General features: G+C 41.6%; 1 protein-coding gene across 7 annotated transcripts; it reads left to right on the top strand.

The window, feature by feature from the left end:
* The first annotated feature begins 1,276 nt into the window (after positions 1-1,276).
* kank4 (KN motif and ankyrin repeat domains 4) lies at positions 1,277-93,826 on the top strand. Of its 7 annotated transcripts, none has more exons than XM_076876110.1 (14): positions 3,366-3,660; positions 67,192-67,265; positions 67,848-71,351; positions 76,103-76,196; positions 78,822-79,097; positions 81,334-81,418; positions 81,512-81,731; positions 81,851-81,993; positions 82,346-82,546; positions 90,018-91,921; positions 92,381-92,524; positions 92,776-92,814; positions 93,006-93,127; positions 93,270-93,826. In XM_076876110.1, the coding sequence occupies exons 2-10, from the start codon at positions 67,247-67,249 to the stop codon at positions 90,156-90,158; spliced, it is 4,683 nt and encodes a 1,560-aa protein (XP_076732225.1). In that variant the 5' UTR covers positions 3,366-3,660; positions 67,192-67,246; the 3' UTR covers positions 90,159-91,921; positions 92,381-92,524; positions 92,776-92,814; positions 93,006-93,127; positions 93,270-93,826. The 7 variants fall into 7 exon arrangements, with proteins under 7 accessions (XP_076732221.1, XP_076732225.1, XP_076732222.1 ...); XM_076876107.1 differs by having other exon boundaries at positions 92,776-92,900; XM_076876106.1 differs by lacking the exon at positions 3,366-3,660 and adding an exon at positions 1,277-1,376 and having other exon boundaries at positions 92,776-93,127.
* The last annotated feature ends 12,572 nt before the right edge of the window (positions 93,827-106,398 follow it).

Here is a 106,398-nt window from a genome sequence, read left to right as displayed (position 1 = left end):
TACAGCCTGCTCTGCCCTTTCCTGTAGAGGGCGTCTGAGTTATGAGTCCAGTCCAGTCTATTGTTCAGATGAACACCAAGGTACCTGTAGCTGTCCACAGCCTCAATGTCCATACCTTGGATGGTGAAGATGGTGAATGATGTATTCTTAGGCTAATACAGGGCAGGGAAGCTGAAGGATTCCTGGTTATCCCAGACCATTATGGACATGGAGGCAAGGAGGTCATTTACATGAAAAGGGAATGACCATCTCTGAAGCAAGGACAGGGCCTTACTTCACCATTTTACAGCGCTGTTTGTGGCTATTCTCCAATTCTCTGTGAATGGTACTCATGCCACTGATGAATGGTCATGGCAGTTTGCATATTAACGCTCATAAAACTGAACTCTGGGCCTATCGGCTGTTGTGCTGTGCTCTCGTTAATGATATCAAGTCATTGTGAGACAGAACCAAAATCCTGTCACAAGGTAGAAGCTGCAATAAAAAGTGACTTTCATATATATGAGTCACTTTCAAGCAGGTAAAAAGTGTCTGACATTAAAAATGCCCTTTTCCAAGAGAGATCTGGAAAGCAGAAATTGCAGCAAGTTTAACATCCCAGTTCTATAAAGATATTCTAAGTGGCTAAAAAGGAATGGATTGATTATAATGTAATTACAATAATCGAGTCAAAGATACTTGCAGACAGGCATTTTTTTTAATGTTATACAGCGACTACAGTCTATTAACAATATAAGCAAAGCTATTACGCATAAAAAACATATAGAATTGAACCAGATCTGACCTTTTTTGACGGTTGATCACTTTTTGGCACAACAGAGGAAATCTGTAGTCCTCCGAGTAAGGAAATCACTGCCACCAGACAACCGGGGTTGATTTTCTGGGATTAAGTGAGTTAGTTTAGCTTGAGTGGGGATGAGATTTTTGCACGTACCATTTAAAGTCGTAGATAACAAACCAAGAAAGTGTCCTACTAAAATCCTAAGCAAGAACATGGCAACCACCGACTTTCATTAGCCAGTTCTTCTTTTATTTTGAAAAAAGTAAACGGAAGTTCATAGTTTGCAGCTGTTAAAATGAAACTATTTTTTTTGTGGAAGCAAAGTATATTTGTGGACTTTTGTTTAATAACGAAGCTTGTCCCACACCAGCTGTTCATAATTATATTTAAGGAATCCATTTACATGTATACATAATACATAAACAGGGAGAGAAACCAAAACGCTTATTGTACAGGCACTTCCCACTTTGCACCAACAGGGGGCGACATTATCCAGCCGAACGGAGGTCGATCTGTCCAGCAGTATCATTCCCTCCTTCACCGGAGCATCTCATCGTTTGACAGTCTCCGAGGCTATCCCTCCGCGACTGTGACGGTAAGACACTGTTTACGTTTCCCCTGCTTGCAGCGTTAATTGATAAACCTAAATCTGCCCGAATAGCCGGGCCGCGAGTGCGTCTAGTTTAATCTTCTTTACAGCTTATTTGTATCAGTTGCACTGTTTTGCTTTTACAGTATTATGGAGTGCTTTGGCTGGCGTGTTTTTTTTGGGTTGTTTTTTTTACGATATAGAGAGGATCGCATCACCTTAAAACCGCACAGACATGGTGTTTCGTTTCATCCATGCACGTAGTCAGTGCAGGCATTTGTCAGTACGACGCTATGAAGGCTGGACGATCCGCTGCTGCTGCTGTTGTTACAGCTGCTGCTGCTGCTGAAGAGTGGTTGCTTGGTCAGCAGCAACGTACCGATGGACACTGAGCTGCTGTGCCTCAGCTTCCAGAAAACCTCAGTGGCTTTCACGCTGATGGTGGAGGGATGTTGCTGTGAGGATGCTGATGCAGTAGTGGATGGGAGTACTTTAGGGGTGCTAAGACTTCCTGTGGGACTGTAGATGATGATGCCATCGCCATCCTTCAGTCTGATGGCTCAAAATACTCTTCAGTCTCCAGCTCTGAGGTAGCTTTAATAGCAAACCTCTTAATTAACTTACTGTAGCCTACCAGAGTCTCACACTTCACTTAAAGTGGGTTCAGTTTATCCTAAATCACTCTTGTGGTGTGACTTCATTACAGATCAAACAAGCAGCTAGTGATCTCTTTAGATTACAGAAGGAGGGCCGGGGAGGGGAGGTGTTGGATATGCTTTCTCTCTCACTCACCATTTAAATCCTAACCAGGAGACTCACATTCAGGAGGATTAGTGTGTTTCCCTTCTCTCATCACCTCCTTATAACAGAATTTTATAAAGAGGGCATTGCCAGGTCACCCACGTGTCAAGCTGCTGTATGCTGAAGGGTCAAATGTACGCAGGGCTTTATTTCCGGTATTTCAGACGCTGAATGCGATAACTGGAGAGATCTGTGCAGTGAAACGTTGGTGGCAATACTCTCTCTCACCGGAGAGACTTTCCATTTTTAGAAGGCATAAAAAAATGACTCGAGGAACAATGCTAAGGACAAAAAGCTTCTCTTTTACCTGGATGTGACACATTCAGGTACTGTTTATGAACCAAGTTTACAAGAACTTGAGCAATGAGGTGCTTGAATTATGCAAGTGGCCTTTATCAAGGTTGGCCTTGTCCCACGAGGCCCAAAGCTCTAGTGGCTGGAGCGGTACAGGTGGGTGGTGTGGCGGGCTTAAAGCCCATGAGACAAAACAGCCCCCCTCCTCCAGCCTCCAGCCTGGTTCTCTCTCAAGAACTGAGCACTGGTAGGAAAATGAAAGCATGCTGAACGACAGGCAGTGGTGAACTCCAAGAATGAGAAGCATGTCCAAGTCTGCTACACTTGTGTGCACACATGTACTCAGAAATGCAATGAAAAACAGAGACTTTTCTTTCAGCTTAGAGCAGTTGGAACAAAGAAAAACTGGAGCGCGATCTGAAAAAAGCAAAAACACAAGCATAAGTGAACAGCTACGCTTCTCACTTTTCACGTGTTTTGCATCCTGTCTGAGAGGGTTTTATAAGGATAAGCAGAAGAGAATGGATGGATATGTAAATCTGCTACACTATGACTATAACTGTTAACATCAACACTTTATTTCTCACACAGAAAGTAGTTTAATGTGTAAGCGTGTCAGTGAAAGTAAGTTAAAGCTACCCTTTATAAGTATGCATGTGTGCATAACTCTGCATGGATGGATATTTGCATATATCAGATCTGATCAGATCTCAGGCTGCACATAGGATCCCTCTCTCTCTCTCTCTCTCTCTTGCTCTCTCTCTCTCTCTGTGTATACTTGTGAGCATCTGAGCGAATCCCGTTTGATGTATGCCGAGGAGGTGGGTGTATCCAGCCCAGCCGCTCTGATGTTGGGAGGCAATAACTTCCATCCTACTCAGTCTGCTCTCTACTCTCACTGCTCTCCTGTTTCAGCCAGTCTGTCTGCCTCCTAGCGTAGTACTCTGCTTTCACTCACCATTATTCATCGCCATCTAAGGATATATATATATATTTACACAAACCCACAGAGGCAGACGGAGCACCTTCCTAACGGACCCGAGACTTTGCATTTGGCTGATAGAGATATAAAATATACACCACCCTGCAAAGACATAAAAGTGGGGCTCGATAGCAGTTCTTCTTAAACTGACATTTGTTGTTCCCCGCTACTACATTTTTTCCATCACAAAGGATTTCACAAGCAGCTGCTGAGGTAAGGGAAAGATAGATTTCTCTCCGTTTGACTGTTTTTCACGTGCATTTGTCCCCTGGTGCATCCTGGTCTTCCAGGTTCGGTGCTTGGCAACTTGAGAACACGTTTTTTTAGCATGTTGTGTTTGATCAACTGATTATATTTATTCTGGGCTTCTCTCTGAGCTTATGGATCTCTTAGTGTCTGTGTTGTAATCAGATGAAGCAGTCCGGGCATGCACATACATCTGTGCTAACAAATGATATCTCTTTGTTTATCATTACTCCTCCTACCTGCTGATTCTTCCTCTGAAGTGTTTTGTTAGCAAGGACAAGCATCAGTAAAACTCACTGCTGCTCCAGCTAACCTCTTTCAGCTGGAGCCTGACATGTGCACATATGTGTGGGGTTACAATATAAGCACGCTGTGGTGAAGTGCTGTAACTAGTCAGTGGCCGGTCAGAAGGAGTAAAAGCGAAGGATGGTTGTTGTTCGGAGTGATCATATATGCAACTTCTGCTTGGTTGCCTCTGCATTCAGTGTGCCTCTCTTTGCTTTTCCCTTCCCTGCCCTCTCCCTCCCTCTCTCTGCTCTCTTATGGTCTGCTTGTATTCACAGTCTTGGTCACTGCTCTGCTTGCCTGCCACAGACCATTGGCCATGGTTGGATGGCTAACCGCAGCTACACAACATTAAAAAGGCAAAAAGTTCCTATTTCGCGGGGCATGTTTGCAGGGTACCACTTTGTGTGTGTATGTGTGTGCTATATGCTGCATTTACTGACTTTTGGATTTCTACTCCGTCGCTCAGGTGAAAGGGCACGCCGTTGTTAGCACATAACACACATTGTCCTCAGAGATACAGCTGACCTGCATTTAGTCCTTGCGTGTGTATGTGTGCGTGTTCTGTGTTTGTGTTTGTGTGTGTCAGTGTGATTTCCTTGGAGGTTCAGAGAGGTGAGTCATACCAGCTCAGAGGCTGGTGGCTGTAAGAGTCATTCGGTGTAACGATGCCTTGATGTGCGATTTGCAAATTGACACTGTCTGATGGAACCGTGTATCTGTGAAATGCCAACTTTTCAGGAAATGAAAGCAAGCAGAACTGCCTTTTTAAGCTCAGTCGTCATTCATTTTTAAGGCTTTCTAGTACAGCTGGAAGCAGTTTTGTCATCTCAAGTCTAACAGAACTTTCTCCACACAGAGGGGTTTGTAGTGTTTTCAAGCTAGCCGAGAGACTGCTAAATAACATTAAAAAAAATCCAAATGTTGAATATCTAAGACGTAAAATAAAAGCATGCATATTTAACATAAACAAAACAAATACTAACAGCACACAGAACATGTTTTGTTGATATCTATAACCCGCAGTCGGATCATAGCAGCGTGGTTCTTTGATTGGGAGTGTCTGCTGAAATTCTTCAACAGCTATTTGTTGGATTCCCATGAAAACTCAGACAGACATCTATGGTACCCTGAGGAAGAATCCTGCTGGCTTTGATGATTGCCAGAGTTTCCCTATGAGGCTGTTGTGAAGCTGTGTAAAATGTAAATATAAACAAAATGCAATAATCTGCAAAACTCATAAACTCTGAGCCATTTTTGCCTCTGTAGCATCTATTTTTTTAACAGCAGTTTGTAAATGTCTGTGCTGCTGTTTAATATAAATATACAAAACCTTCCCTGAAACTGACAACATCAGGATGGGAGCATGTGTTGATCTTAAACCTCACATTTTCATGTAACCTTCAGCACTGATGGTGCCCATGTTTTCCAAAAAGAATTTCACATTTTGATTCATCTGGCCACAGAGCAGTTTTCTACTTTTTCACAGTCCATGTTAAATGACCTTTGGTCCAGAGGAGACTGTGACCTTTCCGGCCACTTGTGACTTCTACTTCTTTGCATGACAGAGGTTTAGCCTGCATGTGTGAATGGCACCATAAACTGTGTTTGCATGATCACAGAATCATGCCCGTGTTTAATGCTGTGTCACCCGAAGGCCCGAAGATCACAGGCATCCAGTATTGATTTTCAGCCTTGGCCTTTATGAAGATATTCATATTATGTACCCTAGATGATGAGAATCATGCTTACATTGATAAACATGATTCTGAAATTGTTTCGTAATGTGAAGATTGATGAGTCTCTGTCCATCTTTGCTTCTGATACACGCTGCCTCATTTTATATCCAATCATATTACTGACCTGTTGCCAGTTTAGAATCAGAATCAGAAAGGGTTTTATTGCCAAATGTTGAGCAGGTTTACAACATTAGGAAATTGCTGCGGTACTTAGTGCAAAACATACTATCAGATAACGCTTAAATAAACATAAAAATACAGATTGTGTCCAGGGGGAGAAGGGTCAGCTGTGATCTGAGCTGCACGCCCCAGTGTCCTGGAGGTGTACAGGTCCTGCAGAGATGGGAGTCTGCAGCCAATCACCTTCTCAGCAGTGCGCACAACACGCTGCAGTCTCTGTTTGTCCCTGTTTGTCCCTGATAGCGGCTGGAGCCACTATCAGGGACATCCCCACGGTGATGGAGGAGGTGAGGATGGACTCGATGATTGCAGTGTAGAACTGCATCATCGTCCGTGTTGGCAGGTTGAATTTCTTCAGCTGCCTCAGGAAGTACATCCTCTGCTGGGCTTTCTTGATGACGGAGGTGATGGTGGGCTCCCACTTCAGGTCCTGGGTGATGGTGGTACCCAGGAAGCGGAATGAGTCCACAGAGGTGATGAGGGTGTCAGTCAGGATGATGGGGGGGAGTGGGGCTGTGTGCTTCCTGAAGTCCACAACAATCTCCACTGTCTTCTGGGCATTCAGCACCAGGTTGTTGTGGCTGCACCAGGACACCAGACATTCAACCTCCCTCCTGTAGGCAGACTCGTCCCCGTCCGAGATGAGTCCAATAACGGTGGTGTCATCTGCAAACTTGATTAGCTTGACAGACTGGTGGGTGGAGGTGCAGCAGTTGGTGTACAGGGAGAAGAGCAGAGGAGAAAGAACACAGCCCTGAGGGGAGCCGGTGCTGATGGTCCGGGAGTCCGAGACATTCTTTCCCAGCCTCACATGCTGCTTCCTGTCCGTCAGGAAGTCAGTGATCCACCGGCAGATGGGATCAGGCACATTCATCTGGGAAAGCTTGCCTTGGAGATGGTCTAGAAGGATGGTGTTGAAGGCAGAGCTGAAGTCCACAAACAGGATCTTGGCGTAGGTTCCTGGGGAGTCCAGATGCTGCAGGTTGAAGTGTAGAGCCATGTTGATAGCATCGTCTACAGACCTGTTGGCTCTGTATGCAAACTGCAGGGGGTCCAGGAGGGGGGCCGTGAGAGTCTTGAGGTAGGAGAGAACCAGGCGCTCAAATGACTTCATGACCACAGATGTCAGAGCCACGGGTCTGTAGTCATTTAATCCAGTGATCCTTGGTTTCTTGGGGACAGGGATTATGGTAGAGGACTTGAAGCAGGCAATTCCTGCCGTGAGGAATTGAAAATGCCAGAAAACACTGGGGCCAGCTCGTTTGCACAGTGTCTGAGGGTGGCAGGAGACACACCGTCTGGGCCAGGAGCTTTTCGAGCATTCAGACTCTTAACTGCTTCCTCACATCTGCTTCATGAATATGAAGGGTATTAACTCAGTTAGCTGCAAAATGTTCCTCTAGCTTAGGTCTACTTCATTTGCCGGTCTTTTCTCACCACCTTTTCAACTTTTTTGAGACGTGTCACTGCCATCAAATACCAAACAAGATAATATTTTTCATATAAAAGCAAAATGTATCCGTTTAAACATTTGATATGTTTTCTGTGTTCTACTGTGGATAAAATATGGTTCCAGGAGATCTCAAAATCTGTACACTCTGTTTTTATTTACACGTTGCACAGCATCTCAAACTTTTTGGAATTGGGGTCGTACATTTACATTTTCTGGGGTGAACTAAAAACAGCTTGAAGGGTAAACTGGCCAAGTTTGGTCTTACAGTGGAAACCAGACGCATTAGAGACCAAGCCGTAGGTAGAACTGTAAAGGAAGGCCTCAGCAGCTTAATCTGATGGAAAGTCTATTGAAGCACTAAAGCACACACACACACACACACACACACACACACACACACACACACACACACACACACACACACACACACACACACACACACACACACACACACACACAGAGAGACCCTGAGCCCACCCAGAATGTGTAGCCACTTCAGTGAGCATTTAGCATTGCTGCTCTTATGCAGAGCAAACACATGGAACCGTGAACAAAATCATGCTATGCTTTTCTTTCCTCAGCAACCCTGTCGTGTTGTCTGGGTCTGTGTACGTGATGGTCGTGATGATAATTATTTCAGTTTATTATTCTGAAGATAGCTTCCAAACAAAGAAGCAGCTCAAAATACTTCACACAGCACACGACACGAATCCCTCACAGCGTCATCGCAGTGATGTGTGTGCGGGTCTGGTGTGTGTAGAGCAGCGCCTGTGGAGCTGAATGGGCAGTAATGTGCATGGTGGGAGTGGAGTGTGCGTGAAGTTAGCGGGTGCCAGTAGATACCAGTCTGTGCCCTGGCTGTGTGCCCGGTGCTCCCATGTGGTTTATGTTCTCCAGAATTTCACATCCAAGTTCAAGTTCAAATTTTATTTGCCACATGCAGTGGCAGGTTGCCCTGCAGTGGAATGAACCCGCCCCCCGACCATACACACACAACACAGACATCACATGAGGATACAAGTCAGAGAACGGTAGCATTACAGAAAAAACACTGAAATGTACACTACAATGGGAAAGTACAAGAGGAAAAAAAGAGGCCTCTACTCATGCTGGGCTATAGGAGGACAGCATGAGAACAGGAAACAAAAAACTGACCAGTGACCAGCAACAGGGTTGGGTAGGGGATAAGGAGTAATCCCAGGCAACACAGCAGCCATTCTGCCACTGGGCCGACTCTCCAGCGTGGGCCCAGACCCGCCTTGTGTTCCATTGACTTTTCCGAAGACTTCACCAAACCCATAAATGTCTTTGTTGGCCCACACAGCGTGTGCGTGTTTGTGTACAAATGTGTGCATCAAGTTGATTGCTTAAAAGGATAAGGGTGTCTAATTTCATACTGTAGCAAACAATGCAATGCAAAGACAAAACAGAGCCAGGAACAAAAACAAAAAGAATCAGTTGAGTTTGTGTGAGCTGTCAAAAACACTTCCTTTTATGCGTGTTTGAGGTTAAGCCAATGCAGGGGGGCACAAAGTTGATTTTTTTATGTCCACAGTATTCAAAGTGTTTAAAAAAGATGTGCTTTCATCAAACAAGTGGCAGAGTTGTGGGTAAGGAGCTTTAGGGCTTCTTAGCACTGCTGTGGGAGGGAGAGGGACTCCTAAGCAGTCAAAGAAGCCAAAAACCCCTTGCTGAGAATACACACTGATACAGTACACAAGCACTAAGAGTTAGAACGCACACACACATGCACCAGCTGAATGAACACCCAGGGACAGCACTACTAATCTCATTCTCTGTTGACATACTGTTCCTCAGCTGTGCCACGCTTTCTGAGCGCTCTCTCGCAGCGTGTTGATATCCTGACGCTGGAGGTGTATTCCCTGCTATCAGAGTCAGCAGAAGGTAAAGTTCACAAAGGGCCAGAGGTGTGTGTATACTCTGTGCCCTCAGCATTTCTGATCTGCAAACCACAGCTGTGCACAGACTGCACTATTTTACAAAACAATAACTCTTTGCAAAAGTTTAGATGAGTTAGCACTTCAGCTGCCTTTAGTAGCAGAGTTCATCTGGAGTGCTGCTGTGAACAGATTAAGAACAAATGCATTAAAAATTCAGACGTGCCCATAAAAAAAAAAAGAAAAGAGAAAAAAAAGGATTTGAAAGTACAAATAAAATGAAAAATGTGCAACTTTATCAACTTTGAAAATGGAGACTTTTGTAGAAGTCAGCACTTTGGCCGCAGACGTTCACGAATTGGCTGAGGTGGATCCAGACCATTTTTGGACACAAGCCAGCCATGAAGTCAGCGCCAAGGTAGGCAGATTTCTTTCTTTGCCCTGAAAGCACGTTTTGTGCTTAAAGGCATGTTTGCTGGTGTAGATCTGTGAGCAGTCTAACTACAGACTGAAACAATTTGCTCTATCAGTGTGGGTCTTTTGGTAAACTAATTGAAGCCGTTCAGATCAGTGTTATTCGTATCAACGTCTGTTTACAGGCGCGACTCATTGGTCACCATCACTCCATCACAGAGTATCACATCCCTGGATAAATCCACCATTAGCTGTTTTATGCTTTGCTGGGATATTGTGCAGATGCAGATTATTAGCGATTAAAGTCTGGTATTTGTATTTCCAGTGCAACTCCCTCCACACATTGAAGAGCCTCTTTTTGGTGATCAAGGCAATCTGCAACAGATTCAGTGCTTTGCAGAAAGCTGGTGATTCATCAGACATCTAACGTTTATGCTTTGCTTTCTTTTGTGCTGACAGTCATACCTGACCACCCCTTCCTATGCATGTTGTGACAGTAGCTGTGTTAAAGAGCCTGCTTTTAACTTTCCTTGTTTGATTCCTTTCTCTGTTTCTTCTTTTATATCTGTGTCATGGTGATGTCAGTTTCAAACTGAGATCTGAAAGTGTTTCAAGCTGTTGTTAAAATTTAAATAACATTATTCCTAAGATGATCTTTTTTTTGTAATATAATCTTTTCATAGATATATGGCAACAGGAATTAGTCCAGTCCTGGAAAAACAATGGGTTATGCGAGTATTGTTACTGAGCTTCACAATGGTGTGTGTGTTTTTGTAGAGTTTCCATGGTGGATGCCTGAGTGGGTGAGTTTAGCTGGACAGGGGTCACTGAGGTGGGCTGCAGTTCTTTGCTGAGTGGGACTGTGGAGATCAGAGGAACAATACAGCAAGGCTTGTTCTTGTTCTTTGGTTTTCGGGGTGAGTGGGGGACACTGGCCCTGGTTTTCATTTTTCAGCAAGACGACACATTCAAAGCGTTTCACGGCACCGCTGTCCTCCACCCACCTCACCAAATACTTACCCATATTTTTAATTGTGCTGTATTTGCTAGTACGGACTGCGAACAAGTCCGGGGATAAGGTTTCTAATGTTATCAGAAAGGAAACAGAAGTTTTCAAGTCATTACAACACAGCTGGCAGCAATAAGAGCTTTCTAAACAAAATACCTTATAATGTGATCATATTATAAGTAAATGCTTAAAGCGATTATCAAACTTAGGCACTTGCATTTTAGATTCACCCCCTCAGACGTTGATGATGTACTTACCTTGTGATAAAAAGTGAAAAAACATACAGATGGATTTTCAGGTAAAGATTCAAGGTTCAAACCAGCAGGACATTTCTCAAGGACCAACAATGGCTTTGTCCATCCTTACATTGTTCCCTCCCTTAAGTATCCCCACCACTGATTCTTAATGGATTCCTGGCATTGACAGGCAGGAAAAAACAGAGTCTGTCGTGAGTGGAGTCAAGACTGCTGAAGGGAACGTGGGACTTCCTTAATGGAAATTTCATTGCCAAATACTGTGTTTTAATTGGCTGGATGCAGGAGGCAGGAACTTCCTGTTGGAGTGTTGTTAGAAGTAACCACTCCCTGTGAAAGGCCAAGGTTTTGTGTATGCTTGACTTTATGCTCATGTGTGTTCTAATCAAGGAATAATGTTTTGTTGTTCAGAATATTTACTTATAAGATGTGTGGATGCACTGTGAAGTTCTTGGGAGGATTGTGTTTTTGGTGTGCACAGTAGACACTGAGATAGAGCAAAGCTTTCCATCCACTGAAGTTCAGCTGCTATTATCACGTGACACACTCTACTCTCTGAAACATGAATTGGCCTTTGATTGCATTGCATAATTTGCAGTACAGTGCTCTAGTGAAGCTGTCTGTGCAGCGCATGCACTGCTTTACCACTCAGTTTGCAATTACTGATGCCACCACATTAACCTGTAATTGGCCAGATGTGTAAAAGGGGCATGAAAGTGTGTGGCATTACTGGCATTTGCATGTTTTATATAAATGCCTTTTATACAAACCTTTTCCTTTGATTTGTATAAAAGCAGTTGCATTTACCTGTGTATGGGCAATGCTTACAAGCAAGTACCGTATATTTAAAGCTTGCTCTGAACCTTTCGAGCATGTCATGGATCTCAGTCCCACCCAATCAGCCACCTGAAGGCTGTGATTATATGTTTTCCTCAAATAGAAGTTCATTGCCGTCACTTCACAGCCTTCACTGTGCTGCACTTAATGTATGCTTACATTGAGTGATGCGACCGGTGTTTAGACTTCAATTATCAGCTGTCTGTATACTCTGCATCCACAAGTTTGTTCCATGTGAGCTTGCTAACTGAATTACATTGACTCCTACTGCTCTTGCTGACAGCATGAATGATGATGAGGGATTATGGGCAAACCACAGCTATGCAGTAGAAGAGTATATGGAAGGATACGGTTGTGGTCAAAAGTTTACATGCACTCATCATGGGCATAAATTTGATGGTAATTCTTGGCTTTTAATGATATCTTTGAACCATTCTTTTTACAAGGTGGAATAACTGTACAGCATACATCCCCACGGGATCAAAAGTATATATATATATATACAGCCTGACTAATATCTGGTTACCTTAGCAAGTTATAATTCTGTCTGGATATTTGGCAAATATTTGAATTGGTAGGTTGCATTTAAATTCGTTGGTTTTCTGACATCTTCCTAGCTTTTATGCGTAGTCCACAAATTTTCAAGAAAGGTTGAGAATGGGGCCTCGGTAAGGCCATTCCAAAAACTTTGTCCAAAACCAATTTTGAGTTGTGTTTGGGATCATTGTCACACACCAGAAACGCCTAATTTCAACCATCTAGCTGTTGTGTTCAGGTGAAGTTGAAGATTTTGTAGGTAGTCCCCATCCTTCATTATTCCATCCACTTTGTACAATGTACCAGCACACCTAACAGCAAAACTGCTTGACCGTTGGTACAGTTGGTACCAACTGGTTCTTAGGTTTGAATGGCTAACCTTCCATCTCTGAACATGCCATTGTGGCTAAGTAGCTCAATGTTTCTGTTTCTAAACAGCCTAACCAGTTTCCTCTCATCTGACAGTGACAATTTGGATCTTCTTCCAGACCTTGGCACACATACAGTTGTTTAAACCGATGATCCTGGACTCTGTATTTTTTTTTTATAAATAGCCGATTAAACCCTGATGAGTGTACGGAAACTTCTAACCACAACTGCACATGATTTGAATATGTGGAAGAGTATCAGAGTTTAATTTTTCCTTAGAAGATTGCAAAGTTAACTGTTGGCTGGTTCTTACATATTGCACATTCTACCCAATCGCTCAAAGTGCTTTATACAACATGCCTCATTCACCCATTCATACAAGCTATTTTTTCTATGCTTAAGTGCTTTCTGTGTAACATTCACACCCAGCCACACTCCAATGGATTCATCGGAGAGCAACTTGAGGTTAGCATCTTGCCCAGGGATATTTGGCATTCAGACTGGAGCAGCCAGGGATTCAACCACCAGCTTCCCAATTAGTAGATGACCTGTTCTACCTCCTGAGCTACAGTCACTGTGTTCATGGTTAGCTACTTTTCAAGCTCAGTATCTTTGGATTATGGACAGTTATTTGGGGAGAAAAAAAAAAGAGATCCTGGAGAAAAAACAAATTTTCAAACACACACCACTGTTGCAGGCACTTTAAACCAGGCACAACTGGTATCTTCCATTTGCATAACTGCAGTGGCAGCAGACCCATGCTTCCTGTTGGCAAGAAACAGCAGCAGCAGCAGCAGCAGCGTGGCACTGCAGATGTCAGAGACATGTCAGTCTTCTTGTTATTTCTCAGAGTATGCGTTTGATGAATAGATCCACATCTAAGATATCTCCCTCTTTGTTACACATTATATATAGATTCCATTCATTTAAAGGTTATCTGCATTTGTGTTCTCCTGCTGCTTGTGTCTTCCACCATGCCTGCAGGTGTGTGGGCTTTTAAGTCAGTTTTTCTTTGTTTTGTCACAGAAGTTTCTGAATGTGAACGTGCAACGCCTCCAAGTGTTTGAGAGTACGCTTCTGTGAACCTTTGAGAACCGAGCGATGGTTTTTATGTCTGTCTTGTGCTCGAAATCCCCAACACTACTCTCAGGACAACCACAACACATGCTTTCTCTATCTAACGACTCATTTTTCTAATGAAAATTTTATGCCTCTTGTCTGCAAGCCAAAGAGAAAATTGTCCTTATGCCTTTTCCACCCTCTCTGTTCTCCATCTTCTTGTTCTAGCTATGCCCCACACACTGGCACACACGTACAGATTACAGATGCAGGCTCACCTCATGTTGTGTCTAATGTACATATCGCTTTCCCCTGGCGTTAAAAACTGACACGTTTGAGGTTATAGGAGTAAAGATGAAAGGCATAGATGAAACAAAGATGGGATAAAGAAGAAGTGAGATGATGGGTAGCAGGTGAGATTGAAGAGTTTTTCTGTGTAAAAGAATCCAACGTGTGTGTGTGTGTGTGTGTGTGTGTGTGTGTGTGTGTGTGTGTGTGTGTGTGTGTGTGTGTGTGTGTGTGTGTTCAGAACAGTTGTTTGATGTTCTTCCCACCTTCACATCCCATAATAAGTTACATGAAACTTTGGAATGCAGATCAACAGATGAATGCTTTGGTGCTGCATGCACTGTATGTGAGTTTATGGTTGTGTATGAACGTGTGAAATCACACTGCTGATGTATGTAGTGTTAATTTACACACACGCATGCATAAGCCATGAGATGTTAGAGGTGTGTTTGTGTGCGTTCATTGCGGTCAGAAAATTTCTCGTGTGAGTTTGTCGGTTTTGCAGGGTGTTTGTCCTCATTGGAGCTGCTGCATGAGTGGGATTTAATGAGCCTCAACCTTGGCCATCTCCCCCACCTTTGAGTGTGCGTTTGTGCGTTTCAGCTCCTATCAGCATTTTGCCAGAACTGCTAAAACACTTATTTCCCCCAGTCACAAAACAAGCGGATACTTTTGTTCAAAAAGTGTTTACTCAGCGTTCTCTTCTCACATAGCATTGAATGTTTGGGCCAAATGTGTCCCCACGTCTGAAGTTTTTCTAGTGGCCACATTTGACCTTGATTGACTGTGTTGACTCAAAGTAATCCAGCTTCTGGGGCTTGACCACAGGTTCACCTGTTATAGACCAGCTGTCAGGTGTTTTGTCACATTTAGGCACACCTTCCATGACCCAGGTCAAGTCTGGCTCGTGGTTTTTGGGACACATCTGGCTCACGCGTACATGCCAAAACGTCATATTAGGGCAAAATGTGTCTGCTAGTCATGGATAGCATCATTTTAGCCACAATACAAGAGCTCCCCCTGTATTCCCACTGAATTTTGAGAAAATCAAGATTGCATACAACTTATAAAATTTAATTTAACTCTCAGGGGCGACAAAAAATACTTAGTAAATAAAAAATGGCAAAAAAAGACCATTTAAAATTTCCATATACGCGATCAATCAATGGAAAAAAATGTGTGTTAGAGGCAAACATGGCTTCATGTATACACAGGTCGAATAGCCTGTCACATTAGCTCAGAAATAGTGGCAGTTCATAGTGAGTAACACTTTGATTCGGTGACAGGCGGCAGGATCAGGCTAACAAACACAGCAGACTTGGCAGGCAGAACATCAACAGCTGGCAGGCAACAGGTAAGAGGCAGGGAAATCGAAGCTTTAGATCAAAGGAAACCTGCTGCTGTAGTAACATTAGGCTTATCAGATATGTGTAGAAAACTGTGCTGGGAATTCTTAAGCTGCCGCTCGATGTTTGCCTTTCACAAATGTATAGATCTGCTTCTGATGAAGCACTCCCTTTCCAAGCACTGTGGAAAAAGAGGGGAAATTTAAAGGACGCGGCTGGAGTATCATTTACTGCCCTCAGTATCCCCAAATTCAACTAATGCCCCTGATATGTGGAACCTCAGCACAGACTTCAAAAAGCAAGTCAGCAGTGTGTGGCGAGGGGGAGCGGGGAAGGCACAGGTGTCACTGTGACACAATCAGGCAAGATTGCAGCACTTGAACAGGCACACCCGCCATGAATAACTCTAATCAGCAGGACTGCATCCGCAAGGGCCTTTTCTGACTGTCACTCAGGGCCAAGTGTTTGAAGCCACTTTTCATTTTTAAAGCCAGCTCCTCCAAATATACTTAGCAGTAGAGATTGAATCCAAATGACATCCTTTAAAAAATGTTTTGGCAGCAAACAAAATCAAAGGATAAAGGGATTAAGGACAGGCTAAAATTAGGGGTTAGTTAAACAGCTCTTCATGAAAGCAAATAGGTTGCCAGCAACAAATAATTACAGCTTTAATTCACTATTCGAAAGGGAAATTATTTTATTAAGCTGCAAGACAAAAATAGTGATCTGCAAGAGCGCGTTGGCGCACTCGTAGCCGTGGATGCTCAGGCACAAACCGGGCCAACTGCAGTTAGAAAGATATGAAGATCTAAAGTTCACAGACAGCTCTCTGATGAGCTGTGTGTGAACATTAGCTGTGATTATGAACAAATGATGGCCGTCACTGTGGTTTAACTGTACAGGAACAACAAAGATTCAGCCACAAAGTCACACCAAAAAGTTTGTACGGATCACATAATCTCCATAGATCTGTACAGTATAAATTCAAATTTTCCTGACATCTCACAATGTGATGCTCACTGAAACTGTAAGCATTCATTTTCCAGTGTCTTGGTAAAAAACAAAGAAATAGAAACTGAAATTCCAATTTCACTTCACCAAATCCCCCAAAACTCTCTATAAACATTCAAAAGTTTGACTAGCTGTCGTTTTCCATTTTCTTACGGCCTGCGGAATGCCAGAAGTTGCTGACACGGTGCCATTATCTCCCTGTTCTCCCCGGTAACTAAAATCCACACAGACAGCATAGCCAATCAGATAACAGATAGCCCCTGATTTCAAATCAGCGCCGCACGCCTTTCATCCTGCTGCTAGAAAGCATTTTGCTTGACAGATAGGTTCCTGCCGAGTGTTTACTGTAAGCAGCATGTGAAAAACGGACATAATGAGAAAGGAGACGGGGGGGGCAGACGTATGATGTATGATATGGTGCTCCTGTTGAAGATGCAGAAACAATGAGGGGAGGAAAGAGCAAGAAAGTAGAGGAATGGTGGAGAAAAATAGAAAGCATAGAGTGAATAGGATGAGGAAGAGGTGATGAGACGTGGGAGACAAAATCCGTCTTTCAGCTCTCCTCCCATGTCAGCTGGAAGAAGCTGGGTGGAGAGATGTTAAAGGAATGAATGGGTAAAAAAAAAAGAGTGAGAGAGATTGTCATTACTGCATTCCAGAGGCCATGTTTCCCCGTATCTCTGACTGCCTGTATGTATGCCTCCAAATCAGATATTTCCATCAGTCAGCCATGTTTCCTGAAACACTGAGGTAGCTCATTTTTTTCCCATTTTTATCCAGCAAATCAGATCAGAGAGATAAAGGAAGGGAAGCAGGCCAAAAGACAGACTGGGGATAGACAGAGGAAGCAGATGAGAAGGCGCCAGTGACGGTTGAAAAGAGGAGGGAGAGGGAGAGGAGAATCTGCATCTTTGATATATTTGACTTCTTTAATGAGGGTTCAGGTCTCACCAGCATACTACTCGATGATGTGCCTTTCGTCACTCCACTGTCGTATTTCCTCTGTGACATTAATGAAACTCTCATCCGAGCCCGGGACCAAACCTCAGAGTAAATTGGTTTCCTCGCCACTATGATCACTGGTTGCACCGCATATTTGGAATGGATGGAGAAGACCTTCCTGTTCAAATTAAGCAGCTTGGCCAGCTGTCAGTGTGAATTAGTGTAACCATAAAATGGAATAAATGTTTCAGACTTTCATGAGCAGGGTGCAGACTGACAACCTGTAGTGTACTTGTCCAGAGAGAGGCATGGAGAATTTGCAGTTGTCCTGCACATCGTTATGCGCTTCACAAATATATGCAGTGAGCATCTGATATTTAATTTTTTTTTTATATTAGCATTTCAAGTTGCTACAATTATGTTGCATTACTACTGTTAGACTTTGTGTCTACTATTTGCCACAGTTAGCCAAATGTATGTTTCTCTAAGCACCATTTACTCAACACCAGTATTGGGGTTGTTAGAATAGTAATGTATTACATGTTACTTGTTACTTTTCTCAAAATTAATGCAGTACCTTACTTAATTTCTCTCTCTCTACTTGTTACATTACTTTCTCTTTTCTCAGTACAATGAGTAAAGCCCAAATGCTATAAACGTGAATGCCATAGTGATTCTATATAAAAACCGTGAACAGGTAGAGATGGAGGCTGTGAGCCTGACTGCTCATCACTGAAGTTCTGGTTCTGGCTGCTGGGCTGGGGTCTGCTTACACTCAGCTTTTATGTAATTTGGGGTTCTTGGCTCGCTTTGTGTTAGCATGTTGTCTGTGCAGATTCTTGCTGAAGTTTTGTTAGTAGTTTAAGTAGTATGCAGCTGTTTCTGTCCTGGATGCAGTTTGCTTTTATTTTTATTGCACAATGATAAAGCGCAATGTCCATATTCCTGTTCCCCGCGTTATTAATATATTCTTCCTACTAACTTTTAATTTTGTAATAAAGAGTGTTAGAAAAAAATATTAGAAGGATTTGAGTTTTATTAATGTTCGTTTGAGAGTAAAATCTTGTGAAAAAAGTCAAACTTCTACTTTGCCTTTAATCTCTTTTTTTTATGTGGTCCTAATATTCTGTCATGGTCCTTTACAAGCAAGTCAAAGTATCACTGTGACTTACATTTATGATTAAATACAACAACATTTCTAAGTACATCTTCAGAGAGCTAAGCATGGTTTTACTCATTAGGCTGGTTTTGCAGTGCCATATGGAGATTTTTGGATGTGACGGACACAGCGTTGCGTTGGCACCTACTCCAGCACTTTGGGACTAAAAGAAAAATCACTGTGAGGTTAAAAAGGCAAAATGCTTTTAGAGTTTGAAAAATTAATTTAACAATAACCTTCCCTCATACATAATTAAGGCTGGAAATCAACAATTATTTTACAAAACAGCACAGATTTTAAACCAAAGATATAATTAGACATATCTCTAGATAGACTTGCATTATACATTTGACATATTAGCATCAAAACTGGAAAAAACATTACAGTTATAGAACAGATGCTACTACTATCATCGCAGTTTGTGTGGCCATGCAGTTTCCCAGTAGACTGCTATAGTTGACACATGCTTTTCCAGCCTGCATCATGGCACAAAAGGAAACCAAGAGTGACCCACTGACGCTTTGTTTTTCTGTGTCATGATGCGAGCACTGTGCATTGTCTGCAGCTGACTAAGCCTCTTCAAATCTCTCATTGCAGTGCAGCACTTTGGCCACAACCCAGAGCCCCAGATTTAGCCCTAACCATTTCAACTGGGACACGCGTGCCAACTGTGGTTTAGTATGGAGAGAAGTAACTAGCCTGAATAATGAACCCAATTTGCCACCAGGAACGAGCAGATGGGTAATATTTAGCCTGTCTCTTCAGTCCGGTCCTGATGCGTCTTTATCTGAGCGTCTTGCCGTTTGTTTGTTTACTGTGTAAAGATAGAGGCTGTCTAGATAACCTGCACATCTCTATTTTTTATCTGCCCGTAGATTTATGGTTAACCTGTATCTTCTGTATATGCGTCGGTGTACACTATGCATGGGCTTGCACTCATCTGCCTTCTTTATCAACATTGAAAACATGATCCTCCTTCCCTCCCTCATCCTCCCTCTGAGCTTTAATACCATGCAGACACACACAGATAAACACACATGCATACACAAATGGATGGAGAAAGGTCTGATGAAAAGAGCACAATATTTTTCTCTCTCTTCCTGGCTCTTGGGTTATTTTTATCTTGAATGCTCGTAAGCTCGTAAGTCTTTCTTTTTACGCACCCCTCAGTGGCTTCTATCTTCCTTTCACATCGCGTGCTCTCTTTCTCCCTCTGCTTCTTTGCTCTTTCTCTCCATCCATTCATTAGGGCTGTGTGAGAGTGAAGCTGCCAGTGAGGAGATGAAAGACTCCAGAGTGGGGTTTTTATCACAGATACACATAAACACATAGGCTGTCCTACTAGTGCAGCGTGCATGCGCACTGAAATGAATGCATGCGTTTAGGTTTGTTTCTCCGGCTTCTGCCAGTGTTTTTTTTTTTTTTTAAATTCAAACACATCGCCCTGGTGCTGCTGGGTCATTCGTCAGATTCCAAACCAATTCTGTCTGTTGGTGTGCACCTCAAAAATAACCAGGATAAGTCAGTTACCAGAAAACCGTGACAGTGAATTTTAGATTAATTTTTTAAAAAGAGTATGTGTGCCTCCCTCTGATCTCCCTGTGGGTGAGTATGCAGTTACATGCATTTAGCTTGTTGGAAATAAAGGCTCTGCATTTCGTTCTGTCACACACAAATACACAATGCCGATATTATTAGAGCTTCAACTTACAAATATTTTCAGTTGTGGTAATGTGGTTAAGTCCAAATTCCAAAAACAATTAACTTACACTGATACGAAACAAAGAAAAACAAGCAGGAAACTCTATTATCGGAATATTTCAAGTCAGGAAATGTTTGACCTTTTTATGAATGACTTTTTATTCACAATCAATTATTTTTAATAGGTGATTAATTGATCAAGTGCGTTACATTGCTACATCACCTTGTCTATAATTAAATTGCCTCTCATGACTTTAATGAAACATTTTGAACACAATGAAGGCAAATGTTGTTTTTACGTTTTGTTTTGTTTTTTACATTAAACTACATTGCAGCATTTAATTTGCCCCACAATGTGGAAATCTTGTCTTTTGTCATCTTGTATGAATTGTTGGTGGATTGGATCCAGTGTTGCTCAGCTGGGTCCTGATGTTTCCATGCGGAAGCCCAGCTGATGCTTGACATACAGCTTTATGGGGTGTTTAACATGGTGGTGAATGGGAAGGGGATAAGCTGACAGGCAGAAAGAGCCCCCCTTTGATGGGATTAGTACAGTGGCAGACAGGGACTAGTACTTTAGATTGATTAAAGTGTAATCCCGATGGATAATCATGCCTCCTAATGTGGCATGTGTGGCCAGCATCCTTCTGCAGCCCCCCATCTATATTCACAACAATATCTAAATCTCATTTGCACTCTCTGAGCTGTCACTCTGTCTGTCTTATTCATTTTTTACATTCCTTATTATGGTGTTTCTTGAATTTTGGTTCTTGATAAAGGTCAGGAGGAAGGGAGATGAGATGGCAAAGATAGGAAGTGAACACTGGCTGTGACGTCCTCCATCACTCAGCTTAGAGGATTTAAAGTACGGTATCTATCTTTACTCTACTTCAGTCTTCTGCTTTTGCGTGTGTTTTGGTCGACACAGAAGAGTTAGTGACTCCCTCACTGGGATAAATGCGCTTCTACTAGGAAAATAAAGCTTCACATATCGGAACCATGTCAATTGTAATGAGCTGTGCAAGGGACAAGTGAAAGAAAATGAAATAAAGAGGAAAAAATGTCACATACCACTCCACACACATGTCGATCACTGTAAATAACATGGACAAAAATATATATAATAAATAAATGAAATGCTAAAAACTTTAAGGTAAATGTATATGTATAATTTTTTCTGAACCTATTCGAGCTGAAAAATGAAAATCTGCTACATATTATTGAACTGGTTTGCAAAGTGGAGCCCAGCATGGTTCCACGCTTTAAACTTGGTTCTTGAATCAGAACTTTTGTGTCTGTCTTTATTCTTTGTGTGTTTGGCTGTCTCAGATTTCTACAAATTCAGACTCGGACATCTACAAATTTTAGCTTTAGCTCAGAGTTCACGTTTGACCCATCTAACCGATTCGCATAGAAATGCTAGATGAATTTCATGTGTTTGCTGTTAATCTAGAGATTTAGTTGTCTTGCCACAGACCTCTAAACTGCTTGCACACGTCTCATATCGCCAGATTATCAGATTAGACTGATTTTTGAAATTTATTAAAGAGTTAAGCAGGTTCTAAGATTGTAGCTGTTAAATCCAGCTTAACAGCATAGATGTTGGAACCTTCATTCAGTTAAAAAAAAGCAGATTGGGTATTTTATTAACTTTCCAGCTGTGTCTGGTTTCTCAAATGTGAGGAAATGTGCCCGAGAACTCAGGAACAGAAGTCCTGCTGTTGTTGTTCTATAACATTACAATGAGCACACTGGTTTCTTTACAGTTGTAATAAGAATGACCGTTGAATGCTGAATTATGAAAGCCCTAATTATGAATGACATTCTGGAAAAAAGTATAGCCACATGTGAATTAATAATAGACTTAAAAAAGCCCCAAGACACAATAAATGACCATTTTACTATACAGCTCAAAATGTGCCTTTCATGTGCCTTCTGTTAGCACTGCCAGAGCGAGCTGGGAATTTCTATTATCTACAGTCACAGAAAATTCTGTCCATTTTTTTCCAGGCATCATTCCCAGTATGTGATTAATGGGAACACTGTGCATAGAGGGCACTGACAGTATGTAAGAGAGTGGTTACGCAGGCATTATCGTGATGGGGAAGAAAAGCTGTAAGCTCTGCAGAGTCTCTGTGTGATAGCAGGGAATTGGAAGTTGTCTGCAGCCCAGAAAAGGAGGAATGCTATATATATTTAACAAATCCCCAGTCTGGATGAATTTGTCTTATTTGTATGTGATATTTGTTAATTTGTTATGAGATTAAAATGTTATTACATTTTGTTTATTGGGTTTTTTCGAGCTGGTGGGGGGGTGTATTTGGCATGTTTGTCGTCTATAAAAACTACCTTGTTTATTCATACTCTCAACTATTTATTGTGCCATTTTGGGGTATTGTGAGAAAAAAGAGGCAACACAGGCATTTGTAACAAATTGGATAGTGGGGGAATAAGAAGAACAAAGAACGGTTGCACATTAGCAATTAGGAGGGGAAAAGAAAGCCTGAAAAATAATGACTCTTAGGCAACCGCGTTACAACAGTCAGGCTATTTGTTTCAGCTTCACACAGCAATCACACAAACATACTGGGCAATTTTGCAGACTTGGTCATGTTAATTCCTCCCCCTGGTTCATTTTTCTCACTTGCGCAAGCTGTACATTTTTTCTCCTTTCTTTTTTGCTCAGTGATTTCATTATATCAATGCAACTCAAGTAGTGACATCCTATCCTGGCAGACAAAGAAGGGAACAGGGAAGGAAATCAATTTTGAGAGAATAGAGAGATAAGATCCCCACTGTTATGTGGTGAGATGAGAGAACAGAGATGTGGTTGACACGAATCCTGCAGCTAGTCATAATAAAACCTTGCAGGGTTTTTTTTTATGTTGTATGTAACTGACAGAATTATTGACCCATATGTTTCAATCTAAGAAAAGCATGTGAAGCCAAAAGAGCTAAAGCTAATCATTTGCTTTTTAACATGTTAGTTGTAATCAGGGTTACTCTTGGTAAGCTAACTGCATATCTAATCTCTAACTGAGCACCAAAAACCCTTTTTGCTATAGGGCGTATTCACACACATTCATAGTACATTCTCCTTATGCCTTTGATTTCTTTCAGTTAAGGGTTTTGCCAAATGACACTTCAACATGCGGTCATCGGAAGAACCAGGGATCAAACCACTAACCTCATGATTGGTAGACCGCCAGCTGAAGCTGTTCTCACAATCAGAAATTACACAGTATTATTACTAGGAAGCTGATAGATTAAATACAGTCTAACGGCTGATTCAACTGCACTGGACTTCTCATATCCACTGACGTTGAGTAATATCTGGGGCTACAGTGCATGTGTGAAAATGGCTTAAGCCATCTGTACTGTATGTTTCTGACCATCTGCTCTCTCTACAGTGGTCGAAATGTCAATGCTTTTGATGGCAAGGTGACCAGATTAAACATTTTGACTTCTCCCACATTGCTTAGTGCGTGACGTGTACAAATTAGTCACCAAGTAACAGATGGTTACTAAGTAACTGACACTAAGTAACAGCAGTAGATATGTTATTGGTTTGCCAATCCATTACATCCTGTTCTATATTTGAAATATAGGAAACTGCTGACTTGACTTTGATTGATTCTGGGAAATAGTGACAGCGTGATAGACTGGTGACTTGTCCACACTGCCACCGCCTCCCATTGGGAAAAAGCCCAAGCCCAGTGACCTTAAACAGCATGAAAGGGTGTGGATGATGGATGAGTGGATGGATCGATGTGTTATATTGCCGTACATCCTATTACCCGTGTGCCAAATAGAACAGCTGTATAGCAGATTAATGTTGCTCCCATTTCTCCATCAGTTATGCTTAATCATCTTTTTATGGTTCTGCATTTTTTAAGAGGGGAAGCATGTTGTATGTTGACCTTAGCAACTCATTTTGGCCTTTGCTCCCAACCAAAAAGCTAGCAAAAACAAAACACAACAATGGATGAACTGCTTAAAACTGGTCATCTGAAGCAAGTCAGTCCCTTTAGAAGTGTTAAAATTTCCAAATAATCAGCATGGTCAATGGACAGGTTCTTGTGTATATAAGTCAAAACACTTCATCACGACCCATTCACCCAAGCACTTTTTTTCTATTTCTAAGTGCTTTCTATCTAATGTTCACCCAAGCACTCACGCAGTGAAGGCATTAGGAACAGCTCTGAGTTTAGTATCTTGCCGAAGGATACTTTGGCACACAGACTGGAGCAGCCAGGGACTGAACAATCAACCTTCCAATAAGCAGATGACCTGCTCCACCTCCTGAGCCCATGACCCCAATGGAAAACAAGCATTCTTCCAGCCTAGTTCAAAGTAAAACCATATAAGAGGTGAGTTTGTTTGTAACTCACCCTTTTGGATTGTGTAAAGAGTAAAAATTAGGAACGTGGATGCATCTTAATGCTGTCTGCTTGCCCTCACCTGTGTAACTTTAACTGTAGCTTTAGCTTTAAAATCACCATCCAGCAGTGTTTATATGTACGCGACATGGGACTTATTCACCTCTTCTGATGTTTTATAAACATCAGCTGCAACTTTACAGTAACCATCAAAATAGGTTCTTAGATGGTAGCATTATCGCTCATTTAACAGCTACTTAGCTATCAGTTTACCATTTATTAATGATGTTTGCTATAGTAAAAACACCCTGTCATTTGCAGTCTGCAGGCTCTCAAACATATTAATAGATTAGCTTGGGTCTAATATTTCATGTCATTGTAAATTAAATAATGGTTCAGAAAAATAATTGGAAGATATTGCTCGGGGCGTTTAGGAGGCAGTGGGCATTTATCTTTGTTTGGCATTTTATAAGCTGACTGATCTATCAATTAGCTTCTTGCTGTTCAGCCCGATTAAAATGTGGTTAATGTGACTCTGCAGCTATTTTTGGCGATAACTCATTCAAGTGTGTTTGATTTCTGCCCCTTGCGATTTGAAATTCAGCTTTTTTTGATTCTTATGTTCCCCTCGCTTCTTCGCTTCTTACCAAGTGTGAAGATCCGGTAAAGCTGCCGAACACTGTGCCCATCCCCCAAAGTCTAATAAGTTTTTATTAGTTTGCAGTGCTGTTATTTTGTAGTTACTTTTTCAACCTTAACAGACAGGTTGACATCCAGCGCATGTATTTCCCAGGTCAGTTGTCCAAAGCTGGGGGGGTTGGGGGTCACGCTTTTGTTGCCACACATGTGATAGGAGGAAAAAAAGCAGCTGAGGCAGAAAGCAGAAACAAGTCATAGGAATCAAAGCCATGCTTGCACTCATCACTCTGAAGCTAAGAGAGGAGAGGCAGGAACAAACATGGCTTTATTCCATTTACTGAAGAAAGAGATAAAGGTGGTGTGTGTGTGTGTGTGTGTGTGTGTGTGTGTGTGTGTGTGTGTGTGTGTGTGTGTGTGTGTGTGTGTGTGTGTGTGTGTGTGTGTACAGCTATGGCCCTTTGAAGTGCTAGGGAATCCCACTGAGGTGACCAGCTCCCAGAATCCTTTGTCCGGCCTGTTTCCTGTAAGTGGTTTCATATGATCAGAAGCTTTCTGCTGCCCTCTGACAAACAGAAACCATGGAGAACATAATTCAATTCAATTCGTTTCAATTCAATTCAATTCAATTCAATTTTATTTATATAGCGCCAAATCACAACAAAAGTTGCCTCAAGGCGACATAGTTGTCAAACGTAAATGAACTGTGGGTCACTGCTGGCACTGTCATCTCATTGGATGGTTCAAGCAGTACAAAAAACAAACAGGAAATGTTTTCGAAAATTCTGTGTGTTTTTTTTTTCATGTTAATATACGGGCCGCAAATAGGGGTGACGTGGGCCGCAAGTGGCCCCCGGGCCTTGAGTCTGATCTACAATATACACCTATGGTTATAATACAGCAGGTACTGTATTATAAAGCAATGACCTTAATTGACAACTGCTTTTCAACTAAGAACTGAAGCCCCGGCAGCACCAGCACATTTGTCCCTGTATCACAGCGTAATGAGCTGTGGTTTTACAGACATATTTATGGTAACTATGGAGATAAAAAAAATATATCATATGTTCAATAAGACCCTCCCCTGGATTATGGATTTAAAATTGATTTCATATCCTGCTTTATTTTTTTCACCTATTTAGACTTTTCTTCTGCACTCGTGGATCCCGGGAATGACTTTAAATATATTCCAAATAAAATGAAATCATTAGTGGGAGATCAAGAGATTTTGCCAATTTGAATTATCTTGATCTTTGGCAGTACAATGTAATGTGGGGCAAAACTGTGCTCCTAGCCAGCACAGAGGGTTGCCTAAACACAGCCAGGATTTCACAGAACATGCATGGCCAGTTCTTTTCCCATTTGAGTGCCTTCTGCCTTCTGCTACTCCCCATATTGGAAAACAGGATTCAAGTAAGACTTCTTTTTTTTCTATTCACCCCCTATGCTGATTTTTATTTTCTCTTTATTTTACCTCGGTGTACAATTTTTATATTTGTGTGCTTCCTCACATCCATTTCCATCTTCTTTAATGTGCATCTTTTATAAACATCAGAACTGCCTCTGAGCACTGTGTGTGTGTGTGTGTGTGCTGTGAGTCAGTCAGCTAGCCAGCTAGCCTCTTGTTTTCGGGTCCTCTGCGCTGCCCAAACAAAGTCTGTGTTTCTAAATGAGCTCCCTTCAGGCCAAACTATTTTGTGTTTTCTCTATTTGGGTGTTCTGGCCGCGGCTGTGTGTGAGTGCGCAATTGAATGACCCAGTGCCCATCTGTCCTTATCTGACTGTGGCACTACTTTTATAGCCTGTTACTGTCTTAAACTGTGGTTCGATTAGCAGCTACTAGATTATGGTTCCAGTGAAAACCTGACTGCACTTTAAGTGACTCATAAAAGTCAGTTTCACCTTTTCGATATCAACAGTTCTTGTCCCTTCCTACAGATCCCCGTGCAGGTATCTGTTTTATAGACATAAAAAGTGGTTGAATCCCAGCCCACAATTTTGTAAAGAGTTTCAAGTTCCATCCAGAGAGAAATTGAGTTCATCGTCTGGTGTAAATGTGCTGTTATTTTGCCATCTGTAACAGCGTTTGTCTGTATGTGTATCACTTTGAAATCTCCTCCCTTCGTCCTGCAGTGAACCTACGAACACACACATTTCATCTCACCAGAGTGCAGTTTGAGTCTATTTCAAGAAGATGGTAATTTGGGAAGCTCTGGAAACAAAACAATGCTGGAAGAGTAGTCTTTTTACTCTGTCTGCTCTCTCTCTCTTTTGGCTGACTAATGTGAGAGCAGAGACTGGAGGAGGCTGCTGTCTTTTACTTCAAATGGAGAAAAATACGGTATGTGGAGCACTGTGGGATTTATTAAACTTCAAAAGATGGAGCACAAAGTGTTTTCCGCAGCCTTCAAAATATGTATCTTTGCATTCACATTCTGGGTCCATCATGTGCAACTTTTGTTTCCACTAACCTTTAACCTCTGCACTTTGAGCTTGAACTTCCTGTGCTTTGTGACTGCACTTTCTGCTGTGTGTATTCTCGGGTGATTAATATGCGTGCCGGGTGTGCATGCTGTATGTACTCATGTGTTTATTTTCCAGCAGAACAGATCTATATTTATCCTGACAGTAATCAGACACTGCAAACAGTCAACTTTTCTTTTTTCTTTTCTTTTCTTTTTTTTTTTGCTTTTACTGTCTGTTTCCTACTTCTGTCTATCTGGTTATGTGTGTGCAACTTTACCAGATTTGTCCTTTTCATGAAGTAAAACTAAGTGTTTGGTCTCATCTGGTACTGGGCCAGTAAATTTTGACCTGATGCTGCTGCTTAGGGTCTAATTTAGACTTCAAAACATTTTACTAAAAGCCAAAAATCTTAACGTCACAGTGGCCCTAGAGTAGGTTGCCAGATCACCAGGAGTAGGACTGGGCGATATGACCCAAAATTCATATCTCGATATTCTTTAGCTGGATGGCGATATACAATATATATCTCGATATTTTTAAAAGCCATAAAGTAAGAACAAACAGAGAGCTCTTAGTCAAATCTGTGTCCCAAATCTCACATAGGCACTTTTATTATCATACAGCGTAGATGTACAAGAAAAAATTACTCAGAAATAAATTATCAGCATTTATTAAGTAATAATGCTCCATAAATAAAATAAATGATGTTGTTTTTGTGCATAACAAAAAGCTCACAATTGTGCAGTCAAAAAAACTAAAAAGACACTGAGCATAAAAACAAAGACAGACAGATTTCGCTGCTCTGTTCTACTGCGTGACTGACAGCCTGGAGTTTGAAATCCTCTTTGTAACCGTGTCTCTTAACAGGTGCAATTTGTGGTGCTTATATGCACACAGTATGGTAATATTACATTGAAGCAGAATATACGTATCACTCCGCGAGGCTCCTCGGTAGCCGTTATGCTCCAACAATCCATCAAGCAGTCCAGCTTCGTAGCTTACCAAAGTCGTACCAAAACATTTTTTGAAAGGTTTCTGAGCGCTGTGTACCACATAAAATCAGTCAGTAAGCACAACCAGAATTCATACATAAGGCGCACTGTTAGCCCGGTTAGCTCCTTAATGCGTTGACGCTGTCCAGCCCCACGCACGGGGCGATGCGCGGTAACTCGTTAACAGAGATTTGCCCCGTTAATGCAGTTATGGCATTAACGTCACGCTGCAACACTAAAATAGTAAACTCCAAATGTTTTCTTTTTACCGACCAGCTCCTCTTTGATAGCTGCCGTGTCCATCTTGTCGTTGCCTGCAGGTGAAGCGATGGCAGAGGGGGAGTTCAGTGAAGGAGAGAGGCGAGGCCGAGTAATGCAGCGTAGAGACAAAAGTGGACGAAAGAGAGGCAAACTTGCGGCTCCACAAGTATAGTTATAACGTAACATAGACTATATCGATATAAACGATATTGTCACATCTCATATCTCGTATAAAAATATATCGATATATTTAAAAACTCGATATATCGCCCAGTCCTAACCAGGAGCATGAATTTGTTTTTAAAATGTAAAAACAAATCTGTTGGATACCTACAGATTTAGAAGAATACCCAACAATTAACAAAAGGCTCAATGAGCCTGCAGCCAAGGGGTCGGTAAACTGACAGCAGTGCTTGTTTCACCCTGCTCATCACAGTGTATATTGATTTAGAAATATATCCTAATGCCCTTTTAATAATATATTATAATGATTTCATCCATGCCACCCAACATGACTGATGCATGAAATGCATCCTTACGGGCATCTTTAAATGCTCGTATGTGAATGTTGCAGTCACATGACCGCGGCAGTGAATAATTAAGCAGGAATCCCAGAGCGGAAATGGTATCAATCCGTGTGTGTGTGTGTGTGTGTGTGTGTGTGTGTGTGTGTGTGTGTGTGTGTGTGTGTGTGTGTGTGAGAGAGAGAGCGAGAGTAAAAGAGAATGAAAGTGACCTTGGGAATCCTCTTCTTGTAGGAAAAAGTGGAGGGGTGGGTGGATGGGGGTTTAAGGAGAGGAGTGGGAGGCAGATTTCATTTGATATCATTGCTTTGCTCAGGGAATACTCCCTCCTTCTTCTCTCATGCCGGCTATCTGTGTTTCATTCTTTGGTTTTATAGCAGAATAAAAGCTGCCCTTGGAATCAATGCCTTGGCTCTTCATATCCATTACATGCTTAGGGACCATGGAATAATTTTATGTTATTGACTATCAGAGTGTCTGACCTCTGCGAAACCTCAAGCAAGGATTAAGCTGAGACTAGGGCACCTTGTCTAGCCTGTTACGAGCTCCTCCCCACATGTGTATTATTGCTGTTTACACCAATTAGTTAAATATTTCAAGGAGACTTTAGAATTTTCCAAAATTTTTAATAGGTCAGAGTTATGTGTGGACTTCTGCCAGTCGTCCCACACACTGGTGTTAAGAAGGCACTGATCCATGTTCCCATTCTCATCATGTACCTGTGACAGGAAGATCAATTGGCTAGAAGCTAAGCCAGCCTGAACACAATTCATTTGGACTTCTCTGTGCTACAGGTGCACCGTGTGCTTATTGCTACACATTGACATACCTAAACAATAGCGCTGATTGTATGCCCAATTTTTTTTAATTCCAACCGAAATCATTATAAACAATCCAACAGCTTAAGAAAAGTTTAACTTGAAACCTGCTATTTTTAGAAAGAGGAGAAGTATACATGGCTGCACGGTGGTGCAGCAGTTTGCACTGTCACCTCACATCAGGAGGGCCCTGGCTTTGAATCTGTCAGCCACCACATGGGGCCTTTGCCTGCTTTGTATGTTCCCCATGTGTTTGTATAGGTTCTGGGTATTCCAGCTTTTTCCTCACCGAACAAACATGTTAGGCTTTCAGTAGTTCTAAAGTCATCATAGTATGAATGAAACGGTGGATTTATTTTAATAACATGGTCTGGTGTCTGCCTTGTAGTAGACAGGTGACCTGTGTGGAGTCTACCCTTCCTTTCGCACAAAAAGAACAGCGGGAATGGGCTCCAATCCAATAGATGAGTGATTAAGAAGCAAACATGTCCATGTATTTACATCAATACAGAAGACATGCACAGGAATAACACAGGCAGCAAGCTATTCAGTAACTTACATGGTGCAATTGTTCATCTGACCATTTCATGAAAAAACATCTTCCTGAAACCAACTAAAATTTCAATAATTTCAACTTTTAACAAAATACTCGGCTCCAAACACTACTTATAGAATTAAATAGATGTGAATGATTTAACTGCTTGTATGTGGTAGAAGAGGAAACAAGCTGGGCTTTAAAGTACAAAAGACTATATGAGAAGGGAAAAAATGAAAAAAAAGATCAGAGAGAGGGGAAAGCAGCAGGCACAGAAGGAGACAGACCGAAGACAATAAGATTGGACTGACGGTGTGAGCTGACAGAGCCTGCAAGCTGTGGGTCAGAATGTTTCTTGTTTTCAATTTTTGTGTCTGCTGGAGGTTTTATTTAATATGATATCTTGGACCCTTTTTTTTTGCTTCTTATCTTTAAAAGCAAGGAACAATTTCATGTACAACCACCAACAGATCCACTTTTATGATCCATAAACACAGGTATTTTCATATCATTCAGGCTGATTAGACATTCATATAGGTTGAGATTGGAAAGACCAATGCTAATACAGTATGTAGTGGTCACTAGGTCTGTATTATTGAATACATCTCAGTAGACGGATTAAATTTTACCAAAAAATGTGATTGAAAAATCTGTGATTGAAATGAAATTTGAACTCTAACTTTGACCATTTCCCAACCCCGTGGAGCGTATTGGGCAAAAATCTATACAAACTGTGAGAAAAAATAAAAGTAAACACCCGATGACAGCAAAACTTTTGAAAAAACAAACTTCTGTGTTTGGCAGCACAGAAAGAATAAATCATTTGGCAACAGTTAAAGTGAAATGTGCGAAAGTCGTTCCAAAACACATTTCACTAGATCCAAAGCTATTTCTTCTTGTTTTCTATCCAGAAACAAACTCAGTTATAACAAAAAGGACAAACGCTAATTAACCCGGTGTTTTAAATGGCAAAAAAGTTTTGGAAAATAAAAAAGAAGCTTTGTGAGCTTTGTAAAAGAGTTTGAACTGATTATATTCAATTCAATTTTATTTATATAGCGCCAAATCACAACAAAAGTCGCCTCAAGGCGGGGTGAGAGAAGGAATATATATATTATTATATAATTCCACTTACATCTAAACACTTACTACTCAGTTATTATCCAACATGCATAAACAAAAACTCATTTTCAGGTGCTTCAGCATTAATCCAATTTCATAGTTTTTTCTTTGTTTCATGAGATGTGGAATAAGGACACAAAACCAGACAGGAATTGGTAAAACGATTTAGGTTGAACAAAAGTGCAAGAGGGCAGTCATCTCTAAATTCAAAACTTAAAGAGAATGCAGGGAGAAACAAAGGCAAACAAACATACACCGGGACCATGATGAGGGGAAGGATGGGACTATTTATACACACGTGGTAATCAAAGAAGTGGAAACACCTGGAGGAACAAGACACAGGCGAGGTTAATCCCACAGGTGAAGACATTCAATGACAATGAGAAAAAAAAGAGGAAGTAAAACTAAATGTAAGATATGACAGGAAACTGACTACAAAAATGAAACAGGAAGTGAGTAACAATAACTGAAAACTGGGAAGAAGACACAGGGAAAAGGTAAGAGGATTAATTAAATAACAAATACAAAGTAGAAATAAAGTATAGACAGGACTTAAGGCTCGCGATGCTCAAGAGTAAGTAAAAATTGAAACTTAAACCCTAACAAAACTAAAAACCAAATGCAAACTCAAAACCTTGGGACCAGAGATATTGGACTTTCTGACAAATAGACCCCAGCAGGTCAGACTGGGCAACAACATTTCCTCGGTCATCATTCTGCCCCAAGGCTGTCTGTTGAACACCTTCCTCTATTCCTGCTCTCTCAAGTTTGCAGATGATACCATAGTGTGCTGGTATCATCTGCAATGAAGAAACAGCCTATAGGGGGATGTGGGGCACCTGGTTGTGTTGTACACTGACATGGACCTGCTCCTTAACACTTTTAAGACCAAAGAGCTTGTAGTGGACTACAGGAAAAAGGAAGGTGGTACAGACATGCCCGTTCACATCAATGGGTTGGCAGTTGCTTACCATCATCCACATCTCTGAGGACCTCACATGTTTCCCACATCTGGTGTTAGCAAAAGATTAAAGCTGTTGAAATAGACATTTAAAAAAAATCTTCCATTAACTGTTCAAACTACATGTTTTTGCAACTGCACATACTCCTCAATAGTACATTATATAGTTCATTGTTTTTGACGGGTTTATAAATGACTGCAGCATTACTGAAGTCAGACCTGATAAAGACTGATGGCTAATGAGGCACTAAAAGCTCATTTCTGTATTTTTTCTTTTATGGAATTGATGGTGTTTTTCTCACTTTTATACTTAAATGCAAAATGTATAGCTGGTGTATGGCTTCTTATTCCAGCTTTATCATTTCACTCTCTGTGCTTTTTGATAACCTCATCAATCATCCTGATCTTAATGTTGTTTCTTTCTTGTATTATGTAAATCTTTCTGCCACTGGGCTGATATTTGTTTGTGTTTTTCCAGGCTGTAACTAATATTCTTAAGGAATGAAGGAGTAAAGTTACACATCTGCTGTCCATCCATCATCACTTTTTGTCCCAAACTAAGATGACAGATGGCAGGCTGTTGCCTTCACCTTTTCTTTTTTAAAATCTTTTAATCTTCTAACATGCCTAAATATTAACACTTTAAACCAGAAATTTATACCATATCAACAAATACAAGATACGAGAAAGCTCTGATGCAGTTAGAACCCAGTGACCAGCACTTTATCTCAGTTTGGCAAGATGCAAAAATGATGGATCATGCCAAAGTCGGAACTCCGTGGAAAATCCATTTTCCCTTGAGAAAACATTTTCTTATTTGTATTATCATATTTCACGCTTTATGACACAATGTGACTGAAATGTTGTATTTTGAGATTTTTGATTTTGCTCGTGGCAAAGCAAAAACGGTCTGATGATTAAAATAGCTGGAGTTAACGAGGTGAGAAAAAATAGTACTGCAAAGCCAGAGTTAGGTGGTACAGAGCTCCAAAGTAGGTTTTTTTTTCTGCTCATTAGGATAAAGTAAGAAGAAGAGAGGAGTAAAACTTGAGTTGGTTTGCCTTAATGTTCTTCTTCTTTAGCCACTCCTTTGTTGCCTTGGTGGTATGTTTCAGGTCGTTGTCATCCTGAAAGACCAATCCATGACCCATTTTCAGTGTTGTGGCTGAGGAAAGGAAGTTTTCCATCCAAGATTTTACAGTGCACAGACCCAACCATTCACCTGTAGCAGAAAAACAGCCCCAAAGCATAATTTTTCCATCTCTGTTCTTGATTGTGGAGTTTGTGTACTTTGGGTCATACTCAACAATTCTGTTTGGCCTGTTTTTGATTGATTGCACCAGCAGCTGTCAGCTTCTCACCAAGTTTCTTGATGATAGCCTTGTAGCCCATTACGGCCTTGTGCAGGTCTGCAATCTTGTCCCTGACGTCCTTTGACAGTTCTTTGGTTTTACCCATGTTGGTGAAGAGGTTGGATTGGAAGAAAATGATTCTATGGACAGGTGTGCTTTATACACATAACAGATGAGATCAGGAATATCTGTAATTGCTTGCTTGATTGATTGAGTGACTATAATCTGTCTGCCACATGAGCACAAAAACTGTCTGTGGGAGCCAGAAATCTGGTTGTACGGAATCAAATACTTATTTCACCCAGTGACATGCAAACTAAATCATAACTTTAATCAACTTGTTTCAATGTATGTGTTCATTTCTTTGTAAGTGATCAAACCTATAAATTCAGCAGGAGATCAAATCATTATTTCCCCCATTGTATATCTCCTACACAACATTAAACCCACCTCCATAATATCAGGGCATAGACAAGGGACCTTACACTTGTTTAGTCAATACACTTGCTAAAAAGGGACTCTTTCAAACAGATTTCTTAACCCTTTAAAGCCGGTCGGAGCGGACACGCTTCATTTTGCGTAACTATTTTTAAATCTTGGTGGCACTGCAACCACGTAAGCTAGCGCAATCATTTTTTTGCATATTTTTTTTTGCATATGAAACCGGAGGAGTTGTACTTACATCTTATGCCATCAGCTTGTCCTCGGTCACAGTTTCCTTCCACATATAGCTTTGCAAAAACTGCATAAAAAGCACTTGCAGCAACAAAAACATAATATTCCAGAAACACGCTTTGCCGATCTGATCAGCTGTTCGTAACACTTCCTACGTCCATCAGCGTGAACTATCGCATGTCCGGCATGACCTGCCCGAAACCGGAAGTGACGTCATTTTGCGGAAATGTAGTTTTTTACCATGGTGGCCTCATGAGCCTATACTTGTGTTTTTAAAAGTTATGTTTGACTTTATGACTTTCTGTGTCGTTTCTGGGATGCTGAGGACTCATATTGCACTGCTGGAAATATTTTATTTTGATGCATATGCTGTTATTTTGCAAATTTGCACTATAATATATTTTTTCGTTTTTCCTGCAGTATATGAAAATTGGTGTATCTCAAAAATAAGACTATGAAGACACTTAAAATAAATTTCCTTTGGTGGGAAACTAGTTTGTGCAACTTTTTTGTATTTACAGTTTTGAGGGATAAGCCTCTTAAATTTCTCTAACTAGAAATATATGTTAAAAAAACAAAAACGATTTTAAATTTTTTTGTAGTTTATTGCACTTTTTTGCAATTTATGTAATTAATGGTAAATGGCCTGTATTTGTATAGCGCTTTTCTAGTCCCTAAGGACCCCAAAGCACTTTACACAACCATTCATCCACCCATTCACACACACATTCATACACTGGTGATGGCAGCTACATTATAGCCACAGCCGCCCTGGGGCGCACTGACAGAGGCGAGGCTGCCGGACACTGGCGCCACCGGGCCCTCTGACCATTAATTACTATGCACTTAATGCAGACATATTATTAAAATTTGGGCTATAGTGGTTGTATTTATGTATAGCAACTTGAAATGCTCCAAAAATGGCTCCACAGCATGTAAAAATATACTATAAGCTCTGGCGGACTTGGTTCTATGGTAGGTCTTAAAGGGTTAAGGGGTGGCCACAGCAGATCGTCTGCCTCCATTTCACCCTCTCCCTTCCTACTTCCTCTGTCACCCCAACCCTCCTCATGTCCTCCTTCAGTACATCCATGAACCTTTTGTGTGGTTTTCCTCTTTTCCTTGTTCCTGGCAGCTCCATACGCAACATCTTTTGTACAGTACTTATCCCTCCTCTGCACACGTCAAAACCATCTCGGCCTTCCCTCTCTAATGTTGTTTCCAAACCTGCTCAGCCTGAGCTGTCCCTCTGATATACTCATTACTAATCTTGTTTCTCCTGGTAACTCCTAATGAAACGTTTTATCTACAACTATGCTACCACCAGCTCTGCCTCCTTTTGTTAGTATCAACATCTCCAAACCATACATCGTAGCAGGTCTCACTATCATAAAGTAAACCTTCTCTTTTATTCTTGCTGCTATCCTTCTGTCACAAGTCAGCCTTGACACAAGCCCTTTTGCTTGAAATCAGGTCCTTTTATTCTCATAATTTACAAAAGTGGAGGGATAGTAAAAAAAAAATTAAATTGTAAAAAAGTTGTAACCTTGAAAGAAACCATTGTGATCCAGCACAAAATGCTAAAGCCTGACATCAGCATCAGATAAACTGTGGGATGCATTTTTGCTAAAGGCAAAGAAGTGACATTTAGTTTTTTACACTGAAAAGGATTTTAGAATTGCTCTTCTGAACCAGAATGGTTACAGCAAGTAAAGCATGTTTGTTTTCAGCCCAGTTTAATTGGTGTTATTATTTCCCAATAAATTTTACAGCTGCCATGTTGGGTGCGGTCTCAGTCACTGTAGTGCTCTGAATGTGTTATAGCTCTGATATTGCATTTCTTATTTTTCAGCGGGACACTCAGAACAGAACTGGAAGGAATTTAAAAAATTTTCACCCAGGATTTTCATCTGGATCTGTTGGAGTCTGTCATGTTCCTAACAGTTCACAAATCTGCTTTTATCCGATCACATTTCATGTAGTGAACTTTATCTAACAGGATAGGCTGGCCCGTTCGTGACCGGAGAGATGGCGAGCCATTGTCTCAGACCCTCGTATCTGCTGTGAAATATTTGCTTTGGCATCGGAACACTGGGAGTGTTGGCAGTTTTCCAAATAAACATAAGATGTCTTTACTACAGCATTGTGTCTCACTTCCACTCCACCCTTCTGCATGTATTTAAGAAGGGATAAAGCCTCTTTTTTTTGTCACTAAGCGGAATCCCAGTTCGCCCCCATGGTACTGCAGAGATAGACGGCTTCTATCAGACAGGGAGAGACAGAATGAGGCGAGTTGAGCGGGGGTTTAGCTACTGAGAAGCAGGTACCCCTGTAGGACACATTGTTTTGATAGATTTGGGGTTGATGATATTTTGGGATTCAGCTGCAGGGGACTGTGAGGTGAAATTATGTCCCCATTGTTCGACTGTGTCTCAGATCCTCCACATCTGTGAGTGTATTCCTCTTATTTGTGTACTTGCTGTGTGTTCTCAAGCTGCTGTTTGTTTTGGCTTATGGTGGTGTGCAATTTCTTCTTTTTTTTTGAAAACCAGTATCCAGCCAGTCTTACGCAGCTAACACAGAGACAGACAGATGGATGGTGCAGCATTTTAAAATTGAGTAGCTACATTTTGCTGCAGGGCTGAATGAGGGTTGGTCAGAACCCACTGAAAGCGCTTACAGCACAAGATCAAAAGCACTTAGAAAAACTTTAGTTAATTAAAGCGATTGCATGGACGTGATTAGAAAGACAAAAGTTAAGAAAGAAGCAGCACATCGCTCACAGAAATTAATAATGTAATAAAAAAAAGTGTGTTCAAAAGTCCCTTTGAGATGCTCTGGAAAATACCAAATATACCATGCTGTCACCCTGCCATTATCTCAGTTGGCAGTGAGAGGGGGAAGAAAATTAAAAGCTCTGCTGTCAAAATGAGTCCAATCTGTGCATTACAGGCACGGCCAATAATCAGCATCCCCTCATCTCCATCCTGTCAGTCTGTCATTTTATTTCTTCTTTTCCCTGTTTAGTATGTGGTTTCATTTCCCCTCTGCGCTGTGATGAATGTCTGTTCTCTTTGAACTGTGTTTGCACTCTCTGTTTCAGTTTGATCTCGAGAATAAGTTCAGTGAACAAGCACTTGCACCATTAACTCATGTCCCATAAATGTGTACTTCTGGTGTAGAGTAGTTGATACACCATTGGAGGGTGAGTAACTGTGGAAGCTGATTCCTCTGCCACTTCAGCACCATAGAAAACAGGTAGAGAAAATCTACTCTCTGCTAGGGTTGGACGACTGGACAAATATATCGATGATAGGCCGAGCCCATCGGCAATCGTTTTTACGACTTATTTATTTATTTGCCCATGAGTAAGTTTGCTAATAATGATAGAACTAATAAAATAAGTCAACAGAAAAAATAATAATAGCACTGTTTTAACAGCACCCTCTTTCATCTGCGAGCAAATGCCCCCTCCTCAGAGTGCGCCCAAATGGTTGTTGATGGAGCTGCAGAAGCTGGTGATAGCCTAGCATACTCAGCCAGATGGTGGACATGTACATGCTCATGCAAGTTAGTTGTGTTTGAGTACTTTGCTCGCACTATACGTCTGCACAAGCGGCACACCGCTTTGGTTACATCCTTAGGTTTACCTCTTTCATCCCAAATGGGCAACTTTATATTTTTTTTTAGTGCTGTCAGCGTTAACGCACCGTCATCATGACTAACGCGATTAACAGCTAACCCGTCTGGAGCGTAGACTGAGTCGAAATCCCTGAAATGTCTCTGTCAACACATTTCGGGCAGTTTGTCCAAAGTTTGTTCATTCTGCGCTCCAGATGGGTTGAGCAAAAAAAGGGTTAAAAATTGTAATTGTGATGACCGCGTTAACGCTGACAGCCCAAATTTTTGGGGGAAATTAGTTCATCCATGTTTGGACTTCTGTGTTGTAAACGCCCAAATCAGTCCGTGCATGATTACATTGCTCCACCCATCAAAAAGTCTGTGCATGCGCGTACTGCATGCGCGTTGGACTGACAATTGTCGGTTGGAAAATTTTTACATATCGCCCAACCCTACTCTCTACTACTATACTCTACTGTAAATGCTACTAAAGCCTTCCAAAAAGTGTTAATGTATCTGAAACTACAATCTAGCAGAGACAGATTGACCCCAAATGTCTGTAAATGTCTGGGAGGAAAGGTACTTCTGGTTAGCTAAAGTTAGCTCTGCTGCTAACTTAAGGATTCATCAACTGATTCATCATCAAGGATTCATCAACTACCGGAACTACCAGACCCCCGTCATCAACGAGTGCCCAGTGGAGAGAGTGGACAGCTTCAAATACCTCGGAGTTCACATCACGCAGGACCTGTCATGGTCCTGTCACATCAACACCGTGGTGAAAAAGGCCCGACAGCGTCTCTACCACCTCAGACGCTTGAGAGACTTCCAACTGCCCTCCAAGGTGCTCAGGAACTTTTACTCGTGCACCATAGAGAGCATCCTGGCGGGAAACATCTTAACGTGGTTCGGGAACAGCACCATGCAGGACAGACGAGCTCTACAGAGGGTTGTGCGGTCAGCTGAGCGCACCATCCGCTCCGAGCTCCCTGACCTGCACTCAATCTACAGCAGGCGGTGCCGGACCAAGGCCAGGAAGATCGTGAAGGACCTCAGCCATCCCAACAACAGACTGTTCTCTCTGTTGAGGTCAGGAAAGTGATTCCGCTCCCTGAAGACCAACACAGAGAGACTGAGGAGGAGCTTCTTCCCGCAGGCGATACAGTCTCTCAATCACACCACCACACAGTACTGACCCACACATATGGTTCTTACACACACACTGGACTTCCTGGAGATTGTTTTTGCACACATTGTTTTTTTGCACAACACTGGTCACTATATTCTTCATTTCCGGTTAATACTTGTACAGCTGCTGTTATTGTGTATATATTTATTTATATTTAGATTTCTTCATACATTCTTATATAGTTCTATATTGTGTATTTTGTTGTACAGTTATTTTATTTTCAACTTTAATTTATATATTTTATCTTATTCCTTCCCAGTTAAATTTACCCTTCATTCTAATTTGTGTTGTACAGTTATTTCATTTTTAACCTTAATTTATATTTTATTCCTTCTTAGTTAAATTTACCCTTTTTAATTTTTCATATTTATTTCCTATCTTATTCATAGCCTTTTCCTTTTTTGTTTTCTTTAGGTCACGAGCAGTTGTCCAAGCATTTCACTACATATCGTACTGTGTATGACTGTGTACGTGACAAATAAAATTTGAATTTGAATTTGAACTGCTGTTTGTGTGCATCTACGCAGCCCTTTGTCTACAGAGAAGGATTATGGCATATGAAAACTTTGAAGGCTATAAAGACACTTACATAAACTCCTCCAAAAAAGTGAGTGTATTGCTGATTGGTGGTAACGCTTTGGGCAAAATGCTGCTTGGAAGTTGTCTTGAACAAGAAAGGGAACCATAATGGGGCATACCGTAGAGTAAGAAGCCTGACAATGGCTGCAGTGGATGGCTTTAATCATTTTCACTCCACCCCTAAGAAGTTCTTTGCCTGTGTTGATTTCGACTGTGTAATTATTGTTGGGGATTTTAACATCCATGTGGACAACCCTCAGGACAAAGGGACTAAAGACCTGAGTAACACTCTGGGCAACTTTGGGCTGACTCAGCATGTAACAGAGGCCACACATAATAGAGGACACACTCTCGACCTACTGATCTCCAAGAGCCTGAGCATTTCAAACATTACTGTGTCTGATGTGGGCTTATCTGATCATTACTGTGTTTTCTTTGAAAGTAAAATCTCAGCCCACACAAATATATCAACAGCAGTGATCACAAAACGGTGTATAACTGAAGACAGTAGTGAGATCTTTAACCAGGTCTTCCCATTAACACCTGACCTGTCCAAAGGCTCAGTCAATGAGCTCGTCAATAGCTTCAATGCAAAAATGTTAAATGTAATGGATACAATTGCTCCCATTAAGGTGAAGGTTATCTCTGGAAGGAAAAAGTCTCCATGGAGAAACTCCACACTAGTGAAAAATGAAAAAAGAGAGTGTAGGAAAGCTGAGCGCAGATGGAGAAAAACAAACCTCCAGGTTCATTATGACATCTATAAAGAGAAACTTCACAATTATAATTTACAACTGAGGAGTGCAAGAAGGTCCTACTTCTCTGACATTATCACTAAAAACAGCCATAATGCTCGGGTCTTATTTTCTACAGTTGACAGGCTAACAAACCCTCCTGTGCCAGTGGCAGCTGAACTTCATTCAACCATGGCCTGCAATGACTTTGCCAAATTCTTCACAGACAAAATCCAAAAGATTAGACAAGCAGTTGGTACATCAACAGCAGATCCAGGATATGTACTGTGTCCACCGAAAAACTGTTTAAACACCATCAAACAGTTTCACCCGATTAACAGCAAAGACCTGGAGGAGATCTTAGGTCAACTGAACTCCTCCTCTTGCTGTTTAGATGTCCTGCCAACAAGTTTTTTCAAAAAGGTCTCAAAGACTTTAGAGTCAGACCTGTTACAGATCGTCAACTTTTCCTTAATGTCAGGTGTGTGAGCAGTTTCTCAACAGCTCAATTACTTCTTAAAACAGAATAACTGCTATGATGCCTTCCAGTCAGGTTTTAGACAGAACCACAGCACTGAAACTGCTCTGACAAAAGTGTTTAATGACATATGTCTGAACACAGACAGTGGAAAAATGTCAGTCCTAGTTTTACTGGATCTCAGTGCAGCATTTGATACAGTTGACCACAACATATTACTCAAACGACTGGAGAACTGGGCAGGTCTTTCAGGAACTGTACTAAACTGGTTCAAAACATACTTAGAAAACAGGAAATACTTTGTATCAATAGGTAACTTCACATCTGAGCAGACAAGTATCACATGTGGAGTTCCCCAAGGTTCCATCTTGGGACCCCCTCTGTTTAACATTTACATGCTCCCACTGGCACAGATTATAAACAACAACAAAATAAACTACCACAGCTATGCAGATGACACACAAATATATATCACAATGTCACCAGGAGACCGAGGCCCTGTACAGGCTCTTGGTAAATGCATTGAGGAAATTAATGACTGGTTGTGCCACAATTTTCTCCAACTAAACAAAAACAAAACTGAAGTAATAGTCTTTGGCGCCAAAGAAAAACGATTACAGGTCACCAGAGAACTTCAATCTATACATCTAAAAACCACAAACCAGGCGAGAAATTTGGGCGTAGTGATGGATGCAGACCTAAACTTAGAAAAACACATTAAGACAATAACAAAGTCAGCTTACTATCACCTCAAGAATATATCAAGGATAAAAGATCTGATGTCTCAACAGGACCTGGAAAAACTAGTCCATGCATTCATCTTTAGTAGGCTTGATTACTGTAACAGCATCTTTACAGGTCTACCTAAAAAATCAGTCAGACAACTACAGCTCATTCAGAACTCTGCTGCTCGAGTCCTCACTAAGACCAAAAAAGTGGACCACATCAGTCCAGCTCTGAGGTCTTTACACTGGCTGCCTGTCCGTCAGAGGATAGACTTTAAAGTTCTGATGCTGGTCTATAAAGCTCTGAATGGTTTAGGACCAAAATACATCAGTGACCTCCTGACCCAGTATGAACCTTCCAGATCCCTCAGGTCATCTGGATCCGGTCTTTTATCAGTTCCCACAGTCAGAACCAGACACGGAGAAGCTGCATTCAGCTTTTATGCTCCTTATATCTGGAACAAACTCCCAGAAACCCTCAGATCAGCTGAAACACTCAGTTTATTTAAATCCAGGTTGAAGACTCACCTATTCTCAGCTGCATTTGAATAAAGCACCAAATCCACACTTTTAAGCTTAAATTTCAAAACTTACACTAACTACTGATCTTATCTATTTCTGATTTTATCTGTTTTGATTTTATATACTGTTTTGTTTGTTTGTTAAGCTTAAATTTCAAAACTTACATTAACTACTGATTTTATCTACTGTTCTGATTTTATCTGTTTTGATTTTATATACTGTTTTGTTTGTTTGTTTGTTTGTTAAGTGGGTTTAGAGCTCTGGGTAGCTCCCCAGCTGGGGAATTTAAAATAGAAAGTAGCTCGTCCACAGAAGGACTGGTAGCTCCCCTTACGATAAGGGTTCAGATCGCGCGAACAGGTGTGGGATTAGAGCTCTGGGTAGCTCCCCAACTGGGTCTAGACTGGGTCTAGAGAGTATTTTAAATTCAGGGAATTTAAAATAGAAAGTAGCTCGTCCACAGAAGGACTGGTAGCTACTGATTACTTTTTTCAAGTAACTTGACCAACACTGGTGGCAATACATGTAATGCTAAAAGAGAAGAAAAGCATAGAAAGAAATACAGGTGGAGAAAGAATGAGGTCAAAGAAATAGAAGGGTTCGGCGCTGACTCACTGTTTCATAGCTGTTGGCAGCTGTTTCTCAACAATGCCAATAAACAAAAACCTCTCCTCTTGGTTGCACTTCATCTTCCAGATTAGTCTGACATTCGGGCTTTTTAAGATGGGGAACCATGGAGAGTGTCAGGAAAGATAAGAGAGCGGGTATGACACGTGAAAAAGGGCTATGAGCCAGGCGTGAACCCATGAAGTACATGGTAGAAAGCTCAAAACGAGGTTAGTCACCAGCACTGCCCCCCTTTGACGCTCTTGTATTTTTTTCTCCTCTCCTCTCAGCGATTTAAAAAAAAAACAGCGAGTGGGAGTAAAATGCCCGAGTTCACGTTTTCATTTGTGTGTAACTGGAACCATACCAGAAATAAAATCCCACAAAAGACATTTTATTTACCCAAAGAAATTACTCCCATTGTTATCAGCAATTATGCAAATCCCCAAAGTCATCCCAACATGTGGCCTCAGTTTTTTTTTTAAATAGAACATTTTGTTTGAATTATAGAGATTTATGTACACACTATCTCATGGTTTTTCCCTTTTTTAACTCAAAGGAAAACATTACATTCACACAAAGGACTCCCTCAGGGCGGATAAAAATGGCTCTGCTTTGTGTGAGCACTATTCAGTGGTCTGAAGCAGGAGATGCAGTCTGTGAGATATGTTGTACAAAATTATGTTTGTCTTTATGATCATTTGGCCTCATTACTGTGCGATTAAGTGCAACACCTTGAAGCCTTTTGATGGCGATCATAATGTTTAGTTGTCCTATCTGTAAAATCTTAGGACGTCATAGATACTCTTACAGAAAGAAGACCAAACGAATGGATTTAACCCCTTTAGCATCAACACACCTCTGACCCACACATAACCCACATACCCCCTACCCCATTTTCACTTATGTAAGGGGAGATTCCTGGGAACTGTTCAGACAAGTTCGCAACCCCGTGTAGCTTCCCATCAGACTCAACAACAAATTGCATGTGGTGAGAGAGCTGACGCAGCCTCCTGGCTAACACCGCTGTTTTCTACGTGTGCAGTGTGGCACAGAGTGAGCTCAGATGTGCTCGGCTGCAGATGGACAGTGTAGGTGCTGTGGTGTGCATCTTGTTTCAATGTAACATGCTGCTGGCGTTCATATGGTTGTTACTTTTTTCATGCACCACCCACTTATATTGATGCAGAAAGTATACTTTTAATCTCTGTGGATTTCAGTGAGAGCAACATTATTCGGGGCAAGTTTGCAAGCTTTTTTAAGCTTTATTAGAAATTTTTATGTAATAGAAAAATCTTGTTGTCACAAAATAGTCTTACAGCAGTAGTTGTTATAATGGAAGCAGAGGGGCATTTGTTTATCCAGCAACAATAGCCATACTGGGAGGAGGGTTAAGTGGATGGAGGATTTTCACCTGAGCAACAGCTTAGCAAGTCTGTAAAGCTCATTCTGCACAAACCTTACTGTAGTGTCAAAAAAAATTGATTTAGAACAGTTTTGGAAGGCACAGGGAAATTGTGTCCCATTATTAGGGGTGTCAGACTAAGACAAAAAAAGCCTAATTAGGTTTAATGTGCCGCTCTAGACAGCATGGGCAAACAACATATTTTGCTATTTGCTTTGGAGGACTTGCTGCAGATCAGCCTGCCAGATCATTTCCCAGATCTCTGCAACATTTAAAGCACTAACAGGTGAAGTGAATCATCTTGTTTCAATGTAACATGCTGCTGGTGTTCATATGGTTGTTACTTTTTTCATGCACCACCCACTTATATTGATGCAGACCTAACACATTCCCCATTGCAATGGCATGCATTTAAGGAATGCCGCTTCAGCATGATGATGAGTGCCGTAATCGGAGAGTGCATCCTGCCACGCCATAAATTAGTGGCTCTATGACCATGACCTGACCTGGCTTCTTAACTCCCCTGATCCCGGTTGAATTGAGCACACCGCTGGAAATGCTGAAACCAAGACAACCCAGAGGTCCGCCATCCGTGCCCCGGATGGGTCAGAGCTCTTTTGGCATTAGGAAGTGTGCATTTTTGTTTTGTAATTGAGACTCCAGAGTCATTATTCTGTATTTTTAGGCTGATAACATCACTGCAAAGCATTTTCCAAAGCATATGTTCCTAGATTGATTTCCTACTTTCCCAGCATCTGTTGGTTTCTGTCCATCTCACAGTGTGGTGAAAATCAACATGGAAAGACTTGAAACAGGCTTTGATTTATTTCTGAAAATAAATCTAAATGTAGACTGAGACTGATTTGCTGTTATACAATCACCATGTGTAATATTGTCTACAGCACAGACTGTTTTCATCTCTGCTGCAGGTTCAGTCTTAACTGCTTTCATGTGTTTTCATACATAACCTACACCTTTCCCGTGATAGGCAGGAGGTTCAGATACACCGGCTGTCAGTTCTAGTTATTGTTTAAGTTTTTGTGGCTTTGATGCTGATTCATGGGCAGGAATACCTATGGCTAGATACCAAGAAGGAGAAAAACAACACACACTGTGCTTCTACAGTGAAACACAGATAAATAAACACATAAACTACTGTATAAATGGTCTTCCTCCATGCTCCCTTTGTGCTCTTTAGATATGGTTTCTTCTATGTTATGCTAATTAGTGATATTAGAAAGCAGAATTTAGTTTGTATATTCCTTCACCCACACAGGTCAGCAGAGTTCAGGCCTTTAGAAGAGACTGTCTGTGGGAAGCAATCAGCTTATTGCTCGGCCATACTTCACCCACACTCGATGATAAATCTGTGTTTCTTTCTCTCTTTTTTTTGTCGGTTTGTGCTTTTTCTTTTTGCCTTTTTCACACTTTTATGCAGATTTTCTCCATCCTTTCAAATCGGAAAACTATCTCAAAAAGTCAGAGAGTGACACGAGTTTTTTTTTTTTTTTCAAGGCAGGGAGGCATTTGACAAGAAACTAATGCTGAAGTTACACTGTTGTCAGCAATCACCAGAGAGTGCCTCCTCGGAAATCAATGAACACTGGACATGTAGCGAGCGAGCTGATGGAAACATGCGAGCTCATAAACTGATAAACATCGTGTATTGGATTGAATGGCAAACAAATAAAAAAAAGAAGTGATTTAGGTGATTTGTGCTTCATTGATTCAAATGAAAGCGTAATAAAATGAATTTAAATGAGGCTTTCATGCTCACTTACACTTAAAGTAACACAGTAAAAGGATTGGAAGCCTTTTAAAGTGAATTTAATCCAAAAATAAAGTTTCGGTGCTGGCCTGTATTGCACTTTTTCCCAGCTCATTTTAGTTGTTTAAATTTCACAGTGAGAAACAGTTAAAAGCAGTTGACATGCACTGGTCCGACCTCAGCACATGTGCATACGCTTCCCCAATTTATTTGTTCTAATGAAGTCTCTCCCGGACAGCTAGAGAGGATTATTGATTTAGCAGAAATTGTGGATTGTAGTAACTCTTTTGAGGCTCTTGTGAGAGCGTAAAATAAATGGGCAAACCATGGAAATGTGCTCTCGTAGCATACAAAGAAAAGCATCTGGCAAATCTAAATGAATCTGAAATAACAGAAATGTAGAGCTGGACTATTTTACAAATGACAGCTTTCAGTACTCAACCTGTTGTTGACACTGTTTGCTGACATAGTAACATAGCAACCATATCTACATGAAATGCATGCAGTATTTTTCAGTTTTACTCCTCAGCCATAAAAGGCTGATGGGGTATTGTCGTCACCCCGCCGGGCGGGCAGCAACTGGCTTCAAATTAATACCACAGGTGTATCTACTGAAAATCTCAGGCGAGTTCGAATCTCACTGAGCTTGACCTCAAGGTCAAGAACAGAGGTCAAGCTTTCTGAAATTCTTGTGAATGCAATAACTCAAGAAGGAAGTCATCTATGATTTTCAAATTGATACATCGACTAAAAATCTTGGATGAGTTTGAATCTCAGTGACCTCGACCTAAAAGTCAAAGTAAGTTTTCTGAAAATCTTGTGAATGCGATAACGTGAGAACAAAGCAATGTAGGTTTTTGAAAGGGATACCGTGGGTGTGTGTACATGCAGGCTGAGGGGTAGCACTGGCGGCTGTCGGTAGTTTTTGTATTCTCTCGGCAATCTCACCATATTTAATTGGAAAGTCAAGAAAAGAGTGATAGTTATTGATTTTAATCTGCAGTCTTCATTTTGTAGCACTCTGTCTCTCTCATACACACACAATGTTCAAGATAGCTCAGATCGTTTCCACTTGAGCAGTGACGTCCGCTCTGTGGTCAGTTCTGTTACAACATATAAACAGTCTTTTCCCTGCCTAATGGCCTTATCAGAAACTGGCCTTCCTCAGGATGTCTATCTGCTAACCATAGCCCAGCAATACAAACACACACTTGTTTAGAGTGGAAAGTCCTGGTCATTATTAACGTATTCTGGTTATGATTTCGATGCTCGTTTCACTGTTTTTCCTATTTTAAAACCATCTTAGTCATGAGTATTTGCTGCTACTCTTGAACAGACAGAATTTGCCCAGGCATTGCTTCAACTTTTTAATAAGAGTTAAAAACAAGCTGCATGAAGGGGATTCAGCCTGGAACTGATTACATTATTGCAGCTACTTAATTTGCAGTGGTTGCATCCCTACCTGTCGGTACAACGCTACACTCACTCTTGGTGTTCTTGTCTGTGTCTTTTGATGTGAGATAGATGGAGAGATTCTGATTTAATGCTCAGTCGGTGGGCATAATGTCAAGAGTGGTGCTTTATTTCACTCTTGAATGATTTTTGTCAAGATTTTGACATTTTTAGCGTTAATGAATTCAGCATTTGCTGCCTCTCTACACTCCTCCTTGGAATACACAAAGTAACAGAGGCTCGCCAAAAATATACTGTTCAGAAACATTAAAGTAGAGCATTGAGTCAGTTAAACTTCTGGGATATAGATCTGGTCAGTAAAGTAGCAGAGGGGGTTGTTAATCAGTTTTAGCTAATTTGGTGTTAATGAAATTAACAACAGGTGCAACAAGGAGGCCACTAACAAGTTTTCCCTGCTTATCTTTTCTGTTTTTCACTAGTTTTGCATTTGGCTAGGGCCAATGTCACTACTTGTAGCATGATGCAATACCTGGACCCTGCAGAGGTTGCTCAGGTAGTTCAATTCCTCCAGGATGGAACATCAATATGTGCCGTTGCCAGAAGGTTTGCTGTCTCTCAGCACAGTCTCAAGAGCATGGAGGAGATTTGGGGAAACAGGCAGTTACTTGGAGAGCTGGACAGGGCCGTAGTAACTCATCAGCAGGACCAGTATCTGCTCCTTTGTGCAAGGAGGAACGGGATGAGCTATAAAAAATGACCACAGCGGGCCACTAGTGTTAATATGTTAACGTTTATGACCAAACAATCAGAAACAAACTTCATGAGTGTGGACTCAGGGACTAATGTCATCTAGTGGACCCTTTGCCCGATACCATGGAGCCTGAATGGCATTTGCCATTATGCTGCCTGTAACATCATTGAGCGTGACTTGTTTGGTGTTGTGTTCGGGGAGACATATCCATACAGGAACACACAGACGTCTACAGGATAGGCATCTGCAGCCTGACTGCCATTAAATATCGGAAGGAAATCCTTGGACCCATTGTCAGACACTACGCTGGTGAAGTGGATGCTGGATTCCTCCTGGAACTAGCCTCTTGTGACGAGAGTATGCAGGCAGTTCCTGCAGGATGAAGGAATTGATACCATTGATTGCTCCCCGGCTCGCCTGACTGAAATCCAATAGAACCTATATATTTATTTATTTTGAAACATGATGTTTCAATCCATTCAGTGCCACCCGGTTACACGTAGGACTGTCCGGTAGCTCATTGATGCCCTGGTCCAGATCTGGGAGGAGATCCCCCAGGACATCATCAGTAATCTCATGAGGAGCATGACCCAACATTGTGGCCATGCATACAAGCACATGGGGGCCAAACAAACTACTGAGTTGCGGCAATTAAATTTCCACAAAATGGACTAGCCTGATACATAATTTTGTTCATTTGGATTTTCAGGGTGAATTCAGCCATCTGTTGGTTAAAAATGTTCATTTCTATCAAGAGTTGTGTCATCCTCTAATTCCTAAAAAATCATGGAGCATGATTTATTTATTTTTTTCAAATAAGAGGTTTTCAGCATAAGAGGTCTGATTTTTAGTGTTTTATCTGTTCCTTTAGTTTATTTGAGGAGTGTATGACAAGTAAGGGGCTAAAAAGCGGGCTAGTAGAATCTCCCAGCAGCACTTCTCAAAGTGTTTATCTTGGGTGTTATTCTTGTCTGTGTCTACATGTGTGATTTCCATGAAAGAATGAGAAAACAAGAACAATGAAAACAAAGCACACATTCTTTTTGGTGGGGGTCACGGCCTTTAATATCATCAGCTGGTGCTGCAAGGTTAGTCTAGACTATATATGGACCGGACCTTCAGACTGTGTGCACACTGAAGCAGTGATGTATGGCTTCAATTATGCATACACACGACATGCATTTCAAACACTGGAAAAGCGATGCGACTATAAATTAAAATCAGTTTGAAAGTTCTGGTGAGCCAACATATTTGCTAAATACTGTAAATCGTTCTTGCTTGAATAATGTGGAATAATGCAAGTCTACCCATGACTCACAGATGCAAAATAATATTTATTATATATTAGGAAAGCAAGGCCTTGTGAAAAGGAAGATTAACTGGATGAAAACTCCCCCAACAAAACAAATGAGTCTGAAATTTGTTTTTAATAAATCGTACTTTGCTGCCAAGTTACATTTCATAATTGTGAAATTTGACTATGAACTATTTTCCTACATGTCATCTTCCCAGTTTAATGTATAAAACTGACTCATATTTCCAGACCCTGGTGCGAAAGCACAGTATACGAATAAAAACTGAAAACTTTGTGAGTAAATGACGTTTTAGTTTATTTTGAGAAGAAAACTTTTATTTCCAGAAGGCTCAAAGCTGCTGGAAGTGGTTTGAGAACTGTGAGCTTTGCCAGTAAAAACAGTTTTTGGTTTTTCACACTTGAACCCACTCAGACACACGCATACACATACTGCAGACGACACTTGCGTGGATAATTGTGTGTTGCAAGACTTGGCATAAAGCCCAGGCTGCCAGTTTGCTAAAACTGTAACAATATTATACAAAATTATTTTGCGAGACATAGCAGACATTTAAACTGATTAGCAGGAATGCTCCTAACAGTATAATCTAAATATTTTAATTGCTGTTCCCAGAACTGCGATGATGAAAAAAAATGTATGCCAAGTCAAAATATTTGACTTTGTGATCCAATCAGAGGTGAGCTGAAGGCTTGCATGAGTCTTAGGTAATAGTGAGTTATGAATTCAGTGCCTGGTGGTGACCACTAAACATTAGTTGTAACTACAGGCTGCATGTAACAAATACTTTTGTTTGCAGACTTTTTATCTTTGCAACTCCCACCGTTGTGAAAACATTCAGTATATGACTCGAAGCTGTTATTCTGAACAGTGGAGTGCAGCAGTTAAAGCATTTTTATGTTCTCACACTTACACACAGCCACACGTATTTAAAAACATACATTTGCAGAATCCTGGGGTGTCAGGCTTTACACAATGCTGCCTTGTGTTGTTTTAAAATTTTAACTGCGTGTTTTTACCTCAGCTGGAACACCGAGACTGTTGATATACAAAAGACTTTGTCACAAATGCCCTACTCGTGAATGTTGGCCAGTTGAATTACTATGGTTATTATGGTTCATACAGTTCAATTCAATTCAGATCACTTCAGTAGCAAATTATAACAAAAGTTACCTTTATGTTCTAAGGTTAAGACATTAATATAATACAGAGAAAAACACAACAATCAAATGCTATGAGCAACCACTTGGTGACAATGGGGAGAAAAAACTCAATTTTAACAGGAAGCTCCGGGCTCAGGGAGGAGCAGCCATCTGCCGCGACAAGTTGCAGGTGAGAGGAAGAAGACAGAACCAAAAACACACTGTGGAAGAGAGCCAGAGATTAATATGCTCAGCTGATCATGGAAAGCCCCCCCTTAGGGAGCCCAAGTATGTACTATAAGGTTTTTAATATAAGATGGGGTCATCAAAGGAGCTTGCAAAGAAAAGCGTCTGGACTTCTTTAAGTTGCTTGAAGAAAATCAGGATGAAAGTCTCAGCCACGCTCTCCAGTGCCAAAGTCCCTCCATCCAACCTCACAATACAGGAAAAGAAGGCCGTCGCTTCCCTGAGCAAAGACCACAACATCACTGTTTTACCAGCTGATAAGGGAAGATGCACCGTGGTCCTAAACACTACAGATTACCATACAAAGATCACTACTCTCCTCAGTGAAAACAATACCTACGAAGCCCTAAAGCGAGACCCCACAAGCAGCTACAAAAAGAAAGTTATAGCTTGCCTTCAAGACTTTGAAAAGGACAAAATTATTGACCGCCTTACATATCACCGCCTTTACCCAGGGGATGCCATACCCTGCATCTATGGACTTCCTAAAATCCACAAGGAAGCTGTCCCACTCAGACCCATAGTCAGTAGCATAAACTCAGCCACTTATAACATTGCTAAACACCTTGCTACCATCCTTGCTCCTCTCGTGGGGAACACCCCACACCACATCAAGAACTCCACCGACTTCACCGACAAGGTCCAGAAACTTACCCTGGATCCAGATGAAACCATGGTGTCCTTTGATGTAGTCTCTCTCTTCACTTGCATACCCACCACGGAGGCCGTGGAGACTGTCAGAAAACGACTACAAGAAGACAGCTCCTTGAAGGACAGGACCAACTTCACACCCGATCAGATCTGCACACTGTTAGACCTCTACCTCACCACTACATATTTCAAGTACAACGAAGGCTTTTACAGACAAAAACATGGCTGTGCCATGGGCTCCCCCGTGTGACCTATTGTAGCCAACCTTTACATGGAGGAAGTGGAAAGGAAGGCTCTTGGCTCTTTCAAAGGAAGAGTACCCAGCCACTGGTACAGATATGTGGACGACACCTGGGTCAAAATCAAGACACAAGAAGTGGAATCCTTCACTGCGCACATTAACGCTGTGGATAAAAACATCAGGTTCACCAGGGAAGACACAAAGGACAACTGTTTGCCTTTCCTGGACTGCGCTGTGCACATTGAAGAGAACGGCAACCTCAACATCGAAGTTTACCGGAAGCCCACACACACGGACCAGTACCTCCTCTTTGACTCCCATCACCCTTTGGAACACAAACTTGGAGTAATTAGGACCCTACACCACCGGGCAGAACATGTTCCCTCTAAGCCTGAAGGAAAAAAGAAGGAACACACACATGTAAAGGAAGCACTCAAAACGTGCGGCTATCCTAAATGGGCGTTCTTAAAGTCAGCAAAGAGGCACAGAAAAGAAGACCAGACACCAGCGAGGGAGGATAAGAAAGACAGACGCAACAACATTGTCATCCCCTATGTAGCCGGTGTATCAGAGAAACTCAGGAGAGTTTTCTCCAAGCATGACATCCCAGTGTATTTCAGACCCAGCAACATGCTCAGACAGAAACTGGTTCACCCGAAAGACAAAACGCCAAAACACAGACTTAACAATGTGATGTATGCTGTACAGTGCAGCGAGGAATGCTCAGACCTCTACATTGGAGAGACCAAACAGCCACTTCACAAGCGCATGGCACAACATAGAAGAGCCACCTCCACAGGACAAGACTCAGCAGTCCATCTGCATCTTAAGAATAAAGGTCATTCTTTCGAGGATGCCAATGTTCACATTTTGGACAGAGAGGACAGATGGTTTGAAAGAGGAGTGAAAGAAGCCATCTATGTCCACTGTGAGCGACCATCTTTGAACAGAGGCGGGGGTTTACGACACCAACTCTCTGCCATCTATAATCCAGTTTTGAGATCCCAGACGCCTTAACGCCCACTCACATCCTGGGCCATCTGACCTCAGGAATTCGCATGATAAGGTGGGGCCAGGTTTCACAATGAACACACCCGAAACTCTGGCTGATTGGGACCCACACCCAGTTTCACACCTTGGCTCAGGCGATTAGATGATCATCAGGGGGTCCTTTTGTCCCTCTGTGGGGGGTTTCTCCCACTAGGTTTATATCTGGGACTCTCCACCATTTGACCTTAGAACTGAAGAAGCTTCTCGGATGAGAGGTGAAACGTCTTCAAGCAACTTAAAGAAGTCCAGACGCTTGTCTTTGCAAGCTCCTTTGACTACGATGACCTGGATGACTGAGAACCTTCACAGACATAAGATGGGGTCTGATTATTTAAGACCTTATACATGAAGAGAAGGGCATGAACCACGTGAAAGTCATTACTGAGGGTGCTGCACATAGCCACATCTTGATTTCCTGCTGCTCTTAAATTGTGCATGAATGCAATATTAAGTTATTTGAACCTCTCTTGAGGCAACAGCTCACTCCACAAACTTTGCCTGCACTTAAAAGTTACATTTTTCTTTTGTTTTAACACAAGAGGAACCAAGATGGACAGACAACATCACTGCAACATATAATGAAAAGACAGGGAAGGAGTGATTCCTCGAGAAGTCCTTAGGGTCTGAGGTGGGATCTGATACCGCCTGACAGGAGAGGTTCATGTGATTGGGAAGGGAGAAGTTTAACCCCCTAGGCTGCATCACACCCTCTTTCAGTCCGCTGCTTTAGATGAAAGGATGTGAGCTGATAGGGTGCAGTGTGTTAGACATATATCGAGAGGGATTTAGCCACAGAAACTGTGAATATTGTCTGAGTTCATGTTTGACAAAGGTTCCTTGTGCAAGTCAACACCCTTAATAGGTTTTAAAAAAACAGGCTTTTTTCCTTCCCACTGTCACCAAGTGCTTAATAATAAGAAAATAAGCAATAAGAAAGTAATATATGATGAATAGTTTATATAATTGATGATAAATATGATGGATGATGCTTATTTAATGAGGATACCTAGAAGAGCTTCATTTTAGTTTTGAAGTTTTATCACCAAGCTAACGGCAGAGTTGAGGTGGATCACAGAAAAATGTTTTGACCACTGTGACTCTATTTTAGAAACAGGTACAGGTAGGCTTAACGCACCGCTACAAGCCTGACTGCTCATCACTGCTTTTGTCACCTGCTGAAAATCAAGCTTTGGCTGCTCAGCTGGAAAGTAATATTGATTTCTCCACTCCTGAGAAGGTGCACACTTTAGCCTCCTCACTCCGTACTAGCTGAAGTCAGCTGATTGTTACAGAAGTGCACAGTAAAAGGTCACCTTATTTTACTGAGTTACAAAAACAATGTAATCTGATTACTTTGCACACATTATGCCCAGCACTGCTCATATGACATGCTGGATATTTTTTTCTTTCTTTGCATGCTGTGATGTCGAGCAGCTCTCGAGTAGAAGTTTGCACACGTGGAGAGAGGAATTAGCATTGTTGGACTGAGGAATCAGTGCAGGAGTGAGATAAGAGATAGGACCCATTAGCCTGGGCAGTTAGCCTATTTAAAGGCAGTTAATTATTTACCTCATTTACACTATAGAGTCAACCGGGCTGGGTTTACTCATTAGACTGCTTTCTGTTATTGAGCCAGACTGAGATAACTTGGGGTTTACTTGATAAATTTCACAGATATGATAGTCTGGAGCACCTTGAAAGTAGTGTGATCCAGTCTCATGTGGCAGCACTGTGGAGGGGGTAATTTTGAGTCCTCCAGTAAATATTACAGTGTTACACAGCGTGTGATCGTTGCAGGGTTAGACCTTTTAGCCCAGAGGCAGTACACACAGACACTACTGCACATGCACACAGCCCAGAACTAAGCATGTACACGCAACAGTAGGTGCATGAATGAACACACACTTGTACTTAAAAAGAGGTGCATAAATTAAAAACCAGACAAGACTCCTCTGTTGTTCTGTTGTTATCTGTTCAAATCATGAGCTTTATAAGCTTCCATTTCTATGCATGCTTGGAAGATGCTGTGCTGGTGGTTCATTACCATGCACTTGTGTGTCTGTATGTGTTTTTGTTCGTGTGTTTTCTGTTGAGCCCATTTGTCTATTAGGGTGTTATTTTTGTTTTTTTCTGGGCCAGTTGGTTGCACCAAGGAGGCTGGTGAATCTATCAGACTGAGACAACTGATCTTCTCTTCTCTTCTCTTCTCTTCTCTTCTCTTCTCTTCTCTTCTCTTCTCTTCTCTTCTCTTCTCTTCTCTTCTCTTCTCTTCTCTTCTCTTCTCTTCTCTTCTCTTCTCTTCTCTTCTCTACCTCTGGCACCATATGCCAACACATCCCCTCTTTCCCACCCATCCTCCCCTCCTCTTTTTCAGTTTTTTTCTCGTTTTTTCTCTGCTGATATTAAGAGAGACAGGGTCAGTAGCATTCACAGAAACAGGAAGGACAGGAGGTAAGAAGAGCTACATGGCAGGTGAGAGAAAAAATTCCCCCTGTGAATTAACTCTGTTTTTCTTGCCACTCTTCATTTTTTCCCCTCAGCTTTCATGTCTCATGAACAATTTGCCATCATTCACCGTTGTTTGCTCTGCTTTTTTCTGTTCGCCTTACCTTCCTCCTCCTCCCCGCTCTATTTTTACAGTCTAGAACATAGGTCACATGTGCAGGAGCCTCGGATGTGTGAGAAAGAAAGTGTGGAAAAGGGAAAGGGGTGTATGTACAGGATGTGCACGAGTGTAATGGAGAGAGGGTAGTATTGTTCTGGTCGGACAATGTTCGCACTCCCCCACACAGCTTTGGCAGCGATATATTTGCTGGGGATGTAAGAGGCAGCGCACAATAATGCATTAAAACAAACACAGTAAAATAAGAGATGACATACTCAACTTATGTGTGTTTTTTTTCCGTACATGCAAAGGGAAGCAAAGCTGGAAGTTTTGCCTCATGCTATGCTAAGAGCGATAGAGTGTGAATTTATAAGTGTTGATTTCTTTGCACAGACCTCCTGCTTGTTCTGCAGAATGTGCTGCTGTACCAAGCTGAATTGCTTTCCTGCACTTATATTCTGCTGGCTTCAAGCCGTCCTCTCTGGCAGAATTATGTGCTTGCATGCACGTTTCCATGTGCTTCTGTGCACAGATCACTTACTTCATGATTGCTTTACTTTGTTAGAGTTTCCTGTTTTTATGCAAATCTGTATGTGTGTTTACTTGTGTGTGTTTGTGCGTGCGCATGCCTTCTGTGTTTCTGTGTAAGTAGAAAGCCATAATTAATGAGCAAGGGGACCCTGTTTTTTTTAAACTCATGTTAACACTCACAGAAACACATCTCAGACCGCTTACGCTGTCACTTCCGTAGTTTATGCATGTTACGCATACATTCTGTATGTGTGCGTGTTTGAGAAAGACTTGCTTTTACCTGTCAAAGAGGACGTAACTTCACGGATGTGTAACTGAGTCTCTGCTGTTTGTCATGTTTCCCTCCTTTTTATCTTTGACCATCTAAGCCTTTCAAATCCAGACTGCATAACCTTAGACATTCCTAATCCCATCTGTCTTTCTGACAGATGTCACAGATTTATTCTGTTTTCTGCATGTTTCTCTAGTTTCTACCCTTTTTTGTCAGCATCGTTTCACCGACTGTTGACACATCAATAGTCAGATGACCCAAATGCTAATTAGCTTCACCACTGTTATTACACCCATGAGGGGAAGTAACCATAATGCTAACATATCTCAAACTAGAATGAATAATAGATGGTACAGCACCTCCTTTATCGCTAATGAAAGCATGCAGCTGTTCCTCATTTTTGGAATGCCACTACAGAACATGAGGAAAAGACAAGCTCCTTTCACTATGTCTATGGAGGCATACAGAGCTCATGCAATAAGAGACAGAAGAGATGCAGAGATAGAAGAGATAAAAGGCAGTTGCAGCGAAGGCGTGGCGTAAGCGTTATCTGTCCTTTGACAGACACCGCAGAAGCAGGACAGGGGTGGTTGCACGAGGTCGTGTCCACGCTATTACTGATAAAACACTGCACTTACTCTGTCAGCCCCTCACCCATTCTGTATTTGAAAACAGCTAATTATGTTGTAGACTGGTGTCATAAGACTGAGTAAAAATGGAAAATTTGTTTGAGGGCCTTAATAACATTTATTACCAACTATTAAAGGGCAGATGTAATTACTTAAGCAGGACATATTGCCTCAGTGGACAGATGGGCTACAGTATCTGGAAAACATTCATTACATTTAGAAAGGGTTACATATGAGTGGAGCTGTGTCCATGGCAGTTCTACTGAATGTCCTTTGTCCTTTCTTTAAATGTGCAGGCTTTTGTTATTTTCTCTGTTGAAACTCATTTTAAAATACGTGATGTAATAGGCACATGTGAAATGTAAAAATTAGGCCGGAGGTCAAATCTGGCATGGAAACGTTGATATTTACAATCCCGATATACTAATCTCATGTCCTAAATGCTTCTAACAAAGGCAGTAGATTTTAAGCATAGTTTTAAAGATAACAGATATTTCAGAAAGGTTTGACTTTATTTGACCTTGAAGAAGAATCTCCATATATTATTCCTTATATGCCCATTTGTAGTCAGTACAAACACTGGAAGTAAGAAACATAGTTTTAAACAGGTCTGTATAGCAATATTATCACTTTGACCTTCAGATCTATTTACTGACTTTGAAGGAGAGGTCAGAGGTCAAATGTTACACAATATTCTAAATCTTTATATGGTACTTTCTATATGTTGACACCACATACACACCACACTTATCAGAATCATAGTTTCTAAGTCATAAGGCTTTTTGTCCATTTTTGATCAATAAATCATTAAACTGAGCTTGAAGACCTTGGTGGATGAAAGGCAAATTCTAATGGATTTTTATTTAACATGACCCCACGCTACCCCTCTACAAAGTTTTTTTTATCAGAATTCATACAAAACACCACATATGAGCGGGCGGAGAGCGGTATGGGGTCTTCACACCTCTGTTCACCCCTGGGCTGGGAGAGTGAGTTGGCTGTCTGGTCGGGGTCTGGGATGCAGGGAGGCCCAGAATCCCAGGAAATATGTCCTGAGTCTGGGGGCGGTGCCTGGCACCCATGGTTCAGTCGGGCCCCTTCCGGAGGTTGGAGGGCCCTCAGTCCGCTCTAGCGTAGCAGGTTGCTGGCGGAGCCTATGGGCACGTCGCCGCAGCCCTCTGTGGCTTCTGCAACGTGGCTGCTGGGTGACCCCACCGTTTTGGGCTCTCCTCAGCTCTTTTCTAGGAGGGTGGTGCTGCTGCCCCTCCAGTGGTCCTCCATGGGCTCTCATGATCTGGGGGGCATCTATATCTGGGGCCTGGATCTGATGGATCCACTTGGGAAAATAAATCTGCTCAGCATTTTTCTTGGCCTTCAGACAATAATTCTGACTGCTCCAGTGCTGAATGGGACAGGCAAAAAAGAATTCATACAAAACTTTTTGAGCTATTGTGTTTACAGACACAATGACATGCAGGTATGCACACTCGCAAAAACATAACACCCTTGGTGGAGGTAAAGACAACATTTATTGTGTTGCATTGTAGAGTAGACGCATTTATTGCTGAATGGTGAACTAAATCTTAAAGCTTTGTCTTGTTGACGTGCAGTGTGTATTTATTTCATTGTTATAAATTGTTTAAACCACTGCACAGTTACCCACTGAAATCTCAGTGTGAAAATGACAACCACGGCTTTTGCTAAGTGAATATCCACGCAGTGCCATTTCCCCACAGTTTCTATTTTTTTCTGAAATAACTTTATTAGAGTGTAAGTTAAGCAATTTGTGTGGTTTTCAGGAAACCTCATGATCAGATATATTAAGACTAAGACTCCTTGGAATTTATTTTTACTTTACTTGCATGTTAGAAAACAGCAAGGCAGAAATATTTGGCAAGTCAGAAAGCTCGGAGTTCTCCTGAATGGTCTTTGTGAATCATCAGTACAATACTTGGGGTCTGCAGTATTCCTTTTTAAACAAAGTTCTTTGTGTGGCGTCCTAAAACTGGCAAGTGCATAAAAAAAAACATTGCTTTGTGCCTTTTGGTCTTTTTATATAAGGACCAATTTTTATTGTTGGCCTTGAGCTTAGAAAGATGTTTTTTCCCCCTTCATTCTGTGAATAACTGATAAGAGAGACGTTGTAAGGACTTTGCTGATAACCAGCCAACAACTGGAGGTAACTAGTGAACTCACTATTGTACAGACATCTGATTATTACAGCTACATTAAACTTCATGCTCTTTTCAAAGACGGATTCTTATTAAACCGTCCAATAAAGGCCATATCCTGAATTTGCAGTTCTTCCACAGAAAAAAACGTCACTTTTAACTGACCTATAATAGCTTGCTCACTGCAACCCTGTGGGAAAATTTTGCCACTGTTTAATGAAGCCCATAGACAGAAGTTCCCTCTCTCATTTTCTCTCTGGAGTTGAAAGCCAGATGTTGTTTAGCACGAGGGGAACAATCTGGCCCCTGATGAATGCAGACGCTGTTAGACTAAACTTGACTGGATCATACAGGATTAGGACTGAAGATGAACTAGAATAGACCTAAAGGTCTGGGGTGAAGTAAATTAATGATAAATTGGACCAGAAGATGTAATACAGCAGGACCTTTTTCTTGTAATGCACTATACATAGACAGAGATAATCTTAGACTGGGGTGGGATGGCCCAGACTCTACTCAAATAGCTCTTGTAGAGCAGAGAGAGATTGATCTGTTTCTGCAGAACACAGACTAAGCTCTGCAATATCAGATAAATGTCCCCCCAATTCACTCCTTGTATTCTGGATGCTAACAGCATTCTTTGTGCTGCGTGAGCCTAAACTTTCCAGTTCCCAGTTGACTTGTCGGTAAATTTTACCAGTTTTCACACTTTGTTGCACAGTAGCAACAAAGTCATTATGCAAAAACTGTTATCTGCACCTGCAATTCACGAGATTGAACTAATTGCACCGTCAGCTGCGTCCTTCACTCACATTTGTATCAAAGGGGATGCATCTGTAATGTGACACAGATGAGCACATCAGATTGACACCCCCCCCCCCCCCCCCCCCCCCCCAAAAAAAAATGTCTTGATGCATGCTCAATCATCCATATGTAAATCCCCAAAAGTTGATTCTGGTCTTTGATCAATGATCAGTGGTTGTTGATTAATGGTCATGATAATTTGCATATTAATGATCAAGGAACTGACCTCTCAGCCCATTGTTCATTCAGTGGTGCTTGCTTCAGTTAATGTGCAAATGTACTGTTTATAAGATTGGGGAAACCTGCAGTCAGCTGAGACTGAAGAAGTCACTTGGATGAGTGACAAAATGTTTCTCCCATTGAAAACTCTACGTCCAAATGAACAGAATCAACCTTTTGGGACCAACTGAAAAAGTCACAAACCTGATGACAGCTCTCATAGCAGCGAGGTGAACACTGGCTGACTGCAGAGGCTAAAACATCCAGCAGAGAGGAGTCTCAGTGAGACAACGATGCCAGTTATCAAGCTAAAGTGAAGTGAGCTGTGATTATACCAGAGTAATTAAAGTGGCATCCAAATATGGCTGCAAATTCAGCTCTGGCTGTCCCCACCATGGGTTTCTACCTCTGACTTTATATTTGTTGAAACTGCACTCTGGCAGTCTTGTGCTGTCATAAGCTTTTACCAGCTGTAGTTTGCATATTCACATCTTTATGCGTATCCCTGTCTTTCTCTGCACATGTGCTGAGAGTTGGCACATTAAGCTGGACGCTCCTGCTTGGATTCTCAGGGCAGTACAAGGGTAAACAGAGATAGCTGTTTCCATGCATGTCGGTCCTGTGATAAGACCTTGGGACCTGTGTTACTGTTGCTCAGCCTGCCTGTTATTCTTTAATCTGCTGCTGCGTGCAGTTTCTTTAATGTCACTTTCACACAGCTGATGAACACTTGTGTTTGAAGCGCCAGCTGCAGTCAGTGCACAATGCTTCAGAGTATATGAGAGATTGTAGTGAATTCATGGGTAATTTCTTTTTTATGAGATAAAGTTTGAAACAGAAAATGAGAGAAGGGATGCTGGGACAGCCAGGAGAGCGGGAAAAATGAGAGCGAAACCGCTCTGCTTGCACGAGATACGAGTACATCTGCCACTCCCGTCTCTGCCTCTTTTTCACTTTCCCGCCCACTTTTCTCCCTCTCCCATCCGCCCACCTCTAGCCTCCCTCTCGCTCTCTCCAATCTCATTTCCTGCTGTTCTGTCTTCTATCCAGTCCTGCTGTGTGTCAGTGTATCCGACTAATTCAATCTCCAGTACACAGGCACTCCAGTGTAATGACCCATGACATTCAATTAATGCTTCTTGGTAGGTTAAGTCACCAGTAATTGTATGTGTGTTTGCCTGATGTGCATGTGTGAATCCCTGAGTCGGTGCTGTGTGTATAATCTGGCAAGGGTGACAGCCAGGGTACACGCATTTGATGCCTTCGCATAAAGTAAAAAAACACATTTTAAAAAAACTCAATGAATAAATAAATGTTGGTGTTGATCTCGTGGTCTGTGCAAAAGAAAAAAAAAGAACAGTTATCTTAGTGTGGTTGTGGTTTCTATACTGATGACATATGAAAACCCACAGCTGTCACTACGGGCTTATTTACTGTACTGTCATTACTCTTCGCATTATCACCATCGCTGCCTCTCGACCAGCTGTCACACTTATAGGATTGGTGTCAAGAGACTGTGGCACGTCCTTTAAGGGGGTTACGTGCGTCTGAGAGACACGGAGTAACAAACACAGTCACTCAACCTGACACACACGTGAACCTACATGGTGAAGGCAGAGCTAGCAAACACACACACACACACACACACACACACACACACACACACACACACACACACACACACACACAAACAGTTTTGAACACTCACACCCGTGGCCTCCTTTTAGCTTCGCGTGGCCTCTAGCAGATACTTTCAATTTGGATTAGCATAGCCTTTTGGAGCTTTCAGCTCATACTCATTATGACTGTAATCCAGTGTGTATTGTGCATCATCAGTGTCACCGTGGGCTTTCAGTATTTAATTACTAGTCTAACCTGGGTAATCTTCTAGTTATGCTGAAATAACAGTGCATGCAATTTAGAAACATATGCATTTAACACTATAGACTGATTGTTATGTCTTATCATTTATGCTAATCATCCACAGTACACTGCTTAATGTAACACGATCCTTCTGTTGCTCTGAGACCTTCATTAAACACACACACACACATTAGGAATGACTTTAATTAAAAGAGGAAACTTTAAACAAAAGTCCTGTAACTTCCACATTAGGGAAGGTCAGGAAGAATGTCTCATTTGGGAAAACCATAGCAGTTCTTCCCCCCCCCCCCCCACCCCCACCCCACATTTACCCTGCTCATCCCATCTTGTCAAACCTATCTGTCATTTCGAAGCTTTTGTTTTTCTTCTCTCTCTTGTCCCTGCTCCATTTTCCCCCATTCTACCTCTGTCTTCGGTAATGATCTAATTAAGGCGGGTCTTGTTGCCTGCCCACTGTGTGTAATTGCCACTGGGGTGTGCCTGTACTTCGCTCTGCAATTACCAGCATCATTCTTTTGCTCCCGAATCAGCTAATTAAGCCTTATGGACAGCGAGGTGATTGTAGCCGCATTGAGTGTCACGAGGAGTCAGGAATGCCCGTTCTCTTGTCTCACTCCTGGGACACACAGAAATAGTGGATTTGCAGTGGTTGCCATGGTAGCCATTGCCCTGTCAGATCGTGTGCAGCGACTGTCAGTCAGATGATCGGTGTTTCTCTTTGTGTGTCTGTGTTTATCTGTTCATCTGTAACTGAGACAACAACTTTGCTCTAGGTCACCTCTTCTTTTCATTATTAAGGCTCAGTCTGCACAGGAGGGGACAGGAGGCCAAACAGAGCTTGTCACAGCTCCTGTTTAGGTCCCTGGGTGGACTGGCTGTCATTTTGATTGATTATATTGCCATCTCATGTAATGCTTGCCTTGCAGTATGTCCTCACTCGGCACTGCCTGACACATTTTTCCCACAAACTAGACCATGAACTTACTTCAAAATAATCTCAGCACTTTGTGGTACAAACATTTGATTTAATTTGGTGCATGGTTGCTTGAAAATGTGATCAAAAATGACAAGTGGTTAGTCAGTAGTGAGATTCTTCATCCGGGTGACTTTTTTTTTTTAATGTTCTCATCCACACGTCAAAGAAGTCATCACAAATGGGGAAACTACCTCTTAGAAGACAGCGTTTCTATGTTCCCACTAGACTTTTATCTTCTTTGAATCTAAATACAGCATCAAAACAAGAAAAATGGCTTTCACTGTTGCACCGTTGCATCCATCGAATCAGCTGTCTGCAGTGACTTGAAACTGAGTGCTAGAGGTATTATAGAATACAGAGCATCAGTGAGGAGTGTAAAACACTCATCTGTAGTATTCATATACTACATATATGGTTGTGGAACTCCTAAAAATAATGAAAATGCTAATTTAAGCCTCTTAGCTACCTTAGGTGTCGACGTTTGAACTCCAGTGCTTATTAAAGCACAGCCTCGGGCACTTATGTGCTATATGTCTCATACATAGCAGGTATCCTCTACAGTGCCATAAATTTGCATGGAAATTGCGTGAATAATGTGTGCCTATTTTCTAAATAGCCTTAGAGCTGATATTTGGCTGCTCATGCAGCTGCTCGTGTTCATTTAATATGGATTTGAACTGTGCAACTCACTCAAAGTTGGGCAAATTGCCGTTATTTTTACTGTGAGTATTGGATATTTTATTAGAAGCTTTTAGTCCTTAAAAGTTTTGACTCCACATTCTGAATTCTTTTCCCTCTCACATAGGTCTACTGTGCAATAAACTAATTGTAAAAAAAAAAATGTCATAGCAGCTCTGGTTTATTGGCTTCTCCATGTGGAACAAATTATGCAAACATTTGTGAGCTTGTCCTCGGTTGTGCTGACCTAAGTGGAGCCTAAAGGCTGACGAAAGGCGAGTTTAAGCTAATGGGTACAGCGGCACTGCAATTAACTGCAATGTGCTACTAATTTTTGCTTTTTCTTGGCAGACCTAAATGTTTTTCGTCTTCAGTGGGGTACCCAAGACTGTACAATACTGTAGACTTTAGAGGGACTTTAGACAGACTTTAGAGGGAAAACCAGCACACCGCAGACCACGGCCTCTCTGTGTGAGGATCTAAACGTATTCTACGCTAGATTCGACACAGCGAACACCATGAGACCGGACAGTGTGCACACCGCGGATGACGTCAGTGCGCACACTGTGTCTGAGGAGGATGTGCGGAGGTGCTTCAGGAAGGTGAACGCACGCAAAGCTACTGGTCCGGACGGGATTCCCGGCCGCGTCCTCAAGTCATGCGCGGCTCAGCTGGCTGGAGTGTTCACGCACATCTTCAACCTTTCCCTCTCTCTGTCTGTAGTCCCAGCCTGCTTCAAAATGGCCACCATCGTCCCTGTACCCAAATCCTCCACCATGTCCTCATTGAACGACTGGCGACCTGTAGCCCTGACCCCCATCGTAAGCAAATGCTTCGAGAAGCTGGTCAGGGACTTCATCTGCTCTGCACTACCCGACTCACTGGACCCTCTACAGTTCGCATACCGCCACAACAGGTCCACTGATGATGCCATAGCCCTGACACTACACACTGCCCTGTCACACCTGGAGAAGAGAGACACGTATGTGAGGATGCTGTTTGTAGATTACAGCTCAGCATTCAATACCATCGTTCCCTCGAAGCTGGACAGGAAACTGCAGGATCTAGGACTGAGCAGCTCCCTCTGCAGCTGGATCCTTAGCTTCCTGTCTGACAGACGCCAGGTGGTCAGACTGGGCAGCATCACCTCATCCCCCGTCACACTGAACACTGGTGCTCCACAGGGGTGTGTACTGAGCCCTCTCCTGTACTCACTCTACACCTACGACTGCACAGCCACTAACAGCTCCAACATCATTGTGAAGTTTGCGGACGACACTACAGTGGTGGGTCTTATCACCAACGGTGATGAGACAGCTTACAGGGAGGAGGTCAGCGCCCTGACCCACTGGTGTCAAGACAACCATCTCACCCTCAACGTCGCAAAGACAAAGGAGTTGATAGTGGACTTCCGGAGGTGCAGAGAAGTACACACCCCCATCACCATCAACGGCGCTGCTGTGGAGAGAGTGAGCAGCTTCCGGTTCCTTGGTGTACATCTGGCTGAGGATCTTACGTGGTCAGTACACACAAACAAAACAGTGAAGAAGGCGCAGCAGCGCCTCTTCTTTCTCAGGAGACTGAAAAGATTCGGCATGAGCCCCCGCATCCTCAGGACCTTCTATCGCTGTGCCATTGAGAGCATCCTCACTGGATGCATCACCACCTGGTATGGCAACAGCACCGCCTACAACTGCAAAGCTCTCCAGCGAGTAGTGCGGTGCTCTGAACGGATAATTGGAGGTGAGCTTCCCTCCCTCCAAGACATCTACAGGAAGCGGTGCCTGAGGAAAGCGGGGAGGATCATCAAGGACTCCAGTCACCCCAGCCATAAACTGTTCAGACTACTTCCATCAGGAAGGAGGTTCTGCAGCATCCGGTCCCGTACCAGCAGACTGAGAGACAGCTTTTCCATCAGGCCATCAGACTGCTGAACACTTCATAGACACCTCAGCTTCACTACTGGAACTTTAACATTATGCACTCCATACTGTACAGTAATGCCACTGTTTTGCACATGTCTCACTCTGTATATTTTTATATATTTTATTTATTGTTTACTCTATTTAATTTGTAAAATATGTGTACACACACACACACACACACACACACACACACACACACACACACACACACACGTAGAAAAATATTTAGTATACACATCCAGAAATGCATATACTATTATATATTGTACATATATTTATTAGTTTCAGATGTAGCCATTCTTGTATTTTGCTTGTTTACATTATTGTATTTTGCACAACTCTGTTGCTTGTGAAGCTCGCACACAAGAATTTCACTCACATGTGCTGTACCAATGTACCTGCACATGTGATGTGACAATAAAAGTGATTTGATTTGATTTGATTTGTATGTGACTGCATATTTATTTTTAAACATACAATGTGCATCCATTTATCATTTTCCTAATAAAAATAAACTAATGAGGCACAGTAGTTCAATTCAGTTTTATTTAGATAGCACCAAATCAGTTGCTTCAAGGTGTTTTCTATTTTAAGGTGAAGATCCTGCAATAATAGAGAGAAACCCCAAAAATCAGGGGATCCCCATGAGCAAGCACCTGGCGACTGTGGAAAGGAAAAAACCCCTTTTGACAATATGAAATCTTCAGCATAACCAGGCTCAGGGAGGCGCAGCCATCCAACCTTAGAGTGAGGGGAGGAAGACAAGATAACAGATACACTGTGGAGAGCCAGAGTTGAAATATAACAGTCGTGTGTATTAAGTCTGCCTGTTTTATATATAAAAAATATCATATCTCTAAGAAATTGTTTTGTCTTATTTTGGTGGCTTCACTAAATCAGTGAAAACATATTACAAGAATCTTGGAAAGCAATAACTTCACTGTGAAAAATTTTCTGGTCCTTTATCTGCAGGGCTCACATGCTTTTGTCTTGGTTTGTTTTGTTTGATTTAACAGAACTGCCATTTTCTTGATATTGAAAAAAGTCCAAAGGCATGATGTAAATGCCATAAATTTACTCTTGCAGAATTTGGTTCTATTTGCATAATATTAGTGGGCGATATTTCAGTTTCTCATGTTTCTCTCTCATTTCTGCTTTTTTTCTCCCAGGCTGTTAGCTCCTACTCTAGCAAACACAAGTAGATGACTGAGAACTCGGCCTCCCATGATGGACAAGAAAAGTGGTGAGTGTCGCCAAGCCTGTAGTTAAACAAGCAATCCTCTGTGCTTCTAACATGTGCAGCAACCTTTTTTAACAACTGTGAGAAGCTTAATAAGTCAGACTCTATTTTTTGCTTTTATTCCAATATATAATCTAGTTCATGACATAAAAGGTGACATTTTTATCTCGCTGTTCCTTTCATGTGGCCAAAAACAGCTATGGGCTTATTTCCTTCAGGTGATAACCACCCCGTCTCATACTGCATTCATAAGTTGACACAGCATGAGCAGCATTTTACATGCTGATTAGTTTGTTTTGGCGCAATCACTGCATGATAATTACTTCCCAGTAAGTGATCAGGTTTTACATAATGAAGCACTGTGTGTTCGGCACAGTACAGCCTGCTTGCACGAGGGGGTGAAAAGAATTAATAATGCTGATGATGTGTGATTTGGTTCATGTTCTTATTGTAAACTAATTGCACATGTTTAGTTCTTTCATATCGGATACTACAGTATTACTATGACTAGTCACTGAAGTATGAAAATAAGCACCAACTAATGACTTATTTCATTAATGAATCATTTGATGTTAATTCTTACAGCCAATGGCTTTCAGTCCAAGGCCAGTGAGGGTGGTGTTCAAAGGAAGCAGCTGCCCTACTCAGTGGAGACTCCCTATGGCTTCCACCTGGATCTTGATTTCCTCAAGTATGTTGATGATATTGAAAAAGGCAACACAATCAAAAGGGTCCACATTCAGCGCAGGGTAAAGGGCCCACCTAAATTCAGCACTCTGCCCAGAAATTTTAGTCTTCCTGGGCATGGAGTAAGGCCTCCCCCAAAGGAAAAGGACAGTACTTGGTCTGGGACGTCTACCCTGGGTCCCAAGCCTAAATCACGAGTGACAGAGGTTCAACAGATCTTTGACTTTCGAGCAAATGAAGGCGTGATTTCCAGCCAGAGCTGCAGGGGGACCACAAGTCAAGGAACTGGCTATGTTTCAACTAAACCCAAAGATGAAGTAGGCGCGGGGGCTCGCGGTGCTGAAGACAAAACTGGGGGGATTCAGATTCAGAGTCGTCCAAATCTGCTCAGAGCATCGAGCATGCCCATCACGCTACAGCAGCGTAAGAGTTCAGATTCAAGCAGTCCTGACCGTACCGTGGGAACACCAGAAAACGGCTCAACAGAGAACATGTTCCGGGCTTCACCAGACGTAACAGAAAGACGCTGTGTTCCCCAAGATCGAGCAGGTCTTCACCAGCAGATTACTGTTGCACTGAAGCGGGTCAGAGAGCTCGAGGAACAGGTCAAAACCATCCCAGAACTGAAAGCTCAGATCTGCTCTTTGAGGGAGGAGCGGGAGCAGCTGCTTCTTCAGCTACAAGCACAAGCCAAGGCCCAGGCTTCCAAATTATCTGCTACAGTACCAACAGGTTACGATTCTAGGACAAATAATCAATCGCAAGGACAGAGACCTTCACAGGAGATGAAGTTAGTCCTAAAGACTCAACCCACTGGACGTTTAGAAGACACAAGTCTTGGGCCATCAAACCAAGCTGCAGGGAAGGAGAAACAAGGTGAGACAGAGAAAACTAACGTGTTACTATCTGAAGTGGAGAGCTCGGCACAAGGAAAAAGTAGCATGTCCTCAGCACAAGAAGTGGAGAGACAATCACTGCAGCTGGACATACTTGAAAAACAAAAAGAAACAGAGAGTCCACTGGGACAGACAGTGCAAAAACTGCCACGAGACATTTCAGGGGAGGAATTACTATCTATCACAGTGGCTTTAAAAGAAACAGAGACTGCAGCAAAAGAAGGAAAACCAAAGGATCCAGATGATATGCAGAAGTTGCAGGAGAAGCTAACAGTACTAGAGACTAAACTTATTCAGGCTAGCCAGGAGCTAGAGAGCACTAATGCTCTTTTGAAACAGCAAATAGAGGAGAACAAGCTAAAAGAGGAGAGAATACTACAACTGAGTGAGGGAACGAGAGTGGAGGTTTGCACCGCACATGAACGTCCAAGAAGAGAGAGCATTGACACAGGGACAGTGACAGAAAGGATAGATTTTACCCACCAAGAAACAGAGACAGAATCGCCTGGTACTGTAGATCAGGGGACAGACACTGAAAAAATCTGCATTGAAGTGTGCATACCAAAACAAGAGACTAAAAGTACAGATCAAGGACCAGTGACGGGAAAAGCTGACACGCATGACCAGGAGACAGAGATGGAGGCGGCGATAACAGCGACAAGTCCACCGAGGCCCAGAGCCAACAGCATGGAACGAGGCACACTAACCGAGAGCATCATCACCCTGGATCAGATGACCGAGACCCCCGTGGCCGAAAGGGTAAACCAAGTCACAGAAACAGAAGGCGAGATGGTGACGGACCATCCTCACAGACCGAGGGCCAGCAGTGTTGACAGAGGGACAGAGACAGAAAGGGTGGGCACTGTGGACAGAGTGACAGAGACAGAGGTAGCCCAGAGAGCAGACCAGCAGACTGAGACAGAGATGGAGAGACGTCATGACAACAACCCAGCCAGAGGTGTAGAAGCAGAGAGTCAAGTGAGTGAGAACACAGGCAGCCAAAGAGACGAAGTCGTGGTGAGTGAAAGAACAGAAGACAGGGAAACATACGAAAGAATTCAAAGAGAGAGTGAACGTTTAGTTGCTGAGGTTTTATCAGAAAGCTCAGCGGCAGCTGTAGAAAGCATAAAAACTTTAGATGTTGTTAGGAAGAATGAAGAGTGCGCCAGTTCGGCTGCTAAAGCAGAAGAAAATAAGATTAAAGTGAGTTCCGAACAAGATGACTCAGAAACAAAAGAAATTACAGAAGTGGTTGAAACAAGACCAGCTGCCCTACAGAGAAGAGACCAGCTGCCCTACAGAGAAGAGACTACAGAGAAGAAAGAAACAGGAGCCGGGGAGGTTATGTCTGCAGCAGTCAAAGAAACTGTAGCCGCTGACACTGTTGCAGTAACTGAGGGGAATTCAGCTGTGAAGACAGCAGCTCCTGTAAGACCACAAAGAGGCAGGAAACCCTCAGTGGAGCAAACTCAGCCGTCACCTCCTCAACTTCAGGTGGTGCCTGTGCGTCCTCGTAGGGGATCCAGTGAAACTCAGACCCAGCCGCAGACGAAAACCCAGCCCCAGGTGCAGGAACAGAGTGCAGCTCAGCTTGAAGCTCGGTCCCCAGAACAGCTCTCTGAAACACAGGTAAAACATCAAACACCGTCTGTGCCTCAGGTTGAGGACCACACTATAGCAAAGAAACCTCCTGGAGGGTCTGGAGAGAAGCAGTCTGAATCTCGACTTCAGTCTGAGACTCAGGCCTTGTCTCCGGGCTCTAGTGAAGTCCAAGTCAGGCCTAAATCAATACAAGCGCAATCTCAAACTTCTGTACCTCGGCGGGACTCAAAAGAGCTGAAAGCACCGCAGAGGGTGTCTGGTGCATCACACACTCCTAGACGGGGATCGGGAGAAGCCCAGACCCAACCACCTCGCCAAGCGTCAAGCGATGCTCAAACTCAACCTCAGGGTTCACGTAGAAGCTCCAGTGAGGCTCAGGCCTCTCCGAAAGATGCCAGTGAGACACAGTCACTGCGCAGAGGCTCCAGTGAAGCAGCTCAGCGCCGTGGCTCCAGTGAAGCAGCTCAGCGCCGTGGCTCAAGCGAAGCCCAGGGTTCACGTCGCGACACCGGGGAGGCCCAGCCTCCTCGAAGAGGCTCCAGCGAATCACCAACATCGCCTGCAGCTTTGGGTCAAGTTGTAACTCGGATAACGGGGCTGCTAGGAGAGCAGTGGGCACATCTCGGAAGCAGCTCTGGCACTCAGCAAACAGCCAGCCAGCAGGAGAGCGCGAGCACACAGAAAAAGACGACAGGGAAAAGAGCAGAGGCTGGAAAGGCAACGTCAGCCAAGCCAGCGGGGAAAGCAGCCCCAGCAGCAGCAGCGACAGGGAAACCAGCGGGGAAACCTGGTACTTCCAAAATGAGCTCCATTCAGAGCCAACTGGTCAGCTCCCTCAGTGTCCTCTCTGCCTTCTACTCCCCAAGCCAGAAAGCGGCTGCTGCCAGCAAACAGCAAGAACAAGGTAGGCCCGTGGTTCATCTGTCTGATAGCTGTTCACCTATTTGTATTAGCTAAAGCCATTTCTCTCTTATAGTCACTGAATAAATCCTTTCAAGGAGCATAATGATGCATTATCCATGCCGCTTCATTACAACATGTCCCTTATGATCTATAATTGTCATGAAGTATTATAAATGTGTACAGCTCATTAGCCTGAAACATTGACTTCTCTCCCTAAAAAGAACTCCTGCAGAAACAGCCAAACATTTTCAGTGTGGTTAGACAAATATCCATGGTTTCACTTGTATAGGCGCATCTTAGCCCTGCAAACTCTTACAAATGGTGCGTTCACAGCACAGATTTTTTTCATTGCAACTTGAAACCACACTGCTCCCATTCAATTACTGGGAACATTATACTCAAGTTGATATGCTGTCAAATTATCACTTCTCCTGCTTCTATGAATAGTACTGTACTACAAAAGTACTACAAAAGTTTTAGTGTGCCTTAGTCATGAAATTAGATGCTGTAATAGGATCGCGATAGAAATAAATGACATTGCTTAACTTATTTTAAGGTTAATATCTTGAAATTGATGTGCCTTTTCTTTCTGGAGAGCGCAGGCATTGTTAATATAAGACATATTACGCAGAGCACAAAATACACTGAGCACTGTTGCTACAGTAAATGTCAGTTTTACTCTGAAATGCAGAGTGGAGGAGGGATGAGGGATGGGGAGCTGGGAATAGGCATTTTTTTCTGTAATATACAAGAGTGGAAAAAAACACACATTACTAAAAACTGTCAAAATGACATGGTTCAGTGACCTTCAAGAGCACACGTACACATTTCTTGTTCCCCACAATATATGCAAAGACAGAATCACACGGCAAAGTTCACACGTGTGGTTAAGCATCTGTTTACAGTACACAGTCGAATGGATCCTTAAGCACCGGTCCTCACACATATATCAAACAGATGACGCCTCTCTCTTCCCTCCCCTGATATGTCTCTCCTGTTTCTGGTCATGGTACTCACTCGCTCAACTATCACACACATATTTTATTTTCAAAGTTCATCTACAGTTCAGTGCCGGGAGCACAGTGTGGTACAGGAGTGTTTTTAAGTCAGGTTTGGGATGTGCGTATTTCAGACCCATTCCTGAGGTGCCTATGGCTGATGTGAAGTTTCCCAGTGTGGCCTTTTAAACGTCTTATCATCTTCTGTGTGTGTTAAAAAGAAACGCCTACTGCTGCATTGAGGAATTCACTCATTCTAGTCAATCTGTGCCTTGAGTGAAATATCTCTGACAAAGCGAAGGAGGGTTAAATAACACAACTAATTTATTTATTAGGAATTAGGAAAAGGATATTTTTATATTTCAAGTATGTTTCTAACCCTCCTCTCCATGTTGCTCTCCTGGGAGGTACTAGATCTAAAAGCATCATTCTTCTTAGATGGTGGTCCCTGGGAATTTTTTTTAAACTGGTATTTTTTGGCTCAAAGCTACGGTCTTGTGTCCTTACATAAAACATTACAGATACTCTGCACCATGTCTGCTGTCACGCACAACTGAGACAGCTATACTGGGCTCGCAGCCAAAGGGAGTCAGCATAAGAGCCCACACAGAATCAATTCCTGGGCAGTTACATACATAAATGGGCCTGGCAGAGTCAAGGTTGGATGTTGTCAATAAGGTGTATAGTCTTGACCTGTATATATTTCCATGGAGAATACTTCGAGGCCTTAGTGTGTACTTGGAAAGTTAAATCTAATTAAAAACTGAAGTATGTGCTTTAGATTTCAGTTCAGCAGTCTTAATTGTTGTCTTTGTATAGAGTATAGCAAATGGGGCTCTAGCTTTTCTGTTCTGTGTTAACACAAGCTTTCCACATCATTTGATTGGCTGTACTTACTCGTTGTTTTTTCCCCAATATCTTCCAGGCTCAAAATCACTGACATTCACATACAGACACAAGAGCACACAGAAACAAGCAGACAGACATACAGTGGGGCAAAAAAGTATTTAGTCAGCCACCGATTGTGCAAGTTCCCACACTTAAAATGATGACAGAGGTCAGTAATTTGCACCAGAGGTACACTTCAACTGTGAGAGACAGAATGTGAAAAAAAAATCCATGAATCCACATGGTAGGATTTGTAAAGAATTTATTCGTAAATCAGGGTGGAAAATAAGTATTTGGTCAATAACAAAAATACAACTCAATACTTTGTAACATAATCATTGTTGGCAATAACAGAGGTCAAACGTTTACTATAGGTCTTTACCAGGTTTGCACACACAGTAGCTGGTATTTTGGCCCATTCCTCCATGCAGATCTTCTCGAGAGCAGTGATGTTTTGGGGCTGTCGCCGAGCAACACGGACTTTCAACTCCCGCCACAGATTTTCTATGGGGTTGAGGTCTGGAGACTGGCTAGGCCACTCCAGGACTTTCAAATGCTTCTTGCGGAGCCACTCCTTTGTTGCCCGGGCGGTGTGTTTTGGATCATTGTCATGTTGGAAGACCCAGCCTCGTTTCATCTTCAAAGTTCTCACTGATGGAAGGAGGTTTTGGCTCAAAATCTCACGATACATGGCCCCATTCATTCTGTCCTTAACACGGATCAGTCGTCCTGTCCCCTTGGCAGAAAAACAGCCCCATAGCATGATGTTTCCACCCCCATGCTTCACAGTAGGTATGGTGTTCTTGGGATGCAACTCAGTATTCTTCTTCCTCCAAACACGACGAGTTGAGTTTATACCAAAAAGTTCTACTTTGGTTTCATCTGACCACATGACATTCTCCCAATCCTCTGCTGTATCATCCATGTGCTCTCTGGCAAACTTCAGACGGGCCTGGACATGCACTGGCTTCAGCAGCGGAACACGTCTGGCACTGCGGGATTTGATTCCCTGCCGTTGTAGTGTGTTACTGATGGTGACCTTTGTTACTTTGGTCCCAGCTCTCTGCAGGTCATTCACCAGGTCCCCCCGTGTGGTTCTGGGATCTTTGCTCACCGTTCTCATGATCATTTTGACCCCACGGGATGAGATCTTGCGTGGAGCCCCAGATCGAGGGAGATTATCAGTGGTCTTGTATGTCTTCCATTTTCTGATGATTGCTCCCACAGTTGATTTTTTCACACCAAGCTGCTTGCCTATTGTAGATTCACTCTTCCCAGTCTGGTGCAGGTCTACAATACTTTTCCTGGTGTCCTTCGAAAGCTCTTTGGTCTTGGCCATGGCGGAGTTTGGAGTCTGACTGTTTGAGGCTGTGGACAGGTGTCTTTTATACAGATGATGAGTTCAAACAGGTGCCATTCATACAAGGAACGAGTGGGGGACAGAAAAGCTTCTTACAGAAGACGTTACAGGTCTGTGAGAGCCAGAGATTTTCCTTGTTTGAGGTGACCAAATACTTATTTTCCACCCTAATTTACGAATAAATTCTTTACAAATCCTACCATGTGAATTCATGGATTTTTTTTTCACATTCTGTCTCTCACAGTTGATGTGTACCTCTGGTGCAAATTACTGACCTCTGTCATCATTTTAAGTGGGGGAACTTGCACAATCGGTGGCTGACTAAATACTTTTTTGCCCCACTGTACTTATAACACTAGCCCAAAGAAATACAGTCGCCGTTTGCAAATTGTTGTTGTCTGTTACCTAATGAGATAAAAGTCAATAACAATGTAAATGTAAGTGTACTATGTGCAAATGTAAATATAAACAAAATACAATGATTTACAAATCTCACCAACCCATATTTTATTCATAATGGGATGTAGAAACCATATCAAATGAAACATTATTAGCTCATTTTGAATTTGATAGCAGTAACGTGTCAAAAAAGTTCAGGTAGGTGCAACAAATGGCTGGAAAAGTAAGTGGTACTAAAAAAAAGAGCTAGAGGAGCATTTTGGGACTAAAGTTTATAATAAACTTGTGTGTAACATGATTGGGTATAAAAAAAGAACATCGCAGAGAGGCAACATTTAACCAGTTTGCAAAAAAATTGCATCTATAAATTGGAGAATGATTTCAGAATAATGTTCCTCAATGCTATATTGCAAAGACATCATCTACAGTGCATAATATTATCAAAAGATTCTGCAAATTTGGAGAAATCTCTGTGCGCACGGGACAAGGCTCAAAATATTGGTTGCTTGATGCTTGTGATTGAGGTGGCAGACCTTTAAAAACAGGCATGATTCTGTCATGGAAATCAGTGCATGGGCTCAGGGACACTTCTAGAAATCTTTGTGAACACAGTTCATGAAGCCATACACAAATGTAGGTTAAAACTTAAGAAAGCTGTGAACATGAATCAGAAACGTCACCATCTTCTCTGGGCCAAAGGTCATTTAAAATGTAATGAGGAAAAGTGGAAAACTGTTCTGTAGTCAGATGATTTAAAATGTGAAATAAAGGATACCGCCTCCTCCGTACTAAAGAAGAAATGGACCTTTGGGCTCATTATCAGTACTTAGCTCAAAAACCTGCATCACTGATGTTATGGGGCTGTATTTATTCTAACCATAAGCCTGTAAAGGTGACAGATCTTAAAACACTGAGACACTGTGATGTCCTCTGACTCATATCACACTGTTTAGTTGTGAGGATGTTTCAAATAACTTGAACTTGAACACACACACAAAATATACATGCACACACCCAAATTCCACAGAAACCCTATTAATTTTTACTTTCCTCATTTTTATTTTTCATCTTCTCCTCTGCCTCTCGCTCTGTCCTCCTCTTCACTAGGTCTCAAATCCATCATGAAGAAAAATGGTGGAGCAGGCAAGCAGGGGAACAAGGGAGCCAAGAAAAACCTGAAGTTTGTGGGGGTGAATGGAGGGTAAAATCTTCTTTTTAGTCATCGTCCAATCTCTTTGTGATTTATATCTTTGTGTGGGCTGAAATGTGTTTTGTGCACTTATATTTTCATGCTTTTGTCAGTCTTCATCCTTATAGGAAAAATAATGTGTTGCCACTTCTGATTAATGTAAAAAATCCCCTTTTATCTTGATTTAGTTCATTAAAAGTATTTGTTATTAGGTTTGATGTGTTACTGTATGCAAAGGGGCTTCAAGTTTGATGGATTACCCACAAATGTATTTTTCAATGTTGTGGTTAATCCACATAACCACACATTATGTGAAAAAATTCAGAAAGAGCAAAAGATACAGGATTGTCTGAGAAATTTGATTTGATGTTATTTGATTTCTTCTTCTTTGTGTGTAGAAATCCACAGGCGACAGTTTGGATTTTCATGCACCTGTATTTCAGGCTACATGAGGTCCATTCGTAACAAACACTCTTTTCATTCAAGACAAAAAACTGTCTGTGCAGCAGTGTTAATCTTTTGTCATTTAGCCATGTATGCGTCAGCTTTGTCACTGTTTTAAACTTGGATATTAAGCTGTACTTCAGACATCTGCTTCTTGCTGTTTGTCAGGCTCACTAAAGACACGTTGTCCTGAATCTGACCTTGCTGCTGCTTCTGCTGGTGTGCTAATATGCCTGCATTAATGTGTGTTTAGATTATGTGATATGCATGCATAGTTTCTGTTGATGGCACCTAGGTGATTGTGCTAGCGTGCTTATGTCAGCATTTGCTGATGCTGGTTGAAGTGTGTGTGTGTGTTTATGAATTTAAAGTATGGGGATGGCAGTGGTTCTCAATTTTTTTTCTGGCATTGCTCACACAGTGCAATTTTCTGTTATTAAATCTAAGGAAGGAATTGTATTTTAGTGAAATAAAACTCAAGAGCAGTTCAGTAATTCAGTTAAGTGGTTTTTCTGTCTCAATTATATAACTTCACTATACTTAAATGTTTTTCAGGCTTTATTGACCTGAAAAATTCTTCATAAAGAATATCTTTACGGTGTCATCTTTAAGAAGCTTTGCAGACTTTGTTGTGCTGCTGCTCAAGTGGTTAGCTGCTAGTGGAGTGAGAGGCTTCTTGTCTAAGCTGCTGTGCTGGTATCAGTAATATTGCAAAAGGGTATTTAATGTGTTAGCAATTTTTAGCATCGATTAGCATCCGCGTATCCTGTTCTTTAAACAACTAAACTAACTTTATCTAAACTACTGGAAAAGGGAAAAAAGTACCACTGTGTTTTCAAAGTTTTGTTATTGAGAAGATAAGTATTGGTTCTGGTGATTTACCTACTAATGAGGTAGACAATCACAAAGCAGGAAAAGCAGGAAAACTACAAGATATGAGAAAACTAAGCTTCAAAGTAAAATTTGGGCACAAAGACTTGCTATAAAGTTGCATTTGTTCTTAGGTCATGCTTACAGCATGATTTCATATCCTGTTGTGGTCGTTTACAGTATTTCTCATCACTTACGTAAAAAGTTTCTGTTTTAAATTCCTGGCTATTTTAATCTCCTGCATATGACGGAAATGGCTGCCATGCATAACATTTGTTTTATTCCCGTATTCCTTCTCTTACATTCCTGGGCTTCACTGTTTTATGACCTGCTCACCTTTGCAGTGTTTTTGCAGACTGTTGTGGTGTAGTCCATTCCTTCCTCCCTTCAACACAATGATCTGTAAACATACCCACATTCAGAAGAACACGTAACAGATTTTTTATGGTATTGCAAGAATCTATTCCTTATAAACTTGGACTAATATGTTTAATAAATTAGATTATATAAAACGTTTTGACATCTAGTGTACATCTCTTTTGGTTTTGTTTCAACCTCTATAAATATTTGACCATTTCCATCTTCCGCCCACCCAATCCTGAAATATGCAGATGTTATTTATAATGAGGCAAACATGTCAGGCAACAATATTTTCTCTGACTATCTTTAGGCTTCTGCCCACAGCAGGAAGTGGTCTGCTGTTCATACTTCTTCTCTTTGTATAGTCTAACCTATCTCTGCTCTCCCTTGAGCTCCTCTGGAATCTCGAGAATGCTGTGGCCCCTGAACGTCTCTTGTGGTGTCTCAGTTTGTCTCTGTGTGTCTACAAGAAGTCTGAATCAGTGGTATTCAGTATAACCTTATCTGATCACTGGCCTTACAGAGGTGACTTGATGATGCGCCCCAGTAATCACACTTATATACATGCTACTCCAGCAGCCTCCGCAGCATATCGTTAGCCTTTTCTCAACGAACAAGGTTGTATGTTGTTCAAGGCTGCTTATGTTTGTGCTCAAACATGTCTGTGGCTTTTTATGTATGTTTAAATTATGTTTATGTTAGGATATGAGGGCAAGGCTGCACAAGGCAAACATCTTTTTCATCTCACTTGTGAAGTCTAGAGGGGAATAACCTGTTAGTATTTATCCTGTCTTGCCTGGTGCTGACTTAACATTGACTTAATATTAGTTTTACCTGCTTAGACATTTCCTTAGTGATGCTGCTAGTGCTGTACAAACTTAGCTTTAGCTTGTGAAATGATTTGAATGATTTCTGTGGAGCTGTTATAGAATCTGCCGTCATCTTTATTATGTTCTCTTTAAGATATGAGACGACATCCAGTGAAGAGTCCAGTGGAGATGAGAAGTCAAAGGTGGAGGTAGAAGAGGAAGATAGCTCAGAACCAGAAGTGGAGAAGGAGCCTGAGAAGGAGCCTGAGAAGGAGCCTGAGAAGCAGCCAGAGGAGGGAGCAGAAGCCCAGAGAAAAGATGCAGAGGTCCCAACTGAGGGAGGAGGTGCTGTGGCTAAAGAGAAGGAGACTGAAAGAGGTCTGCTGGATCCAGAAAGTAGCCAGGAGCTCCTGGAAGAGCAGGCTGGAGGGTGAGACCGACAGCAGAGCTTAAATTATAATCTTCGGTTACCGTGTTGCACTTTATGTGTTTCTCATAAATGTAACTGAGGATTGGGTCTGCTATGATACCAAATGGTTTCTCCATGAACTGCTTTTTGGTATTATTTTACAAATATAGAACAAAAATAACCACATTTGCAGAATTTGCTAGAAGCAGTGTTGGGTTGTTACTCAAAAAAGTTGTTGCACTTGTTACTTGTTACACTACTCATTACTTTTTTGCAATGACCAGAAACAAATTGGCACTTAATTACCAGTTATAGAAACCTCAGTCTACAGTTCCAAAAACCAGCAAATATACTTATGTTAAGGACACAATACATAGGATCATTCTTTTACTATTTATGAGCACAAAACCATCAACACAAAGCAAAAATGAAAACCAGCCAAAAAGGCTTTAAAGCAATCAACAGAGTAATTCTACTGTACAAACACATACAGCGAAAAACTGAGGCTTAAAGCTGCTTTTGTTACTTGTTGAAGTTCAGGCTCTGGCTGCAGGACTGGGGTCAGCATGCATTTAGCTTATATCATATAAATATCACTTTGGGTTTTTCATTACCTTTGCTGACATATCTGTGCAGAGCCAAGCTTTTGTTATCCTTGTTATGCTCCTGTTTTTGCCCTGGAGGCAGTTTGCACTTCACCATTGTACACTTAAATGCCCATATCTCCACTCCTGAAGAGCTCTAGACTGCTCCACAAGTTTTCTCCCCCTACACGCAAACTTAAATTAGCTGATTTTAGTGCAAGTTTTTCACTTTATTTCCCTCATTTTATGACTACAGCCAGCATAAATATATTGATGGATCAAGCTTAGATTTTTTCTGGTTTATGCTACTTAGTTATCACAGGCACTGTGAACGGTACAATATTACCTTTACACCCTGAAAGAAAAAACAAATTCACAACTTATCAATTAACAAAGCAGTTGCCACTAAATCAAGCTATATAGAGGTTTGTTGGCCATTATAAAAAGAGCCGTGCTATATTAAATGGTATCTTTATCTTTAAATGATTAATCTTTAAATTGACAACGCTGTATTAAACATTTATTTCGACACCGACAGCAATACGTAACCTTTTAAAAAAGCTATCAACACCTTGATCAAACTACTGAAGGCTCAGATTCAAACTGTTAAACTTCTGAATTTATATCGCTGGTAAATACTTAATTTTAAACACAAGATGGTTTTTAGTGTTAAATGTTACTAAATATTTATGTGTGTAAATTCTCTAAATAGAGACTGCATTCTCTGCTCACAGGTACAAATATTGGAACAGTCATTCGTATGCAGCCTTATCTGATATAGTTGGTATAGGACAGGCGCTGAATAATGCTTCATGCATGCACTGGAGGCATTACATTGGGACTTTGACTTACATGCATGGGAATTCAGTTAATACACACTCATGCTTTTTTAAATCTTGTGCACATTCATCGCCATAAATGTGTCTGTAATATATATACACACTAAACTGACATTTCAATTCAATTCAGTTTTATTTATATAGCGCCAAATCACAACAACAGTCACATCAAAGCGCTTTATATTGCACAGTAGATCGTACAATAATAAAATGGCAACATTTGTCGCCACAAGTACACTGTAAGCTTCACACAAGCACACACATATTCCAACTTGCAACTAAACTCCTTGATTAAGGGTGCTCAATAGTCACACAGACGTACTTTGTTCTAGGACAAAGCAAATAACTAGCAGTGTTGTCTTCCCTGTCATTGACTGATCACTTATCAGTCTCAGGTATGCAGACAGGGCTGATGGCCATGGGCCCAGGCAGTGAGGAGAAAGCAGGACTTATATTAACTCATCATTCAGCACCTGTCTGATCATTCCTGTGGGTACGTGCAGGATGTGCTTCTATATGTGTAGAGGTGTTATAGCTGGAAAGCTAGTACAGGTCACATTGTGACCCACTCAGGCTTGATGCTCAGTTTGTGTGATGGTTTGAGCGCTCTCTGGATATTAATGGGTAGTGAATCAGAGCAAACTGTAACTGTTGAGGTTTGCGTGTGCTATCAATGTGTCAGACTGTTGAGTGATGTGAGTAAGCCATGGAGGCGTGCAAGCCATTTTTTCTTGTATTTTCTTGTTATCATTTCTGACAGAACTTAGACATGAACCACAGAAGCTGGCTTGGCCATACTTAATCCCTGCTGTGTTGTATGGTTTTGGTTTTCAGGGGAAAAGTCGACAAGGGGTTTATAGATGCATGCCTTTATGTAAAGGACCGCATGGAGGAGGTTTCATCCCCAGATAAAGAAATGGTAAGGATTTCTTTGATTGGACTTAATAAAATCGAACCCCGCTTCACTATGGTAAGTTTTTGTTTTTCCATTGTTTTCTGTCTCTCTCCTCAGCGCCAGGTTTTAGTGGTGCTCTACCAGGAGTGGTTCAGAGTCTCCAGTCAAAAGGACTCGCAGGCAGATACTGTCAGATTATACCTGCGACAAGTGGGGATGACCACACCCACTCTCCTGCCATATGTTGTTAACTTGACAGACGGCAATGGGAATATGGCTCTTCACTACAGCGTGTCACACTCCAACTTCCCTGTGGTCAAACTGCTGCTGGATACCGGTGAGACGGAAAGGCACACAGAACGACAAATCCAACTAAAAAACTAAAAGATTATAACTGTGGAAACGTTTTGTTTCTCATCTCTTTTACTCACTCCATCACTTTCTGTGTACATTCAGGCCTGTGCGAAACAGACAATCTCAATAAGGCAGGCTATACTCCAGTGATGCTGGCTGCTCTGACGGCTGCTGAGAGCCCCGATGATCTTGAAGTGGCACAGCAACTGTTGAAAGTGGGAGATGTCAACGCACGCTCCAGACAGGTGTGTATACAGACAGCAGTTGCACTTAGACGCTGGATGAACTAAAAATAAAACGGATATCAAACAGTTTGGTGTGTTGTACAAATAAAATAAAATAGAAAAAGGAAGTAAATACATGTCCTCAACTGCAAGACATCCTTTAGTGGAAACCATACAGGAATCATGAAAAGGACTGCAGAAGCAAATCAAGGTCACCAGAACGAATATTTATGGATGTTTGTATAACAAGTTAATGTACTATTTAACTCGTCACTTTCTCTCTCTGTCTGCATGTAAGATATACATATCTTCCCATCATTCCTGCCCTCTCACTGTTTAATTCTAATCTCTGTTTTTCTCACTCTTTTTCTAGGCGGGCCAGACAGCACTCATGCTTGCGGTGAGCCATGGCCGCGTTGCCATGGTGAAGCTGCTCCTGAGCTGCGGCGCGGATGTAAATGCCCAGGACCGCGAGGGCTCGACGGCCCTGATGTGTGCCAGCGAGCACGGGCACATGCACATCGCTCGCCTGCTGCTGGAGACAGGTCGCTGTGATACCAGCCTCAAAGATAAGGTATAGCTTTAGGTTGTGCAGTTAAAATCAGGCCATTTAGTGGCTTGTTGTAAACTTGTAGATGTTTTACTTCTCGTTTATGAGACTTTCAGCAATTAATTTCAGCACGTAATTCTTCGCTGTTCGCATTCGACTAATGGTCACATGGCTTTTACCACCTGGTTCGCTCAAAAATGGAGACTGTGGGCTCTCAGTAAGGTTATAGGGATATGGGAACTGATGGCTGGCCCACACAAAGTAGATTGATTGTTCAGCCTGGTGCATTGATTTCTCCAGTTTGTAGATTCCCCAGTCAGAGAGTGATCACATCATGGCCGGTGCTTTACGCTGCCGAAGCACTTCTGTAATGAGAGCAGTCCTAGAAACACAGAGGCAAATGGACTGGCTGCGTTAAATGGAGAGCAAAGACACTTAGTGTCCTGTGGCAAAAAAAGGATGGATGCAGGTGTGGAGGTGAGTCTTTGTAAATGCCACAGGAAGAGTAGCAACAGTGTTGCAACAAACACCGTGCTGCATCTTACCCCAAAACAACATTAAAAGTAGGCACCGTATGTGATACAGAACATTTATGCTCATGTCTCAGGATGTGGCCTAATAGAATTAAAAGAAGGAGGAAAAAACACAAAGGTAATCTGCAAAAATATTCTTGCAGAATCCTGACATTGCAGATCTGTCAGCTGTATCATTTGACTGACGTCTTGGCATCAAGCGCATTTCTCAAACTGTAAGATGTGCTTGCAAGTGATTGCATTCTGAAGAGCATTTGTAGCAGCGGGTTGGGGAGATTGTTATCCGTAAGGACGCAAGCACCGATAAGCATTCTTATTTCTGATAATTGCTGGTAGAGCGCGACTTGAGTGCTTGCCATAAATCCGCGCACGGTACATAATTACAGCACAAGCCCGACAGCGTTTATTTATTTTACTTTGCTGCATTAAAAAAAAAACAACATTATTGTAATCTGTGCATATTAATTTTTAAAAATATGCTTGCAAGAAAATAAAGATGATCAAATAAGTAAGTAGGTGACAGTGGCAGTGATTAGATATTTGAGTGCATTTTCAAGAGATCAATCACATACTGGTCACAGTGTGTCATCCCTGTCGCTACTTTATCATATTGCCTGTGCAATAAGTAACAACACAAGATGAAAATACACAAAAAAATACTCTAAATTTTCTTACATATGTTTCATAAGCAAAATGCAAGGTTTACTTGTATTAAGCTTAACATCAATACAAAACATCCCAGGCTTAAAACCTTTATTATTTCAGAGACAATTGCTGTAGGATGTAAAAAGGGTTTATTAGTATACAGAGTCAGGGCAGGTTCAGCATGCACCATACTCCTGATATTCAGTTACTAGAGAATATGTTTAGCCCAAAACAACACTGCCACTGTGTGGTTCAAAAAAGTCACTGCAGTGTTTTGAAACGTCTGTTTTCCCCCCCACCCAGAACGGTCAGACGGCTCTGTTGGTGGCAGAAGGAGCCTCTCAACAAGACATAATTGACCTTCTGAAGGCCAACGCTGAGGTCCAAACCTCTGAGTCCACAAGCACCGCAGACCTCCTCTGAGTCAGAGTTCTCCAAACCATCCCAGCTCGCCATTCAACCGCTCAACTGCTCTGTTTCCATTAACCGTGGCCGCCAACGTGGGGAGAAAACACTGAAATAAACACACGGTGGTACCGCACACATCATAAGACGTGGCAGGAGCTTTTCTTCCACGTCTATGCCAGTAATGCTGGTGGGTGTCGATGGATATGCTGCATCAACCGCTCAGGTCCACTGCTGAGGGTCCCGACAGCCTGATGAGAAGACGTTTCCACAGTGTCATGTGTGACTGACGGGATGTTAAGTAGGACACAGGGTGAGACTATAAAGCAGGACAACACATTGGGCGGCCTAGCAAGTGGACAGAGAGAGCCTCTGAACTGCTGCTTCCTATCATCAGCTAACTCTTAAAGCAAAATACTAAGCACATGACCTACCTTTGCAAATATAGAATATGAAATAATACATTATTTCTATTTTTTTTCCCTTTCATGACATTGAAATCAGTCTTTACGTATTTGGACATAAGCCATTATTGAGGACATACTTTATGTAGAATAGATTATAATCACAAAAACTGTATTTTCTACTGCACTTTTTTTTTAAATTGTTGATGTGTTTCGTAAATAGTCCTCTATAATATTGGTGTCCAGATGAAATTATATATCTCCGAAAAGCATTCATTAGGAATTTAAATAACAGAATATAACTTATAACAGAATATATTTGACATTCAGTGTATCGTTTTTGCCGTACTACCCATCGCTTTTCACATGTGGGACATGGGTGCTCATCAGCTGTGTGTTAATGAGAAACAAATCCTTTCTGTGGGACATTAAACTATTTTTTATAACCACAACATGACCAGGCTGAAGAAAGACAACGCTCTTCTGTTATGAAGATTGTACTGCATGCCAATACGTTTACTCCCCCTACTGGCTGTCTTATAGTACTAAACAGCAGTATGTTGTAGTACTGTCTGTTCTCATAGCGACTCTCTCTTTCTCTGCATCTCCCGCCTTCAGTTCAAATATATTGTATGCCTTGTTCGCCTACTCGTTTTAAAATCAAACCATGTATGCAACTGCTACAAAATGCACAATGAATGTCAGGCTGGCTGTGACACATTCCAGGAAATTAATGTAGCAAGTTTAAATACACTGGCATGGGCTTTACGACTAACAGACACAGACTGTCAGTGGATGTGGCAGACATTGGAATGAGTCTGGTTATATATATTACGCGTGGCGAGACACATCGTCTCGTCCTTGCTTTCGTGAGGTCTCATTTCATAAACGGTAAGACAACATGGTAAATCTGACCCGAGGTTTGGGTTGAAGGTAGGGCTGGGACTTGGGTTTGCGTTTTAAGAAGCAATAGCAATTGAATACTACCTTACTGTCAGTCATAAAGTAGGTCGAGTGAGTGACCTTGGTCGAGCCTTAATCAGAAAACACAAGACATAAGATGTTTTCCACAGTGTTGATGTTTTTGTACCGCAAACCTACGTTCGTATTCCCGAGCTAATATGAAGCAGGAGTAGCGGTCTTTAAAATAAAGTTTACAGTTTCCCACTCAGTGACCGCTGCTGATGTCAAACAGTCCCGTATGTTTACAGTTAAATGAAATGCTGAAATGATACAACAGAATGGCATAAAATGATCTGTAATATAACATTATTATTATTATTAATTTTAGATAATTCATGTAGTTCATGGACTGCAAAGGAAATAGGGGGAGTAAGCCTAAATTAGAAAAGAAAATTGATAGGCAAATCGATCAAGTTCATTGTAAGCCTCTCTTTTCACCTGATTATGATCATATTTATGACTACTCTGATCTTTGTTCTCTTTTTTAAAGAGTTGGAGGTGGGATTTAAAGGGGAATACCACTTACTACTTTAACAACTGCCATATATGTGACCTATGACCATGATCCAGTCTGAATTTACAAAAGAAAAAAAGCTACACTCCAAACAGCTAACAAAAGGAAACGCTGAACATTTTTCTAGCATACAGACAAATCAAACCTATCAGCTGTTATTATCATTTATTAATAAAACTGGATTAGCAGTTGAATATTTGTGGCCATAGTGATACATCATGTCATTGGAATACATTACCATTTTGTCTTAATTGGTATTAATTTGGGGGGTTTTTTGCAGTGGGGTTTGTCATTCTAGTTAATGTTTTCGGACACAAATATAAAAATATGTAGACTGACCATGACGCAGGACTCATTTTAAATGAAGTATATTATATAGATCTATATACTTTGACTTATATAGTACATTTACACAAGAAAATACTTTTTTTCACACTGACTTAGTAATCAGATAAGTATTTGTGGGGGCTCACAAAGTAGCACAGGTTCTCTCCACAACGACGCTGCATTCACACAACATCAGTAAATCTCAATGTTAACTCTGTGCAGCGCATCTGATCATCACTGACTGTCTGTGTATGAAGGAACAAAAATAAGAGTCTGTACAGCCGTAGCTTCCTGCATTGCAGACAGCCAAAGGATGATCGGGAGGGCGCTGCGAGAATTATCTGGTCTTCCGTGCCTGCGTATAAGTCTCTATGAAAATCTATATGTTTAATCCCCTGTGACCCAGATATTATAAGGTTTCACATGAGCACCAAAGAATTGAAACCAAATCTGTTTCACACGGGACTAAATATGTATGTTATCTGTTCCTGTAAATCCAGCCAAATATATGTATATGTACATACAGTATTGTGAAAAGTATATAACAAGTATTGTCTGACAGTTTGCTCTAAGATTACAGTATTTATTCCAAATGCTATATTTTTTATCGTATAATATACCTATGTATGCATGGACAAATATTCAAGTGATACAGCTCAATGGGAATTTTGAATGACTGAAAACTGTACTGAGTATACCCTGATGATGTGATCATTTAACTTATCTTTCATCGGTTGGGTGGTTATAGTACATAGTGTGATTTGACGAGGTTGTGGACTGTCATGTGTCCTTTAATGCTACTCTTGACATTTCAGATCTGACACTGACTTAAGCTATGAGAGCAACGTCTCCCTTGTTTGAATATCAAAGTGGAAATCCGAGCCGACGTACATGACAGAGTCAAATGTAAAAAGTTGTACCTCTCTGTAAGATTCCTTGTACAACAGGCTTGTATGTTACAAACCAGAGAATTAATTCTAAATAAATAAATGATAAACTCATGTTGTCGCATATGATTTTTTCTTTTTTAAATCAACCACAAAGCTGTGACAGACATGATTAATTACACATTCGGGCCATTCAGGCAAAAGTATACAAAAACAGTTTCTGTCGGAAGATGTGAAAAAGTAAGTACATCCCAATGAAAACAGTTTTTGTCTCATGTATTTTAACCAAACCAGTGAGAAGTGCTGAAAACTGCAGTGGCTTGAGTCTGGCTCCAAAATTAAGTATACCTTATGGATAAAATGATAAAATGCCCAACTTCAGGTGCTGGAATGGCTCAGTGGGTTGAGCAGGCTCAACTTTCTAATCTTGTTTAGTCTTTACCTCACAATATAAACCCTGAGGTCACTGTTTTTGTGAATTAGTTCCATATAAATAACATAAAATACATTTATAACTCTGGAAACATCCCACTGATAAAATGTGATATAAACATATCACATAAAATGTTACAGTCATGCAGCCCCGTGTGCACCCTGTGATACATGAGCTTGCAGAATTACTTTTAGCAGCAATAACTTGAAGCAGTTGTTTTCTGTATGGCTTTAACAGTCTCTCACATCACTGTTGAGGAACCATTCTTCTTTTGCACTCTTGCTTCAGTTCATTGAAGTTTGAGGGTATTCATTCATGCTCAGCTCTCTTTAAGTTTCCACCACAGCCTTTCAATCGAGTTGAGATTTGAACTTTGACTGAGCCATTGCAGCACTTTGATTCTTTTTATGCCGCTGTGTTTGGGTCCTGTTGCATGACCCAGTTTGTGCCAAGCTTCAGCTGTCAGACAGATGGCCTCACATTTGATTCCAGAATACTTTGGTTTACAGGAGTTTATGGTCAACTTAATGACTGCAAAGTACCCACATCCTGGTTCTGACAAACAAGCTCAAATCATCACCATTCCACCACCATGCTTGAAAGTTGATATGAGGTGTGCTGTAATTTTCACCAAACAAATCTCCACTTCGGTCCGGTCTTTCCAAAGGACATTGTTCAAGAAGTCTTGCAATATATTCAGATATTTATTTTCCATAACAAAGCTGTCTTGTTATGTTATTTTTAGAAAGAACACACTTTCTCTTGTCAACCCTTCCAAACAAGCTATATTTGTTCAGCCTTTCTCTGATTATACTCTCATGAACTCTAATGTGCCTGTAGAGTCTGAGATGTAACTCTTGGGAGTTTTGCAATTTTATCTGAGCATTCAATGGTCTGAGCTTGGAGTGAATTTGCTGGGACATCCACTCCTGGAAAGATTATGGCATTCTGTTAAGGCACACCTGAATGCTTCAAGCCAGCTAACTGATCAAAACTTATATAGCTTCAGTGCATCTGTAATAAATATGTGCAAGTTTCAGTGCTTCGTTTAAACTGTATGATACTTATACTGACCCAGGGTCAGTGTAAAATACAATCCTAGCTGTGTGAACAAAGCCTGGCTTCTTTAATCCTGCATGACAAACCTCAGGATGCAGGCTATTATTACTCTTTCCTGCTGGCACACCTGTCACACCTGAGAGTCAGCTAGAAACTTACAGTGACGTGGACATCATGCAAAGACTGCCAGACTCTGTAATACTGCAAATGATCAGTGACTCAGGTTAACACTAAACTTTAAACGGTACCTCTGTGTCTCTGTGTGCTGAACATTTAGGATTGAGTCAGGCTGCATGAGCTGAAGCTCTTATTTGTATATATCAGTATTTTTTTATTCAGGTGTGGGGAAAATACGTAACACTGCAGTGAAGCGATGTACCAGATTAATCCCTGGCCAAAGGTATCGTACTTAAATCAGACTACTGATCCAGCCACATCAGCCTTTTGTGAGGTCTGTTTAAAGTAGACTTAAAGTGAACTGCAGGTTCCTGAGAGGTGGACTGTGAGCACAGAAACACATCTACACACAGCTGCAGCAAACTTACATTAATTTTAAATAGATTTGTTACTCTGGTGTCTGTCTCTGTGTTAGTCCTCTGACAGACTGGTGACCTGTCCAGGTGTGCTCTACCTATGACTACTGGGACAGGCTCTAGCCTCTGTAATAGAAATTTTCTGTTATTCTCATTTAAAGTATTTAAGTGCTTATGCATATGCTTAGTTGTGACACTGTTACTGTTCAGTGAAAGTTTCTAAAACTAGATTAACTTACTTCAGCGTCAGCAGTTTGAGAGAACAACTCCCTTTACAGGTGCTGATAAGGCCACAAAACAGCATAACCATTGATCCGTTGAAGTGTGGTAGGATCCGTTTGTAACTTCCTCCCTCTTCCTTGGAATGCATAAAGGAGCAGGAGCACCACTTCTGTGGCAGCGCTGACATGACTGAACTGTGATGTTTGATGTGTGTTGGCGCAGTAATAAATAGCTTGAGCACAGCTCTTTCTGTGTTGCAGACTTTATTTAAAAAATTCCACGACACCTCCCCCCCCCCCTCCCACTGTGAACCTGAATTGAATATTCAGAAGACATTTGTTTAAATAGTTCTACAAATCGGAGCTGTTGGTGTGTCCTTGGATTGTGTGGTAATAATATTAGAGCCTGCAATCTTTCTTACTGAATCTCTACTATGAGTCATGTTACCTGAGATTAATTCTATGTTTACCTGTCAGCCTGGACGAATGTGCTGTGTGAAGGAAATTAAATTAAATCAGATCTGAACTGCTGCTACTTTTTGTTATTTTAATTCTCTTCTCTGTTTTCCAGAACAGTTCTCCACAGTCGCTGTCCACATGGGTCAGTGGGACCAAGAAGCACTCTGCTAATGTGTGGACTCTGACCAGCAACATCCAGCAGGACCCAGACAGCGTTTTCTATCTCCCAGCTGGAGTTTTTGTTTGTCTGTGACTGGAGAGTCAGATTTTTGTTGAGCTTCACACTTGCAGACCTAAGTCAGTTTGCAGAGATCCCTCCCACCCTGGCTTTTATGTCCTAGATTAGGGCTGCTCGATTATGGCAAAAATGATAATCACGATTATTTTCACTGAAATTGAGATCACGATTATTTGACGATATTTATTTAACCCTTTAAGACCTACCATAGAACCAAGTCCACCAGAGCTTATATTATTTTTTTACATGCTGTAGTGCCATTTGTGGGAGCATTTCAAGTTGCTATACATCAATACAACTGTTATAGCCCATATTTTAATAATATGTATGCATTAAGTCCATAGTAACTACATAAATTGCAAAAAAGTGCAATAAACTACAAAAAAAATTGAAAATCGCTTTTGTTTTGTTTACATATATTTCTACTTGGAGAAATTTAAGAGGCTTATCCCTCAAAACTTTAAATACAATAAAGTTGCAAAAAATAGTTTACAACAACAGGAAATTTATTTTGAGTGTCTTCATAGTTTTATTTTGGAGATACAGCAATTTTTATATACTGCAGGAAAAACAAAAAACAATCCTATGATGCAAATTTGCAAAGAAAACAGCATGTGCATCATTTTACTGTGGGAAGTGTTACGAACAGCTGATAGGAACGGCAAAGCGTGTTTCTGGAATATTATGTTTTTGTTCCTGCAAGCGCTTTTTATGCAATTTTTGCAAAGCTTTATGTGGAACGAAACCGTGACCGAGGACAAGCTGATGGCATCAGATGTAAGTACAACTCCTCCGGTTTCATATGCAAAACAAATTATTGCGCTAGCTTACACGGTTCAGGTTCTACAGGGATTTAAAAATAGTTACGCAAAACGGAGCGTGCTGCTCTGACCGGCTTTAAAGGGTTAACAATGACTTTTAAAAAATAATATAAAATGGTGTGCAACACCACTGAAGTTTTTTTTTAAACTCTCTTTTCAACCAACGGCAGTCACTCTCCAAATAACTTCTGCTTAGCTTTCCGAGCTTCCCTCGGGTCCTCTTAATCAGCGGTCTCCAACCTTTTTTGCGCCACGGACGGTTTATGCCCGACAATATTTTCACGGACCGGCCTTTAAGGTGTCGCGGATAAATGAGGGAGGGGCTAATAATCGGCTCAGTCATTTTTAATGATCGTTGAAAGCCCAGATCGTAATCGTGATTAAAATTCGATTAATTGAGCAGCCCTATCCTAGATTTCTTCTCTGAAACAGTAATATTTAAGTGACTGCTGCTTGTACCACAGGTTAATACACGCTACTGATCCCTGATAGGAGAATCATCAATTTTGGCAACAAAGAAGCCTGGTGGATGTTTGTTTACAGTCTGATGATGGGACATCATGCTCTGCATCGTCAAAGTTTGCCTCCTCATTATTATTCATACCCAGTAATGTGAAGTATGCTTATATCTACTATAACTGAACCAACCTGGTGCTCTTCATTTATGGAGGCTGCTGAGTCTGAATGTTGGATGTTGTGTATCTCGTGTTCTCTGGGTTTTGTTGTCCTCAGTCTTTTCGCAGGATCAGAAAACAAAACCAGGAGGCGCGTAAATGTTTCTTCTCCATGATGTTTCTTCAAATGTTTCTTCTGGATGATGATAAGACTATGACACAGGATGCCACCTTTGGTCTTATGGTGAAGCAAAGCTCAGGAAGAAGTGGGATTAAATGGTACCCACATGTGTGCTGCTGAGAAGGATGTACAGGGGCACCTGCAGCCAAATCCAAGCCTCAGGTTAGTTGTAGTTGCAGAACGCTATAGGACTGAGACAGCTGAGGCATCAAATGTTTGATTAAACGGATGAAAAAGAGAAGTTTCTTCCCTATAATTATCACTTAAAATCTGTAGCAACTTCAAGTCTGTCAGCATGCTGAGCATGCTCAGAATGTGACAATATATTTTTGTTCAATATTTAATTTCTTTTAGTTGCAATTGTTAAATGAAAAAAATATATATACCCTTATAATTTAGCAAATTAATTTATCAAAAAAATATACATATATCTGTATTAGTTTTAATAAATTAATTTGACACCTGTATTGAAAATACCATATTGTATTCATACAGAATCAGTTTGGTATCATTGGTTGTCTGTTCACTGATTGTTGAAACTAAGAGCTACTTTGATCTGTTTAGATCTAAAGTATCCTAAGTTGAGCTCTGATGTTTCTTCACCCCTGTGTGTGATATGAGATTCCTACATGCTGGCAGAGCGGCAGTTTGTGCTCACAGATGGTGACGGTGTGGAGAGACGGTGGTGTTTCCTCAGAAGAACCAGCAGAGTCACTCGCTGACTGATGCTCATCTGCACTGCACAGAGGAAATCAACTGACCGAGGTTTGTCCAGTGACGTGTTATGAATGTATATTTGTTTTATGCTTACAGATGTGTTTTTCTTGACAGAGGCTCTGCAGAGGTTAGACAAAGCGGAGAAAACATGTGCTTTACATTTTACTGTGATTTATTGAGATATTTGTTGCCTGATGTTCAGCAGGAATGGAGAAATAGAATCAAAGGGAGATGTTTTTGATGTTTTTGTAATGATGTAAGTAAATCTTCAATATTATTTATTTGCTTGGTTATATTAGGAGTGTTTCTGAGTGAGGGGGAGAGGAGTCATCATCCAGGTAAAGTGACGTAGATCAGTGGATACACTTGTCTCCCCTTTAAAGGAGACACTCTTAGAGAGAGACGATTAGAGTCATCCTTAAATGTTAGTGCTTTCAAATACACAAACATTTTTAAAGGACAAAAATGAACATCCAACTTTGACTGTAACACAAAATAAATCTTTGCATGTGTGTTTTCAAACTCTCAGATGGGCAGCATATCAGTCTTGGACTGTGTAACCTGCCGGAGCAGCACTGAATGACCACCGCACATGAGCATGTTCCTGCAACATTCAGCATCTGATCCTTCATCTGTGTGCTTCTGCTTTTGGTAAGTAGAGTTACCCAACTCCAGTAACTCTAAACACATGCCATCCATTTCTGACGGCCTGGTTACTTCCTGTCAGTTACTTTAGAAACCATGTGGTCACCTGACCTAACACTGTTTCTTCTTCTTCCCCTTAATGTTCAAGTGTCACATGTCAAACAGCTGGAGAGGAAACTACACCAGCGTACTGGGATGTTTCAGCAACACGTGCCAGATGCTGTTCCTTCATGGTGACATCACCAGAGACAGCCCCACCCACCTCAGGACCTCGCCATTGATCATGATGATTATAATGATGACAGCGAGCGGAACTAAGACTGTAAAAATCCACGACCAGAATTTTTCTTTCTAATTATTAATGAATACTGAGAGCCTCTTTCTGTGTTTTGTATGTTTTGGGGTTGTTTTTTTTACCTCATTTGTTACTAACAAAGTTCACAAACTCACACAGTTTACATTCTGTATGTTTCCATCTTTACCAGCCACACTCTAATTGCATTTAAGAAAATAATCCTTAGAAATCGTCCTTTTTCTCTTTTGTAATTGATGATAATTCAGTGAATATACTGCGCTGCTTCCTTCTATTGCGTCACACATTGCTTTATGTTTTTCAGTGTCCAGTTATTTTTTACTGCTGTTTGAATTCTCTGTATGTTTGACCCTGTAGACTGTTTGATGGACTGCTTGTCTGCCTGTTTGTAACCGCCGCCTGTTTTTTAATAAAGATTTGGATTTCTGACTTCAACACAGCCTCTGCGTGTCCTCCCTTTGTGTCCTCTTCCTCTGTGAACGTGTTGCATGTGTCACAGATTCATTTTATCAACAGCTTTCCCACAGTGAGTTGCATCAGCATTCATTCACAGCACATTTCAGAAGGATTCAGATTAATACAGTGATCTTACAGTCAGAATGATCCTGACAGTGCCACTGTAAACTCTTTCATCAGGTAAACTTTAAAGTTCAGTATTTCAAAGCAGGAGTTATGAAGACTTATACTGGCATTAGAACTAATAATATGTACTTACAAAGTCAAAGTTTTTTAATTATGCTAGAATATTGGAAGACAATCAACTTTGTGTTTTCCGCATATTAATTATTCTGAAATAGAGACGTGACCCTAACTGTACAGAAGCACTAAACAACTGACAATCTAAAAGACATCATTGGCCCGAGCTGTCATGCACAGTGAGTCTGATCCTTTGCTGTGAGAGTCTGACAAGCATGTTTCTGGTCAGTTTGGAAGAAATAATATCACAATGTTGATCTTTTTTTCAATATTCCTTCTCTTTTACAACATAAACTGTGATCAAAGGTACTTATGTTCACAGCATGTAATAATACTGACAGTCCAGGGCATTGTGGTCTGTTGAGCTAGGGTTAGGGTTAGCAATTCAGACATATGTAATCAATATTAAACGTCTCTGACGTGGGCCACTGTCCACAGTGTTGGGAAATCCATACCAGGCTGGAATGAGTCAAGGTAGGTGAGCATCCACGAGAAGACACAGCAGATGCATCCTACTAATACTGACAGGACCAGGAGACTCCAGAAACTGAGCATCTTCTCTTCAGTGCCATCCTCGCCTGTCACCCTCTCTGCCCGCAGCTGAGTATGGAGTAGATAAGGGCGCAGAGAAACCCTTATTACTAATTTGTATTATAATTCAATTTTCATGAAATATTCATATTCAGTATTGGTCCTTTTATATTAATAACCACGTATCCACCCAGGCTCATGGTGGGGCAGGGCTCTGTCCTGGGATACAGTGGCGTGTCCAGCGGGGTGGCCTGGGGGGGCACAGGCCACCCCCCCAACCAGACTGGCCACCCCAGGTGCCACCCCAAAGGCAAAACAATAAAATTCAATCAAATATCAAATGTCCGATTATGTTTTCACGGTGAAGCTCAGATATCCGAGTGTAAGTGAATGCAGCATCGGCTTCTGCGCTATGCGCTTCACGTTAGCAAAGGTAGGAGAGCCAAGCACAAAAGACGGCACTGCAGGAAACAATTTTTCGGTGAAAGAAAATGAGGACAGAATCAGTGGCGTGTCTAGAAAATTTTTGTTGGGGAGGCCAGGTAGGGGCACAGATTTGGAGAAGGGTGGCAGATGTAATTGGCAGATAAAGTTTAAAAAAATTCTACCAACCGTTAACCATAATTCAATAATCCTGTAAACCTAATAACCGAATGCGCTTTTAACTCTTATTAGAATGAGATTTTAACCACTACGGTGCAAAGTTTTTAGATACTGCGTTGATAAAGTACAAGAGATACAATCAGTGCTTTGTCAGTGTTTACTCAGCATTCAAGGACAGCAATATTTGCATAGTATTTTTACTGACATATAGTGCACATATGTTTTGGGCAAAAACATTTTTGAATAAATACGAACATTTGTAACAAACAATTGACAAATTAGCCAATGCCAATGTAAAACTTTATCTGCCTGTTAAAAAAAGAAGATAATCTTCTCACAAACTGGTGTTTGATTTTGAAACAGGAAAAAAGTGGGGAAACAACTGAAAAGACTAACATTTGAATAAAACCTGAAAGCAAGTAAATATTTTCTATGCTGCCTTATGGTAAACTTTGGTAATATTGATGTATAAAGAGCAACACTGGCTGATGATGAAATACAGTCAGCTGGCATGGTGACACTGCCAGTATTAACCTGCAGGGCTGGACTGGGACAGAAAATCGGGCATTTTGACTACAGACCGGCCCCCCAGGTATTAAAGCCATAAAGACTTTGAATGAAAACAAATGCTGTTGTTGTGACAGTCCCATATGGAAAAGAAATAGTAAAAACTTACATGATTTACTCATGAAAGTGGCCACTTTCTCATTACTTTCATATATTGTTTTAGTATCCAAAACATACAAGATTCATTATATAATCTTTCAAGGGATCTTATATCTGTTTTTACTCTTGTATGCTTTTCATACAAGTTTCACACAAGACAGATACAAACTTTATAAGATTTATTTATATCTTTTCCATATGCACACTGTCTTGTTGGTATATGTATGATTTCTATACATTTTACGTCAGATAAAAACTTTGGTTGTAAGATTTAGATAATTATTTAATAAAAGCTAGACATTTTAAATGAGAATAAGAAAGAAAAGTATTTCTTTGTGCCCACCTTTCCCTGTTAATGCCCTACCTGGCCCCCTGGCAAAACTTTCCTAGATCCGCCCCTGCACAGTTACCAGCTGTCAGCTACCTAAAAAAGGATCCTGGGGTTATTTGTCTCTCAGAAACAGTTCATAACTTCAACTTATTCATGTCACCTAAAAGGTAAACCTGTTTCTCCATCACCTGTTCAGCTCTGATGATTCAGTAAGGACATCTCCTGGTTTCATCTTCATGTTTCCCTCTCACCACATATCCAAACCGACATCATGACCAGCAGCTTTACAGCTGTTGCTCCAGCCAACATCAGCTGATACTAGAAATTAATATTAAATAAATTCTAACAACAGCTGATCAAGCTTAAACGTGCTGCTGTTGTTTAACGTGAACTCCGCTGGTTTCCTCTTTCTGGCACAAAGTGGGCGATAAACAAGAGAGAAAAGCCGATCAGCTGATCATTGATCAGTTTCATGATTGAAGTAGCAACAGGAGAGGCAGGGGGAGAGAATGAGAGAAGAGGCAGCTGTGCAGCGTAAAGACAGAATAAATCCAGCTTTGTGTCTTTTTCCATTCTAGCTAAAGGAAGCTTTAAAGCTTTAAGGAGTCGTTGGCAAGTCTACTAACTAAGATAAGATAAGATAAGATAAGATAAGATAACCTTTATTAGTCCCACACGTGGGAAATTTGTTTTGTCACAGCAGGAAGTGGACAGTGCAAAAGTTATGAGGCAAAAATTAGAATACAATAAGAATAAATACAGTACACAACTGTACAGAATAGAATAAAATAAAATACTATATACAGTAGAATAAAATAAAATAAATATACAATAAGATAAAAATAGAATACAAATACAAATACTATATACAACTGAGTAAAAATACAACGATGACAGAAAGGATTATTGCACTTAGTATTATTGCATATGTATGGATGTGTGTGCTTGATCAGTTAAAGTCTTTATTATGGAGTCTGACAGCAGTGGGGAGGAAAGACCTGCGAAATCTCTCCGTCCCACACCGTGGGTGCCGCAGTCTCCCACTGAAGGAGCTGCTCAGTGCTGTCACAGTCTGCTGCATGGGGTGGGAGATGTTGTCCATCTCCTGTCACTCACCACCTCCACTGGGTCCAGAGGGCATCCTAGAACAGAGCTGGCCCTTCGGATCACCCTGTTCAGTCTCTTCCTGTCCCCAGCAGAGATGCTGCCGCCCCAGCAGACCACGCCATAAAAGATAGCAGAAGCCACAACAGAGTCATAGAATTTCTTCAGGAGTGGGCCCTCCACTCCAAACGACCTGAGTCTCCGCAGCAGGTACAGCCTGCTCTGCCCTTTCCTGTAGAGGGCGTCTGAGTTATGAGTCCAGTCCAGTCTATTGTTCAGATGAACACCAAGGTACCTGTAGCTGTCCACAGCCTCAATGTCCATACCTTGGATGTTCAGTGGTTGCAGTGGAGAATGCTTGTGCCTGCGGAAGTCTACCACCAGTTCCTTGGTTTTACTGGCGTTGATCTGGAGGTAGTTCAGCTGGCACCAGTCCACAAAGTCTTGGGTCAGACCTCTGTACTCCTTGTCGTCCCCATCAGTGATGAGGCCGACTATTGCAGAGTCATCAGAGAACTTCTGCAGGAAGCACTGGGTGGAATTGTGGGAGAAGTCTGCAGTGTAGATGGTGAAGAGGAACGGAGCCAGAACCGTTCCCTGTGGGGCCCCCGTACTGCAGACGACCCTGTCCGACACACAGCCCTGAGTCCTCACATACTGTGGTCGGTCGGTGAGGTAGTCCAGGATCCAGGTAGTGAGGTGATGGTCCACTCCAGAGTTCACCAGCTTGTCCTTTAGAACCGAGGGAAGAATGGTGTTGAAGGCACTGGAGAAATCAAAGAACATGATTCTCACAGTGCTTCCAGCGGTCTCCAGGTGAGCGAGGGAACGATGTAGGAGGTGAATGACGGCATCATCCGCTCCAATGCCAGGCTGGTAGGCAAACTGAAGTGGGTCCAGTGATGAGCTTATTAGGCGCCGAAGCTGAGCCAGGACCAACCGCTCCAGGGTCTTCATCAGGTGGGATGTCAGAGCCACCGGCCTGTAGCTGTTGAGGTCCTTGGGGCGTGAAGTCTTTGGCACTGGTACAACACAGGAGGTTTTCCAGAGCTGTGGGACTCTTCCCAACCTCAGGCTCAGGTTGAAGAGGTGCTCCATCACCCCACACAGTTGGTCCGCGCAGGACCTGACGACCCTCGAGCTGATGCCATCTGGACCCGCTGCCTTCTTGCCATTAATCCTCCTCAGTTCCCTCCTAACCTGGGTGGTTGAGAGAGACAGGCTGGAGCCTTGTGTTGAGTGTGTATTGGATGCTGTTGTTGGGGGTGGGGGGGGAGTGAGCAGGGTGAATAGAGGAGGTGTGAAGTGTCTGAGGTGGAACAGCAGCAGTGGGGGTGGGTGAGTCTGCAGCCGATGTTGCAGACTGCCTCATGGCTGAGTCAAATCTGTTGAAGAAATGATTCAGTTCAATCTTATGAATAAAAAAAAGTTCACTATCAGTAACATCATAGCACCCACCCAGCTGTATAAAAACTCTGTCAAGCTGGCTAGAACGCAGTATGAGTTATTGCAACTGACAGTAAAAAGTCAGCATAACGAAAATAAACTCCACCTAAACTTGGTTTATATCCGACCCAGATAGACTGCAGGTCATAACTTCTTACCTGAAGTTCAGTTCACCTGACACTCGGCGGCTGCCTCGAGGCTCTCCTCCTGCCTCCCCTTCCCTCATCCACCTGTTGCCTCTGTGGAAGCCCCGCCATAGTGCCATAGCCACCACCAAACAACTGAGTTATTTTTACACATCGACCTGCATCTGGCCAATCCACCACCTCTCATTGTTCATGCCATTACAAAAAATAAAAAATAAAAATAAGTCACTGGGCATATGCTCAGGGTATACTTACTCAGAGTTTGCACTAAACCGGCTTCCTGAAATAGGGCCCTGGGCCGGCTTCCTGAAATAGGGCCCTGGGCCCTGTTTCAGGAAGCCGGTTTAGTGCAAACTCTGAGTAAGTATACCCTGAGTTAACGAAAACTCTGGGTTTTCGGTTTCACAAAGCGAGTTTAGATTAATTCTGAGTGAGTTACTATGACGACACACTCCGTGAAGCTAACCTGCCCCCTAGCAGGTTTACTTCAACTAACCCTGACCTTCTCCGCCTCTTTGTCAGAAACCTGACTGTAGGAAGTGTCAGACATGGCGTGTTCCTTCAGGTCAGTAGAAGTGTCAGTAGATGTTGAAGCCCAAATTCTCCACAGAGCTCTCCGCCGGGAGAGAGTGATTAGAGCGCGTTTGGACATTTTATCATTTCCTGATGATTTTCTGTGTGAACGTTACCGTTTTTCAGCACAATCTATAATTGATTTGAATAACATCCTCAGGCCTAATATTGCTCATGTGACACATCGCGGACATTCTCTCAGTTCTGTACATATTATTTGTATTGCACTTCGGTTTTTTGCAAACGGGAGCTTTCTGTATAATATTGGTGACGCTGAGCACGTTTCCAAGGCTACCGTCTGTCGGGCAGTCAGGAATGTTACAGTTGCACTGAAACGTCTCCTGCACTCGTCTGTGGTGTTCCCCGGTCATAGACCCACAAGATTTATCAAAGAGGGATGCCACCCTTCTCCAAATCTGTGCCCCTACCTGGCCCCCCCAACAAAAATTTTCTAGACACGCCACTGTATATATACCCGTCTAGCGGTTAATTGCATAAGTGCATGGAGGCAGGACCTCACAGCAGAAGCATACTCCATAATGTGTTGTACATTATCATATGTATATTATATGTAATGTGGTATTTTTCAATTATTGTATTTACCAACATCAAGAAGTCACAAGCAAAGAAAGACCACACAATGGTGCATGTTTAAACAAGAAGAGTTTACTGGTCAAAATTATTTATTAAACAAATAAACCACATTTTTTTAACCACCAAAAAATACACGTTCAAAGCAACACAACGGCGGCCCAATATCAGACAGAATTCCACTCTGTACAGTGGGCAATCTTAATGAAGCAGTTGGTTCTATTTTGTGGATTCAAGCGGCTCTTCATATTTTTGGCCACCAGATGTCACCAGAGAGGACTGTGTTGAAAAGCTTCGAGTAACGAACCGTTTTTCAATACAAGCTTCAGTGCTTCAGAAAGCTTCATTTGGCCATCACTAACACAAAGCAAACTGAGAATCAAACAGAAAAGACTCAACACAGAAAAAGCCCTCACAGATTGAAAACCTCCACCAATCCAGCTCACTGTCTGTGCAGTATTGTCAGGCTCCTGGGTCTGAGCGACCCAGGGACCCTGAGCAGTTATGAACTAGTATTACAATATATGTGTTTTGGAATTGCTGTCCCTCGTTCTCCCTGCTTGTAGATATATGTGTGTGGATGCAGGTGTTTCTGTAAGCACTGTTTACAGGCATGTTCAGGCCTGGTGGGTGGCCCATGAACCAATGAACATGCTCCGTTTGCTGTGCATGTTGAATAGTCCATTCTTGAATGCTATGAAGCATGTCAAGAGTGATGAAACACAGGAAGCTCTGAAGGCGACTCGAGATACTTCTCCTGGCCTTAGCCGTTGGCTCTCCATCTGCAGCGTACGCTTCTATTGGGGTGAAAGGGAGACAGGTCCCCACCTGTTCTTCACGCCGCACTGTGCCATCTTTCGCTGTCTCAGTCCCCAAACAAGCTCTCTTTTTCGGTGGAGAAGTAGTCTCCTCATCTGCAGTGTGAACAAATTCAAATTGTGAGCAATGGGAAGGTCAAGCAGCATGCACAGCGTGGTTCAGACTGATAACACTACCAAAAGGAAGCCAAACACTGTCACCCTTTACAACAAAACAAAGTGTGGCGTGGATGTGATGGATGCCAGGATTGTGAGTGATTGCTGAAAATGTTGTAATGTACTCACTCGCTTTTTATTATTATTTGTAAATATGTGTACAAATGGTTGGTTTTTTGTACTGTTTTTATCAATAAATCTCAGCAACAAAGGAAATACACCCATGTGTGTTGATTTCTCCCTAAGATGGCAAACTGAAACACTCCAAGTTGGTGACTTTTGGAGATTTATTTCCCTGGATGATTGAGAATGCATCAAGATGAAACACAGAAGGGAAGTTCACAGCTTTTAGCAGCTCCCCCACCCCCTCAATCACACACCCCCACTCCCCTCCCTCCAGAATTCCTAGGTAACAACCTAATATACATATCTTCCACTTCCAGCATTTGACTGCTCTCCGGCTTTTAAAGGTAGAACGGTAGAAGCCTGGGACTCCAGGTGCTACACCCCCACAGTTTGCCCTGCCAAACCGTGACAAGTATTTACTTTTAATATTGTATATTATATAATATTGTATTTTGTATCATCACAACACAGCTGTATGTGATATAAAGAGGGAGATGACACACAGGCTGCATTTAAATAAAATAAAATAAAGAAACCCAAATAGTATAAACAGTTGTCAGCATATCAGTATTCAGCCATGGCTGAATGCTATATATTGCGCCTGGCCTGCTCAGGTGTGCTGCAGCTACTCCCAGAAAGAGACACAGGCAATTATGAAGATAATCTATAATCATCTGGTCTAGATGACTTACCTATTTGCTCTTCCCATGGTTTGGTTTTTCAGCCCATTTAACTTTTTATGGGCTGAAAAAATATTTTCAATCAACTGAGAAAACAGCTCCAACACTTTGGTTGCTATTTAACTAAAATATGTATCTGTTCGTGATTTAAAAATAATAATTGAACAGTGCATAAAAACTTTAAAATAGGATTTTTAAGATATGCATATTTTAGTGGTACACCCATTCTTATTTTTTCCCCCTTTTTCCCGAAACACAATGTGCTCATATTCCCGTCTGTTTTTCGAATGTAGGGGCTCAGCACCAACAGCGTTGGACTGTGAAATAAAAGCAGTGGCCAGCAGATGGCGGTATAACCCCATAGTACACTCACACAGGACGAAGAAGAGCAAGCTGAGACGTTCATTTCCCAGTGTTTCATCGCTCAGCCACAAACAGTTTTTCTTATTGATCTCTTAAAGATAATTTGCATCTCATTTTTCAAAAATATGATTGGCTTTTTTAATTAATTAATTAATTTGGTGTTCGATGTCTGAATTAGTTAGCTTTCTTATGACCTTCATGATTGAAAATTACATCATATTTCCCTTGCAGTTTTAGTGTTAGCATAGTATTATTACTACCTGCTGCCCACACCTTATGTTTGTGAGGTGCAGCCAATCAGAGGAAAATGTTGGATGGTTTTAGACAGTGGACAACATCAGGGGCTTCACAAATGATTTGAAGAAGCTAAATAATGAATATGTTTTAACTGTGTGTTACATCCTGTGAGGCTGTGGGAGTGTGTGGGCGTGGTGTTGTCTTCTCCCTCTCCTCCTCCTTCTTTCTTGCCCCTCCCCTTGTCTCTCTCTGCCCCTGCCTTCTCCTTTAGGACACACCTGCTGCTCATCTGCCCTCGTTTACCACCAATTACCCTCAGAGGTGATATAAGCTGGAGAAGAGCAGTGTGGAGGTGTGGGAGAGGCTTCTGGTGGAGTTCTTTTGTGCTGGTCAGTGTGTGATATTGGTTTAGGTATGGAAAAGGTCTGCTGTGTGTGACCAGCCCCACCGTGTGTGGCTCTTTGTGAGTAGTTCTTAGCTGAGTGGTGTTTTCCCTTAAGTGACGGCGGCCTCCATTAGTTTGTTTGGCCTGCTTGGGTATTGTTACTAGCAGTGTTGCTGTCTTTTTCTGTTGAAGCCTTGTTGTTTTCTTTTGTCGAAGTGGTCACTATCTCTTTGGGTTGACCTGTCTGATTTATCATTAAAGCAGCGGTGCTGTCTCCTTTTGTTGTTACTATTTATATGATTGTTGAGTTAATTGATTATAATAAAGATATATTTTGTGTTAACTACCTCTGCCTGGTGTTCTTTTTGTTTCACCCGGATCCAACTGTTACTGTCCCCCACCCTCTTCGCCTAGCTTTCATGTGGGGACGTAACAAAGTGAATGATGCAAAGCTACTTTAATAGAGTCTAGAAATAAATAAAGGAATAGCCATGACTGTTAAAACTAATATTCACATCGGAACTTCAGCTGCAGCATTATTACAGCACAGCAACAGTGCAGTAGATGCGCTGTTTATAACAGGCAACACAAATTTCTGATATTAATCCTGTGCATCCGTCAGAGTAAGATCAGCTGATGATTTTGATGGGACAAAATTTCAAATGCTTCAGGATATTCCACAGCAATCAGTCTCCTCTGAAGAGCGGAGTTCTTTTCTTCCACTTGTGGAAGCAAACATAATGAACAATTAGGAGTGCCAATCATCGGATAACCTTGATGATAAGCCATGTTAACCACTTGATTTCCTCAGGGGCAACGCCTGTGTGAAAACACCTGCTATCAATCAGCATTGTATTCTTCTTTTCTTAAAAAAAAAAAAAAATTCCTTTGTTCGCGCTGTTGCCTGCGATTACTGTAGACTCGGTTTTCCCTCGTCTTTGATTCCATTAATGCTGTAAATGTTCTCCCTTATTGATTCGTTAGATTATCAAGTCACTCTAGGCAAAACATTTTTATGAAAAATACAGCTATTATAATCACTCTATATTACAAGTGAGGGCACAGTACAGAAAATGATCTAATTTGTACTAATGGAGGAAGCAGTGTGCTCTTTTAAAGTGTCGGTTTCATGGATATTAAAAGAAATGAAAATCAAACAAGTGATAAACTCATTTAAAGTGCATTTCCCTTCGATGGCTTAATGTTGACATTAAAACAAGGCAGCTACAAAGCATAATAAATTAAAGACTGACTTTCAAACCCTAAAAGCTCTTTATTTCATCTTCTTTACCGTTCACATTCACCCAAATACAGCTGCAGCAAACAAACAATGAGACATCAAGTGAATAAAGCTGAGCTGGACCGACTATTATATGCTAGTGTAAAAATTACATCAAATCTATTGCTATTAGTTTTCTTATCATACCAACAATTGACACATGAAAAAAAAATCACATCAATAAAAATACTTAGTTGGGTTGATTTGATTACATCAGGCTGGAGATTGGTTTTTACAGGAGACAAATGGCTGTTTTACAAACAGAGAGGCGGGGAGTGATGAAGCTTTTAGCTGTAGTGGATGATGTACTGTTGTGTTTGAGTTGTTCCGCTTGCAATCATTTTACACAAACATCTTTTGCCCGTGTGCACAAATATACGCACAATAGTCCACGATTTTAAAGAACATTATATTAATTTAGTTTCATTTCCTGCTGACTTATTCTAACCCTAACCCTAGCATAACCATAACATCACCCTTTGTCCCGTCCCCATACATCAATCCGTCCATCCATCCTCTTCCGGTTGTCTGGGACCTGGTCTTAGACTAGCAGCCTAAGCAGAGAAGTCCAGACCTTCCTTTCCCCAGGCTAACGGAGCGACGTAATCTCTCCAGCATGTCCTAGGTCTGCCCTGGAGCCTCCTCCTGGTGGGACATGCCCAGAACATCTCACCCAGGAGGTGCCTAGGAGGCATCCTACTCAGAAGCCCAAACTACCTCAAGTGGCTTCTTTTGATGTGGAGGAGCAGTGGCTCTAATCTAAGCCGCCATTGAATGACTGAACTCATCACCCTATCTCTAGGGGACATACTGCATTGTGCCATATGTCCATATTTTAACACCTGCTAAAGATTAGATCAGTGGTTCTCAAACTTTTCACGACGAGTACCACCTCATAAAATATATGGCTCTTAATGTACCACCCTTATGACCGACATTAAAGTACAGTAGTATAGGCCTGTTTAACAACATATAGTTTATATGAGGCAATTTTATTTCTTATATAAATGTTATCTATTTTAACTGTCATAAACAGGATGTGACAAGTTATAATAATAACAATTGTACTGCACTAAAACATTCACAGCAGGTGGGAAATCTGGTCTTTAAGTGGTGACGTATGAACAAACTACTCTGTGTTTATTAAGGCTGTTGTGTTTTTAACATGTTTTAATGCTTTGTATCTTGTTCTAGTTAATCTAAACAAGAAAATAAAAAAGGCATTGATCACTGTCACCCTCTCTCGGTTTTTATTACCACTTTTCATTTTAAAACTCAGTTTTTCAAACATTACGATGTAACTACAGCCCAGCCCATGCAGCAGTAAGTTAATGACTAACCTCATATTGTGGATGGATCTCAGTTGTTCTCCTGACTGAAGTTTGGTCCGTTTACAGCATCCTGCGATTGCATTTATCCCTAAGCCTTGGGAACCCTCACGTTAACGTTTACTGAGTGGAAAAGTTAGTGTTCATCCTCCAGCTTCACTGTGTTTATGTTATGCTAACATAGCTGTGTAGCTAGCCACCACATTGCACATCATTATATACCAGCTAGCCCAACTCCAGTAACCCTACAAACGTCACTGCTGTTTAGTTTTCCATCTTAATTTATGTTGGAAGTGATAGCAGAGCTGTACATTTTAATTTTTCATAAAAAAAAAAGTTCCCTCAGTCAGAACATGGTATATTATTTAATCTGGAGACTTCCCGCGTACCACTAGAAGGAGCCCAAGTACCACCAGTGGTACGCGTACCACAGTTTGTGAACCACTGGAGTAGTAATAAAGGATAATAAAGGATAATGAATAAAAACAATCATCAGCAACTATTTAGAGGTCTGTGGATTGCAAAGATAAGGCTTAAGAGAAAAACCTTTGTTATCAGGATCTGAACCTCCTCGCCTTTCCCAGCAGGCAAAAAATAATAATTAGATTAATTTTTCACAATTATGCAAAATATAATATCTGTAGGACAAAAGGGTAAAATATTAGCTTTGTTCTTTTTATGTACCCCCATCTTACACATGCGCTTGTTCCTGCTGCTGACTGCGGGTGTGCACCACAGACCACATTTAGGAGGAGGATAAGCCCCTCACAGAGAGTGAAGAGTGAGCCCATTACAGACATCGCTGTGTAGAGTAAGGATGCCCTCAAACTCAACTCACACAGAGGCCCCTTACCAGCCAATTAAACTGATGTACAATGTTCATATTTGTGTGTGTGTGCACCCTC

This window comes from Maylandia zebra, linkage group LG17, assembly GCF_041146795.1.
Source record: "Maylandia zebra isolate NMK-2024a linkage group LG17, Mzebra_GT3a, whole genome shotgun sequence".
NCBI classification, from domain to species: domain Eukaryota; kingdom Metazoa; phylum Chordata; class Actinopteri; order Cichliformes; family Cichlidae; genus Maylandia; species Maylandia zebra.
Note: the sequence above shows the minus strand (reverse complement) of the source record. Positions and strands in the feature narration are given on the sequence as shown.

Excerpts from the sequence above, each read along its gene's own strand:
- kank4 (XM_076876106.1), top strand. Across the intron at positions 81,419-81,511 it reads CATCCCCAGATAAAGAAATG|CGCCAGGTTTTAGTGGTGCT; the intron begins GTAAGGATTTCT and ends CTCTCTCCTCAG. Across the intron at positions 81,994-82,345 it reads TCAACGCACGCTCCAGACAG|GCGGGCCAGACAGCACTCAT; the intron begins GTGTGTATACAG and ends CTCTTTTTCTAG.